Raw genomic sequence first — 142812 nt, 5'->3', positions numbered from 1 at the left:
CAGAGGCAAAATATTTTTAAACAAATGACGACCAGCAATTGAAAGAAATCTTCAAGGATGTTTATGTTAGAAGGGATTTTAACCCCATGAAAGAGATAAAGTCAGAGACAAAAAGACCAATAGAATGATTTCCGCTCCACAGTATTTTTTCCCTCCTGCCTTATGCTTTATGGATAGCCTGAAAGTTAGGTATTCAGCCATGCCACTGTGCTTGCATTGCAAAATGAGAGGAGGTATAGTCTAACCAGCAGTATGAATTGTTCTGGGGCAGAGGTGGGGCATTTAGAGAAGATAGAAAATATTTTTCAGCAACAATATGGACAGATTTTAATGTCCTTTTACGTACTGTATTTGAAAGAAGAGAGAATTTTAGAGCATAACAGCAAGAACATACCCCACTTAGACAGCATTTTCAGGATAGAAGGATCCCAGAGCAGGTCACATCTATATTCAGCACTGCTAAAATGCAGCTGACTCTGAAGTGGAGAGCAGCAATCAACCACCATGCACCACAGTGAGTGAGGGGAAATGCAGACCAAGGACAGTGGGGAAAACTGGTAGTTTTTCAGGACAAGCCAGTGCCACAAGAGTCCAAAGACCATGCAAAGCAGACAGGGTCTCGGCCCGAAGTCCTGGTCCAGGAGACCCATGCAGAGCAAAGTGTCCTCAAGTCAGTAATCTCGTCCTGCGTGGGGAAGCAAGCTCTGAATCAGGATTAAGCTCTGTCAGTCCAAGGAGCCAAGCTTGCACAAACACTCATCTTACTGTTTCAAAATACTGTGGCTTATATTTTATTTATTTGTGTATGTATATATTTATTTATTTAGCTAAAGCAAGTCAGAAGCACCCTGACTCTTCCAGAACAAATGGGCACACAGGACACAGGTTCAAAAACAAAGATCTCCTCCCAGTCCTTAACAATCACGTATGCAAAACACCATCCCCCCTTATCCTGAACTGGAGGTACGTAAACTCCTGAAAAGCTAGGGGAGGGAGAAATTAGCGATTAGCTTTGCCTCATTCAAGCCAAAGCTCTCATAGCCACAGTGCAGGAAGAAAGCAAAGCCCCTTGGACAGCACGTGTGCACTTGCTGGAAATGGTTATACTTAGTTCCTGAAGACTGTTAATTTACTAAATATCTGATTGGGCACCTACATGTCACAGGGGTGGGTAGATAAGGCAAGAATCGGATGCAAGGGGATCTGACAATTCTCAAATGTGTAACAAAACAGGTAAAGGGAAGGAAAACATCTTCCAATGAGTCTCAAATCTTGTCATCCGTCCAAATCCTGCCAGCCTTAGGAAACTGAAAAGGCTTCTCCACAAAGGGAGAATATGGAACAAGGATCCTAGCTGGGCATGATGGGCCATCAGCCTACTTCACTCTAGTGGTGCTTAGTTTACTGGTAAGTGGGTTGAGCCTATACTAGTCCAGCGACAGTTGTGTTTGGTTGCACAAGCCTCTCCAGCCCTCTGACTTGAAGTCCAATATTAAAGTGCAATAGTAAAGCAGACATGTGTAGCAACTGTCTGAGGAGACTTTCAACTCCCAGCTCCTAGTAACCTCCTTACCAGGTCACAGTACAAGCCAAGACACTCCTAGGGGAGTCGTTATAAATCAGCAATCATTTATTGCTTCATCATTAGGGTCTTAATTTATGTCGGTTTACAATGCCCTTGGCTTCCACCAGAATTAGCATTCACAGACAGGGCTTAACTTGGCTTTATGCTTTTGTCTCATGATGGGTTACAAGAGTCTCCCACACCCAGTCACAAAGCAGCTCTCGAACGTAACACAACCAGCGGCCCGTTCACCAGAACCAAGCTGCTGAGTTTTAGCTGTGATACGAGGTCACGACCAATTTCCTCACTCTAGGGAAGTCGTGGCCTCAGTTTAACCAATTCTGGGACAGGGTCCCACTGGCACAAACAGGGCAAACAACGGATGTCAATAACTACTAAACCAGTTCGTCAGCCCGTAAAGCTCACTGGCCCTCAGAGCTGTATCTCCAAGCTACCCCTCAAAAATGAAGCTAGGAAGTCTGGTGGAGAACGCCTTTAAAAGAGGTTTCATTTCCGTGGCTATCGCTGAACTCAGTATGCACCTTTTCTTGGTCTGCTGATGTTCCTCACTGCCCACCTTCCCTGTCTCCTAGCTCATGGTATGTATCCCCTTGAAATATCCAGGTCTTTCCAGGCGTCCAGATGCTTTTGTTGTACCGCTCAGGGGCTTGTCTATATGAGCAAGAGCCACCGCTTTACAATTAAGGGGCTTATTTAAACTGACTTAGGGTATGTCTACACTGCATTCCTCTTTTGAGAGAGGAATGCAAATGCAGATGAGCGAAATTGCAAATTAAGCGTGGATTTGAATTTCCTGAGCTTCATTTGCATAATCGCGTCCGGGCGCTATTTTGAAATACCCTATTTCGAAAAAAGAAATGCTGTCTAGATGCAGTTATTTCAAAAGAAAACCCTCCCTATAAAATGAGGTTTAAGGGTAATTTCAGAAGAAGGGTTTTCTTTCGAAATAACCATGTCTAGACAGCGTTTCTAGGGTATTTTGAAATAGAGCCCGGATGCAATTATGCAAATAAAGCACACTTCAAATCCGCACTTCATTTGCAATTTCGCTCAGCTGCATTTGCATTCCTGTCTCGAAAGAGGAATGCAGTGTAGACATACCCTTAGTTCAGCTGATGCAAACCGCTCTCTGGATCCTCCAATTTCAGCGTACACATGGATTATAGCAGTTTAAGGGGCCTGGGAAGAGGTTTAAACTCACTTCAAATAAGATAGCCTTTAACCAAAATCAAAGAGTTTTGACTGATTTAAGTGAAACCGGTTCACCATTCTCATGTAGACAAGCCCCCCGGCTACATGGGGTTACAGCTGATCTCAGCCAGCTCTCAGGGAGGAGAGACATACCTCCCTTTGGCCTGATGCACAAGGTCTCTGCCCAGTAAGGCTGCCCGTCTGCTCAGCCTTCCTATCCTAGAGCGCTGGCTTCACACCCCCATGCGGCTCATCAGAAACATGATGACTGAAAACGGAGTTTTCCACATGCAGCTTCACAGCGACTTTCCTTTGGGGAGAGGTGCCCAGCACTTTTAAATGGACCCTTGATTGGAAATTCCTTGGTTCTTCCCCGCCTCGTGTAGCTAAGCTTAACTCTGGCTAGGACACGCTGCCGTGTGGCCTGTGCTTGAGAAGGCTGGGGCTCTGGGGGCCCTAGAGGACTGGGCTGGCGCCAGAGCAGAGAGTATATCCCTGCTGCGCGCTTTACGTTCATTCGGAGTTCTGCAGACTCCCTGCCTGGCAGCTCCAAAGCCATTTTGTTTACTGGCTCATGGGAAAACAGCCAAAGGGCGTTCACTGCGAGGGAAATAATGCATTCTGCACCATGCAACGCCAAGTGTCACCTATGCCCGGGCACTGCCTTGCTGTACCTTGAGACTGGTTTGTTAGCTCTCTGACATGAAACGAGGGCAAAGCCCTGCTCCTTGATCTCCCCAGGGCTCTGTGTGTGGTTGCTTGGCCTCTCGCTCACTGAAACAAAAGGCACAGAATAACTACTCCTGACTTTTTGTGTTTGATGCTCTCAGCTCCCCTCCTGCCTATGGCAGGCTAGTCTCCTGGGGGCTGGCATACTTTGCATTTAGGATGCACATGGTGTTGGTGGGCTGTGGCAGAGGAGAGGACAGACTAGCTGATGGCCATCATGCCCCAGAGGCCATCACAACATGGAACCCCCTCAGTGCCCCCTGCTTTTCAGATCACACAGAGGGAGTGGCACTAGGATAGCCAAAGTTCTTGGTGTCTGTCCCTTTCCCTGTGCTCGTGCTTCGTCTCTGAAAGCCAAACTCCTCCAGCACGCTGGGGGTCACTGAGCTGCGGCTCCCGTCAGGCCAGTGGCCAACATGCTACCTCCAAGAGTTCTGCCACCCATCCCACGGATTTGCCTTCTCTTGGCCTAGCCAGTGAGAGGGCTGGGAGAAATCTGGCATAAATGGAATATGAAATGTGCACAGGTTGTTCCCCCTGCCCAGTAAAGTCAGTTTGCTACTTGCACAAAGGACTGTCCCCCTTTAATGCTTTAATCTAAGAACTCAATACCTCAAACTAGAAGCACTTGATTGTGAAGGCACAAGGTACTTGCCCTATTGCTCCCTAAGCCTGTTATTTAAGCAGCAGGATCCCTTATCAGACTCGCCTCCCAGGGCGGCTTGAACAATGTGTGGCAAAAGCCAGCCTCACTGGGACTTGTGCCAGTGACCTGGGCATCCGGAAGTCATAGAGCTATTTCTTGAGCCAAGAAGAGTCTCCCTGGGCAGTGGGGGGGTAATAAGATTTAGAGCCTCCTCCAGACTCACAATGGGTTTCTTAGCTGTAAATGAGGCTATGCACTTCCAAAAAAATCTAGCCACAGAGCTAGCGTGCTGCTGAGCTCCACGTGAACCGATAGCGTTCAGCCCCTTACGTCCTGAGAGGTCAGAGTCAGCCATACCGTCACATGAATGCACACCCGGGGCGGCTCTCTGTGGAAGATACTAATGGTTTGCAGTTGTTCCAATCTTGTATGGATTTCTTTCTCTCTTCTTTAGAAAATTGGACAGTGCAATTCTCAATGTAAAGATTGTCCCAGGCCAATCTAGCAAGCCCAGTGATGAGGGTCTAAACTCTGGGCCTATTCCTTCCTACTTTTTTGCCAACATTGTTCTAACAACACAGACATTTCTGTGGCCACACCATCCCCTTTTCTATTGCCAGAGTGATGTCACAACCAACAAAATACTATTGCTGAAGTGGCGTCTCCCCTTGAAGGCAAAGCTGCCCTCCATGGGGGAGGAGAGAGACAGAAATTAACTGGAAATGCACCCAGATGGTCCATTTCTTTCTTGGGGCACTAAGTGCAGCTTAAGGTGATGATCAGAAAATTCCTGTTCTAAAAGTGAAGGCTAAAAATATACACTCCTTGGGGACCACAGCTGATTTAGCACTGAATATCTGAAATGAGGGATCAGTCACATGGCCAACCCTCACACCCTGCACACAGCTAGCTGGGTGTGTGGAGGGTAGATTCCAGGCTCTGCCCGAGCAGCAGCGCAGTGCAAGGGGAAAGGAGACGCCTCTGTCAGACACATTCCACCCAATGCCAGTGCAACGCAGCCCTTCTGCCCAGCCCCCTGCAGACCAGCAGTCAGCTACAATTCCTCTCCTCTCCCCGCAGTAATGAAGAGAAATGGCCCAGCAGTACACGGGCACTGATGGATGCAAATCTCCAGGCATCGGTCTCAAGAACCCAATACCAAACTGAAGAGTCAGCGAGCAGTGCTAAAAATAAACAGCCGTACAAAAGAATGTGGCTTGCCATAGCTACTGCTTGGAATATCTCCTGCCCGGAGACAAACAGAATTCCTCTGCCTTGGAAAGTGACTCCGGGCCGAGCAGAGGCCAGGCGAGGTAAGGTTTCGCGATGGGCTGCAGCCCATGGAATACCAGGTCTCAATAGCACAGAAAGGGCCACTGGGACGAGCCAGGGACTGCGTTTGCAGAGGTGCTGGGAATGCCTCCTGAGAGGCAGGGAAGTCAAGATAACAAGCACTGTGTTTCTGTTACTTGCAGCGCTAGTCTGGCCCTGGCTCGCTGCCCATGCTGTGTGCCAGGGAAGCAGTAAGCGGGTGGAATGTCTCCTTTTCCCCTTGCACTGTGCTGCTGCTTGGGCAGAGCCTCGAATCTACCCCCCGCACACCCAGCAGCGGGCTCTGCCAATGTGTCCGGACAGGCCTGCTGCAGCCAGGCACAGCCTGAGCCCTCCCCAGAGCAGCAGGGATGTTGGCAGGAGCCTGTGACTTCTCAAATCATCCTCTGCCTGCAGGGCTGCTCCCTGGGCAGCACAAGGACCTGCTGCCCTGCACACTGGGCTGCCACATGCTGATCGAGCTGGGGGGAGTAAATCGCCTCCATGCCTGTTCCAGGGGGGAGTCTCAAAGGTACAATGGGCAGCTGGGCACCAAACTGCCCTTCGTGCCTTTGCAGCTGCTCCCCAAAGCCAGTGCAACGTGAAAACCACATGAACCAAAGTGTGGGTCCCGCAACGTTTCCCTATGGCTGGAATTGCTGACAATGCTCAGTGCCAGGCTCTCCTTTGACTTGCACGGGTGTGAAAGGGGAGTCACTCCAGAGACACTCTCTGGTGAGTGAGAACAGAACCAGTATTCCTGGGCAGGCACTGGGACAGCTGCGCTCTCTGGAGTATCCAGACGATTGATTAAGCAGAGAAAATTGCTTGGGACTTAGGGAGCTAAGCGGAGAGCAGCACTCTAACATGTGCATCCCAAAGGATGTCTTTTCTTTCGGAGTGCGTCCGGTTCTTCCGGGTAACACGTGGCACACGCTGATGTGACGTGATATACGGACAGGTGATCCCAAAACTTTGGGGTGATTTATAACATGCCTTAGCAGTCGGGATTAACAGCCAATGGTAATGAAATGTAGAAAAGACTGTAACTGAGGTTTTACATGGCCCCAGAGCCCGAGAAGGAGTGTAGACCCGCTGGCTGGGCAGCAGTCACTGATAATGTGTCATAGTGGGGAAAAATGCAGGAGGCTGCTCGGAAAGGAGATCCATGGCAGTGTTACAATACTGCCTTTGCAGTAAGAGAGGGGAAATCCTGGTCCCAACCAAGTCAGTGGCAAAAGTCTCATTGACCTCAATAGGGCCAGGATTCCGCTGCTAGCATCCAATCCAACACAAAGGGCTCTACTGCTCAGTCCTGTGGATGTCCCGACATTCACGTAGGGCTTGATTTGGCCAGATGCCAAGATCCAATGGGAATGGAGGGAATTTGAGGTCTGCACCTCAAAGTGGGGACCAGCCATTCAGAGGACTGGGTCATCAGGTTTGCTCTGATTGGCTCCCAAAGTTCCCTTATGCTGTCGTCTAACTCAATCAGCAAATTGGCCCCGTATGAAAATCTCAGCCCTTTGTCACCACTTGGGCACAGAGAGCACGCCAGACACCAGGGTTTGCTGAAGACAAAGAAAACATTTCAAGTGATGCATGTTTGAGAGTATCAACACCATTAGCTGACAATTCCAACAGGTCCCCACCCTCCGAGTGGAGCGCTTGCAGTTCCCTCCGAAGGCACCCAAAATGCGGGACAATGCAGATCACAAACGCCTGAGACCGTTCACCGGGAGAGTTCAGTGAATGGGACCAGCCGACCCCTAAGCCCTGATGTCATGTGGATCTTGCTGTGGATGGATCACAGCTACCCAGGCCCCGAGCTCAGCCACAACTCAGACCTATTCTTCCTCCAGAAAATTCTTCCTCCCAGGCAAACCTGCATCTCATCCCTAGAGGGACACTTGTCCTTCCACCAGGCATGCTGATGCAGGGCCACAGGGGACAATTGCCCTGGAGTCTGGCAATTCAAAAGGATCTGGGGCTCCTGGCTGTGAGGTCACCACTACCACAGCAGTGGCAGCAGCTGGAGCCCTGGAATCTTTACATTGCCACCAGAACCCTGAAGGCGCGCTCCAGGCAGTGCTGAGGGCTGGTGGGAGGAAAGGAGGCGCAGTCCGGGCAGCACTGAGGGTTGGTGGGAGGAAAGGAGGCGCGCTCTGGGCGGGCGGGCGGGAGGCGCACTCCAGGCAGTGCTGAGGGCTGGCGAGAGGAAGGGAGGCGGGCTCCAGGCGGGAGGAAGGGAGGCACGCTCCGGGCAGTGCTGAGGGCTGGCGGGAGGGGGGAGGTGCGTTCCAGGTGGTGCTGAGGGCTGGTGGGAGGAAGGGAGGGCGCGCTCCAGGAGGGAGGAAGGGAGGCGTGCTCCGGGCAGCTCTGAGGGCTGGCGGGAGGGGGGAGGTGCGTTCCAGGTGGTGCTGAGGGCTGGTGGATGGGAGGAGGCACTCCAGGTGGTGCTGAGGGCTGGCAGGAGGGAAGGAGAGAGGTGAGCTCTAGCCGGTGCTGAGGAGTGGCTGCCACAGCCCTTCCTGCAAGGCCCGGCCCTTGCCCAAGCCTCCCCATCTTGCCCAGGGGCCCAGCAATTCTGTTGTTCCCCCTGCCTTCCACTCTCAAGCCCTTGATCTTCCCACCCATGCCTGAGGCAGCCCAGGCCCTCCAAGGCAGCCAGGCAGCAGCACTCATATGTGTCCCGTGCCTGCCATTCTAGTCCAGCTCTCCATTTCATCCAGCCCCCTCTGACTGTGGCGCCTGGCTCCTGACTGCCCGGCGAGCCCTGCCATTGGCCCCACGGTGGAAGGAAGGGAAGGAGAGAAGGTGGGGGACTTACTCGAGGAAGCGGGTGATGTATTCCCTGCTGCAGCGGGACCAGGTGAGTGGAGAGGTGTCATACAGGAGCTGTGGAGACATGATGAAAGGTCTTTTCCCAACTGGCTCACAGTCATTGCCGCTTCCATCATGCTGAATCCCAAAACTGTGTAAGAGCACAGTCCCACAAAGGAGAGGTGAGCCACGGGCTTGGAGACAACCACACAGGTGCTTTGTCTTTAGCACAGTCACATCAAGCCTAACAGTACAAAGGCCTCGGACAGTTTCCCCCCATTAAGCTGTTCTGAACACCCCCCAGCTCTGCACAGAGACTTTACCTGTCCGCCAGGATCCAATGCCGTAAATGTTACATCACTGTCAGTGGGAAGCCACCTGGCTCAAAGGGGCGGGAACCGGGAGACCAGTGAATTACTCCCAGCTCCACCACTGATCTGCTGTGGGACCCCACGTGAGTGATTTCCCCTCTGCCTTGTCTGATTAGATTGTGAGCTGTGTGGGGTGGAGATACCTGGGTGCGTCTGCAGCGCTCTGGGGAAGTGAGGGCCTTAATGCACGACTGACACATCAAGAGCGAATCAATACGGCGAGGGGAGTGGGCATCTGGGGGATCCGGGGACCCTCCCCCCATAACTGTCCTTTATCTAGATTTGATGCCGAGCTCCAGCAGCTAGAGCAGGGCATGGAGACACAGAATCATAGGGTAGAAGGGCTCTCAAGGGGTCTTCTGGTCCAGTCCCCTGCACTCATGGCAGGAAGAAGCATTAGCGAGACCAGCGGAGGGCAATAACCGACCTGCAGGCCAGATCTGGTTCACCAGGGTTAGTCCCTGGTGAGCCGCAGCCCTAGTCACCTGCACTTCTGGTGCTCCGGCTGCTCGCAGCTCCCCTTGGCTGCAGGTCACCATTCCCAGCCAATGGAAGCTGCAGGAAGCAGTGTCCTGGTCCATGCCACTTCCTGCAGCTCCCAGTGTCCGGGAATGGCGATCCCTGGACTCTGGGAGGGGTTTGGATGTGGGCTCTGGGTTGGGCAAGGTGGTGGGGGGACAGGAGAGGGTGAGGGCACAGGCTCTGAGAGAGAATTTGGGTGTGAGTTTGGCTGGGACAGGAGGTGGGAGTACAGGTTGGGGGAGGGGTGCAAGTGCTGGAAAGGGGCAGAGGGCTGAGTATGAAAGGAGGTGAGGCTGTAGGGCTTTGCAAGGGGTTTGGGTGCAGGAGGAGGTGCAGGCTCTGGGAAGGAATATGGGTGTGGGCTCTGGGCTGGGGCAGAGGGGTGGGTGCAGGAGGGATGAAGGGTACAGGCCCTGGCCAGCCAGTGCTTACTTCAGGCTGCTCCCAAAAGCAACCGGCACATCCCTCTGACAGTGGCTCTTAGGTGGGGGCGGCATGGGGAGGGAGGGAGGGAGGGAGGTTTCTGTGCATTACCCATCCCTGCAGCTCCCATTGGCTGTAGTCCTCAGCCAATGGGAACTGCAAAGTTGGCACAGGAGGCAAAGGCAGCATGTGGAGACCTTTATCCTCTTTTCCGGGAGGCTTCCCTGACCCACAGAGGGATGCCTGCTGGCCACTTCCGGTAGTGTTGTGGTGCCAGGACAGGCAGGAAGCCTGCCTTAGCCCTGCTGCATCACCTGGAAACCTCCAGGAGATATAGCCTGATTCAGTTGGCAACCCTGACATGGGGTGGGTTTGCTGCCTGTCCAGTGAGGGCAGGGTGGAGAACAGGACAGCACATTTCATAAGCAGAGCCGAGTGGATAATACACAACAGACACTGTATCGTTCAATGAGCCCCTTTTCCTGATTGTACGATACTTGTGAGCAGGTTGCCATTTCCTCAGGTTTCCTTCTTTGACATTGAACACGCTTGCATGGGGTTATTTTTTAAGCTCACAGAAAGCTATTTGATTCTTGCTGTCGCTGAGCTATGTTTGGTTAGTTATGATTGGGCGGATAAGGCACACGGTATTGTTTCTGTTCCTCGATGTGGCTATCGCATGTGATAGCCACCGGTATGAATGTAACAGTTGGCTTCCACAACTGCTCATGCATTCAACTTTGTGAGGCACTTCCTGTGAATTTGCTGCCAGGAAAACGGACTTGCACAAATGCTCCTGAGAAGCGTCTGCACAAAGGGCATTGACTGCAGGCTACACAAAGTTAGACAACATTCCAGCAGGTACTTGCAGCAATTTTTCTGTAGTATTGCCTCATTCTTGCAGTTAGGTGCTGAGGCCACGTCTCCACTTGCGGCACTGAAAATTGATCTTTTGGCGTTTGATTTAGCAGGTCTATTAAAGACCTGCTAAATCGATTACTGAGGGCACCCCCAGTATTTCTCACAGTCACCAGGAGTAAGAGAAGCGGAGGGGAGCATTTGCTCCTGTCGACCTCTCACTGTGAAGACGGCACCAAGCTCAGCTTAAGGTATGTTGACTCTAGCTATGTTATTTCCATAGCTGGAGTTACGTACCTTAAGTTGGCCTTCCAAATCTAGTGTAGACCTGTCCTCAGCCAACACTGGCAAGACCACAAGGCTCTCTCAGCGTGGAATCCCACCTGGTGGCGTGTACTTAAAACAGTACCAGGCCCACCACCGGGGGAACAGAGAGGACAATTGCCCCAGGGCCTGGCAATTCAAAAAGCCCCAGGGCTCCTGACTGCCACTGTTGCTACTGTGGAAGCCAGAACCCCAGGCCCTTTAAATTGCCACCAGAACCCCACATGCTGTACTGAAAGCTGCCTGAGGGTGGCTAGCCCCAGCCCCATCCCTTCTGTCTGAGACCCCACCCCCAGCTACCTCTCCCTTGCCCAGGGACCCAGTGAGTGTTGGCCCCGCTGAACATTATAGTCTGATCTATGAAAACCCAAAAAGCACAGGGTACATATTTCCAAAGCACCAAGCCTCCCTGTAAGTCCCTTCGGTGGGGCTGAACATGTTCCCCACCAACAAAAAGGAAGGGGCTATCGCCTCATATCTCCTCAGCATGACACAATGCCCCATTGCTACCCTATACCCTTCCAAGCCAGAGGCCTGCTGCTCCTCTCACACTGGTGTAAGTCAAGTGTATTTCCACTGAATTACATTGGCCTACATCCAGTGCAAGTGAGCCCAGAAGAGGCCCAGAGAATCCAGTGCAAGAATGACTGGCCCAGCCCAACTGCCTAGGGAGGATAATGAAAATTAGCTCGTGTCCAATTTGTTCTCCGTGAAGAAATATTTGCCTCATATAATCACTGTGTATGCTGGCGGACAGGAACGTACTGTTCACAGTCTGAACCTTGGGGAGTCACTGCCTTGCTCCTTGTTCCCACACATGGTTCATTTTGTGCTTTTCCAAATGCACAGACTCCAAGCTTCATAATTCCTTTATTGTTGCTTTCCCACTCATTGAAATGCAGGGGCTTAGCACTGTATTTATTACACGCTTTCAGCAATAACAACCTCTAGTATGGAAAGGTCCTGGAGGCAGCCGATAGAAAAGACAATGAATCAAGTTGTGGATAGGGACAACGAAATGGTGTTACTTAATTTAAAGGCTGTGGTTTATGATAACTGTCAAGGCTGTCTAAAAGTTGCCAGTTTGATAAACTATTCACTTCTGTATATTTCCTAGGCATTCACTGGAAATGTAACTGAAATAATGTGGAAGTACTGTCTGCAAATAAGAGAATCTATCTGGTATAATTGATATCATACCCAATGGAGAAGGGGAAATGTAAAGCAAAATTTAATTAATGGATCAATGAATCCAAAGTTCAATGCAAATCAGTGAATATATTAATACATGATAGTTTTTTATGTAAATGTAGAAGAATTTTGAAGTAGTCTGCAAACCCAAACAAGGAAAAGATAAGACTACCAAACAAAACTGATTTAAGTAAACTTCAGATAATATACACTAACTGACAGAAAGTTGCTATACATAATAGAAGACATTTAGAATACAGAATAGTTTCCTGAAGCTGTATTAATCTGATATGTAAAAGACCTTTCCAGAGGTTAATTGCATTAAACAGGCCAACATTTGCCATCCATTCTATAAATACACTAAATTTGAAGAATTTCTAATGAAATAGCCTTTTTAAAAATGTTTCACAAATTCTAGTTTGATCTTGGGCCAACCTATTTAGGCTTTAACTACACTGCAGGGTTTTTGTGCAAGAAGCTTTTTATGGAAGAGATCTTCCGCAAAAACCTCTTGCACAAAAGCGTGTTCACACCTCAAAAGCGCATCGCAAAAGTGGTGTGCTTCTGCGCAAGACAGCATCCACACTGCATGGACGCTCTTGCGCAAGAAAGCTTTTTCTGATAGGCTCTTTTTGCACAAGAAACCCCTTGGAGCGTCCACCATGCCTTTTTGCGCGAGAATTGTAGCTCAAAAAGCAGTTATACCTCGTGGGGAGAGGAATAACTCTATCGGCAAAAGCCCTCTGTCCTGTCAATTTACTGTATTTTTTTTTCGCAAAAACATGCTTGAGTGGACGCTCACTGGTTTTTGCACAAAAATGACCTTGTAGTGTAGACATAGCCTTACAGAACACCATTCAGTTTGCCTTGAAGTCCTATACACTGATTCAGTCACACTGGATTTGACAGACAAATGTAACTGATCTGGGGCACCTGGAAGTGTGCAGAGGCAGTTTAAACTCAGAAAATAATAATAAAGTTCTAAAAATGAAACCCTCTGAGCAAACCCCACAGGGTAAACTCTGCACATAAGCAAAACTCCTTCTGAAGTCAGTGTAAGTAAGGCAAGATTGAGTACAGATGGATATTTTCCCATTTTGTGTATCACCTGCACTTTTTAAAATTAAGAGCTGAGTCGTGTATCTTTCCAGGATGGGGATCATAAAAGAAATTAAAACACACAAATTACCTGTGTCCGAGTTCATGGGCCACGGTGAAAGCCAGGGGAAGTCCTGTATCCTCATTTATATTACAGCTTCTGTGAGGCTGACACATGCCCGATACATGAGAGAGACCCAGCGTCTCACATGGCCTGTTCATGGCAGCACAGATGTCTTTCCTTTTGCAGTTAGGGTTAAAAACAAAACAGACACACAGGACAAATCAGCTGTTGAAATCATAGCATATTCCAAAATGTCAGAATAAAACTGAGCACAGCTATTATCTGAAAACTCTGGAGTGGGCGATTATCAATTAGGTTGAAAAGGGAACCCTGAATGTTGGGAACAATGTCAGGTTTGTATGGATTAGGGGATGATAAACATCTCCCTGAGTAGGAAGGACTCCAAAATAGTAGGCCCTCTCAGCTGTGTACCTGATGGGTACAAATTGCACAGTGCAATTATATCTGCAGCGGATGGCTGACGGGGTGCTGGTGTTCCCCCTGTGACATAACATAGGATCTAACTAGCCATCAGTAAGGGTATGTCTACACTACCCTCCTAGTTCGAACTAGGAGGGTAATGTATGCATACCGCACTTGCTAATGAAGCCCGGGATTTGAATTTCCCGGGCTTCATTAGCATAAGCGGGGAGCCGCCATTTTTAAATCCCCGCTGCTTCGAACCCCGTGTAGCGCGGCTACACGGGGCTCGAACTAGGTAGTTCGGACTAGGGTGCCTATTCCGAACTACCGGTACACCTCGTTTCACGAGGAGTAACGGTAGTTCGGAATAGGACCCTAGTCCGAACTACCTAGTTCGAGCCCCGTGTAGCCGCGCTACACGGGGTTCGAAGCAGCGGGGATTTAAAAATGGCGGCTCCCCGCTTATGCTAATGAAGCCCGGGAAATTCAAATCCCGGGCTTCATTAGCAAGTGCGGTATGCATACATTACCCCGCTAGTTCGAACTAGCGGGGTAGTGTAGACATACCCTAATATACATTGCGCATATATGAAAGGTGACAACATAATAATTGGCTAAACAGACACAAAGCGAGGATACATCTGAATGTAACAGATTTATGACCCTCTTTGTCCATTTGCTCCCGAAGCCTTACTAAGGCACCTGATTAATTTAAATTCAAAAGCAGCTTGGTTGCATTAATGCCACTTTAAAAGTACAGCTGGGGCTGGGAATAACTAAGGAACAGGACATGAGGCAGCTGCAAAGTGACTGCAGTTACCAGAAGAACAATAACCCCAGAGGCAGCTACTGCCTTGCAGTGTCTTATTTCTATCGCAAGGTAAGTCTCCTGGAGACATGAGGTGTGGGGGGAGATGCTGTGCTTGTGAATGAGTTGGGAGTTACTGAAATGACTGATGAAACCAAAGGCCAGACTGCAGTGGCTGAAAGCTAGGAGACTGCACTCCTTACCCATAAGGAAAATACTCTTGGGAGGGGATCTTCAAAGAAGACTAAAGAATCCAGGTGCCCAAATCCCACAGGCTTTCAGTAGAAATTAGGCACCTTCCTAATTTCTCTTTTGCAAATTCCTGCCTCAATCCATAAAACAACCCTGTAAGCTTATACAAGTGAACATCCCCCATGGGAGGCAGGAAACTGGAGACAGGTCAACCCAAAATCTTGCATCTCAACATCCCTGGATGCTGGTAAATTCAAATCCATTTTCCAGATTTGGATCTGAACTCTGAGGCTGGCAGCAATTTTAGGAATAGGCTAATCTGAAAACAGCAGGTTGCAGCTCTGGTTACATGTGTGTCCAAAAAAAAAAAAAGAAGAAGAAGACGACCCACATAAGGAAATTGCATTTAAATAGCCCCCACCCTGAGCCTACTGTCTCTATCTCCCAGCATTATAGGCATTGTAGGTATTTCCGGCTGAAATCAGAGAGCTAGCGCAAGCATAAAGCACAAAGCAGGGTACCTGGTTAGCAAGACAGCTACATCATGATGCAAAGGGTGGGTGTCTCCTTTCACATTGATGCTTTTCTGCCATTTGCAAAAACTCTTCAGGGTGTTGTCCGCATGGTGGGTGATCTTCAAATCCTCCTGCCGATATAAGTAAATGAAAGTCTGCTGCCATGCTATAGTCCTTTGTGCCACTTAGAGACATTGGCGGCAGGATCTGATCTCAGTGACACCATGTAACTATACTGACGTAGAGGGAAGTGCTCCAGATTTACACCACATGGCTGAGATCAGAATCCACGTCTTTTGTACTTTCACTCGACTGCGATCAGCTCAGAATGTGAGACAGTCTAGAGAAGGGAGTTAACTCTTCCTCTGAGGCTGCTGAATCTTTTACAAGGACACTGCTGAGGGAAACAGATCAAACAGCTCAGTAACCGGAGGTTTAGCTGAGACTGAGAACTGCAGCTGGGAAGCAAAAACATTTCACAGTCATTGTACAGTGCTGCTAGCTGGGAGGCTCCCATGGGACTAAGCCAGCTCTGGAGCCGAGGGTCAGAAAGAAAGCTACATCTGCTGGGCAACACCCTCACTCCCAGTCACTTCTCTGTCACGCTGGAGCCATGCATCCCCGAACTGTAACGGAAATGCTGCCAACAGCATGTCCAGGTGCCCGAGGAAGCAAGGTCAGTGCCCCTAGGCTGTCGGATGCTGCTTGAATATTGTTTGGAATCCTCATGAATTACTGGGATTCCTTTATGAGTTATTACAGCTCAAGATAAGGCCAGCAGGGCGGCGGGTATGCGAGGCAGGGGAAGGCATTGCCTCCCCAACCAGTAGCCTAGCCCCACACTCCGCCCTATTGTAGGCATACTGAGGGCGAAGTGTTGCTGCCCCCAGGTGCCCACCCTCCCTATGCTCCAGGGGTGGGCTGTGCACCAACCTACCTTCTCATGGTGTGTATGGGGGGGTGGCTTGGCTCCCATGGTGGCAGGGCTGGGGCAGAGGAGTGGGGCTGGGGGCGAGGCTGGGGACTTGCCTCCCCCACCACCCATGAGGGCCAGACTCTGTAACACCTCTGCCTGTGGAACTCCTGCTGGCTTCAGAAAGAACTGCACCCTTCCATGCCAGTCCCTGCATCGAGTCTCTAGGGCAGGGGTCACCAACTAGCAGATCAGGATCTACCGGTAGATCCTGGAGCCTCTGACAGGGGATCCTGACTGCCAGCCCCTCAGCTGCCCATCTCCTGCCCTTTGCCTTGGAGCTGCCCCTCAGGAGCCTCCTGCTTGCTGTGAAGGGAAGGGAGAGGAGGGGGCACTGGTGTCAGGGTGCCTCCTCTCCCACTCTGTATTCTGTCTCCACAGAGCAGAGAGGGGGCACAACTGGACTTGGAGGGAGTTTGCTGGCTGCTTTGGGGAGTGGGGCAGGGCAGGGGCAGGGCCAGGGCAGAGGTGAGCCTGCCTTAGTCCCACTGCACCACCACCCAGGAGCCACTTGAGGTAAGCAGGGCCAAGCTGGAGCCAGCTCCGAACACCTGCCCCAGTCACGAACCGTCTCCTGTACCTCAAGCTCCTGCCCTAGCCCTGAGCCCCCTGGACTCAAACTCCCTTACAGAGCCTATGCCCTGAACCCCCTCCTGTACCCCATCTCCCTGCCCCAGGCTCCACTCAGAGCCCCCCTCACACTCCAAATCCCTTAGCCCAGACCAGAACTTGTGCCCCAACCCTCTGTCCCTGCCTGGTGAAAGGGAGGACGGAGCGTGCAGTGTGGGGCCTTGGAGAAGGGGCACAAAGGAGGCGGGGCAGGAGTATTTGGTTTGAGATAGATCCTGGATTGCACTTAAATTCAAAAAGTGATCTTGTGCTTAACAAGGTTGGAGACCCCTGCTCTAGGGCTTGTGTTTATTCTGTGCAGGACCTTTCTGGCCACGTGTAACAGCAGCAGTCCCCATTGTCTGCAGGCAGCACTGTGAACTACAAGCCAGCTGGCACTCAGCTAAGGCTTTCCAGCAGACTCCTTATTCTCTCTGTAAGTGGTTTCAGTGCCTCTGCATGGGACAGTGCACCACCCCCAGCCTGTGTGCAGGGTTACACATGTGCATGGAAGTGAGAGTTTAACGGCTTTCATGGCCGCTTCCCAACTGGCCATGTGGAAGCGGGCTGAGCTTCCAAGATGGAAATGAACCCAAAGTATTACTCATGTTGTTTTCTTTTTTACCTCATCATCTTCTAACAGGATAAGCCGAACGATTGCAATGTGGATAGGGTTTCCAATGCTGGCATCATGGAATATTCCTGCCACCTGCAGAAATATGAACAGCCAATAAATCAATGGCTGGGAGAAAGCAATTACTCTGCTTGCAGTCCAACATGCATCCAACAGAGAAGCATGGTCCTAAAACATATTGTTGGGTGATATGGCCCCAAATCAGAAATTCCTTAGAATCAGGGATGGGTGCAACTCTAGGGCAGTTCATTAATGACGTGGTTCTCTCTCCTGGAAATCGTTAGAGCTGTGAATTTCAACACAAAACCTAAAAGGGTGTCACAGGGAGGAGGGAGAAAAATTGTTCTCCTTGGCCTCTGAGGATAGGACAAGAAGCAATGGGCTAAAATTGCAGCAAGGGAGGGTTAGGTTGGACATTAGGAGAAACTTCCTGATGGTCAGGGTGATTAAACACTGGACTAAATTGCCTAGGGAGTTTATGGAATCTCCATCACTGGAGATATTTAAGAGCAGGTTAGACAGACACCTGTCATGGATGATCTAGATGGTGCTTGGTCCTGCTGTGAGGGCAGGGGATTAGACATGATCACCTCTTGAGGTCCCTTTCACTTCTAGTATTCTATGATTCTATGCACGGGACAATGCTTACACTGTGTAATGACCACATATGGTTTCTCAAGGGGAACGGTCTGAAATTGGTCACTATTAAGGACTATTAAGCAAATTATTTTGTTCCCAAGTCATCTGCCCCCCACCAACTTCTGCTCAAACCACTTAGCCACATCCAGAACTGTGCTATTTCAGTCTCAGAAGAGAAGCAGGCTAATTGTGCCAAAGTATACTAAGCAACCTGGTGATTTTTATGATATGTGCAAACGCCACCAGGCGACTCGACTAAGATCACTACGTTCATTTCATGTATGAGCTCAAACAAATCTGACTGTGAGTCTCTGGAGGCGAAGGGCTAGCTCATTAACCCAAGATGCCATCTACCTTCCAATCAAATGTGCCTCTGAGTGCTGGAAGATTAAGCAGCAATGTTCGCTGTTGAAGCATTTGAATGCAATTGCTGTAATGAAGTTTTAGAGCAGGCATTTAACTGTTATTGAAGCCCTGATGGCACATAACAGAAACTCTCTGGATTCTGTGCCAGGGCTTTCATCACCTCTTACTCATGGCGTTACGTGACTCTTTCTGTTTAACTGTTCACAAGGACACGTGTGTAGGAAAGCTGCTAACGTAGCCAATGCAAGCCAGGCTAGTCCCCCACTCTCACAGGCCAGCTGGCTCCAGCTTAGAGCATTATTCAGTGGGTGCAGGAAGCTGCCTCTGGATGAGGTTGCTAAACATTACTGCATCCTCTCTGCAGCTCCTGTCTGACATGTGGCAGTAATGCTGGGATTGATAGGCGTCCTGTGCAGAAAGGGCCCAAACTCCCTCAAGTCCATGGGAATCTTGGCCTTGACCCCGGGTGCTTAGGATCAGGTGGGACAGGTTATTACTTGGCATTTATTTATCAAGCAGAGAATCATCATTTGCCTTACGTGTTTGCAGGGGGGGAATAAAGGAGCTTTCTACTCTGCGCTGATTAGGCCTCTGATGGAGTACTGTGTCCAATTCTGGCCACCACATTCAGGAAAAATGCGAAGAAATTGGAGAGGTTCCAAAGAACAGCAACAAAAATGATTAGATGTCTAGAAAACATGAGCTATGAGGGAAGACTGAAAGAATTGGGCTTGTTTAGTTTGGAAAGGAGAAGACTGAGAAGGGACATTGTAACAGCTTTCAAGTACCTAAAAGGGTGTTACAAGGAGGGAGAAAAATTGTTCTCAACCTCTGAGGACAGGGCGAGCAGCAATGGGCTTAAATTGCAGCAAGGGAGGTTTAGGTTGGACATTAGGAAAAATTTCCTAACTGCCAGGGTGGTGAAACACTGGAATAAATTGCCCAGGGGGGTTGTGGAATCTCCATCACTGGAGATTATGAAGAGCAGGTTGGACAGACGCCTGCCAGAGATGGTCTAGAATGGTGCTTAGTCCTGCTGTGAGGGCAGGGGACTGGACTTGATGACCTCTCAAGGTCCCTTCCCATTCTAGTATTCTATAAGACCATGACTGATCAGCCATAACTTTCCTCGTTGCCGGAGGATGTTGTGGAGACCACGACTATAACAGGGCTCAGAAAAGAGCTAGATAGATTCATGGAGGTCAGGTCCATCAATAGCTATTACTAATTAGCCAGGATGGGTCGGAATGGTGTTGATGGCCTCTGTTTGCCAGAAGCTGGAAATGGATTACAAGGGAGGGATCACTTGATTCCTTGTTCTATTCCTTGTTCCCTTTGGAGCACCTGGCATTGGCCACTGTGGGCAGACAGGACACTGGGCTAGATGGACCTTAGGTCTGACCCAGCCTGGCTGTTCTTATGTTCTCCCCTGCGCAGGCAACAGGCTGAACCCTGGAAAGTCCAATCACCTATATAGATGCCACTGTGTGGTCTCTACTTAGGCCTCCAAGGACACCAATGGATTTCATGGATTTAACGGTCATGGAACTCAGCACTCACCATGTTCATTACGGTCAGCACATACTTTTCTATATGTTCACTTCCGTGATATTCCACCATCTTGGGATCTGCTACCACCAACGTCTCCACCCACTTCTCCTTGCTGATGGAGCGCTGCTTTATTCTGCGCCTCCTCTGCTGCCTCTCTTCCCATCTCTCTCTCCGTTTCTCAGATGTCTCCAGGCTCTGCTGAGATTCTGAAGGAGGGAGAAGGGAAGTGGGTTTCGATCCTGGCTGACAGCTTGGTGGAATAGAAGAGGACTGAGAAAAAAGAGAGTTAATTCCATACAAGCCACTAGAGCCCTCAAGACACCGACCACTGACTCACAGACCACCAGCTCCCTCTTATCTACTCTGTTGAGCCATATGCCCAAAAGACCCCTTAGAAAAAGGCCTCCTGACTCTTTCTGTTGCTTGGTGGCATTAGCGTATTGGAGAGAAACCCAAAGGTGGGTTTGGAGCAAGCTCCGGAATATTGCCCCCAGGTCATGGACAAACTCAAACAGCAACAGGAAACCTACACTGCAGTGTTATTAAGATTTGTATTTATATATCAACGTATTATGTACCATTAAGGAGCATTTGGGCATATGCATGATAGAGAAACAAAACTAGTGGCTGAACAATATGGGCTATTTTCAGCCATGCAGCACAAGGGCTCGGCCAGGGGGACAGGAATCCTTAATACAATAAATTCCTTGCCCCAAAAGCTGGATTAATGGCTCACCCAAAACTCTAAAGGTCTCCAAGGGTCCTGACCAACCTTAAAAAGCCACTGAGATCTAACCTTTGGCTCCATGGGGCTGCACAGGAGATGGAATTCCAAGCTCCACTGACAATCCCCTGCTGCCTGTCACCAGAGTTTCACCTTGGGGAGAGACGGCAAGAATGTTCATGGAAAAAAAAGGGGGGTTGGGGTGGCATGATGCTGAAAAGGAGCTTGAATGTGCCTAATTACATAGTGCAACTGTGCAGTCTCATGCCAAGAGTTCTCCTGTGATGCTGCCCCAGGGTCAGGGTCAACCACAGACTGAATAAGAGTTTTACTAACCACATCATAAATAGCTGGAATTGCTTTTGTCCCCAGGCTCTGAAGAGTCAGGCTTACTTCACTGACAATAACCCAGTGCATGTTTACAGTCTGCATTGTGCGTTAAGTCATGAAGGTTTGCCTTCTAGTCCTAAGGAATCCCAAATATTCAGATAATTTGATTAGTCTCCTGTTCTGTGGTACCATTCTGAAAGTTTAAGGACCAGAGCTGACTTTTGCTGGAAAGCTTTCACTTATGCAGGTTTGATGATGTGGGGAAATTGGGAAGACCCGGGTTCAGAGGGAATTCTGGATGTTAAAGGAAGCATGTTTATAATTTTAACTGCAAACACCCTCTTAAATACTCACCCTGCCATTCGTGTGTGTTCACTGTGTAACCCCCAAGGAGATTGCTTGGATTCCCGGGGCCTTGTCTGCTGGCAGCTCAGGGAGAGGCTCTCTGAGTTTGCCTTGGCTCCCCCTCCCTACCAGGGCCAGAGTCTGCCCTGCAACCCATGGGGAGTGAGATGCCCCTCCCAGGGGGAAGGGGAGACCATTGTTGAGGGGAGTCTGGAGCCAGCCAGGGAAAGGGGAGGACTGACTGTGTGGGAGCTAGTAAGCCCCAGGCCTGCATGCAGGGTTCCCCCTGGGAACTAGCCTCTAGGGACCTGAAGGCAGGATCCCTCAGCTGGGTTTATGTCTCCACTGTTGATTCCCAGTTGTGGAGTTTGCTGGGAGGCTTCCCCAGCCAGGCTGAGTTGGCTCTGCAGCTCCCTGGGTGAGAGAGTCACTGCATGGTCAGCTCGGCTCTAGCAGCACGTTTAGGGCTGCTGCCTGCTGTGTGGGTCTGAATGCTGGGCTGGGAGGCTATAGTTTTGAATTTTGGTGCAGTTGTGTGGTCTGCATCTTGAGCCCTGCACCCCTTCGCGGGGAGGGGAAATTCTGGGACGGAAGCAGCCTGGTTCCTGCTTGAAGAGGACCCCTGTGAGAAGAGAGCAGCCCTTTACAGAGACTGAGTCATCTCTCAACCTGAGGCTCATTCATGGAGTGTGTGAGTGCACCAATTTTTAGTTAGTCAGGCAGGGAATTTCTTTGGGGATTTTATTACCTGCAGCATATTAAACTGTGGAGGGATTTACTGCCTTCTCCCATTTGTGAGTCCTTTGGGCTGTACTGGACCTAGTCAGCTCCACTGCTAAACCACTGCAGAGAAGGATTGTGTGGTCAACAGTCATCAAGGGCCCCAACAAAGTACGCGTACCAACGGGACACTAACCTCACAGTTGCTGGGCACCGGTGACCCTAAAAATAGTGTTTTACCCTGTTCTGTTATAATTGTCTCCTGTTTAATATAATTGTGTTTATTATAGTGTATGTGTTTGTGTTATTTTCTGGGAGTCTCCAACTATCTGGCAAATACGTGGGGATTATCCTGGGCTAGAATTTTCCTCCCAAGCTGCCCTGGCAACCCTGCTAGGAAGGAGTGAGGGGGGTGGAGGCACCGCCAAGTACATCAATCAGAAAGAATAAAATTGAGTAGGTGGCGGGATCCAGAAGAACCCAGACCTATCCATCCGAACCTGAAAGGAGATTGGCTTTAAAAGAAGGTAACCAGGTGGAGAGGGGGCGCTACAACTGTATGCAGAAAACAATATACAGGGGGAGTGTACCAGGATTGTGCCGTGCATTGTTTTCTAAATAAAATCAGCACGTTCTGATCACAAAGAGAGGTGACAAGAATGATCAGATTTTCAGAATGTTCTTTTCGAGAGTATGATTGAGACTAAATGACAAGTCCGCACTCCAGTAGAAATTTACATGCATCATCATCTATACAAACTCAGCCCGAGGAATTTAATCGCTCATTCAGTATCAAAAAGCAGCAAGGAGTCCTGTGGCACCTTACAGACTAATTGAAGTGTTCGAGCATAAGCTTTCATGGGCAAAGACCCACTTCATCAGATGCATGTCAAAGAGGAATAGATTTTTTTAAGGCCAAAAGTGATCATTTGCTTATAATGATAGACTAAATAGGCCTAGTGTATTTAGCTTAACAAGAGCAGGCTCAGAGATGACTTGATCACAGTGTGTAAATACTTTATAGGGAAAGACTCTGACGACAGAGACCTCTTTAATCTATCAAATGCTGAACAAGGTTTTGTGGCTGGGAGCTGAAGGCAGGCAAATACAGTCCAAGATGCAAAATTGTAACAGTGAGGCTAACTAAACACTGGAGCAACTTTCTCTAGGTATGTGGACTCTCCATCATCTGAAATCAAGGTTTGAATGTGTTTCTAAAATATAGCTTGTGGGGTGTTGTGGGAGCCATGTCGGCCCTAGAATATGAGACAAGGGAAGTATCTTTTATTGGGCCAACTTCTGCTGGTGCAGGACTACACAGAGTTCTAACTGCTGAGCTCTAGATCAGCCAGAGGGCACGAATTCCTGGGAGCAGGAGTCAGGGTGAGGTGTTCCGGCCTGTGTTATGCAGGTCAGACTAGAGCAGTGGTCCCCAAACCTTTACCTCGTGCCCCCCTTACGCTTCTGGAGCTAGGGCCAGGAGTGGGGCCAAGGCTTTGGGAGAGGGGGATGCAGGCCCCCGTTAGGGGGCTGAGGCTGGGGACAGGAACAGAGCCTTGGCCAGCAGCTGGGGTCCAAGGCATGGGAACGACAGCCGCAGCCAGAAGCAAAGCCCCAGGTTTGGGGCCAGAAGCTGGGACCCTGAGCCAGCAGCCATAGCTGGGGGTGGAGCCTGGAGAGCAAGGTTAGAGACAGGGCCAGGAAGTGGGTGGCATTCTCTCCTCACCGTGCCATGGGGACTGGCTGAGGCACCAACCGCACCTTCCCACTCCCCCAAACATTCCTCTGTGCCCCCCAGAGGGGCATGCCCCACAAATTGGGGGTCTCTGGACCAGGTGATCGTAGTGGATTCTTCTGAGCTTTAAATCTATGAATCATCCAGTCTCATCTTCCACCCACCACAGGCTGCAGCATTTCGCCCAGTGATTCCTGCATCCAGCCCACTATACGTTCCAAGCGTGAGAGCAGCGCCCTAGAGTGACACGTCCCATACACATTTACTGCTCCATCCTCTGTTGGCGGGTGCAGCCTTCTCCGGGAATAAAATGCACCTCCTGCCCATGGCTGCTCTGAGCCACCCCCCTACTGCCCCACGGGAAGGAAAACTACCAGGCGTCTCAGCAGCAGAGAAGCCACTGGAAGGGCCTGGGGAATAGTAGCTAATATTCTTAACCAACCCTTATGCGACTCCTTCAATGTCGGAAGGACGCATGACTGTGCAGATGACAAGACTGGGGTGAGGTGTCTACAGTCGGTTCCCCCACTCATGGCCTTGCACTTTATGATTGACCCCACCTGCCCGAGTGGCACAGCCTACCGGAGGTGCATCCTGAAGCTGCGGCTGCACATGGCGGTAGTGCTCCCCACCCCCACCCAGTGGGGCCCCAAGCCCGTGGGAGAAGAGGAGGAGTCTGCTGTGGGTGCCCCAGACCGCCCTGCCCCCTGCACTGCCAGCCCGGGAGCTCTTCATGCGGCTGGGGGAGCAGTCGCTGCAGCCCTGCATGGGCAGAGCTGGAGCTCCTGGCCTGGTGTGTGGCTGCCGGCGGTCTGGGCTGCAGAGCCCCATTCAAACTAGGCCCCGCAAATAATCACACTGACCCTGGCTGATGATACTCCCGGTGGTGGCAAATGCTGGGAAGATTAAGACTTTTGGACCAACTTTGGAGACATCTCACCTGTTCCACAGTTGATCCACTACACACATTTCCCAGATGAGCTAAAACCCAATGAGCGGTGCAGTTCAACCTTTCCAACTTGCTGCACAAGGTGGAAAATGCATCGTTTGCTCCCTGCTCTCGCAATTGAGATGTCTAAGATACTTAGACTGCTCCTATTACCATGTAACTGAGCACTTCACAGTCTTTACTGTATTTACCCTCACAGTACCCCAACAATAGACAAATACTGTTTTACAAATGGGGAACGGAGGTAAAGAGTAATAAGTGACTTGCTCAAGGTCATACAAAACAAGGAACTGCCTATAGGTGTCTCAAACCCCAGGCTAGTGACCTTATCATTGGATTAGCCTCTGCTTATGAAGAGAATGGCAGCATCTTTGTGGAGAGCCTCAGGTTTTCGTAAGGAACAGATGCAGATATCCCTCATCGAGGCTGGCATAGTTTCACTACCAAGCCTGCAAAATTTAATCTGCTCTCATTACTGTCCAATCCTACAGTAAATGTTTGAGGTATAAGATTTTCTAATCTTAAGTGGTGCTCTAGTGATCACAGAGGGTTAGTGGATACATGGGGAGAATATGTCTGATAGGAGAGGTCTATTTAACGTAGCAGACAAAAGCAGAATGAGGTGAAGGTGAAACTAGATAAATTCAGTCTACAGTAAAGGAGCAAATTTTTAACAGCCAGCAGAGTGGATGATTGGGACAGTTTAGGGGATGGGGAATCCACCAAACCTCTTTAAAGTCTTTATATCAAAATTGGACATCATTCTATAAGACATTTGCTAGCTCACTCACAAGGAATGGGCTTGATAGTAGAATAGCTGGGTGGAATTGAGTGGCTGTGCTATTCAGGTGACCATAATAGCCCCTGCTGGCTTTAAAATCTGTGGGTATGTCTAGACTACATGGCTCTGCCATGTAGATTAGCTTACTAGACATACCCAAATGAAGCGGCAATTTAAATAATAGCCGCTTCATTTAAATTAAAACGGCTGCCACGTTGTGCCGCTCAGCTGTTTGGTGGCACAGTGCTGTAGTCTGCACGCTCCACGGTCGACATCAAAGGCATTTGTCGATCTCCCCAGTAAGCCTCATCCCACGAGGCATACCAGGGAGGTCGACAAATGCCTTTGATGTCGACCGTGGAGAGTTCAGACTACAGCACTGTGCCGCCAAACAGCTGATCGGCACAGCACTGCAGCCATTTTAATTTAAATGAAGCGGCGATTATCTAAATACCCAAATGAAGTGGCAATGTCTAGTAAACTAATCTACATGGCTCTGGTGACAGAGCCATGTAGTCTAGACATACCCTGAATGAATGGAAAGAGCCACTGCTCTTTCCAGGCACACTCTTTCCTTGGAAAATAATACTGCTGATTTGAGACTTCACATCTCTCCTCTTTTGGATCAGTTATTCTACATAAGAATAGCCAGACAGGATCAAACTGAAGGTTCATCCAGCCCAGTGTCCTGTCTTCCAACAGTGGCCAACCCCAGGTGTCCCCAAAGGGAGTGAACGGAACAGGGAATCATAAAGTGATCCCTCTCCTGTCACCCATTCCCAGCCACTGACAAACAGAGGCTAGGGAGACCATTCCTACCCATCCTGGCTAATAGCTACTGATGAACTTAACCTCCATGAATTTATCTAGCTCTTTTTTGAACCCTGTTAAAGTCCTGGTCTCCACAACATCCTCTGGCAAGGAGTTCCACAGGTTGACTGTGCACTGTGTGAAGAAAAATTTCCTTTTGTTTGTTTTAAACCTGCTACCTAATGTCATTTAGTGATCCCTAGTTCTTGTCTTGTTGAAACAAACACATGACTTTTCCTTATTGACTTTCCCCACACTAGATCAAATAATCCTCACCTAGATTCCAAAGACTGTTTGAAGCACCCTGCTCTGGAGGGATTTGACTTCAGTGGAGCCAGTACTTCAATCTAAAAAGTTCAACCAGCGGCTAAGTCACATCAAACAGATATTTGCAGGAAAACAAACAGTCACCACAAAGCAGAAAGAAACACAGGGCAATCAGTGGTCTGTGGTCTAGGGCTGCCGTGACTGAGCAAATACAAATAGCAAATGCAGAACTATTGCCATATGACAATAAACATGCTGCACTCTAGAGTCATTCCTGTGACATGGGGGACTCAGACTAAAAATGCCACAAAATGATTGCCTGGTGCTGGGCAATTAAATTCTTTAGCAATTGTCCCTCCCTCACACATGACCAGTAAACTGAAAAGTGGTCAGCCCTCCCATAAGAAAAATGCCTGGGGACATAATGTTGGTCTACAATCCTGGAAACTTGGCACTCTCTTAGTGAATAGCTGTCAAGCTATTCATATATCCATCTGCCCCTGAATTTCATTGTATCTCCCTCATTGGAGTGTCTGAGCATCTTCCATATCAAAACCTGTTTCACATTAGGAGACTTCATGAAGGCTCTATCCCTCTCCCTTTTGGGGCATAAATGTACTTGCAGCTACGGTATATCTTTACTGAAATATTTTGGGTCACCTAAGAGTTTTCTTTATAGCCAGCCTATTGCTAGTCGGTACACCTGGCCTTCAGTACAAGGCATTCCAGGAGGAAAACCTCAAACATAAATATGATTTCGCATCAAATTAATGTTCAATTTCTTACCCTTTTTTAGACAGAATTGTGTGTGAGGATTCTGTATACTTTAGCACAGGAGAAAGGTGCTGAGTATTGATATCAAAGGCACTCGGCACCTGGCAGAAGGGAGCCCCAAATGTTTCTGTTTCATTGTTTTCGAGCTGTATTATTAAAACCAGTTATCTTCTAGCTGCTTTTGACTCCTATGAAACTTCAATAAAGGAGATCAAATACCTTGGACTCCACATGTTCCCAAGGCATGGGGCGGTTTCCTGTCTCGCTTTCTGCTGGATTCCACTGTTGACTTGTCTTCCTCATATGCTGGAGCTTGACGTTTATAGATCCTATGTGGACGGGCTGTATGCGCCTCATGCGTACTTGTAGCCAAAGGTTCAATGAAATAGTCTTCATTCGCAAGCCGAAATACACCTGTCTGGGAGGGGGAGAGAAAGGCACAGTCATTTGTATGATGCATTGACTCACAGTGAAGACAATTACAGTGGGATGAGGGTTGCAGAATCTGTCATGAGAAAATAGTTGCTTGGTAAAGAAGTTGCTTTTGCCTCTTTATCCATGCTGAGAACTATACACTCCCAGACACAGAAGAACAAACCAGCATGGACTGCACATACTAGCTAAGATTTGAGCATCAGAAAGCAAAATCCACGTGTAGTCCCCTTTCTAAAGGTGCCTCTGCTTATTCTCTGGGAAGATCCTATGTGCTGCAATCTAGCCCCAGAGACTACAATTCCCATGAGCCCTGGAGGAAACCAGGAGGGAAGTGGCTTTTGTTTTTGGGAGCTGAGTCTCTCCATGTGTGTGAAGGAAGGCTCAGCAGTCTGTGGACTCTTCCCTTTGTTTTTGGAAAAAAATGAGCCAGGCTGCTGTGGAGGAGTTTTAGCCAGTCAGAAGCTGTTAGGTTGCAGCTACAGACTTGGACTCAGAGCCTTTGGGACTGGAATCTAGTAGGCTGCTTCTGATTGCCCTTTGGCTGTACCTTTGGCTAGAAGTACTACTCTGCACCCAGCACACAGGAGACTAGAACCATCCACTCCACCTGCAAAATCTTCAAATGCACCCACGCAAGCAAGTGTATGGGACTGACAGTTCTGAGGAGTGGGATAAATGGTGGCAGTGCACATGCCAGATAGATAAATTTCTGTTTACTGTGTTAATGTTATTCACTATTAATCTGTTAAACCCTGTTCCTTTAAGTTGTTAAGTAAAGGTTCATTCTAATGCAATCTATTAGAAGTATATTATTTATGATTTGTAATTGTTGTTCTGTGGTTAGATCCAGTTTATTCCTGGAGACTCAAGAATATGTTTATTCCTGGAGACTCCCAAGGCACACCATTAAGGCTGTGTCTACACTGGCCCCTTCTTCGGAAGAGGCATGCTAATTTCTAACTTTAGAATAGGGAAATCCGTGGGGGATTTAAATATCCTCCGTGGGATTTAAATAAACATGGCCACCGCTTTTTTTCCGGCTTGGGGAAAAGCCGGAAAAGAGCGTCTAGACTGGCGCGATCCTCCGGAATAAAGCCCTTTTCCAGAGGATCTCTTATTCCTACCTGACTGCTCCAGGTTTTTTTTTTCATTTTCAATCCAAAATGAATGATATTTTAGCAAGAAAGTCCTAAAGGTGCCAAAAAGTTTCAGATTGTATAGCAATTGATATTAACATCTACTTTACCACTTTACGTAATATGTCACAGTTATTCTCACTTCGGCCGAAATCAAGATTCAATGTACAGATACAAAATTACCAAGTTTTTTGGAGGAATGTTTTATTAAAGAATCACATAATTATCAGACATCCGGCAACACTGTAGACTGTTCCCATTCTTGTGCCAAGGTTAGGCGAGTACGTACTCGTGTAGATGAGTTAGATAGTTAGATTAGCATGTGTTTATTTTCAACCTTGTAACATGTAGCCTCGTTACTTCCCGACAATTAACGTTGTAGAACAGCGATAGCACATACTAAACACTATGGCATATACCAAATTTCATTGATATATCTATATTAAAATGTTTTTGAGATATTAATTAAAAACTTGGAAAATATTTTGAATATTTTTACCGCAAAATTTCATAAGAAAAACTAACTTGCAATTTATAAATACAAATGTATATTAATTATGTATATTAAAAATACTTCTTACTTCAGTAAAACGGCAAGAAACATGTTAAAATATTAAAATATACTTTAATAATAATGTAATGCTTTTGTTCATTGCTTTTCGAAGATCATAACAAGAAACATTTGGATGAGGTAGCAGCACAAGAAGATTTGGCTCTGGCTTAAACAAAAAAAATCAAATCTGCCCCCCATGATTGATAGCCGATTTACAGACAAGGATCTCAATGACGTCTTTACTTTTGAATTTGAAAAGCCCAAATTTGGGCTTTTGGGGAAAAAAGCAAAGAAGAAATCAGTAACGTGCAAGGTGGAAAATTAAGTGAATGGCGAGCTCAAACCATGTAGCTTCAAGACAAGTGAAGCAAGTGCCGGGAAAAGTTTCAACCTTTGGCGGCATGTAAAATGTAACCATCCTGAAAACTATGCGGCTCTGGTTACAAAAAAGGACCAGGCAGATGAGGCAAAACAGAACGCTGATGTGGCTAAACGACGTTCATCTGGCTCTTTGTAAACTCCTGGAGAAAAGTTTTTTGCAGAGCTTTATCGGAAAAGAAACCCAAAATTGAGCAAATAAAACTTGACTCATATTTGAAGTCCTCAAAGGTTATAGTTACCATGAATGCCAATACTTTCCGTGAAGGGCTGATGAAAATGAATTGCTTGAGTTCAACACCGCTCACTACCTTAAGCTAACGAACAAAGGATTCCAAAAAATTGCAGGTGAAATGGGTTGGCAGCTTGGCGTTTTGATGGGGCACGATGCGGTTCTTCATTTAGTTCAGCACAGCTGAGTCTGGTCGCAAAGAGCTCAAGAAAGCTTTGAAGCAAAAATTGTGCTACCTGAAAATGGATGCGGCAACCCATGGAAACAGAAATTTCCTTGCAATCAATGCTCAGTACTACGAAGAAGGAAAAGCTAAAGCTGTGGTAAAAACCTTGGACATAATCGACACTGAAGGGTGTCACAATTCTTCCTATGTGAAAAGTCAAGTAAAAGCTATTTTAGAAAAATTTGGGATCAGTGAAATGCAAGTGCTGAGCATCTGCGTTGACAATGCAGCAAACATAACGTGTGCCGTCAAAAATTTCAGCGAGGACAATGAAACCATTTCTACCTCTGAGAACTGGGATGTGGACAGAACTGAAGCTATTTTGCCTGATGAAGGAACTAAAGGAATGGATGAAATCGAACTCAACATGGATGCTGCTGCGCAATGGGTTAAGGACCCTAGTCTCATATTTCCAACATGGCTTCATGAGGACGACTCAAAAGTCCAACTGATGAGGTGTGGTATTCATACTCTTCAGTTGGCAATCTGGGATGGACTGAACAAAGAACATGTGAAGAAATTTCTGGCAAAAATTCGACAAGTTGTTGTCAAACTACAAATCCCAAGTATTCTGCTTGATCTACGTGGGGTAACTCAGTCATTGGATACTGTGACTCACTGGGGTTCAACATTTGATCCGCTTCTCGTTTTTCAATCTTACTGTGAACAAGTGGCTGCTGCTGGAACAAGAGAACTCAAGTTATCAAAAGCTGAATGGGATGAAGTGAAGAACCTGCGAGACCTCTTGGCAAAGCCAAACCAAACAACCTATCTATTGGTAGGCTAAAAGTTAAGTCTGTTTTTGAGGCCATTCACAGCTACCCACACCACATACAGGCTGCCTATAGAATTGCTTTGAGCATGCCAACAACTCAAGCTAGTGTAAAGCAACTGTTTTCGGCTTTAAAGTTAATTTTAAATGATCTGCGGCAGGCTATGAAAGATGACTTGATTGCTTCAATAATTTTTTACAGATTGAATTATGAATTATTCTAGTTTGTATCATTGTTGATGACATTTAAATTGTTTTAAAACTCTGAATAAAAATAATGTTTTTTCAAAATTACAGTATGCACTTTATTTAGTTAAAAATTCATTTGAATCAGAGCACGGAGCGGAGTCGGAGCAGAGCTAGAACAGTCACTATTACTGCTGGAGAGGAGCTAGAGCGGAGCAATTCAAAAATTTGATTGCTCCAAATCCCTGAACCTTCTTTTTCTCACCAGGTCACTCTTTGCTTCTGCCCTCATTTAAATAGTTCTCTGTAATTCTTCTGTAACAGTCTGAAGTACTTATAGTGCTTACTCCAGTACTTTGAGTAGTTTTTGTAGTATTTTTATTAGTGTCCCTTTAATTTCAAGGTAGCTACTGCTGCCCATTTACACTGTCTAAACACTCATGGTTTTTAATGGCCTTTAACCTCTGGTTTCTTATGGTCACACCTCAGAAGAACTTTAGGGAAGTAGAGGCACAGGAAGCTGTAGGGGTCTAAGCTCACTGCAGCCTGGAGACTGGAGTTACTCACTAAGCCAAATGATTGCATGGACTGTACAATGAGGCTGTGCTGTTAACATCTTTCCTTTGGCAGGAAACAAAATGTGAATGCTTTGTTTAACAAACTCTCCACTCCTGACCCCTAAGGGAGCAGTGAGTTTGAGTCTTAGGTCTGCAGTATCAAACAGTTTCATCACTACAGGTTGCACCCCTCTCGTCCGGCTCCCTCAGGACCGAACCGCTTCCAAACCAGAGAATTTTCTGGACCACAGGAGGCCAATATTGTCTAGTAGTATTACCAACACTTCCACTACTTACTGGGATGCTAGAGGACATTGAGGGGCAGATTGGAGCTAAATAACAAACACAGAACATGGTTAGCCAAGACTGGTGACTGTAAACAAACGTTATGGGACCATGAGAAACTTGGCCACATCCTTGAAAAGTGGACGTCTGGCTAACTAACATGCTGGATGATGGATGTTTCCGGACCAGATGGTGCTGGACTAGAGAGGTTCAACCCTATTACTAGGAAACATGCTGATTCTCCTGCCTCTGACCTCTGAATTTGCTCTATGTATCTGTTTCATTGATAGGAACTGGGTGTTTCGGAGCAGGAGTTTCTAGGTTTCTGAGTAGTGGATGATAGTTGCTTATGCTGCCTCACGTTAATTTTTAATTTGTAACTTTAGTACCAAAGTTTCTAATGCCCTTATTCATTACACTGAGATGAAGACTGCAGTATGTATGTGTTGTACTTAACTTCTATGATAGTAGCTAAGGCATTGTCTGAAAAGATTTCAGAGCAAAAAACAGACTGATATAGACTGTGCCAGACAGAATAGCCTTATGGGCTGCAGGCAGTTATGCATATTGACAACATAGTAGAACTAACAAGAGAAGTTAGTCTCAGTTGTAAAGTCTCACAAAAGCCTTCCATGCACCTGACTTTTGTGGAGCAGTTTTGGTGATGGAGGTAGGATAAGCTGTATAACAGTCCTTTCTTCAAACAGTTTATGTCTGCTTCCTTCTTATGTACTAGACCCTTTCTTCTTAATGTAAAGTAAGTGGCACAGTATACTTAAAGCTTACTGTTCAGGCTTTTCCTGAGAGTAATTATTAATGGTTCACAGTCATGCTGGAAGGGCATAACAAGTGGGGTTCCACAGGGGGTCTGTTTTGGGACCGGTTCTGTTCAATATCTTCATCAACGATTTAGATGATGGCATAGAGAGTATGTTCATTAAGTTTGCAGATGATACCAAGCTGGGCGGGGTTGCAACTGCTTTGGAGAACAGGGTCATAATTCAAAATGATCTGGACAAACTGGAGAAATGGTCTGAGGTAAATAGGATGAAGTTCAATAAGGACAAATGCGAAGTGCTCCACTTAGGAAGGAACAATCCATTTCACACATACAGAATGGGAAGCGACTGTCTAGGAAGGAGTACTGGGAGTCATAGTGGGCCACAAGTTAAATATGAGTCAACAGTGTGACACTGTTGCCAAAAAAGAAAACATGATTCTGGGCTGCATTAACAGGAGTGTTGTGAGTAAGACACAAGAAGTTAATTATTCTGCTCTACTCTGCACTGATTAGCCCTCAATTGTATTCTGTCCAGTTCTGAGCACCACATTTCAAGAAGGATGGGAAGAAATTGGAGAAGGTCGAGAGAAGAGCAAGAAAAACTATTAAAAGTCTAGAAACCATGAGCTCTGAGGAAAGACTGGAAGAACTGGGCTTGTTTAGTTTAGAAAAGAGAAGACTGAGAGGGGACATGTTAACAGTTTTCAATTATCTGAAAGGGTGTTACAAGGAGGAGGGAGTAAAATCATTCTTTGGCCTCTGATGATAGGACAAGCAGCAATGGGCTTAAATTGTAGCAAGGGAGGTTGAGGTTAGACATTAGAAAAATCTTTCCTAACTGTCAGGGTGGAAACATCTGGGTGTATTGCCTGGGAGGTGGGGTTGTAGAATCTCTCTCACTGGAGATATTTAAGGGTAGATTGGACAGACGTTTAAAAGGGATGATCTAGATGGTATTTGGCCCTGCTGTGAGGGCAGGGAACGGGACTTGATTATCTCTTGAGGTCCCTTCCAGTTCTATGATTCTCTGATCACTCTGGCTGTAGTGCAACTTGAAATGTGACTTGAATGTATCATCATGTCGGAACAGCACTCAGGGGGAATTAATTGCCAGGGAGCGGCCTTGCTTTCTGTCTGACTCGTCTGAAGTGGATTGTTGTGTAGGATGCTCACATAACAACCCATTCGTTTTCAGCCTGCTGTATGATGCTTTTGATCCGGCATTTTCATTACTTTTGCATGCCAAAAGGAGAAAAAAATGGAGGGAAGATCAAAATGCGGCACAATGAAGCCTTGTTATTAGACTCTCCCATTTGTTCCAGGAGACAAATCTAAGCTTCACATGCCACGGAGGCCTGAGTACGAGCAATTAGCTTCTCCTGGCCCCACGGGGCTAGTTGCACATGGGGGAAATCCTCCAGCCACGTGGTCTACAAAGACATGACCAAATTTGCTTTCCTGGTGGCTTTCAGAACTTTTTCTATGCTGTTTGCTAGAAAAAGACACTGAAAAAGAGAATTTCCGGACCCATGTGGCTCACGGTTACAGCATGGCTTGCCCCTTAAGAGACCTGGTGCCAGCTAAGCCTGTTTACTGAAGAGGCATGTCTGGGTCTGGATCAAGTGATTCCCTAAAAAGAACAGAAGGCCAGTGCAGTGAAGGGGTAGTGGCCATTGCAGTAGGACAGCAAGGACTGCTCGGAGTGGGCTGGCTCCAGCAAAAGTCCTGGGACTTGGCACTGACACTGTGGCCAAGTAGGGCCTGGGAGTGACTTGCCAAAGTAGGAAGGAAAAACTCAGGTAAGAAAGCCTGGAAGGAGGGTGATTAGAGACTGCTAGGAATGTACAGGCTGCAGTGGAGAGCCCTGAAATGGGGGATGGAGCCTATAGGCAGGAAAGAATGGGAGTGACCTGATAGGAGGATCAGGTCATCATTCAAAATGATTTGGACAAACTGAAGAAATTGTCTGAGGTCAAAAGGATGAAAAGGACAAATGCAAAGTGCTCCACTTAGAAATGAACTATCGGTTTGACACACACAGAATGGGAAGCGACTGTCTAGGAAGGAGCCCTGCAGAAAGAGATCCGGGGTCAGAGAGGACCACAAGCTAAATAGGAGTCAACAGTGTGACACTGTTGCACAAAAAGCAAACCTGATTTTGGGAGGTATTAACAGGATGTTGTGAGCAAGACACAAAAAGTCGTTCTTCCGCTCTGCTCTGTGCTGATTAGGCCTCAATTGGGGTATTGTGTCCAGTTTTGGGCACCGCATTTCAGGAAAGATGTGGAGAAATTGGAGAGGGTCCAGAGAAGAGCAACAAGAATGATGAAAGGTCTAGAAAACATGAGCTATGAGGGAAGACTGAAAGAACTGGTCTTGTTTCATTCGGAAAGGAGAAGACTGAGAGGGGACATGATAGTGGTTTTCAAGTACAGGTAGTCCCCGGGTTACGTACAAGATAGGGACTGTAGGTTTGTTCTTAAGTTGAATTTGTATGTAAGTCAGAACTGGTACATATTGTAGGGGAAACTCTAGCCAAACATTTTTTTTAGTTTTGGATAGCATAGGGAAAGGTTAACTCCCCTCTAATGTTTGTTTTGCTGTCTGTTCCCCTGTTCAGAAGATTTCACATCTATTTCTGTCCCTGTGACAAACTCAGGACTAAAGGAGTAACTCATCAAATACCAAACAGCTCTGCACCATGCTTTGAGCTAATAGCTTTATTTCCACACACCACCCAGGGTTCTAGGAGGAGGGTCCTTTTTTTGCTAACACAATGAGGCCAGCACTTTGTTTTGGTGGAGTCTTTGTTTGCCCAGGGAGCCCAGCATGTATAGGGGGAGGAGGGGCGGAGAGGCTACTTTTGTCTGCTGTTCGGCAGCCTGTTGCTCAGGGGAGGGGGCAGCCTGTTGCTGGCAGGGGGGGAGGGGGGAGGCGTGCAGGATGCGAGGCCGCGGGGGGGGGGGGGGCAGCGGGCGTGGGGAGGCACTTTTCCTCTGCCCGGCAGCTCTGCGGGATCCCTGTCCCTGTGGCCAGCTGCTGCAGGCAGAGGCCAGTTGGAGCCGGCCGAAGAGGAGGAGCAGGTGGATTCTAGGACCCAGGTGAGCGAGCCCCGGGGACGCTGCTGCGCTCCGGGAGCCCGGCATGTATAGAGGGGAGGAGGGGCGGAGAGGCTGCTTTTGTCTGTTCGGCAGCCTGTTGCTCAGGGGAGGGGGCAGCCTGTTGCTGGCAGGGGGGTGGGGGGGGGGGCAGCGGGCGTGGGGAGGCACTTTTCCTCTGCCCAGCAGCTCTGCAGGACCCCAGTCGGAGCCGGCCCGAGGAGGAGGAGGATCCTAGGACCCAGGTGAGCGAGCCCCGGGAATGCTGCTGCGCATGTGCGGGAGTTGCCTCACCCCGTTCGTATCTAGGGATCCGACGTAAGTCGGATCCACGTAAGTCGGGGACTGCCTGTATCTAAAAGGGTGTCACAAGGAGGAGGGAGAAAACTTGTTCTCCTTGGTCTCTGAGGACAGGACAAGAAGCAATGGGCTTAAACTGCAGCAAGGGAGGTTTAGGTTGGACATTAGGAAAAATGGAATACTGGAATAAACACTGGAATAAATTGCCTAGAGTGGTTGTGGAATCTCCATCCCTGGAGATATTTAAGAGCAGGTTGGATAAATACCCATCAGGGATGATCTAGAAATGGTGGTTGGTCCTGCCGTGAGGGCAGGGACTGGACTTGATGACCTCTTGAGGTTCCTTCCCATTCTTGTATTCCATGATTCTGTGAGGGGGGGGTTCAATGGATGAACTGTTCTGAACATTAAGTTTCATCCTTGAGTTTATTTTGTGTGTTCCAGGCTCTAAGAAGGGGTGTTGCCACTGGACAAAAAGGGTGCACGAGTTTCCTTTAAGGGGAAAACTGAAGTAGGCTGCCTGAAGCATAAACGCAGGCCATGCAAAGCTGCTTTGGTGTAGGCCACTTGTTCATACTTCTCTTTTGTGCCTGCTATTTCATCCCACCGTGAAGCCCAAATGTTACTCCCAACACTGCAATCACTCATGCACAGGCTGTGTCCGGCAGGGTCCAGCTCAAGACACACTGCCGAAAGGTAGCATTTTGCCCCCAGAATTTGGGCCTGATCCTGCATGTGGATCCACAAAGGCAGGCCCTTAGGCACATGCAAGGCCTCATTGTCTTTACTGAGCTTTGTGCCAGTGTCTAACTGTATAGATCTAATTAAGGGTTGTGGCCTTAATTAGTGGTGGCAGCTTGGTGGTTTACACTAAAAACAATGAGTCTGAATTTTCCAGATGCTGAGTAGCTACAGTTGCTGTTGACTTCAGCTGGAGCTTTGAAAATCAGGCTCATGGGGCTGAAAGTAATTTCTTAGGGTGTCTCTTCTCTCTGCTGACACCAGCCCCATCACTGCCCCCCCACTCCGCCCCTTGTACATTCTCCTGTCTATCATTGTTCTCCATGCTACCTCCTGCAAACAGAATGACCTCTCAGCCTTGATTCCTCTGATGCCTTCTGCCCTTGGGGCCCACAAACACTCATAAAAATCAATTATCCAAACTTTGGAGACAGCTGTATTTGGACCAGAGCTTCCCAGGTAGGACAATGTAGGGTTAATATTGTGTTCTAGTCTACGGAGGAGATTGGTTAGTCCACAGCAAATTCCAAGGTTGAGACACCAAGGACAGCTTGGGGCTATGTCTACACTATGGGTTTTTTTCCGGGATATCCCGGAAAAACTCCGCTGCATTCAGGGAACACGTCTGATCTTCTGTCTTTTTTTTTTTTTTTAAATAAAGAAGACCAAATGCACTCTTTCGGAAGCCCTGTCTTCCTCCCTCCACAAGGCGGAAGGGGTCTTCCGAAAGAGGAGGTTATGATGGACTGGGCTGGGTCTGGGCACCGCTGAGGACATCTGCTCAGGGTAAATTGCTCAAACTCAGGGATCCTTACAGTCCCTGACTGGAAACCATCCCCAAATAGGCCACAAACCCTTTTGAGTATTGCATGTGATGAAGTCCAGATGGACCAATAAACCTAGTAAGTGGCAAGCTGGGAGAATTAAGGCTAAGTGGAAGACCCTAATTAGGGAAAACTCACCTGTGCAAGAACAAGCTGAGCTTTTATAAAGCCAGGGAGCTGATGGCAGAGAGGAGCTGCAGGGGGTAGCTTATAGTTCCTCCGTAGGAGGAGGGAGCTATAGGCTGGCAAACCCAGAGGGGCTGCAAGATCCAGAAGGTGGGAAAGAAGCTCAGGGAAGGGCAGTAAGGTCCAGGAGGGAACAGACCTTAGCTGCTGAAGAAAGGGCCTCTCAGCTGAACCCAGAGCAGAAGGTGGGCTAAGGTTCTCTTACCTGCCACTGAGGAAGAAGCTGCAGTTCCTGGAACAAGAGAGGGGCCACATACACACAGAGAGAGAGAGGCATCAGTAAGGTGTGCAGCGAGCAGCAGAAGAGGACGTTGGGCCTGGAAAGATTCCCCTGACCTGCATGGGGCCTCCACCAGCACTGAGTGCAGCCCGCAACCGTCTGCACCTAAGATTAAGGCATGAAGGCCCATATGGTTAGCATTGAGCATGGGCAATCTGATGAAGCCATTAATTTTTCAGGTTACATTGTTCCCAAGATGCTGAGATGGGAGCTCCTTGGAGGCACAGTCCCTCACACACCTTGATTCCTTATGGAGCTTTCAATGGTTTCTTCATATGGTTTCTTCCATCAGCTCCGTCATAGGAGGTGAACCCGCATCATGGTCTCTGTCTAACAATTGCCTGGAATATCCCTCAAAAGGCCCATGTTTCATCAAAAGGAGATTTTGTCCAGATAAAATATTTTAAATTAAGAATTAGCAGCAAATAATGAGATTTGCTTCTAGTGGCTCTGTTTGTTTCCCATCAATATTTACAGTTATATTAATGCTTTTGCATATTGCATGTGATAATTCCTTATTTTATCCCAATAATTTTCCTGTATATTACCCAGGAAGGATTCTATTCTCACTTACACTTGTTTTCTGCCAGTGTAATTTCATCAATATCAGTGGAATTACTTTTGATCTACACCAGTGTAAGAGAGAGCAGAATAAAGCCCTTAACAAGCAAAGGAATAAAGATGATTTATTTTTAATTTTCTGGACAGAAAGGATCAGGTGGGATGGTCTTTTAAAAAAGCAAACAAAATCTGTTAAAGATAAAATGTGATCCTAAAACCCACAAAGCTCGAAAGGCGGGGAAAGACTCTAACCATGTAATTACTACAGCTTACACAGCATAATGTGCTAGACCAGATGTTGATCAAAAAGATAACCAAGGTATTTAGCCTTGAGGCATGCTAATTATACTTGATCTTGTCACAGACAGAAATTTCAAGTCAGGTCACTTGTATATGGCAATATGGATGGAAGCAACATTAAGTTTAGCATGTCAAGTATTATCATCATATGTAAAAATAAGCCACTGTGTCCTACCCCACTAGTTTTAAGCTTCCACAGAACAGTATTGTCTTATTTACATGCTGAGTGTAATTCTTAGCTCAGTTCCAAATTATATGTTATTAATTATTTATAATGAAGCAACAGCTCCTACTGCATTACTTTCAACAATTATCATCTATGCCTTATACATTCTGGCTGCGTCTAGACTAGCAAGTTTTCATGCAAAAGCAGCTGCTTTTGCAGAAAAACTTGCCAGCTGTCTACACTGGCCGCTTGAATTTCCGCAAGAACACTGACAATCTCATGTAAGATTGTCAGTGTTCTTGCGGAAATGCTATGCTGCTCCCGTTTGGGCAAAATCCCTCTTGCGCAAAAGCTTTTGCGCAAGAGGGCCAGTGTAGACAATGTGGTATTGTTTTGCGCAAAAAAGCCCCGATCGCGAAAATGGTGATCGGGGCTTTTTTGCACAAAAGCGCGTCTAGATTGGCCACAGATGCTTTTGTGCAAAAGCATCTGTGCCAATCTAGACGCTCTTTTCCGCAAATGCTTTTAACGGAAAAGCTTTTCCGTTAAAAGCATTGCAGAAAATCATGCCAGTTTAGACGTATCCTCTTAGTATACCACTGGGTGTTTTAACATCAGACTGCTGGAAAAAACAAAAACAGGTTAAGCTTAAATATATAAAGTCAAGTTAGAATGCTCCCTAATTTGAGACAATTAACTGTCTGTTCTTTTTTTATTCTAAATAGATTGATAATATGACACCTGATCACTTGTCAGCCCTGCTAAACTACACATCTTGTGAAATTGTTCTTACCTCTTTTTGTCTAGCGATTTTTCCCGTCAATCACTATTTCAGTAAATCTGCTTTTAAATAAATAACAATCATCCTTACTGTTTGCATTGCACTTTTCTTCAATATGCATTGCAAATGAGCATTTCGTCTTCTCAACACTCCTGTGATAGGAACGGAGCCGGCAGAGTTATTGAGAGCAAACAATGCACTGGCTGGTATTAGTCCCTTCTCTTTGGGGATTATTTGCAAATAGACTTTAGTTTTCACTAATCTGTTTTTTATTTTAATATTATTTGATAAATGGCTCATGTGAGCATATTTCAGCCTATGGCCTCTTTATAATTATTGGTTTTAAGTCTGGCAACAGACTTCGCCAGGCCCTGGACAAGATGGGGGAGGCTCAGCTCCAGGCCCCCTAGAAGAGGTGGGGCCTCAGGTGAAAGGGCTGGGGCAGAAGCTAGCCTCCCCCTTTCAGCCCTCAGCTACAGCTCCTGCATTGATTTCAAGGGCGTGGGGCTCTGGTCACTCTTAAATTGCCAGGCCCAAGGCCGCTGCCTCTTTTACCCTCCCTCGCTCATCTGCTTTGAGCAGATATTTATGCCTTACTCCTGCTCTGGGGCTGGTCATCTAGGTCACATGGTGTTGCTTTCGCTTCCTGATTGGATAAGTCCCCTCACCTATACAGTGCTTTCAAGATGGTCATGTGAATGCTTCCAGCGTGCCTGTATATCTATGTGCCAATACAGTCACATGAGTATTCATGACACTTCCTATTTCCATGAACTATCCGGCAGTCAATATTTCGCTCTTACAGACCCTTGCAAAGATGTGACTGAGAGGAATTCAGCTCCTAAAGGAATTCACCTCTTATCTCTGAATGAAAGCTCAGAAATACTCCCTCCTCCCCCGCTCCAGCATTTGTCCAGCTCCCAACTTCATCAGCTTTGAAGCCAGCTGAGGCCGGAGAGGAAGCGAGTATTAGAGATGGCACCAGAACTTCTTGGATCTCAATTGTTATGGCCCGGCCACTAAACTGCGTCTCCATCCCATTCTCTTTACTGGCCAGGCTTACTTTGAAATCCAGAAATTCTTCTCGCGAGCTGTAGAACTTAAGGGAAAAGTTCAAACTCAAGGGCTTGATCCTGCTATGTAATGAGACATGCTTTGAAGACTCAATGTAATGAATGGTGCTGAGCACTGATAGCTCCTGTTCTCTTCAGTAGGAACAAAAGGTCCTCTGAACCTCTCAGGATGAGCTCAGTATCTTACAGTGTTCTCTCTGTGATGGACCCTCTGTACACAGTGATCAAACCTTTCCTGATCTCTGCAGTAATTAGCTGGAACCTTAAGCATCTCTCAGATTTTATTCTTAAATTCCATATAACAACACTCAGCATAATGCTTATAAATAGATCTTACTCTTACTACCTTCTCCAGCAGATGAACAGGTGCTATGTGCGGTGCTGTATCTGCTATGCACTGCTTAGTAATCTACAACATAGCTTTTGGGGCCAGATTCAGTGAAGCTACAGGTTGAACCTCTTTAGTCTGGCACCTAACTGGTGCTGAATCAGATAATTTGCTGGACCATGGGAGGCTGATATTGTCTATCAGCATTGCAAACACTTCCACTACTTGCTGGGTTCCTAGAAGACACTGAAGGGGTAAATTAGAGCCAAATAACAGCACAGAACACTGAGTGCCAGGACTGGGGGCTGTAACAAACTTTATGGGACTGCGGGAAACTTGGACACCCAGGATAATTGGGCATCCAGCTAATGAAAATCAAGCCTGATCACAGATGTTGCCAGACCAGAGTGCGCCAGATTAGAGAGGTTCAACCTGTACATTGACTTGTACCAGCTGATTATCTGACCTACAACATCAACAATTGTTACAGAATTTCGGTGGCAAAGTCCAAAATGTCAAGTTAAAAACCCCAAAATCTGTGACCAAAATCCAGATTATTGATTCTCAAAAAACATCACATTCCAGCAAACTAATTCAATGCACAGTTGCATATTTTAAAAATATATTAAGATTAAAATATGCTGCAGGACAACTAACAAAATTACTAGATGAATCTCACACATATATGTGTGTGCTCACACACACAGCAAAACCTCAGATCACTATCTCCAAAATCTCAGGCCTCTATCACTTGAGATAAAAAGAATTTCTCCGTATGTAGCAATAGTCAGTTCCTTTATTCTATCTGTGGACCAGGCATTAGAAGATAAATTCCTCCTACATTCCATTGCCTCCTGTAAGACAATCGGAATATTTGTTGCCCCAAGATAGCAGCATAGAAACAGAAATGTCTGAGGTTAATAATATTGATCAAGATAAAGCACAATATTTTCAAAAATGCCTAAGTGGTGTAAGACTCTAAATCCTATTTTCAAAAGCAACTTAGGCATTCAATGAGATCTGCATGCCATCTCCTAAGTTTCTTCGTCATTTTTTAAATAGGATTTTGATGCTTAAGTCACGTAGGCATTTTTGAAAATATTACCCTTTGACTTGTGTAATCCTCAGTAAGGCAGGCAGGTTTGCCTCTACTCTAACAGACTGGATTTATTGTATCTTTTATGGAAAGATCTTTTCATTTCAGACCTAAATTTAGGTGCTTCCATGAAAACCATGTTTTCCCTGATTTCAGTGAGTAATAGCTGAGTGTGACTTTGACACTGATGTCCAGAAACCATGATGAGTTTCATCATCCAGATTTATTTTACCATAAATATCTTTAAGTTTTCTGCACTCCCTGTTTTTATGGAGTCCTTTATGATCCCACATATGTACTATAGCACAGGAGAGAGATATGACAGTTTTCAGTGGTTCACACCTGAAATCTATTTTCTACAGCAGCCCAGAGAGAAAGACAAGAAAGCACAGTCCCAAACAGGTAAACCAACCATTTGAGAATATGTTTCTCTGGAGTCAGTTGGAGCTTTGACATTAATTTCAGTGGATGCAGCATCAAATCTGCAGGGTGAAGCCTAGGTGTGTTAAAATGTGTTTATTTTGGTACATGTGTAGCTGTTGAAATTGTCAGTGGTTATGTGTTTACACATGGAGGGGGTGGCTGGGGAGCCAGAGAGCAGCGCCAGGGGTGGAGACGCAGGCAGCTCCCCAGAGCCACTGCTCACGGGAAACCTACTTAAAAACCAGCTCCCCATGTGTACTGTCTCCTGCCTTCCCCCACCCCACACTGCTGCCTCTGATACAGCGGCAGCAACACGATGGGAGGTGGGCTGCTGCATGTAACCATGAAGGTTAACCGATGAGCCCAGGCTCAATGGTTAACCGTTTACACATTTACACTATCACATCCCTAGTGAAGCCCTTACCTTATTGAGGTCAATGAGAGTTTTGCCATTGTCTTCAATGGAGCTAGGGTTTTACCCCGGTGTATAGTATTTTGATATCCCTGTGATTAAAGCGTCATTTTTCTGTATTCAATGGAAGCACTTACCAGCCCATCACACGTGCTAAGAGCTGCTAAACCACCTTTCAGTGCCCAGTTCTGGACCTCTCCAGTCATGTGACAAGAGTTGTGACTGTAAGGCTGGATTTTGGCATTGGTGATTCCTCCATATCGCCTCTCACTAACAAACCCAGGAGCAAGGAGATGGTTATTGATGCTTAAATTGAATTTTAGGTGCTGTCCTTTGTAATGCAGCTCATAAAAGGCGAGCAAATTGTTCCTGGAGGAAAGGTCCCTTTTGTGAATTGCATGAGGAGCCAGATCGTAGGACAGAAAAGATCCCCTCTCATCAATTCGGATTGGATGAACAACGTCATAGCCAGGATATTGCTTGAGAACTGCCTCTGTGAAGAAAACATTTGCAATGCTCAGATATAAAGATGATGATAATCTTTCCTCTCAAATGATCCTAGTGCACATTATGATTATTGCAGAGGTGGGGAACCTATGACCCAGAGGCCAGATCCAGTTCCCAGCTTGCCTGAATCCGGCCCCCGAGGCATGGGGTCTCCCCCAGCATTGGGGAGCTGTTGCTCCAGCCGGCCTCCCTCCCATCCAGACCCCGCACCCTAACTCCACTACTATATACTACCTCCTGCCCAGCCCACTCCTGTACCTTACCTCCCTCCCAGACCCACCAACCCACTCCTGCACCCTCTCTGCAACCCAGCCCTCACACCCCAAGCTCTCTTCCCAGCAGCCCCCTCCCACACATTAAATGCCTCATTTTTGGGCCCACCGGGGGGGGGGGGCACAAAATCTACTAACCTGGCCCCCCTAGGCTTTGGTGTGTGAGGGGAATGTGGGTTTTTTAAAATTTGTTTTTCACTTTTGTGAAGACCCTGACTGATTTTTCAGTGGATCAGCAGCTTACATCCCAAAAAAGGTTCCCCACCCATGGTTTATCGGTTCTACCAGTTCCCAGGAAGAAGGGGTCATTTTCCCCACATCTGAACTGGAACCCCATATGGAATTATAAATGTCAACTGTTCAAAAGAGCAAAGAAATAGTGCACAGCAATTCTGAACAAGAAATAAAGATTATCTGAGAAGGAAAATGTAGTCCAGCTAAATTACATGAACAGATATAATTATTCAAATGGACTGATGTCAGGACACCTGAGTTAACACATGCTTTCTTACAAAAAGTTCCAGAGGAAACAATCCCCCGCAAAATATCAAAGTTTCATTGGATTACTAGTGGTGAAGGGCAGACAGCTTTTCTTTGATGCAAGAAAATAGTTTTCTGGATGAGTAATTGTTTAAATTGAACAGATTTTCAAATTTTCTGTTATGAGCAAGAAGAAATATATACCCCCTCAATTAACGCTATACATAGGCTGTAAAGGCCCCAAAGGAGGGAAACAGAAGGAGGACTCATGGGTGGATACATTTCCTGGGATGTGTGCTAAAAATAAATTGTAATGTGGGAAAATTTATGCTGAGATTTAGTACAAGGGCCTGACCCCCCTCCACAGCGTCAATAAAATTATCCTCAGGAGGGAGATGAAGGACTAAAATCTACCATTGAAATGTTGTTAGAACAGGGTGTTATTGTCCAAACAGCCAGTATCTAATAATGCCCACATTCTCCACCATTTCTAATGGACCTTCATAAGCAATTTCTGTCTTTGTTTCTTCCTTTTTCTCTTCAGGATCTGAGGAAGTGAGTTGTAGCTAACAAAATGTTATGCTCTAATTCCGTAATAAATTTGTTAGTCTTTAAAGTGCCACTGAACTTCTTGTTGTTTATGTTGAAACAGACTAACCCAGCTACCTCTCTAAAACCTGTGGTAAGCAATAGTAGCTCAAATGTAAATATTTAATCCTCAATAGATAGAGGATAATTGGATTATTTTAGTTACAGCAGTTTGAAAACTGCCACCCAAAAGTAATAAAAATGTTCATAAACAAATTCTAAGGTTGTTTTTTCCAGAGAAAATAACGTTTTTATTTAAAGGTTTTGGACAAAAATTCAGAAAAATGCAACCCACTTTGGAGATAGACGTTGAGCATGAACATTAATATACATGCTTTGTCTTCCAGTATAATGTTAGTGAAACATATGGGCTGCGTCTAGACTGGCAAGTTTTTCCGCAAAAGCAAGTGCTTTTGCGGAAAAACTTGCCAGCTGTCTACACTGGCTGCTTTGACTTTGCGCAAGAACACTGACAATCTAATGTAAGATTGTCAGTGTTCTTCCACAAATACAATGACTCCCCCGTTCGGGGAAAAAGCCCTTTTGCGCAAATGCTTTTGCGCAAGAGGGCCAGTGTAGACAACTGAGAACCGTTTTGCACAAAAAAGCCCCGATTGCAAAAAACCGCGTCTAGATTGGCACGGACACTTTTCTGCAAAAAATGCTTTTGCGCAAAAGCATCCGTGCCAATCTAGACGCTCTTTTCCACAAATGCTTTTAACGGAAAAACTTTTCTATTAAAAGCATTTGCGGAAAATCATGTCAGTTTAGACGCAGCCATGATGTCAGAGAGAGTTTAGGAAACCAGCTCTAGTGACACTACTTACGATGAGGAGAATGAGTAAGAGAAATGTTCAAAACAGAAACCCTGAAACAGATCTCAAATTTGCAAATGGCTTTTTTTTTTAAATAATGGACTAAACCAAACATCCAGTTCTGAACACTCAGAAGAATGACCATACTGAGTTACACCAATGGTCTACCTAGTCCAGTATCCTGTCTCCCAGATACTTTAAATTCAGAGAGAAGGAACAGAATAGGGCACTTATTGATTGATTCATCATTTACTATCATCCAGTTCCAGCTTCAGGCTGTTGGAGATTTAGGGACAACCAGAACATAGGGACAGGTCCCTGACTATACTGGCTAACAGCCAGTGATGGACCTGTCCTCCATGTACTCCTCTAATTCTTTTTTTTTAGTCCAGTTATACTTTTGGCTGTCACAACATCCCCTAGCAATGTGTTCCTCAGGTGACGGTCCATTGTGTGAAGAAGTACTTCCTTCTGTTTTTTAAAGCCTCTTAATTTAATTGGATGACACCTGGTTCTTATCCATTCACTTTTTCCACACCATTCATGATTATATAGACTTCTGTCATAACCCCCTTATTTCTTCTCTAAGATGAACAGTCCCAGTCTTCTTCCTGAATCATTTTTGGTGCCCTTGGCCAGGTATTGAAGCTAGGCTTACCAATCTTTGGCTATGTCTACACTACAGAGGTGTTTTTTTTCCCTTCAGAAAAACGGCCATTTTTATGAAAAAAAAAAAAACCTCATGAAGTATCCACATCTCAAGCATGTTTTTGTGCAAAAAAATTCAAAAGAACAGAGGGCTTTTTTCCCCTGGTATAGGTATTCCTCATTCTACTAAGAAGAATGCCTTTTTGCTAAAGAGCTCTTCTGTAAAAAGGTGTGAGAAAACAGGGAAGAGGGGTTTTTTTGCGCAGAAAGAGGAAAAAGCACAGGTGGCTTGGTGGCCATTCTGTGCATAGCAATCAGAGCTTACTTTCAAGAGAAACAAAAAACAGGACTATGTAGCACTTTAAAGACTAACAAGATGGTTTATTAGGTGATGAGCTTTCGTGGGCCAGACCCACTTCCTCAGATCATCCATGCAGTTTGGACGCTCTCTTTCACAAAAGCGCATTGCTTTTTTATGCACTTTTGCAATGTGGATGCGCACTTGCACAAGAAGTTTTTACAGAAGATCTCTTCCGATAAAAGCTTCTTGCGCAAGAAGCTTGCAGTCTAGACATAGCCTTTAAGTGCTAGGATTAACCACAGACTTCCAGGTGTCTGCCAAAATTTGCAGTTTGAACCCATCTCTGGTTTTTTATCTAGTGTGGTATCACATAATATAACACCACCTCCACTGATGCAGTATTTCCAACTTTAACCTTTTTTTTCATTAGCAATGTTTATTCCCAAATGACATTGGTCCCTATCCTATGCCCTCTTACTCTTCCCTGAGACTTTGCAAGGCATTGCACCCATTCTCTAGTTAGTCTCTAGAGAAGGCTATGCTGGCTCAAAGCTGCATGGAAGCTATTTAAATACACCATAACAAAGGCTCACATTAAATGTATACAATCAATCAATCAATCGATCAAACAAGCAGTAAGAGGACTGGAAAAATGCCACTGTGGCTAAGCAGCAAAACGAAAGAGGTGGCTACAGACAAAAATACATCCTTTAAAAATTGGAAGTTTAATTCTAGTGAGGAAAATAGAAAGGAGCATAAATTCTGGCAAGTCAAGGGTAAAAATATAATTAGTTAGGCCAAAAAGAATTTGAAGAGCATTTAGCAAAAGACACACTAACTAACAGTAATTTTTTTCTGCAATTTCCACTTCAATTCATTTGATGAAGTGGGTTCTACATACAAAAGCTTATGCCCTTATAAAGCTGTTAGTCTCTAAGGTGCCACAGACTCCTCATTGTTTTAGTAAAAAAAAACTGTACGTACATCAGAAGCAGGAAGCCTGCCAAACAATCTGTGGGACCACAAGGTGACCAAGGAGTTAATGGAGCACTCAGTGAAGATAAGGCCACCGAGGAGAAGCTCCGTGAATGCTTTGCAGCAGGCTTTACTGCAAGGATGTGAAGGAGATTCTCTCACTCAAGCCATTCTTTTTAGGTGACAAATCTGAGAACTGGCCCAGACTGAACAGTCAGTAGAGGAGTTATTGGAGCAAACTGAGACATTAAACAGTGGTAAGTCACTAAGACCAGTTGGTAGTCACCCAAGAGTTCTGGAGAAACTTACATTTTCAGAGTTAGGAATTCTGGAAATCCAAATGTAGCTTATTGCTTAGACCAGCCTTTGTACCAGAAGAGCGAAGGGTAGCTAATGTAATGCTGATTTGTTAAAGAAGGCGTCAGGGGTGATCCTGTTTTTTCCCATTAGTGCCAGGTAAATTGGTTGAAACTACAGTAAAGAACAGAGTGATCTGGCTCATGGATTAAGACTAGGGATGTTTGAGTATAAATGATTAACAGTTTAACCGATAAGCAAGAGCTGCCTACCTGGCTCTGCTCCCCGGGAGGAAGCTTTGCAGCTGCAGAGACTCCACACCAGGAGATGGGTGAGCAAGAGCTGGCAGCCCCATTCCCAGGCAGGTTTCCCTCTGGGTTTGGCAGTATAAAGTTAGGCTTTATACCAGTACACTGTTTTAAACATCCCTAATTAACACACTATGTTGGAGAAGAGTCAGCACAGCTTTTATAAAGGGAAATCATGTCACCAACAGTTAGAAATGAGCAATCCCAGAAGAGACTCCTACACCCCATTAGAAGGGAACAGGACACACAATTCAGCACACCATTCTCAAAGTCATATGGATACTTTGGTTTGTCGATATGGCAAGCCCCAAACAGTCCTTCTCAGGCTGGCTGTGTCTAGACTGGCCAGTTTTTCCGGAAAATCAGCCGCTTTTCCGGAAAAACTAGCCAGCTGTCTACGCTGGCCGCTCGAATTTCCGCAAAAGCACTGACTTCCTACTGTAAGAAATCGGTGCTTTTTGCGGAAATACTATGCTGCTCCCATTCGGGCAAAAGTCCCTTTTGCGCAAAAGGGCCAGTGTAGACAGCTGAGATTTGTTTTCCGCAAAAAAGCCCCAATCGCGAAAATGGCGATGGGGGCTTTTTTGTGCAAAAGTGCATCTAGATTGGCCAGGGACGCTTTTCCGCAAAAAGTGCTTTTGTGGAAAAGCGTCTGTGCCAATCAAGACGCTCTTTTCCGAAAACGCTTTTAACAGAAAACTTTTCTGTTAAAAGCATTTCTGGAAAATCATGCCAGTCTAGACGTAGCCCCTATGTATATTGCAGATAAAATGCCGGTCACACCAAAGGGCAAAGTGAAAAGTGTGCTGAAATCACATGGAAATCACACTGCGGTGGAAATAATTTTGAGACATGGTTTATTTAGGTAAACAGTTGTTCTTTCTGATAAATGTGACTAGTTAAGACTTTTAGTTCCACTTGTGTGACCCAGTCAGGGGAAGGACAAAAGGCACCGTGTATCAAGGGATCTCCCCAACCTCTGCAGTTCTTTGACATCTGTCCTACTTTCTCCTCTGTTTCTACTCCTCCCTCATCTCAGTGATGGGGGATCCTGACTCTGGATGGTTCTGGAGCTTGGGAGACTCTCTAGCTCAGAGTTAGTCTGGGCCAAGCAATACTTAGTTCTGTCTCCAGTGCAGGGGACTGGACTAGAAAGCCTGGGCAGGCCCCTCTGGCTACTTATTCCAGGCTTCTAAGAATGAAAGGTACCCGGCTGCAAGCTTCCTTCCAGCCAGTGTTGGGCTGGGCTTGCATGACAGCGCTTCTCACGGTGGAGAAAGGGGAGCTTTGAGCCAAATATCCTTTCCTCTCCGGGTCAAAAGCGGCCCCTTCTTCCCAGCGCCCTGCATCAGCGCTGCAGCTGGGGCTTTGCCAAGGGCATGTGGGGCGCTTGCTCCAGCTGGGACTCTGCTCCTGGTTTCTCTGCCTCACACGGGCGTCCGTGTCCCACAGCAGCAAGCCCAAAGCCCGGCAGTTAGCTCGTGCACTGAATGGCCCGGGCAGAATTAGCCCTCCGGGGAAGCCCGGCGGGGACCCAGCTGTCAGCTCCCACCTGCCCGCTCCCCGCCCGCCTGGGGAGCCCCGGGCCAGCCGCTTGCGGGCTCCGCGCTCCTCCGCGGGCGCTGCCACCAGCCTGGCGGGCACCGCCGTCCCACTCGCCGCTCCCCGCAGACAAAGCGCCCGGCGCGGCTACCGACCTTTCCCCGGCGGCTCCGCGCAGCCCGCCAGCGCCAGGACCCCGGCGAGCAGCGGCAGGGGGGCCGGCAGGGGCATGCTGGCCGAGCGGGGCTCACTGCTCCGGGGCGCGGGGCATCCCGCCGGCCGCCTCCACTCCGCCCGCCCCGGCAACAGGCGTGGCCGGGCGGGCGCCCCAGGCGGGCTCGGCCCGGGCTCCGCGGCGCGCAGCTCGCTCCCTGCCCGGCTGCCGGCTCCGAGCCCCGCGGCTGCGCTGGGAGCGACCCGGCTGCGGGGCAGGAGCGCGCCGCGAGTGAGTCACACGCCGCCCGCCGCCGCGGCTCCTTCCCCGGCCGCTGCCTGGTGCGCGGGAGCCTCCTGGCGGCTTTGCGCGACACCCACCGGCGCGCCCCTGCCGCGCCCGCCCCACCCGGTGCCGCTGCGCGCTCCTCCGCCAGGGAGGGAGCTGTCCACAGGGCTTGGCGGAGCCCGCACTGGGCCTCCAAGGGCCCACCCCAGGGTTGACTCCCTCCCTGGTGTGGGAGGGACCAGGCAGGCAGGACTGATGGGCGGTAACTCCGCTAGTCCTAGGAACTGCGTGGTACTCACGCCAAGCCTCTGCGCGGTGCTGCACAGGGCCAAGGGACCGGCACCAGCTCCAGAGATCTCACGGGCAATGGGAAACCATTTCCCCTGCCCACCCAGGAAAGAAAGGGCTGGAGTGAAACTTCCCCAGACTGTCCCTTTAAGCCAGGGGCTCGCAAGAGCTGGCTGCCAAGCCATTTGATCCAGCCTGCAGCCGCCCTGCCATGCCCCCGCCCTCATTACCTCACAGAAACTTCCCCTATTATCACCCCTAATGTCATTACCTCACAGACACTAACCTGCCCCCCTCACCCCGACTCCGTTCTAAAATTTGATTTGTCAGTTTCATGTGTTCATTGTTTTGATTGTATCACTTTGGTAGATAGGGTCGTGTCAATTTTCTTCCACAAATTGATCTGAGGAAGTGGGTCTGGCCCACGAAAGCTCATCACCTAATAAACCACCTTGTTAGTCTTCAAAGTGCTACACAGTTCTGTCTTTTGTTGGGGCAGGGAAGTGCATGGAGTCTCCTCCTCCAGCCAGGGGGCAGGGCACCTAGAGGGACCCCTTCTGCGTGAGGCCCCGCCCTTTCTGGGGCAGAGCTCCCCTTGCAAAAATTATTGCCCACCCCTGCTTTAATCATTGCAGCTCATGACAGACTTCTTAACACATCTGGGCACAATAGGCCATGTTGCTATTGGTGATAAACTGGAGAGCCCATTGCAGCAACCCAGAATAGCGAAAGCAGCCCGTCCTATTCCGACGCACATCCCATTGGCCTGTCATGGGAACGCCTAGAGTCTCTCCACATTCGCTCGCTCTCACCTGCTGTTCCCCTTAATTCCCAAAGAGCAGGTAATGTGTTCTGCTGCCTAGAGAGCCTTCCAGCTGCGGCTCCCAAAATGCTGTGCATATAGGGTGACCAGATGTCCCAATTTTATAGGGGCAGTTCCAATGTCTAGGGCTTTGCTTTATAGAAGCATCTATTATTCTTCTGCCATCCAATTTTTCACACTGGCTGTCTGGTCACCTTCTTTGCACGGGTTAAGGAATTTAACAGGAGTTAGAGAAAACATATTATACCTATTTTACAAGTGGGGAACTGAGGCACAGAGAGGGTCTCAGGTTCTACAGCAGAGATGGGAATAGGATATTGGTCTCCTGATTCTTAGACCTGATCTTTAACCACAAAACCACCCTTCTTTACTCCTTTGTCCTACAGCAGGCTGCCCAGGTGCTGGAATGTTCATGAATCTTCATTCAGTTAGTGTATATCCCACATCCTCAAATAATAGTGCAATAAATATATGCAGTGTAATGGACAGTCAGGTGCAGTGGTGAGTGCTGAAGGTGTTCTACTACAGTCCTGATGGTTGTTGATCTGAGACCACCTTCAGCTGCCAAATGGGTACCTGATATATTGGGTCATGGCAGCCAAAGGTAGTCCACATCACTGCTTTGTGCATGGTTGGCTGTGAAATTGACATGCCTTCACTGTTTCAGCCTCAGGAGATCTTTGATTTCAAAAGCTTGGGCAGGAGAATGCAATAACACGGTGTCCCCAGTGAGACTTAGCACTTGTCAAGGTCTGTCCATTTGCTAGAGTATGTTTTTTCTCCCCGACCCAGATAATAATTGCATGGTGTATATGAGACAGATTGGGCTATGTACTCTTGTATACCATTGTCCCATGGACACTAGACCCTTTAAGGGAAACTGGGGCCAGCCGCACCTGAACCATAATGAATTAACTGCTTTCCAGCCAGAGGGTGTGGGATTGAGGAGGGTCAGCTCAGTGACACATTAATGGATGCCTAGGCCTTATGGAAGGGTGGAAAAACCTCAGGTCGGGAGTGGGGGGTTGAATCAAGGGCAGTCAAAGGCTCCTATGAAAGTCCCTGAGCTAGGGTCTGCAAAAGTCAGCTGAGTGCTCATTCCATGCCAGAGCAAGGCAGGGTGCATGGAACCAGTACTCCGGGGAGCCTTAAAGGTAGCCCAGAAAGTGGCTGGGAAGAGAATTCAGAGGGTGGGCTGAAGAGAAGCCCTTGGAGAACAGAAGAGTCTTTTTTTCCCTGACACTTGTTAGTTGGACTCTTGCTACCACAAAAGGGGTTGTTTGTTCATGTCTGGATAGGTGAGCAGAGCGACACCTTCAGCATAGATCAATGTGTGGAGAACTGAGGAGACCCAGTCTGGGGAAGGAAAGTGAAGCAGTGCCAGGCTTGGTTAATAGGGGATGCTTTTGATGGCTGTGCTCCATAACACCCACTGAACAAAGACTATGTACAATAAGGCTCCTGATACTCCAGATCCTAAGCTCTGCCTTGCTACGTATTTTTTATTTAACTCAATGATTCAGCACAGCACTTGGAATGCAGAAAATTATAGCTCTTCATTTGTTAAATATATTAAAGACATTTTTCATGTCCCAGAGCTATTTTATTTAATTTTGCTGACTCCATCTCTCCTTCATTGCTGACATGTGCCACCAGGCAATCTCCGCTTAGGGAGAAATGGGAAGAGATGTAATGTGTGGCAAAAATAAGTGTTTGGTTTCAAAATTATACATGGTGGAAGCTTATTTGTGCTTTTTAAAAATGCAATATTCTCCTGAAAGCAGCATGTTCGGTTTTTGTTCTGTTGGGCCCAGAGACATTTTTAATAAAGCGATTCATTGCCTGAACTATTGGTCTTGCTATGCAAAATTGAGCTAGTCTTTGCATTATGCATTATAAAAATTGCCAGAAGCTGAGAATGGGCAACAGGGGAGGACTCACTTGATAATTATCTATGTATTCATTCTCTCTGGGGCACCTGGCATGGGACACTGTCAGCAGACAGGATACTGGATTGGATGGACCTTTGGTCTGACCCACTATGGCCGTTCTTATGGTCTTAAGGTATTTTGTCGAAGATGAAAGGTAGGTAAGTATATTTACATATTTTAGGCCTGATCCACCATTCCCTGATGTGATCTCCTAACGACCAAACAAGGAATGGAGGATTAGCATTAGTGGCTATGTTCATGGCAGACACCCACAGGTTAGAAAATATTCCTCCGAGAAGGTTGCAATGTAATACTGCTTGATTGCTTGGAATGCTAGAGCCTCACACACAACCACCAAAACCAGAGAGACCAAGCAAACTGCTTTCACTCTGATTGCACAGCTTCCCTCAGAGCCCCTTGGGCTGCGAGCCGGACCAGGAAAACCCTTACATGTAAAGTGAGAGCTGGTAGTCTGAGCACAGTTTTAATACACCACCCTATTGCTTCTTGCATTGGGCTGAAGAGGTCTGGTCAGGCCACTGCGCTAAGCACTGTACAAATGTGCAGTCTCCCCACTGAGATGACCAGCTACGTTTTGGCAAAAAGCAATAGGTGGAAGACATAAACCAACGGAGGAGGGAAGGAGGGCTGGAGAAACCTGAGGAGCCAGTTAAACAGTAAGGAGAAGTCTCAACTCACCATCCAGTCCAGCGGTTTTCAAACTTTTAAAATCATGACCCAGTTGAAGAAAATTGTTGATGCCGCGACCCAACACAATTTGACTAGAGTGTGGGCTCTAGGGTGGGGCTGAGGATGAGAGATTTGGGATGCAGAAGGGGCTGTGGCTTTGGGGGAGGGGGTCAGGGCTGGGGCAGGAGGGGCTTACTTTGAGTGGCTCCCGGTCATCAGTGCGGGGGTGGGGGGCCTAAGGCAACTTCCTGCCTATCCTGGCACTGCAGCCCATGCTGCACCCCAGAAGCAGCCAGCAGCAGGTTCCCAGCCAATGGGAGTACAGAGCTAGTGTTCAGGGCAGGGGCAGTTCACGAAGCCCTGTGTGCTCTTTCCCCACCCCAGGAGCTGAGCCTGCTGCAGGCTGCTTCTGGGGCACAGCGCAGTCTGCCATGCCAGGGCAGCAGAGAACTACCTTAGCACCCCCACTGTTCACCTGATCCCCCTGCAGCAATGAGACCTACGGCCTGACTTCTACCACCCCATGACCTGTAGTTTGAAAACCACTGGGCTAGTCATTATGGGGATCATTGTTATTCTCTCTGCAAACCATAAAGAGTAAAATTATGTTTGAAAACCTCACTGAGTTTAAAATAATACACTAATGTCTGATAACTGCAGAGCTAATCCTGCTAGCTGCTGAGTATCCTGTGCAGGTGGAAAGCCACCTCAGTGCGCACAGATGTGCCACCTCTTGCAGTAACTGGCTCATTCATAGCCCAAGTTAACATTTTCAGTGTTTTTCCAAAGATGAATTGGAAGGCTTGTGATTTTTGCAAGCATTGCCCTTTGCTGTAATACTCACCCTCAAAGGGAGGCAGGGTATAACTTTGCATTTGATTCTGCATAGAAAAGATCATGTCCGTTGTATCTAGATGAAAGATTAGAAACATCTGAGAACTAGTAGCAGGCAGCTGAGGCATCCCTAAATTTCACAGAGACTTATGCAAGTGAAACATACAATAGAGCTCTGTCATGTTTTCCCTACCTCCCCTGCTCAGTGGCACATGCACATCAAAGCTGCCCCCACCACTAATCCCCTTGCCTGTGTCCGGAGCTCTACCCAGCAGAGGTGAGAAGAGACATCACAGAAAGAAAATGCAGTTTATGTGATTCAGATTTGTTTTCAGCCAGCAGCGTGAATATGGCGTGACTCCTTTGAAATCAGCAGTGTCACTCAATGGCTCTCAGCCTTCCCAAACAACTGTCCCCCTTTCAGGAGTCAGATTTGCCTTGCCTATCGCAAGCATCACCTCACTTAAAAACAACTTGCTTAAAAATCAGACATCAAAATACAAAGTGCCACCACCACCCTGTTACTGAAAGCATGCTGACTTTCTCCTTTTTACCACATAATAATACATGGATTGCCAGATAAATAGTGTAGAGGTATTTCAAGGTATAATATATGCAGCAATATAAACGAGTCGTATGAAATTTTCATTTGGACTGACCTTGCTAGTGCTTTTTATGTAGCCTGCTGTAAAAGGAAGCAAATATCAGCCTGAGTTGATATATCTGTTGGAAGATCACTGCCTACCCCCAATGACACATGCACCCCTGCCTGACAATCACTGGCAAACTGGTTCTGTGGGCTTGCACTAAAACCGGTGTTACCTCAGGAGTATGGGCAACAAGGGAAATAGAACTGCGAATTAGGGAAAAGTCACCACTGTCTCAGAGTGATGTACAACCCATCTCTACCTCCTTCTTGTTACAACTGGAATAAGCACCTCACATTGTGTATCCCTCCCCAGTGTGGTGCGGATCAGAAGGATGAGACACAAAAGGATTAGGTGCAACCAAGGTCAGTGTATCGAAGGGATTCGATGACAGCATTTGGGGAAATGGAGTTACAAACTTTGGGCTAATGTAAAGCCCTTGAGGAGGAACACGAGGGACCCCAAACAAGGGATGTCAGCCCCTGGGCCAATCTTCTGCACTAGGACTCAGGATCGATGGTAAGTAAACTTCTCTCTCTCCTTTCGCTAGGGAACAGGTGATGTTCTCCAGAGCAATAGTATGAGCTGCCTGGGGATCCTGCCAGTGCACACGCTGTCCCTAAGGGTGGCTAAAGGCAGAACACAAACGCAGACCCACCCCACACTGCCCCTGAGGGTGGCTAAGGGCAGCAAGTGAACACAGACCCGCCCCGCACTGCCCCTGAGGGTGGCTGAGGGCAGCAAGTGAACACAGACCCGCCCCGCACTGCCCCTGAGGGTGGCTAAGGGCAGCAAGTGAACACAGACCCACCCCATACTGCCCCTGAGGGTGGCTAAGGGCAGTACACGAACGCAGACCCGCCCTGCACTGCCCCTGAGGGTGGCTAAGGGCAGCACGTGAACACAGACCCGCCCTGCACTGCCCCTGAGGGTGCCTAAGGGCAGCACGTGAACGCAGACCCGTCCCGCACTGCCCCTGAGGGTGGCTAAGGGCAGCACGCGAACACAGACCCGCCCCGCACTGCCCCTGAGGGTGGCTGAGGGCAGTACATGAACGCAGACCCGCCCTGCACTGCCCCTGAGGGTGGCTAAGGGCAGTACACGAACGCAGACCCGCCCTGCACTGCCCCTGAGGGTGGCTAAGGGCAGTACACGAACGCAGACCCGCCCTGCACTGCTCCTGAGGGTGGCTAAGGGCAGTACACGAACGCAGACCCGCCCTGCACTGCCCCTGAGGGTGGCTAAGGGCAGTACACGAACACAGACCCGCCCCGCACTGCCCCTGAGGGTGGCTAAGGGCAGTACACGAACGCAGACCCGCCCCGCACTGCCCCTGAGGGTGGCTAAGGGCAGTACACGAACGCAGACCCGCCCTGCACTGCTCCTGAGGGTGGCTAAGGGCAGTACACGAACGCAGACCCGTCCCGCACTGCCCCTGAGGGTGGCTAAGGGCAGTACACGAACACAGACCCGCCCTGCACTGCCCCTGAGGGTGGCTAAGGGCAGTACACGAACACAGACCCACCCTGCACTGCCCCTGAGGGTGGCTAAGGGCAGCACGTGAACACAGACCCGCCCTGCACTGCCCCTGAGGGTGGCTAAGGGCAGTACACGAACGCAGACCCGCCCCGCACTGCCCCTGAGGGTGGCTAAGGGCAGTACACGAACGCAGACCCGCCCCGCACTGCCCCTGAGGGTGGCTAAGGGCAGTACACGAACACAGACCCGCCCCGCACTGCCCCTGAGGGTGGCTAAGGGCAGTACGCGAACACAGACCCGCCCCGCACTGCCCCTGAGGGTGGCTAAGGGCAGTACATGAACGCAGACCCGTCCCGCACTGCCCCTGAGGGTGGCTAAGGGCAGTACGCGAACACAGACCCGCCCCGCACTGCCCCTGAGGGTGGCTAAGGGCAGTACACGAACACAGACCCGCCCCGCACTGCCCCTGAGGGTGGCTAAGGGCAGTACATGAACGCAGACCCGCCCCGCACTGCCCCTGAGGGTGGCTAAGGGCAGTACGCGAACACAGACCCGCCCCGCACTGCCCCTGAGGGTGGCTAAGGGCAGTACACGAACACAGACCCGCCCCGCATGGTCACTGGGGTACACTGCAAGCGCTGCAGCTGCGCAGAGCCTGAGAGAGTTTTTGGCGGGAAAGCTCTGAGGAGATGGAACCCTCAGGATGTTCTCTGGCGGGAAGCACCAGATCGATCCGGTTCGGTCTGGCACAGTCCAGACCCACAGGCCCAATGTGGCTTGTGCAAGAACAATGTGGAGTTTATGGCCACAGTCTCTGGACTCCATTTTGATGTCACAAAGGGGTGCTCATGGTATATGGAACCCACAGCAATTCATATTATGAATTCACACCAGAATGAATTTAATCCCAGCACTGGCTACATGCAAAAGGGGTTGAAACAACCGAGCCATGGTGGGTTATTTGGGAATGAGGCAATACACTAAAATATTTGTAAAAGAAGAAATTGAGTGTATCCTGCTGGACTGGGGTGAGTCAAGTCAAACAGCAGGACTTTGAGTCTGACTGACAGATGCCAGCTGTTATGAATTAACTTATTGAATTAGGCTGATGTTCCAGCAAATGGGAATCTCTGCAAAAAGGCAATGGATGAGGTTTATAAGAACACTTACCTTTGGCTCAACTCTGGCTTCCATGGGTGCAGAATTAGATCTGCTCTGCACAATTCTGAAAATCCAGCCATTGTTTCATGTTTACCTGAAGAAAAAGAGTTATGATCATTTTAAACCTAATTCAAAATATTTGCCACACTTTGAATAAATGTTATTAGCTATCCCAGGGTAAATGCATAGTCACTCCACTCATTTTAAATGACCTATTTCCAGATATGAGAACAGAATTAGGTTCCTTTTGCCTTTCTGGTTTTCAGGAATATTGTTTTGAAAACAATACTTTCTTGCCATTTAAGGTAGTGTATTTTACAGTGAGCATGACACCCAGTGGGGAACCAAATAATCACAGTCTGTTTAAGATTGATCAACAGATGCTTAGCTATAAAATAAAAATAGCAATGCTGCTTCAATATCTCTGGTAATTTACAATCCAATCATGCTAAAAATGTAGATAATCAAACTATATATGTGGATATCTCTTGGGGAAAAAATAAGACATTTCTGAAACCTTGCTCACATATTTCTAAACTGTATGAGCTGTCCAGTAGCTTTCCCATGAAATTGTCTCTTTGTACAACTCTTTTTATTGTGTGCTTGTTTGGGTCTTTTATTTAGATGATAACAGAAATATTAGAAAAGGTCCAAAGAAGAGAAATTTTACAGCAAAACTGATAAGTGTGTAGCCATAAGACATTTGTTTAAATTAATTTGCCTGATTTCACTAATGTGTCAACTTACAGTCATTTTAACATTATAATATGAATCACTCATGTTCCAAAAGCTAACAGAGTTATGGGCACCCTAGAAATATTCTGATAGACAGAGCTAAGGCTGTTCTACACAGGGCTACAGGTTTAGTCTATAGATAGTCTTTGGGTATGTCTTATACTGCACCCTAAACTCAAAATAAGATACGCAATTTGCACTATGCAAATTGCATATCTGATTTTGATTTTATTTTGAAATAGACTATTTGGAAATTTGGCACATCTACGTGGCACCAAATTTTGAAATAAAATGCTATTTCGAGCCATCCCTTAACCCTCGTGCAACAAGGTTTACAGGGATGGCGAAACAGCGCATCTGTTATTTCGAAAAATATTTTGAAATTACGGGTACATTCCTTGGACGTGGGGTAGCTATTTCAGGATACCTCCAGTATCGTGAAACAGGCATGCAGTGTAGATGTACCCTTTCATCAGGTAAGGTTTGTACCGAACACAGACTGAGTATCAGGCAATGGGAGCTGGATCAGTGTGCTTTGCCGTTCACGGGCGCATTGGAATGGATTGAACTCTATGGGCCAGATTTCCAAGAGCTCAGACCCTAGTTAAACATTCAAATAAGGACCAGATTTCTCAGAATAATCAGTCCTCCAGCAGTTTCCATTCCATCTAGTTTTCAGAAGAGTTGAACACATCCTGAATGCTGAACTCTTAAAAAACTTGCTCACAATGGTGTGTGCTAAGTTCTTCTGAAAATTTGGCCATAAATCACTGCTGCTGAAATGCATCTGTTTCTGGACTGGAGAAATACTGCTATCCTTTGAAAACCACTGTATTTTTTGGGGGTGTGCAGGTGGAGAATGACTTCTTCAGTGAGCTACAGAAGGAATTTGATTTACGTGAGGTATATTTCAGTGATGGGCAACCTACGTTAGTGAATGGGCCGCAAAAGTGGCCCTCCTTCATCTCCCTGGGCTGCAATATTGTTGTAACCAAGATGGTCTCCCAGGATAGGGTAATTTTACTAACTGAGCTTGCCGAGAATTTGTGGGGTTGCTGACTGAATGGTAGCAGCGCTTTGATTGGATGCAAAGGGAGCCCTGGCTCTCACAGTCAATGTTGTGTGCAATCAGCACGCACCTCACTTCACGTGCCCTGGCTTTACGTGGATAGAAACCAGCAGAATTTGGCAACCCTGCATGCGAGCAACAGTAAACAAAATGCCTCATGGGCCACACACAGAACTTCAAAGGGCCGCATGCAGCCCGGGGGCTGCAGGTCGCCCACCACTGATATGTTTCCTTCTGTTGAGATGTGATGGGTACACACTCCTACTCTGCAGAAAGTAATATGGATGATATAATGGTCAGGCACTTGCTTTTATCATTATCCCTCCTGTTGAGACACTGGGCTGACTCAGTAGGAAACATGCCTACTGACGAATGACCAACACCATTTTTGTAGCACCAGGGTTCTATTCAGATGTCTCTCATCCCAGTATCGAGCAGGCCTAGCCTTGCTTAGGCTGGGAAAACTGCTCACAGTGGAGCAATTAAAATCAACGTTTATGAGGACTAGAGGACACCAAATGAAATTAATGGGTAGCAGGTTTAAAACTAATAAGCGAAAGTTTTTCTTCACACAGCGCATAGTCAACCTGTGGAACTCCTTGCCAGAGGAGGCTGTGAAGGCTAGTACTATAACAGAGTTTAAAGAGAAGCTAGATAATTTCATGGAGGTTAGGTCCATAAAAGGCTATTAGCCAGGGGATAGAAATGGTGTCCCTGGCCTCTGTTTGTCAGAGGCTGGAGAGGGATGGCAGGAGACAAATTGCTTGATCATTGTCTTCAGTCCACCCCCTCCGGGGCACCTGGTGCTGGCCACTGTCAGCAGACAGGCTACTGGGCTAGATGGACCTTTGGTCTGACCCAGTACGGCCATTCTTATGTTCTTACGTTATGTTAATAGATTTGCTTTGTCACAGATTTGACAACAGTTTTCATGACCTAGTGTTTATTTTCACCGGGCAGTCTCCTTCCTCATTCACAATACAGAAAATGCAGGTCTTCTGATTTTATCCCGGGGAATTCCGTGCTTCTGTGATCCTGTGCATGTACACCGTTCATGTCCCTCCAGCAGATTTTATTTTTCTCTGCAGAATATAGATTCTGCTGGTGTCACACTGCAGATACACCTTTCACCCACCAGGGACTGCTGTGGGGCCAGGAGGGAGGTCAGCCAGCTGGTGGAGGGGCTGTGTTCCTCACAACAGGGCCAGGTGAAAAGAACAGGGCATACATGGTTCCTGGGGTGGGAATCGCAGACTGGGATTCAGAAGGGATAGTGTAGGGGACAGAGATTGGGGCATGGGCTCAGAAGCTAGTGGGGTGACGGCATAGAGCCAGGGGCTGAATGGAAGGTGCACACACACGGGGACCGGGATAGGGGCGCAGGGCCCCATAGGGACAGGGAGTGCAGGGACACATGGGGACTGGGATAGGGGCACAGGACCCCATAGGGACAGGGAGTGCAGGGACACATGGGGACTGGGATAGGGGCACAGGGCCCCATAGGGACAGGGAGTGCAGGGACACATGGGGACTGGGATAGGGGCACAGGACCCCATAGGGACAGGGAGTGCAGGGACACATGGGGACTGGGATAGGGGCACAGGGCCCCATAGGGACAGGGAGTGCAGGGACACATGGGGACTGGGATGGGGCACAGGGCCCCATAGGGACAGGGAGTGCAGGGACACATGGGGACTGGGATAGGGGCACAGGACCCCATAGGGACAGGGAGTGCAGGGACACATGGGGACTGGGATAGGGGCACAGGACCCCATAGGGACAGGGAGTGCAGGGACACATGGGGACTGGGATAGGGGCACAGGGCCCCATAGGGACAGGGAGTGCAGGGACACATGGGGACTGGGATGGGGCACAGGGCCCCATAGGGACAGGGAGTGCAGGGACACATGGGGACTGGGATAGGGGCACAGGGCCCCATAGGGACAGGGAGTGCAGGGACACATGGGGACTGGGATGGGGCACAGGGCCCCATAGGGACAGGGAGTGCAGGGACACATGGGGACTGGGATAGGGGCACAGGGCCCCATAGGGACAGGGAGTGCAGGGACACATGGGGACTGGGATAGGGGCACAGGGCCCCATAGGGACAGGGAGTGCAGGGACACATGGGGACTGGGATAGGGGCACAGGGCCCCATAGGGACAGGGAGTGCAGGGACACATGGGGACTGGGATAAGAGTGCAGGGACTCATGGGGATGAAGGTAAAGGGGCTGCAGCAGAAACCCAGGAGGACAGGGAGTACAAGTGCATATGGGGGCATGGCAGATGTGCCTGACTGAATGGGAAAGGCTAAGGGTGAGCCAGGGCCTGCATGGGCGAGGCTTCCCAAATACCTAACAATCCCTCAAAAAAAAAAAAAAGTTTCCGTACATATCCCACCCATACCCAACAGTCCTCCGGGTTCACTCCCAAATCCGTTCCCTCTCCCTCACCTCTACTCCATGACCCTTAGTCCCCTAAGCATTTGCACTACTTCTGAGGAGTGCAGGAAATAGGTGTCAGCATTTTAACTTGAATTGTTACTCAAAGTTCTGTAGTAACATCGAATCATAGAACACTAGAACTGGAAGGGACCTTGAGAGGTCAAGTCCAATCCCCTACCCTCAGGGCAGGACCAAGCACCATCTAGACCATCCCTGACAGGTGTCTGTTCAACCTGCTCTGAAATATCTCCAGGGATGGAGATTCCACAACCTTCCTAGGCAACTTATTCCAGTGTTTAACCACCCTGACAGGTAGGAAGTTTTCTATATTGTCCAGCCTAAACCTTCCTTGCTGCAATTTAAGCCCATTGCTTCTTGCTCTATCTTCAAAGGCCAAGGAGGACAATTTTCCCTCTCCTCCCTGTGATAGATACCCTTATAGATACCTGAAACCACTATCATGTCCCATTTCAGTCTTACCTTTTCCAAACTAAACAAGCCCAATTCTTTCAGTCTTCCCTCAGAGCTCATGGTTTCTACACCTGTAATCTTTTGTTGCTCTTCTCTAGACTTCCTCCAATTTCTCCACGTCTTTCCTGAAATGTGGCACCCAGAACTGGACACAATGCTCCAACTGAGGCCTAATCAGCGCAGTGTAGAGCGGAAGAATGACTCCTCCTGTCTTGCTCACAACACTCCTGTTAATCAAGTCCAGAATCAAGTTTGCTTTTTTTGCAACAGTATCACACTATTGACTCATATTTAGTTTGTGGTCCACTCTGACCCCTAGATTCCTTTCTGTAGGGCTCCTTCCTAGACAGTCGCTTCCCATTCTGTGTGTGTGAAACTGATAGTTCCTTCCTAAGTGGAGCACTTTGCATTTGTTCTTATTAAGCTTCATCCTATTTACCTCAGACCATTTCTCTACGTTGTCCAGATCATTCTGAATTATGACTCTATCCTCCAAAGCACTTGCATCCCCTCCCCACTTGGTAACATCTGCAAACTTAATAAGCGCCCTCTCCATGCCATCATCTAAATCAGGGGTGGGAATAATTTCAGAAATTTTTGAAGTGGCCCGGGGCCACCCCCAGAAGGGGCAGGGCAGGGAAATTTCCTCCTTCCCCACCTACAGACCCTGATTGGCCTGGGGGTAGGAGCATGCAAAGTCTTTGCTCCCCCACAGAGAGACCTGCCAGCACTTCTGAACATCTGGCAGTTCCCTCTAGGTTCCTGTGCCCCTGGCTGTGGGAGGAGACTTTGCGTGCTCCCCCCTGCTGCCCCCAGGTCAATCAGGGCCTAGGGAGGGGGAGGATGTGAAGTCTCTTGCTCCCTGCCACCGCCCTGCACAGCAGCTGGCGGTTGATTTTAAGTGTTGAGCCCCTTGCAGGGTGGGAGGAGACTTTATGTGCTGCCCCCGCCCTCAAGCCCTGATTGGCCTAGGGGCAGGGGGAAGTACAAAGTCTCCTCCCACCCTGCCCCCATCCTGCACAGAGTGTGAGGTGCTTAGAAGCACCGTGCCCCTCGCAGGGCGGGAGGAGACTTCACGCACTCCTCTACTCCTGGGCTAATCAGGACTTGGGGGCGGGGGGCGTGCGTGAAGTTTCCTTCCACCCTGCCAGGAGGGGTGGCACTTCTAAGCACCATGCATTCCTTGCAGGGCGGGAGCAGGGTGGGAGCAGACTTTGTGCGCTTCCCCCTGCCTCGAGGCCCTGATTGGCCTAGGGACGGGGGGAGCGGCAGGGCCTCCGTGGGCAGGATTAACTTGCTTCGCAGGCCAGATCTGGCCCACAGATGGCCTTTTGCCCACCCCTGATCTAAATCATTGACTCATAGACTTTAACGTCAGAAGGGACCATTATGATCATCTAGTCTGACCCCTGCACAATGAAGGCCACAGAATCTCACCCAGAATCTCCTAGAATAATCCTCTCACCTATATCTCAGATATAGAAGTCCTCAAATGGTTAAGGACCCCAAGATGCAGAGAATCCTCCAGCTGTGATCTGTGCCCCATGCTACAGAGGAAGGCGAAAAAACTCCAGGGCCTTGGCCAATCTACCCTGGAGGAAAATTCCTTCCTGACCCCAAATATGGCGATCAGCTGAACCCTGAGCATGTGGGCAAGACTCACTAGCCAGACACCCAGAAAAAAGTTCTCTATAGTAACTCCTGTCATCCCACCATTGGCCTATTTACCACTGATAGTAAAAGGTCAATTAGTTACCAAGATCATGTTATCCCATCAAACCATCCCCTTCATAAACCCATCTAGTTTAATCTTGAAGCCAGATAGGTCTTTTCCCCCCACTACTTCCCTTGGAAGGCTGTTCCAGAACTACACTTCTTTGATGGTTAGAAACCTTCGTCTAATTTTGAGTCTAAGCTTCCTAATAGCCAGTTCATATCCATTTGTTCTTGAGTCCACATTGGTATTGAGCTTAAATAATTCCTCTCCCTCCCTGGTATTTATCCCTCTAATATATTTAAAGAGAGCAGTTATGTCACCCCTCAGTCTTCTTTTGGTTAATGTAAGCAAGCCAAGCTCCTTGAGTCTCCTCGGATCATCCTAGTGGCCCTTCTTTGTACCTGTTCCAGTTTGAATTCATCCTTCTTAAACATGGGAGACCAGAACTGCACACAGTATTCCAAATGGGGTCTCACCAATGCCTTGTATAAGAGCACTAACACCTCCTTATTTCTACTAGAAATACCTTGCCTAACGCATCCCAAGACCGTATTAGCCTTTTTCACAAACATGTCACAATGGCGGCTCATAGTCATCCTGTGGTCAACCAGGACTCCGAGGTCCTTCTCTTCTTCTGTTACTTCCAACTGATGTGTCCCCAGCTTATAACTAAAATTCCTGTTATTAATCCCTAAATACATAACTTTACACTTCTCACAATTAAAATTCATCCTATTGCTATCACTCCAATTTACAAGATCATCCAGATCTTCCTGTATGATATCCTGATCCTTTTCTGAATTGGCAATACCTCCCAACTTTGTGTCATCCGCAAACTTTATTAGCACACCCACTTTTGGTGCTGAGGTCAGTAATAAAAAGATTAAATAAGATTGGTCCCAAAACTGATCCCTGAGGAACTCCGCTAGTAACCTCCCTCCAACCTGACAGTTCACCTTTCAGTATGACCCGCTGTAGTCTCCCCTTTAACCAGTTGCTTATCCACCTCTCAGTTTTCATATTGATCCCCATCTTTTCCAATTTAACCAATAATTCTCCATGTGGTACTGTATCAAATGCCTTACTAAAATTGAGTAGATCAGATCCACTGCATTTCCTTTATCTAACAAATCTATAACTTTCTCAAAGAAGGAGATCAGGTTGGTTTGGCATGATCTACCTTTTGTAAAACCATGTTGTAATTTGTCCCAATTGCCATTAACCTCAATGTCCCTAACTAGTTTCTCTTTCAAAAATTTTTCCAAGATCTTGCATACTACAGGGCTACGTCTACATTGGCCCCTTCTCCGGAAGAGGCATGTTAATTTCCAACTTCAGAATAGGGAAATCCATGGGGGATTTAAATATCCCCCACGGGATTTAAATAAACATGGCACGATCCTCCGGAATAAAGCCCTTTTCCGGAGGATCTCTTATTCCTACTTTGAAGTAGCCAGTCTTTGAAGTAGTTTGAATTGAATTAGTTCACGATCACTCGAGCCACAGTTATCCCCTACAACCATTTCATCTATGAGGTCCTCACTACTCACCAAACCAAATCTAAAATAGCATCCTCCCTTATTGGTTCAGCAACTACTTGATGAAGGAATTCATGAGCTATCACATCTAAGAAAATCTGAGCCCTATTATTATTACTAGCACTTGTTCTCCAGTCTATATCTGGAAAGTTGAAGTCTCCCATGATTACACAGTTTCCATTAGTATTTAGTTCATTAAAAATATTAAAGAGGTCTCGATCCATATCCAGATTAGATCCCGGTGGTCTATAGCACACCCCAAGTACTATCCCATTGATGAAGATATTGAACAGAAGTGGTCCCAAAACAGACTCTTGCGTAACTCCACTTGTTCTGCCCTTCCAGCATGACAGTGAACCATTAATAACTACTCTCTGAGAACGGTTATATGCCTTGCAAGGAATCTTTTTTGTTGTCACTATTACTATAGAGATACTTGCTGACAGGTATTTTGAAATAAATTATCAGAGTGAGAGGAACTAACAGTTTGGTTGTGCGGTGGGTAGGGCTGACGCTTCTCTGTCTCCCCTCCGCCCATACATGGGAGATGCATAAAAACATACAGAAAAGAGACAGAATCACAGGCAGGTGAAAGGGACTGGCTGGAGATACCCGGCTCATCCAGGACTGCCCCAGCCCTCAGCCTGCCACCCCCCAGATGCCCTTTAGGGAGGACAGTGGGGCTTGTGGCTCCCCTCTATTCATTTGGGAACATTGCTGGCTGTTCCCTTTCATCAGGGAGTGCAGGGAAAGTGCACAGTTTGCTGCCTTTCTCACTCTGGCAGGGGAGCGCAGGGGGAGGCAAACCTGGACCTGCCCCAGCTGGGGGACATGAACCCCTCCCCCAGATATGCCCTGGAGCTGCAGTGGCCATGGAGAGGCACTTCTCACCTGGCCCCAAGCTGCTGCCGTGAGAGAGGCTGGGGTTTTCCTCTCACCCTGGGGGAGACTGCCTATTGATCCCAGAGCCAGCCAAAGGTACAGGCCAGCCAGGCTAACGCCTGGGGCACCCCATTATAGAGGGCGCCACACGGGGCTGCTGGGCCAGGCGGGTGCAGCATCATGCATGCGCTGGATACCTGGGGTGGCGCCATGCATGCGCCGGGTGCCCAGGAGTGGAGGGCCCCGCATGCCCGGGGTCAGGGCCGCGCATGCGTCACACTCCCAGGGGCAGCGCCACGCTCCCAGGCCCAGGGCGCACAAATAACTCTGGACGGCCCTGATTGAACCCCTCATCCCCATCCCCACCCCAGAGCAATGATTTAATTGATTGAGGGACCTGAGCAATGCTGGGTAAATTGTCTAGTCTAGTAATACGCATTTTAAGTCAGCATCAAACTGCATGCACAAAGCAACCAGAAACTGCCCTTTGCAATGGCAATGTCCTGGGGTCCTTGACAACCCTTCTTGCCTCCTGGATGGAACATAATGTTGGCCAAGAATGGGCTCAAAGTGGAGTAGTGATGGGGCTGCCCTTTGTTTGCCCTCTGTTTGCCAGCCTTCGGAGTGCCTGTCTCACCAGTAACCCGTCCATCCTCATGGAAAGGGCTTCACCAGGGCAAAGCCAGAGGCCTGGGGAACACTGGAATTGGGACAGGCTCATTCTGGGAAAAGAAAAATCTCCTCTCCTGCCCCCCAGACCTTTCCCGTCCCCAGCCTGCCCTTGCCTGAAGGCATCTGGGCTGGGACTAGGACTGGTGTCCCATTCCACTGAGAGGCTGCCAGTGGAATTCTTGTCTTTCTTTACAGACTTTTCTTTATTTTAAATTCTTTGTGTGTAACCATGTGTTCAGGGGAGTGTGTGTGTGTGTGTGTGCGTGCATGCGTGTGTGTGTGTGTGTGTGTGAGACCAAGTGTTGGGGGGAGCATGTCTGGGGCAGCATGTGTGTATGTGAGCGTGTCCATTTGTGGGTGTGTAGGGCTAGCTTTCCTTTGCTATTCATTGCCTTGCTTGTATCATATTTAGGGGTAACATAAGGAATGGGCCTCTAGGGCTAAGAACTTTGGCATTGATAAACAACCCAACACCACCTCTAAGTTTTAGGGAATGGGAAGTAGTGTGTAGGGGGGAATTTTGTCCATACTGACTTCTGCCAACCACGGAAACATGAGTAACACCAGCTTCTGGAAAGAACATCCAACCACAAGAGTGTGCTGCCAATGAACTGCAATTGAAATCAGTAATATACTAATCTGGACAAGGAGGACACCCTTAACATGAGTAGATGGAGGAAATACAAGGAAAAGGGGGAAATCTCCTATTGAATATGTACCGGATACAGTAGCCTAAGTGTAACACCTTCCACGCCAGCCTAGAAGCAGTAGAAAGAGATGTAGGCTTGGGAGGGCCAGAATGATGGCTGCTGGAGAAGATGAGGAAGGTGATGCTGATGAGGAGGAGAATGGCTGACACTGCAGGATGTTCTGCATAGGATGGTATAAGTATGGATGTCCGGATCTACTCTCCGCATTAGCTCCATCTGCCTTGCTGAGTTAGAGTGGGAGGGACTTTGCTAAATGTGTTAATCCACTGTTTGTAAAGAGGGAAGGATTCCCATCGGGTGAGTGCTGTACCTGTGTGCATGGACATTCCCCGCTACACGGCACTGTAATAGTACTGCCCGGCTCGTGAGCCTGTGTCGGGGCAGTGTGTGTGTGTGTGTGTGTGTGTGTGTGTGTGTGTGTGTGTGTGTGTCCATTTGGTGTGTGAGCCTGTGTCGGAGCAGTGTGTGTGTGTGTGTGTGTGTGTGTGTGTGTCCATTTGGTGTGTGAGCCTGTGTCGGGGCAGTGTGTGTGTGTGTGTGTGTGTGTGTGTGTGTGTGTCCATTTGGTGTGTAAGCCTGTGTCGGGGCAGTGTGTGTGTGTGTCCCTGTGTTGGTGCAGTGTGTGTGTGTGTGTGTGTGTGTCCATTTGGTGTGTGAGCCTGTGTCTGAGCAGTGTGTGTGTGTGTGTGTCCATTTGGTGTGAGCCTGTGTCGGGGCAGTGTGTGTGTGTGTGTGTGTGTGTGTGTGTGTGTCCATTTGGTGTATGAGCCTGTGTCGGAGCAGTGTGTGTGTGTGTGTGTGTGTGTCCATTTGGTGTGTGAGCCTGTGTCGGGGCAGTGTGTGTGTGTGTGTGTGTCCCTGTGTTGGTGCAGTGTGTGTGTGTCCATTTGGTGTGAGCCTGTGTCGGGGCAGTGTGTGTGTGTGTGTGTGTGTGTGTGTGTGTGTGTGTCCATTTGGTGTATGAGCCTGTGTCGGAGCAGTGTGTGTGTGTGTGTGTGTGTGTCCATTTGGTGTGTGAGCCTGTGTCGGGGCAGTGTGTGTGTGTGTGTGTGTGTGTCCCTGTGTTGGTGCAGTGTGTGTGTGTCCATTTGGTGTGAGCCTGTGTCGGGGCAGTGTGTGTGTGTGTGTGTGTGTGTGTGTGTGTCCATTTGGTGTGTGAGGCGCCGTCTGATCTTCCGCAGCGCCTGTCCCGGGCAGAGTCCCACACCCTGGTCCCTCCAGCCTCTCCCAGCCGAGAAGCCGCGCCACAGCCCAGCGCAGCAGCTTTTCGGGCGCCGGGCAGCGAGCACCTCCCTGGGGAGCCGCTCCGCGCTCAGCACCTCGGAGAGCTCCGTGCGCCCCGGGGGCGGTCGGCCCCTCCGGCCACAGGCGGCAAAGGCGGAGGGGACTGGCCAGCCCGCCCTCCTTGCGCGCAGGCTTGGCACCTGCGGCCAACCAACAGTCCAGGGGAGGCGCCTCCGTGACTGCTCCCCTGATAAAAGCGCCTCGCAGCCGGCCAGCCGGGGTCCTGCCAGCGCGTTCCGGCGCCCAGCTTTGCGCTCCAGCCTGCCCCCTCTCCAGGACACCCGCCGGCCTCACCGGGGACCCAGATGCGCCCCCAGCTGCAGCCCGTCTAGGCTGCGCCCTAGTCGCCCGCCCGCGTTGCCTCCGGTGGGGCCATGCTCTCGGCCCGCGGCGAGGCGCCCCCCAAGGCCGGCGGGGCGGCGTGGTTGGAGCGGGACCCGGCCAACGCCACGGCCTGGGAGCTGCAGATCTTCCGCACCCGGAGGAGATGGCGGTACCGGCGCGCACCGCCCTGGCGCTGCGGATCCTGGTCGCCGCCGTCTATCTGGACGTGTGCGCCCTGGGTACTGGAGGCAACGTGTTGGTGCTGCCCGGGCGACTGCGCTCCCGCCTCGGTGCGCAACCTGGCGCCCACCGACCTGGAGTTCGCGCTGACCCTACCCTTCTAGGCAGCCGAGACGGGGCTGGATTTCCACTGGCCCTTGGACGGCAAGCTCTGCGTCCTGGTGGTCTCCGCGGCGGTGCTCCATCATGTACGCCAGCACCTTCGGCCTGGCTGCGCTGCGCTACCGCTCCATAGCCCGCACCCCCCTCAGGGTGGCTGTGTCTAGACTACATACCTCTGTCCTCAGAGGCATGTAGATTAGACACATAGGCAAAGTCAAATGAAGCCGCGATTTAAATGATCGCGGCTGAGCCAACAAACAGCTGATCAGCTGTTTGTGGGCTCGGGCGCTAGTCTGGACGTTCCCCCTGTCGACATCAAAGCCCTTTGTCGGTAAACCTCATCCCACGAGGAATAACGGGGCTGCCAAACAAAGGGCTTTGATGTCGGCTGGGGAGCGTCCAGACTAGGGCGCTGAGCAGACAAACAGCCGATCAGCTGTTTGTCGGCGGGGAAGCCATGTAAATTTAAATGAAGCTGCGATCATTTAAATCGCGGCTTCATTTGACTTTGCCAAAACAACAAATCTACATACCCGGTATGTCTACACTACAGCACTAATTCGAACTAAGCTAATTTGAATTAGCGCAGCTAGACCTAAAAACTAGTTTGAATTAGCGTTTTGCTAATTCGAACTAGCATGTCCACATTGAGTGGACCCTGAACCGGGGTTAAGGATGGCCAGAAGCAGTGCTGGCAGGGCATCAGAGTAGGACTTAGAGCGTGGAGATGCTGTCTCAGGCTAGCCGAGGGCTGTGCTTAAAGGGACCCGACCCCCACCCCGGACAGACAGTTCTCAGGGGTGTCCCACTTGCAAAGCAGTCCTGGCTTGGTGTGCCCAGAGTACCCACACTGGGCACATCACAGCACTCGGCCATCAGCCCGGCTGCACTTGCCGCAGGCTGCCATCTGGGGAGAGGGGGCAATTGGGGGGCTGCAGGAGAGGTTCCACCCCCAGAAGCCCACAGAGCCAGCCCAGTCCTCCCCATTGGGGTCTCGTACCCCATTCCTCCCTCACCTCTTTCCACTTACCCCTCCCTAGCCCCCCTTCCTGATGTACAAAATAAAGGACAATTGTGTTCAAAAATAGAATCTCTCTTTATTGAACAAAACTGGGGGAGACTGGGAAAAGGAGGTGGGAGAGGGGAAGAGAGAGGGTGAGAGAGAGGAGGGCAACTACAATGATGAGGGGTTTGGAACAGGTCCCATAGGAAGAGAGGCTAAAGAGACTGGGACTTTTCAGCTTAGAAAAGAGGAGATGGAGGGGGGATATGATAGACGTCTATAAAAGCACGAGTGGGGTGGAGAGGGTGCATACAGAAAAGTTCTTCATTAGTTCCCATAATAGAAGGACTAGAGGACACCAAAGGAAAGGAATGGGTAGCAGGCTTCAAACTAATAACAGAAAGTTCTTCTTCACAAAGCAAAGAGTCAACCTGTGGAACTCCTTGCTGCAGGAGGCTGTGAAGGCTAGAACTAGAACAGAGTTTAAAGAGAAGTGAGATCAATTCATGGAGGTTGGGTCCATGGAGTGGTATTAGCCAGGGGGTAGGAGTGGTGTCCCTGCCCGAAGTTTGTGGAAGGCTGGAGAGGGATGGCACGAGACAAATGGCTTGGTCAATGTCTTTGGTCCATCCCCTCCAGGGTCCTTAGGGTTGGCTGCTGTTGGCAGACAGGCTACTGGGCTAGATGGTCCTTTGGTCTGACCCAGGACGGCCATTCTAAGCTCAGGGCTCACGGTCAGGGGTCTCAGTGGACCACCTTGATTTTCATGCAAACCTGCTCCTGGGTGGCCAGGCTGGTAGCTCTCCTGCCCTAGATGGCCGCTTTCCTGTGCCTAATGCGGAGGTCGTGGACAAGGTCCACGATGTCTGCACTGGACCAGGTGGGTGCCTGCCTCTTGCGGTCCTGGGCAAGCTCCCGGGAGCCGCCATCCTGGTCCCGGGAATAGGGGGAGGGCTGGGTGGCATCGGGTGGGTGGCTCGATCCGTGCCAGGTGCAGGGTCTGCTGGCTGTGTGCTGGCAGGCTTGCACCTGGCATGGGCACTGTAGCCAGCCCGTGCCCCTTTAAGGGCTCCGGGGCCGGGAGGGGGGCAGACGAGTTTCCCTGGTGTTGGCCAGAGCGGCCACCAGGGAAAGCTGGGGAGGGCTACCTCCCACTAGTTCGAATTAAGGGGCTACACAGCCCTTAATTCAAACTAGTAAATTCGAACTAGGCTTAATCCTCATGGAATGAGGTTTACCTAGTTCGAACTAAGCGCTCCGCTAGTTCAAATTAAGTTCGAACTAGTGGAGCGCTAGTGTAGCGCCTAGCAAAGTTAATTTGAACTAAGGTCTGTTAGTTCGAATTAACTTTGTAGTGTAGACATACCTTCAGTGCGCAGCTCTGGGCCGCCGCCGGCTTGGCCAAGCTGACCGCTGTGCTCTTCGCTGCTGTGAGCCACGTGGCCGCCAGCCACTCTGCCTGCTGTGCCATCCCCGTTGGCCGGCCCTGGCTGGCCCTCTACCACCTGCAGAAGGTGCTGCTGGCCTTCCTGCTGCTGCTGGCCACCCTGGCCCTCTGCTATCTGCTGCTGCGATGCCTGGGCAGTGCCGGCCGTGGGGCGCCCAGGTTACCCACCCCTTCACCATGGCGGTCCACACCAGCATAAATTGCCTAGGGAGGTTGTGGAATTTCCATCATTAGAGCTATTTAAGAGCAGGTTAGACAGACACCTGTCAGAAATGGTCTAGACCAGGGCTACTCAACATGTGGCCCACGGCCTGTTTCTTTATGGCCCACGGTGCAGTTTGGATTTACCTGGCGCTTAACACAGGTGGAATCCTTTGAACATGGCCTCCACTGGGAACATGCTCCATTGAAAGACGCAAGCAGATGTGTTGGCTGAGTGTACAGATGGGTACAAGATGTCGGCGTTTCTAGCCCCCACGTAGGAGGTACTGGGAGAACCAGGGCATCATGGGAAGTGCTTTGTATTCATGCCCATCAGTGTGAAAGAAGCAATTTGCATATATTTGGATATATATGCATTTATATGCAACCACACTTAAGTTGTGCTCCTCATCATGTTCTGAGTGTATCATTGTGGCCCTTGGGGCTTCCAAAGTTGAGTAGCCCTGGTCTAGACAGTGCTTGGTCCTGCCATGGGGGCAGGGGACTGGACTCGATGACCTTCTGAGGTTCCTTCCAGTTCTAGTGTTCTGTGATTTTATATGCATAGAATCAGAGGGCTGTGTCCTGCCTGACCCACAGTCAACACAACAGGAAAAATGTTGCCAAGAAGCATCCTGTGTGTCCCGCACAGCCTGGAATCCTAGAATTCAAGACCAGAAAGAACTACGAGGAAGACTGACCTCCCGTGTTTCATAGGCCACCAACACCCCCTAGCATTCCCATGTGAAACCCAACGGCTAGAAGGAGACCAAAGTCTGTGATTCTTTGTCACGGGCCGAGCACGAGGGTGTGAGCACACCACTGTCCAAAGCCCCTGCAGTGCCAGGGACACGATCCAGAGAGCTCCACTCTCATAATCCTGGCAAGTAACCTGCATGCTGCTGAAATCCCCACAGTCTGACCTGGAGGAAAATCCCTTCCCAACTCCAATTAGGGCGATCAGTCACTGTGAACCGTCCAGTTGAACACCTGACAGCAAGAATGCTTGCTGCCTCCTCAGAGCCCTGGCCCTCCTCATCCCATCTCACACCTCCACTGTGGTCATCCCTGATGCTTCAGAGGAAGAAGATAAAAGCTCTGCCAGAAGACAGGGAGGAAAGGAGGAGGAAAAATCCCTTCCCGACCCCTGCCCAGGGCTGGCTGAAACTCTGAAGGATGAACTTTAGGAACATAGGATGTACACTGAAAGAGCATCCGGGGGTTGCTGAACCCTGCTGCCCATCATTGGGGGTTGCCAATCATAGACTAAAATAAGACAAGATTCAGTCCTCTGCAGATGGCCAGGACAAGGGCTAGGTACCACTTCTACCTTGTCTTGGCTCTTTGCAGGGCCTGGATTTCTCCAAATGCCTGGAGGTGGGCTGCATGGTAAAAAGGCAGGGGAAGAGCCCTGCATGAATACAAAATTGGTATCTGCATCCACGTTTGCAGATCAGGATATGGATACCCACGAGTCTATAGCAGATCTCCACAAATGTGCAGGCTTCTAGATACAAAATTGGTTTACATGTCTGTATCTGTATCTGCAAAAATGAGCGATGGATATCTGCAGCCACATCCAGGGATGTGAATACTTGCAGCTATGAAGTGGATAGCCACAGATTTGCGGGGCTCTAGGTATGGGATTAGGTGGGGTAGGGAACAGATATCCCACAATCTGACCAATGCAGGTGGCAGTAAACAAAAGCACTGGCCATCAGCTATTCAGAGCACGCTGGCTCTCCTGGAAATATCTGAATGATTTCAAATACAAATTCTTAGATCTCTTAGGCCTAAAATATAAATAAGAACCATCCTCCTACAGCCCTTTAGCTGTATTACCACCAACATAGCTGTAAAGCACCTTTTATTGGGAACCCTCCAAAAGCACTTTACAAGTTGATGAACAAGCTGGGGATGAACAGATCACCAGGCTTACCTGAATGCCCACCAGGGAACCGGTTGGTTAACCATCCCTGTTCAAACCCTGATACAGGCAGCTGTGACACGCCCAAAGAGACCCTGCCCAAAGCAACCCCCTCCTGTGGTGGCCAAGACACTGGGCCCCGGACCCCATGGTAGTCAGCATGGAGCAGCTCCCACCCATGGCTGCCCATCTGGCCACTGGGACCAGCTTGGAGCAGCCCTCTGGCCGTGGTGGGCCTGGCTGGAGCATCCCCCAGTGTGCCTGGCGGGCAGGCCCCTCCCACACATAGGCAATGGGACGGCAGGCTGGGCTGGACCCTAGACTCAGCTGCTCTGCACCAGCTCTCCAATGGTTAACTGGTTAAACAGCATCTTTTTAATACAGGGGTGGCCAGCCTGTGGTTCCAGAGCCACACGTGGCTCTTCAGCAGTGAATAGGTGGCTCCTTAGGTACCAAATCCAGGGATGGAGCTACAGCTGCCAACTTTCCACTGGGCTGCAGGGTGCTCTCTGTTCCACCCCCAGCTTTGCCCTAGGCGCTGTCCCCCTCCAACCCTTTCGCCTAGGATCCTGCCACTTCTTACCCTCTCCACTGAGCCAGTCACACCCATGCTTCCCCTTCCCAGTGTCTCCCACTGAGAGAGCTTATCGCAGTGGGCAGGAGGAAAAGGAGGAGGCGGCACTGACCGGTGGGGCTGCCCATGGGGGGATGTGCTGAGAGTGGTGGTGGGGAGATGAGCAGGGCTGGTGCAGGGCCGGACTGAGGCATGGGCTAGCTGGGCAGCTGCCCGGGGTGCCAACTGATGAGGGGCGCCTGATGGTAGCTGTAAGGGGCGCGCGGTGTCCCTTACAGCTGCCATCAGGCGCCATGCGCCTGGCTCCCACAGTGCCGGCACCACGGCGCCAGCCAGCAGCTCCCTTCCCCCCACGGCCGTGGGGCCCTGCACTGCCCGGCGCATGCGCCAGCAACACTAGCCAGGCTGGGCTGGGCAGCGCATGAGCCATGTGCCCCGGGGGTGGGCCCCGGGCTGCGCGCCAGTGGCTGTGGCCAGCCCATGCATGCGCTGTGCACCCCAGGGGCAGGCCCGTGCTCCCTGGGAGGGCCCCACAGGTGGGCCCGCACATGCGCCGTGCACCCGGGGGCAGCACTGTGCGCCCGGGCCCGGGGTGCCAAAAGGGCTCTGGCTGGCCCTGGGCTGGTGACACAGAACGGTGGCTGTTTGTCCATGTGCAGTGGTACATTCTGGCTCCTTCTCAGGGTTAGGTTGGCCATCCTTGTTTTAAGTTTAACCTGTTATCTATTCTATGGGAATTTACATTTCTAGTACAAGCTGCAGGTTAACAGGGATCCATTACTGAAAAGCAGTCACCTCTGGTGTGAAGCATGGTAGCTGGCAGTGTGTGTGTGGGGGGGGGGAGTACAGCAAGACACACAACATTTCCTCACTATGATTAAGGGAACTCCTGCTTTCCAGCCATAATCCATTATTGTTGGATTCTAGAAATCAGCCCCCAATAATCAGCGTGTGCAATCAGGAAGATGAGCACTAAAATCACGGCACGATGCACACTGGGGTAGTTTAGGCCCCCAGCATGAAAAGTTAAGGGGTAGAATGCTCAGCTCCGGCCAGCAGGTATGCTAGGTAAGGGGGTGGGATAGAGAAGGGGAAACTCCATATGTTTTCATAGCATTTTGGACTTGTAGTCCCTGAAGCCCTCCTTAACCTGCCCTTAGGCTCTCTGCTTCCAGTTCCTTAGTGGTGATGGGAGAGGGGAGCTTCAGGGTGCCTCAGCCTGAAGACCAGCGTTCCTCAGTGCAGAGAGAGAAAAGTGTCTATTTCCTGCAGAGCTGGTGTCTTTAATTCACAGCTGGAACTTTTTTTTTTTTTTTTTGCTGGTGTGGGAGAAAAATCAAATAACTCCAATTGTGTCTAAGGGGGGACTGTGCAGGAAATCAAAACTCTCTAAAAGAAAACTGCTGTAAGGGTTAAAAGTTTTCCAGGCCTCTCTCCCTGTAAAAGAGAGAAATCATCTTAACTCTAATCAAGACCCTTACAATGCCTCCTACCTCAAGTTCATGGAGACTCCTAGTCTGTCACAAATTGCCATGTAAACTCTTATCTTTGTCACAGTTTGCCTTGTAGACTCCTCACTCAGGTTCTCATGTGCCTTTGTACTGTAAAACTTACTTCTAGCACTTCTGGTGTGAACAGAAACCTCACTTCTGCTGAGACTTTGATATGTTAAAGAAAACAATCAACAACTAAACTGTCTGAGCATACTGTATAAAGGATCCCTGAACCTGTCTCTCAGGGCTGCTGCTGCTCTCACTCTGGTAGCTGTCAGCCTGCATGCATGCATAATAAAGTTTTCCTTCTAGATTTCTCTCCTGCCTCACTGCTTTGACCTCCAGCCTCGGACCCTTCTGGGGGTTCTGTACCCCAGGGGAGTGAGATTTCCCCAACACAGGTTTAATCAGTCATGGTATATTTTGACATCACTGGAGTCTATGGGCAGCAGCAGGAGCAGTGAGATATTATCTAGTAAAACTGTAAGGTACCGAACACAGGGTGCACCCAGCACACTGCTAAATCTGCCCACACAGCCATCAACCCCTGGATATTTAATATCTTAAGGGATTTACATTTACTTGTGTCAAACACAGCTCGGTGCCAGGTTTAACTGGCGGGCTTCATTTTTTAATATTTATTGAAAATATTGAAAAGATGAAGCACATACACCTGTGTAGGCGAGGCTTAGAGACCATCAACATCAATTAAAGTCTCCCCAGGATTTCAAGTCTTGTAACCTTTAAAAAATAGAGATTAGATGAGGGGAGGCTGCACACAACCACACTCATCCATGGGTATGGACTTTACAGTCACAGAATTTTGCACCTGTGCTTGTGAATGGCCAAACCAGCAGTCCCCAGGTCCCTACAACTTATTATCTAACTGATCTCACATTTGTGTTGGTTAATATATGAACACTCTGATCATAGCTCACCCCATGTTCAAAATCTGAATATTCTTAATCCAATGAACGTGAAAATAATAACAAAAGCAGAAGTCTAGCGGGGGTGGGCCTGACGTGGGTGGGCCATGACACACTTATTTTTCATCCAGGTCCACCCTGCTCGGGCATAGGGGCTGACACACCTGCGCCTGGACTAGGGTGCTGGTCTGACCTCACTCTGCTAGCACCCCAGCCAGCATGCGGGGGTTTTACCACCCCAATCATTACCCACCCACCAGAAGGTGGGGCCACCCCAGCGGGCCCTTCTGGTTAGCCACTGAGAAGCACAGATATATTGTAAGAGCAAAGGGGTTCCACCGGTTGAACATAAAGTTTTCAATTTTTCAGGCTTGACTGGGAATTAAAGCCATTGGACTCTGAGGCACTAGTAGGGGTTTGTGCCTGAAACTGGGAACTCTTCAGCAGCCTGAAACCTGGCCCTGCTGGGATGGTGCTATAGGTCGGTCTGCACAGACAGAAGGTGAATCAGAATCGAATTGTTCACAGGTGGGTCCTAGTTTCATGCACCCTGCTGTCCAGAAGGAGAGTTTGCAGGCGGATTAATTTTTTAAAAGAAAGCTGCTTCCTTGTGTTTTGAAGAAGAGAGAAGAGGAAAGCCATCGCTTGCCGGTTGGTTTTAAACACAGGCAGCAGGGCAGCTTCAACAGTAAAACATGGAACAAAATTCCTCAAAGAGGTTTCCGTGGTAGTCTGTCGCTTTAAAAACAACAAGCAGCCCTGTGGCACCTTAGGCTGTGTCCAGACTCCATGCCTCCGTCGACGGAGGCATGTAGATTAGCCAGATCGGAAGAGGGAAATGAAGCCGCGATTAAAATAATCGCGGCTTCATTTAAATTTAAATGGCTGCCCCGATCTGCCGATCAGCTGTTTGTCGGCAGATCGGGAGAGTCTGGACGCGATGCCCCGACAAAGAAGCCTTTCTTCATCGACACAGGTAAACCTGGTTTCACGAGGCTTACCTGTGTCGATGAAGAAAGGCTTCTTTGTCGGGGCATCGCGTCCAGACTCCCCCGATCTGCCGACAAACAGCTGATCGGCAGATCGGGGCAGCCATTTAAATTTAAATGAAGCCGCGATTATTTTAATCGCGGCTTCATTTCCCTCTTCCGATCTGGCTAATCTACATGCCTCCGTCGACGGAGGCATGGAGTCTGGACACAGCCTTAGAGACTAGGAAACACAATATAGCATCATGAGCTTTCGTGGGCACAAAACAGCTTTGTCTCCACATTTTGGCACAAGTGTGGCAGCGGTTTAAGTGAATTGCTTGTTCTTAGGAGGCCTATTGGTGGCTGGGCATGGTGTGGACACAATCCACTGAAACAACAGGGAGATTAACGGGGCTCCTCTCCCAAAGTGCCTTTGTGGAAGCTGCATGAACATCCCACACCTTGGCCACCCATCCCTTCCCAGTGCCCATTCTATGCCCAGTGGCATGCTGAGGTCCAGGTTGCAGCTGGCCACAAGGGGGCGTTTGCAGGGGATCCCTTGCAAAAATGCAGGAGACAGACACTGGTAGCAGTAATCCAGAAATCCCTTTAAGCCCTGTTAAATCCTTTGCCTAAAGCCTCACATTGAGAGAAGCTGCATGAGAGAGGCATACTGTCAACTGTAGTACCAAACAACTCAAGCTTCCAAGAGCCCGGCTAGCTCAGTCGGTAGAGCATGGGACTCTTAATCCCAGGGTCGTGGGTTCGAGCCCCACGTTGGGCGCAACCTTTTTCCCCTATACTCCCAGAAGAACGTTTTTCCATGCAGCTCCCTAGACTCCCCCAGGATCGCGTGGGGTCCTGGGCTGGCTTGCTAGGCGTCTAAGAGCAACGCGGACTCCCCAGGCTCGGGCAGGGGGATGCAAGCGAAGGGCCGCTGGCCGGGGAGGAGGAGTGATGGGAGAAGCACACGGAAGGGGCTCAGGCTGCAAAGGCTACAGGGCGCGGGGGAGGGCCCGACACAGGCCTGTGCCTTGTGCAGGGAAGTGCAGCGCGCAGCCCTCTGCTCCGAGCCAAGGCCGGGCGCTGGGCACAGCTGGCCACGGGACGCCCTGGCCGGGCAGAGCGCACGTGGCGCTGCAGGGAAGCCTGGGGCCGGCCCCGCCCAGGACTACAAGTCCCGGCATGCCCGCGGCGGCGGGAGCATGCGCAGAGGCGCGGGGCTGGGCGCTATAATGCGGTGGCGCTGGCGCGGCCCCGCCGGCAGGGGAGGGGTGGGGAGGCGGGCGAGGCTCTTATAAATGGCGCCCAAGCAGGACCCCAAGCCCAAATTCCAGGAGGGTGAGTGCGGCCGGCGGGGCGGCCTGGAGCGGGGGGAGGAGGGGGGGGCTGTTGTTGGAGCGCGGGCTATTGGGGGGGGAGAGTGGGGGGGCTGGGGGGGAGGATAGATGGGAGATGGATGGATGGGGGAGGAGGCTGGCTGTTGGGGGGGATGTGAGGGGGGGCTACTGTTGGAGCGCGGGCTGTTGGGGGGCTGGGGAAGGCGTGCAGGGGGCTGTGGGAGGGTGGGGGAGGATGGGTAGGGGGGTGGCTGGCTGTTGGTGGGGGAGGGGAGCTGGGGGCTATTGTTGGGATGGGGGATGGGTGGGTGTGGGGGGTTGTTGGGGGGGCTGCGGAGCATTGTTGGAGCGTGGGTGAGGAGTTTCTTTTGGTGGGGGATGGGAGCTGGGGACTGTTGGGGTGGGGGGTACTGGTGGGGCTGGGGGTGCCATGGGAGGCGGGCTGGGAATGGGGCTGGGAGGCTGGAGAGGTGCAGGGGATGCTGGCTGGGCTGGGGGTGACAGGGTGTTGGGGTAGTGGGGACTGGGAAGCTGATTCTGTGGCCAATCCATGCTCCAGTAGTTACAAAGCTCTGGGGTGTGGACCAGAAAAAAGGCCCTTTTTAATCTTCCAGCTTCAGTCCCTCCCCCCTATCTCTGCAGTGGGGGAGCGGAGGGCTAAAAGGAAGAGATGGTTCTTTGAAAAAAGGCAAAACAACCTCCTCACCCAGTTGCTTGTAGGTGAAACCACTGTCACTATCTGTGCTTCACACAGCTTGTGTGCACTGTGTGTCTGAGAGAGTGGTTTGTGGGCTGCAGGGTTGAAACACGGCCTACGAGGTCAGTTATGACCCATGGAGATGATGTATCCTGGCAGGTTGTGGTGAAACAGAATGGCCTTTCAGTTTAGATCTAGGTGCATGGTTCCCTGCTGGAAGCCATCTCCTCCAGCTACTCGATTGGTAGCTGCAATATAGGTACTCCATTTTACAGAGGGCTTGCAGCTTCTTGGCAGTCTTTCAATGAGGCCCTCAGTTAAGCAAATTTGGACTCCCTTGTGTGGTACCTGAGGGGCAGAGGGCTTTTAGGATGTTCCAGCTCCCTTGCGTGCAGAGAATTAGGAAATGGCAGTGGTTTCTCTTAGATAATTCTCTTGTTTTTTTTCCATACTTCTCAATGCTCTCAGCTCACCCAGGAGACTCAGGACTTGTTCCTTTGTTTAGAGTGTGCTTGACTTTTGTCTTTTTCATCGGTGTGTGTCAAAGCATTCTGATAGATATCAGTGGGCATTGAAGCCATTGAAAGATTTTTTTTATCAAGTTGGACTGTCAAGATTTTCCTTTCTTGAGGTTGAGAAGTATGTTTACTTCATTACTTAAATTATTTTTATAAGATCGCCCAGTTGGAGATCTTGTATCTTGTCTTGTGACATAGTCTTTATTAAGTATGGCTTAAGGATATTGTAAACTACAGTATGCTGATTATTGTGGTGATGTGCAACACTGTTATAACTATGGTGATCTCTGTTCATAACAACCCCCCCTTTTTTAGACATAATATTTTAGGGCATGACTTGACTACAGAATTAAGTTGACCTTATTTACGTCGGCATCCAGCAGTTGCAGTAATTACATCACTTGTGTGTGTCTGGTTTCTTCTGTCAGTCGTGTGTGCGCTCACCAGGAGCACTCGTACTGATTGTACTATCAGTGTGGGGCATTGTGGGATGACTTCTGGAAGCCAGTAATAGTCACTATAAGCAATGCACTGCTGATGCTACATCCATGAGAAGCATAGTTAGGCCAATGCAGAGTGAAATGCCCTGCTGTGTTACCTTATGTTGTCTAGATTAGGGCAAAATTTTAGTGTAAACATGTGCATAGGCTGCCATAAGCTGCCGTGCATTGAGATAATGGTAATGCAGACCAGGCCTTAATTCTCATCAAGCTGAAACATGACATACACTTTTCATGAAAGATGCAACTTACTCAATAAAATCTGCTTTTAAAATAGGTGGTGTTTTTTAGAATAGACAAATGACAACTGTAGGGGTAATATTTAAATATGTAATTTGAAAGACTAATGGGTGTTTTGAATGTACATGTTGAATTGTACTCGTAGATATGGGAAGTGGTATTGTTTGTGCTGATGTGACTTTCTGGTGTAGTGTGTAATATGCCAGTTGGTTTTTTATTTTAGCTTTAGAGAAGCTGACAGCAAGTGGTCTTTAAAAATTTCCCCTGGATTTAGCAGTATGTATTTGCTTATTTAAAAAAAAACAGATTTAACTTGCAAAGTTGTCTTTTGCCTTGTATCTTGTCCATTCTGGATCTGGATCCAGCAGATGGCATTTGATTGAAACCCTTCAGAAGTCAATGGAAAGATTTCCCTGGGAGTCAGACCAGGTCCTTAATGAATAATACATTAGAATTCACCTTACACATGTAAAACTACTGCAGCATTAAGCATTGAAGCCCCAATCCTTGCAACTTGTGTTTTGTTGTTGTTTTTTGCTTACCCATTCACATCCCTATGCCAGATAACTGGTTAACCGTTACCCAGGAGTGGCCAGCCATGGATGGAGGGCTGCTCCAGCCCCATGGGGCTGCCAGCTCTGGGAGTCGTCAGCCTCTCATGGGGTTGGGAGGGGCAGCTGGGGGGGAGCAGCTGCTTTCGGCCCAGCACAAGGCTGCCAACTCCTAGCTTGCGTGGCCTGGGAGCCAGCAGCCCTCTCCACCTCCTCCTGACTGCTGCTTCCAGCCCCAGACAAGGCTCCCCACTCCTAGCCCCTGCAGCCTGGGAGCCAGCAGCCCAGAGTGGGACCAGAAGTAGCTGGGCTGGAGTAGCCCCTGCACATGGTGTGGGGGGGTCACTCCAGCCTGCCCCCGTTTAATCAGTTAACTGGTTAAATGCTAAATTTAACCAGTTAACTAATTAAATGGGTTTTTTTCATTCCTAATCTGGAGCCCCATGGAAGCCAAGATTGTGCCATGTGGGCAGAAGAACTTGCAGGCTCGGGGATAGCTCTAGCTTAGGAGCTAGGAGCAGCATTGCTAAGCAACAAAAACACTTGGCATAGTTAGGTATTCAAGAATATTGACAAAGCATGTCTGGTTATCTTTTCAGAGCTGTTTAGACCCTAGTGTGCTCCAGTCAAAAATGTCTGACTTTAGGAAAACTGAATGCAGGGGTCCCCTGTAGTGCACCTTGTGGGTATGTACTATAGACATACAATTCAGAATTGTTTTGATTTAAGTTGGCGTGGGGAAGACTCCTGTAAACTTCTTTCTAATGTGTTTTCTTTGAGTATGAGTGTAGGTGATGGGGAGAAGGTTTTTGTCAGTCTTTGATTTCTCAGTAGTGAGGAGTCCTGCAGAAATAGTGCCACAGAATATTCTTGTTGTATTTATGTAAAGAGTCTAACTCTCCTTAAACTTAGGCAGCTCATTTTTCAGAGCAAATAAACAAGGCATGTTTTCTAGTGGTGTTAACAAGCAATGCAAAATAGTCGTGAAATAGTGTAGTCATTTTAAGTAGGTGTTTTGCATGCTGAGTAACTGGCTTTAAATTAAACAGAAAACCTTTTAAAATAAGTTGGTATTTCCACTGTGCAAAAAATATTGCCTAGAAATATCAAACCGGTTTTGGTAAGCTGCTTTCATACAGATGTTCTCTTGACATAATTTTGCACAGCAAACTATTTTATCTTGGATTTGCTGTCTTGTCAATGTATCTCTTTTTCTGACCCATTTTGAGCACGAAATCCTGCTGGTTATTTGTGGAGTTCACTGTAAATCTGTTTTATCCTACCACTTTACTGAATAAGGGAATAAATTATTAATTGGAAAAGTGACTTAGTAAATGTATCACTAAATATTTGGTGCAGTATTAAACCAGCTTATTTTGTAGGCATAGAGTAAGGAAAGCTAGAAATGCCCTTCTTGCAAAAAGAAGGGATTATTGGTTTCTCAAGCAGTGGACTGTATCCCCTGTAAGGCTGTGTTTCTCAAACTGTGGGTCCCGACCCCCCAGGGGGGGTCACGGTATCACACAGTTTGAGAGAACCCCTGCTGTAAGGTATTGGTAAAGCTTAATTATTTTGGTATACAGGGTGCAATCTTTGTTATAAGAACTGAGGGAAGATGTTTCCTCTTGTACAGTACTGCCTTCTGTTAGATAAATTAGACTTCCGCTTTGTAAACAACTGCAGAATAAGGATTTTATAGCAGCTGAAATCCTGATCAAAAGTGAAACAACTACTTCCCCCTCAATGCCCTCATTCAGCTGCATGCTTTTCTTTGGGGACGGGAAGTAGTTGACGTCATTATAGTCAGTTTTCTTTAGACAATAGAGGTGTCAGGTCCTTGGTTTCCTCAAGGAAAAGGACAAACTCTTATTTAAATAAGTCTTTTGTTCCATAACTTGGAAACAAGACAGTAGCATGGCTGTGTAAGAGAGCATGTTCCCTTTCAACATATGAAACAGCCCTTTGAAATCTGTAAGGCTGAGATGTTTCTGCTGTGCTATTTACTGCTTGTACATTCAGGTTGAAACTCAGTCCACTCCTGTAGAGCCAGAGTGCTGAGGCTAGGCAGGAAGAATCCAGCTCAGAACCCGGTGTAACACTGCTGTACAGTTTCCTCACAGCCGTTGCCTCAGATTGTAGCCTGGATTAGAGGGCTGTGAACCGTTTGTATCCATTCTATGTCGGCATCAGTAGGTGGTTGGGGCAGCCCAGGATATTCCATACAGTGTGGCTTCCAGTGCCAGCCAGTGCAGGAGTTGCACAGAAGTGGTTGTGGGGCACAGGCGGTACACAACCCCCTTGTGTGGCTGCTCATTTAAGTGTGGGGTTTAAATGGTGCAGGGCGCTTTGAGCTTACTCACTGCTTGTCTTCAAAAAGCACCTGCTTAAAAATGGAAGAGATGGCCTTTGGAATGCTTTGTCGCTTGACAAGTGTGTAGGCATAAGCTGCCTCTGGATCACCTCTTAGCACAGCACTCTTAATGGTGTTTGACTTCCTGTGTTCTTTTGTAAAATGCATGTCTTTGTGTGCAGCATTGTTCATTAATATGACTAATCAGATGGCTGTTTGCAAACTTTTCCAGGTGAACGAGTGCTGTGTTTTCATGGACCTCTCCTTTATGAAGCAAAGGTATGTCTGGGTTCTCATTTTTGAGATGGTGGCAAAAAACATTTGCATAAAGAACACAAGAGTTTAATGGATTACAGTAGTCTATTGACTAAGCACTAGATAGGATTATGTCAAGAATTCAAGATAAACTGACAAGAAAATATTATAAACTTTTTTTTTGTAAAACTGTAGGTTTCTTACAAACTGTAAAGTACATTTGTAGGTTATGGATGTTCATTAAAAACTTGCGTAAAGGTATAATAGAGGTAGGAAGCGGGGGATTTGAAGCAGTATACTGACACGGTCAGTGGAATTGTGCATGCATGTAAAACCACCATATGTGAAATGGAATATATGTCATGTAGACTCCTAGAATTCTGCAATTTCTAAGTATGCGTTCAGATTCTAAGGAACATATTTTATGTTAATGCATACATATAACATTGAAAGTTGGTTTGGGTTCCAGTTTGGCCTCCTTGTTCATCATGAATGCCATCTCTTAATACTTTAATCCGTCATTAGTTAGGTAAGACACTGAATTGTCTCAAGCCACTGAAGTGCTCTCTGAGTTTATCATCTTTCCAGTCAGATCCATTTCTAAGAAGTTTTCTAGGTTCTAAGATTGTGTGTAAATCAGTGCAGTTACTGCACTTGTGTTGAGATTATTTCCACGAGCCTTTAACGGCCCCCAAAGGGAGTAATAAGTGGAGTAGCTCATGCCTTATTATTTTGTCCTCCAAGAGGCCTAACTTCAGACACCAATTTCAGATGCCATGCTTTTCTTGTTCACTAGCTAGGAGTTTAAAATAATCCTGAAGTTAGATCAGGAAGCTTGGTTTTGCTTGGCTCATCCATTCTGTCTCCTTTTTGCACCTTTTCTCTAGTCACACTTCATAGCCTACTTCACGAAAGCTCATGATACCATTTACATGTTTTGTTACTCTCTAAGGTGTAACAAGACTATTTGTTTAAGTTTTTCCAGTTACAGACTAACTCGGCTACCCCTCTTAATCTTGAACTGTACATTAATGGCTTTAATAGAGGAACATACACAATGCTTCATACGCAAGTCTTTCAGTATGCTAGTTGATTTTTGAAACCGTTTGGGTTAAGTGTCTTCACCTGATGCAATCGTGCAGTGTTTTCTGAGTATTAAAGTTTTGTCCTTGAACCCCTTTCTTCTGGCTAGAACAATTTTCCTCTTGAAAGAAGAAGGCATGTAGGTTGGGGGATTATGTAGAAGTTTTCTTGGGATACTTAGTTTTCCGGGTAGGCCTAAGCACAAACTGATGCGTTAATTAGTTTATCAGTGATTTTTTTTTTCCCCAATTAACCTTTACTATAGGATGGACTTGATTGGGAATGGGGTTGGCAAAGAGAGTGTTTACAAGTGTCCCAGATTCTATTTATGCCATTTAGAAGTGATCACCGTAATGCATTTTCAAGGGTACTTCTCCAACAATGAGACTTCGATTTGTTGTTCAGAGTGCATCTCATACAGCTTAGACACAATCTTGATTCACTTTAAGTATTGGGCTCACTCACCCTAACCGAGTGCAATGGGTGCAAAGATTAAAGCAGTACGATTTTTGTAACTTGTTGTGTTACTTAGTGTGTTCCTTCCCTTCTCCTGGCACTTGACGATGGGCTCCATTTGAGTGTGTGCCTCCAGGCCCAGATGGCCTCCTGTGGCTGAGCTCTGCCTGACCCAGCGGAGGAGAGCGGGGAGGGCAGGGAGAATCATTCTGGCTTTCTAACTTGAGGGCCAATCTCTGTGGCCACCAGTCCAAGCTCCTCTGTCAATTTGATCATCTCTTAGGCTGCTCCTTCTGATGCCACTGCTGTGTGGTCTCTTGTGCATCTCACACAAGCCAGAGCATGGTCAGTGTATTTCTTCACTCCTATGCTGCGCCATGCATCCCCTCTGCAGAGGTGAGGTGGGCTGGTGCAAGAACAGTCTCTGCTGGCTCTGTGCCTGAGGGGGAATTCCCTAACGTAGGGTGGGCAATCATTTTTGGCAAGGGGCCACACCAAGATTTTGGAAAGTGGTCAAGGGCTGCACTATTCTGTGGAGGAGATGCAGGGTTTAGGATGGCGGTTGGGTGCAGAAGGGAGCATGGGGTAAGGGAATGGGGTGCAGGAGACAGTGTAGGGTCTGAGAGGGAGTTTGGACAAAGGAGGGGGTTGTGATCTGGGTTGGGGATTGGGGTGTAGGGTCAGGGAGGAGGTATGGCTGCAGGAGAGGATTTTGACCTGGGGGGGCCAAGGCTGGGAGGGAGCTGTGACCTGGGAAAAGGGGGTGCAGACTGCAGAGGGTGTGGGTGGTGACTTGGGGCGGAGATATGGGGTACAGGGTCTGGGAGGGTGAGTGCAGGAGAGGATTCTGGCCTGGGGGAGGAGTGTGGGAAGGGTACAGGGTCTGGGAGGGAGTTGTTGCCTGGGGCGGGGGGTGCAGAGTGTTTGGATGGTGACCTGGGGGAGGTAGTTGGGGTGCAGGAGGGGCAGGGGTGCCAGAGGCAGACTCTGGCTCGGAGGCATGAACCCAAGTCTGCAGCCCCCCCCCCCCCCCCCCCCAAGCAGGCTGGGCTCCCTGCTTGCTGCAGCCCCGCTTGAAATTGCAGGCTACTCCCTCCACGTGGCGCTCAGCTCTGGGAGGGCAAAGTGATTTGCATTGCTCCCATTCCCCAAGCCACTCTCTCAGCTCCTCTTGATTGGTTGTTTCCAGCCAATAGGAGCTGAGAGATTGGCTGGGGTCAGTTCCTGTTGGACAGTTGTTCTAGCCAATAGGAGCTGAGGATTGGGCTGGGGGCAGGGAGACAGCACAAAGCTTCCCCTACCTTGCAGAGCAGAGAGCCACACCGACTGTACTGTAAACCATGCAGCTGCGTGTCTGAGAGTCCTGGCAGCATGGTCTGTGGGCCAGATCTGGTGGCTTGATGGGCTGGATCCGGCCCCTGGGCCGCCTTTTGCCCAGCTCTACCCTAATGCAAGAGTAATCGCTGCTGCCCACTTAGAGCCAGCATCTGACCACTCTGTGGTGCGGGAGAGGCACAAAAGTTGCGTCTTAAGGGAGAATTTAGTCTCTAGTGGCTTATGGCAGATAGTGTCCTTGATTTCCTTTCCTTTCCTCCTCTCCATCTCCTTTTGTCTTCTAGCTTATCTTTCTGTGCTCGTCTGTCTCCCTAGATAAGACAACTGGGAGTATAGAAGAAATGATATTTTTTTCCATAATTGAAACTAAAGCAGTCTGTTGGCATACAAGGTACACTTGGTAAAGAGAATACCGTGGTCCCCAAAATTTGCCCTTCTGATTTACTTGAACCTTCTTTACCTTTTTCATTTTAATCTGTGTTTTTTCACTTACATGGTTTGTCTAATTCTCTTGGATTAATGTTTGTTTTTAAATTAGTAGGCTTGGGTAACTTGCACCCAAGAGTCCTAAAAGAGCTGGCTGAGGCAGTCTCTGGCCCACTGATTATAATTTTTTAATAAATCTTGGAATACAAGGGAAATTCCAGACGTATGTTAATGTTGTGCCCGTATTCAAAAAAGAGCAAGCTGGCTGATACGGGCAAAATGGAATTTAATGAATAAAGGCTAAGAACATGATGCCAGTCCCCAAAGTTTAATGGGGAAAAACAATTCTCTAAACCTGATTTCATTCTTTGGGAAGATTTCAGGCTTGATTGATAAAGATAACGGTGCAGATGTAATATACTTTGCCTTTTGTTAAGGTATTTGACTTAGTACCACAGAACACTTTGATTAAAAAAAAATTAAGCACTATAAAATATCACTAGAGTATATGTTAGAAGAATTAACTGGTTAAATGGCGCACATCAAAATAGTTGTCAATGGGAAATCAGCAAATGGAGGTATTTTCAAGGGATCCTGCAGTGATTGATACTAGGGATGTTAAGGACTAGTCACTGTCTGATGAGCAAATGCTTATCGGCTAGTCAGTTGACTAGTTGATTCTTCTCCCCCCCGCCCCCCCGATTGCTGCCTCTATTAGAGGCAGGGGAGGGGGAGGGGAAGGAGTATGTCAAAGCTGGGGAACATCTGTACAGTGCTGCCACTCTGAAATGCCAAGGAGGCATTCAAAGGGGCAGTGCCGCACAGCTGAGCCCGGGACTCCCTGGGCTGGAGACCCTTGTACGTTTCAAAGCTGGCACGCCGCTTGCAGCCTGGAGTCAGCAGGCGTCAGCAGGCTGCACGCGGAGTTCCGCATTCCTCCTTTGAAATGTACAAGAGCCCCAGTGGGAATGCGGAAGTGCCTATCGACTAGTCGAGTAGTCAATGGAATTTCCATCTAGTCAATTAACCGTTACTTAACATCCTTAATTAATACTAGGTTCAACATGACTACCTTTTTTCCAGGAGCCATGTGGAAGTAAATATAAATCCCCTCTGATAAGTCAGTGAATGACACACAGTTCACTTCCCCACTGTGGGGTGGGAGTGTGACAGAGTAGCCCCAGTAACATGGGTATCAGCAGAGTCATGAGTTAGCTATGCCAAGTATGAGCCTACCTGAAACCCATGAGTATCAACGCAGTGAAACTGGGTCACTGCTGCTCATGGTCCCGCAACAACGCTGCCAGTAATACTCTAGCTAGTGCAAGTATGTGTGTGTATCCAGGACAACTGATCTCCATGTAGATATCACTAAAGATTGGTGGAGTGGTTGAAGACAGGATGTTCGTATGGAGTGTTCAGAATGGGAATTGGTTATCTGGACCCATTCCAACAAAATGTGTGTTGGTTTTTTTTAAACTAGCAATGGGAATGGTTAGCAACACTCTTACCAAGTGTTGCTTACTAGTTACAGTTAATGAGCAACCCGGCTGGGCGGGAGCAGCCCCTGTCCACGGTGAGGGGGAGGCTGGGCCTACCATGCCATAGGTGAAGGACCACTCCAGCCCAGTCAGGCTGGAGTGGCCCTTTGCTCACCTCTATTGAAATGATTAATGTTTAAGCAGTTAACTGATTAAACAGGATTTTACATCCCTATTTTTAACACTGCCAAATTTAAGGTCATGTTTAGGAGCAGGGATTGCAGGCCATACCACCCACATAGACTATCCTGGAAAGCAGGGTCTCCGCAAAGAGTTCAGGGGTCGTAGTGGCCAAGCAATTCAACACAAGCTCCTGTTGTGATACTACGATAAAGGCGTAATGAGGTACTTGGAACGTGGAGTAGGGAAGTGATTTTTACCTCTGTGTATGATATTGGTGAAACTGGTTCTAGCTAGAATAATAGAACAGTTCTTCTGACATTTTTTTTTTTAAAGGCTGGTGGGGGCGTGAGCGGAGGAAAGAATCACCAAAGTGATTCAAGAATATGCCTCAGTGAGAAACTTAGAGCTCGATCTGTTTAGTTTATCCAAAAAGTTTGAGATCACTTGAGGAAACACTGGGTCCTAAAGATGTCTTTAATCTAATGGAGAAAGGCAGAACTGGAACTTAAGGCTGGAAGCTGAAGCCAGACACATTCAAACCAGAAGTAGGGGACAAATTTTTAACAGTGAGGGTGATGCACTGTTGGAACAAGCTAACGGGGGAAGTGATGGATTCTCTGTCTCAGTATCTTCAAATCAAGACTGGGTGCCTTTCTGGAAGGACACTTTAGCTAAACACAAGTTATTGGGTTTGGTACGGGATCAATGGGTGAAATGTAATGGCCAGCAATATGCAGGAGGTCAGACTCGATGCTCTAAAGGCCCATTCTGATCTTAGTCAAGGAATCTGTAAACAGTGTGGTGGTCTGATGAAGCAACTTATTTTGTTTTACTGCTTATGCTCATTTTCTGTTTGCCTCTGTGTACTCTAACTTCTAACTGGGTAACTACAATTTATCTTTGCCTTGATTAGATAGTCAAGGCTTTGAATGTTTCTTGTAGGTTGCCGTAGTCTAGTATAGTGAGAATAAGCTAAACTTTGTTTATCCTTTCATCAGAAATTCTTAAGCCTGAAAAGTACCTATTGCAAGCAATTACTGCTGACCAGAGCGCTTGCTTTGTGGTTGCAAAAATCCAAAATAACATTTCCTTTACTTTTGATAAGTCATCTCCTGTGATTAACTTCCTCCTCTGCAAGACAGGGGTCTTCATAGAGCCCTGTGCCAATATAAAATTGGTCTCTACATCTGCAGAAATGATCTGCAGATATCTACATCTGGGATGCAAACACCTGTGGATATAAAGCAGATATCTGCACATTTCCTGGGTTCTGGATACAAAATTTATATCTGCATCTGTATCAGCAGAAATAAGCTGAAGATACGCACGGATATCTGCAGCTTTGCAAGGGTCTAGGTATGCATGTGAAGAATTAGACGGAGTCATTTGCTATGTACACCTGGCTTCTGGTTAGCCATCCAGAAATCACTGAAGAGGCTAAAGTGACCTGCTCCTTGTCTTCTAATCAGCTGCATGTTCTCTTGCTCGCCTCTGGATGGAAGTTAAGCCCTTCAAAAACATCTGGGTAGCTTAGTGGGCATTAGTTGTTCTGCCTCTATACTTTTTTTTGTAACTGAAGCAAAGCCAGTAATAATGTGCATCTCTTGCTGAACAATTTCTTGTCAGTAGTGGCATTGCTGCCGAGTACTTCAGTGGCTTGCCCAGGAATCTTTGAATTTAGACTGAAAGCTTTTAACCCATCTTCCAGAGATGATTTTTTTTTTTTGTTCAAATCATATTGTTGACCCAACTTTCTTCTTTGTTTCAGTGTGTAAAGGTTGCCATAAAGGACAAACAAGTGAAATACTTTATACATTACAGTGGTTGGAATAAAAAGTAAGTAATAAGTCTCTGAAAACAAGACTTAATTTTCCTTTGATTACCCCAGCTGGTGTTAGCTTAATGGACTGACACTACCAAGCGTAAGTCAATTGAAAATGTTTCATTAGCACAGAAATTAACATGAGTTTAAGTCCATGTATTGCAGCAAAGCCTAACTATTTAAGCATGGAATAACACAAGGCTAATGTTGCTCAACTAATAATTTAGTTTTAAAAGTATATTTCCTTTGGTGCATCAGTTGGATCATTAAACTAGCTCCAAGTGCCACTAGGTTGCCCTGTTACAGCAGTCGAGTGCACAGCCTACCCATTTTGAAAAAGGTTTCTAGCTTTGAAAACATAGGATTTCAGTAAGCTTTTGTTGTATAGTGGGATATGGAACTATTCCAGTTTATTGAACAGTGGAACAATATTTTCTCTAGTCAGCCTCCATCTGTTCTATTTTTGTAGCCAAATGCTAGGACAAGTGGTGCAAAGAGGAGTAGGGTTAGGTGAAGGGGGGAGGAGAAGGGTTGCGCTCAGAATAGATGAGATGAAGTGCTGAAGTTCTGATAGGTAAGTCTTTCAGTCTCTCCTGCACCATCTGCCTGTTGGGTGGCAACATGCTTGAGGTTGGGGTGAAATAAAGTTGTAGTAAAGCTGCTGATGAGGTTTTCCTTCTTGTAAATGAGATTTTTGAATTTTCTCCTCTCAAGAATTAAAACTTCTGTTTCATGGCTCTAAAGATGAAAAGGCCGTCAAAGCATTTTGCTTTTGGAATGGCAAGTATACTTGAGTTTTTTTGGGTGATGTATAAGGGTTGAGAACAGTATATGTTCTGATTACAAGTTATCTTGGTCACTAACTTTCTGTAAACAGCCCTGATGCAGCATCTACAGGGCTGCTTGCAGGTTACCATGTGTTCTAATTTTCAAAAGGCATATACAGGTTGAACCTCTCTAGTCCGGCACCCTCAGGATCTGACTGGTGCTAATCAGAAAATTTGCTGGACCACAGAAGATCAATATCGTCTAGCAGCATCACCAACACTTCCCTTGCTTGCTGGGCTCTGAGAAGAGAGTGAGGGGTCAATTAGGGCTAAATAACCACACAGAACATGGAGAGCCAGGACTGGTGGCTGTAAACAAACTTTGAGACTGCAGGAAACTTGGCCATACCCGTAAGTGGACATCTGGCTAGCTAAAATCATGCCAGACCATGGATGTTGCTGGACCAGAGAGTGCTGGACTAGAGAGCTTCATCGGTACTACTCTGCTGTCAGTTTTATGGCTGAGTTTCAAGTTTAACTATGTTCTGCAGTCTAACACTGAGTGTGGAGCAGTAAGTAGTTGTTTTTCCTTAGCAGCTGATGGAATATGAAAACTTGACAATTTTTCAAAGAGTCCTTTTGGTTTGTGTGAACATGACTGCCATATACTCTGTAAAAGACCTTGTGTGGGACACGAAGCTTAATTTGTGTTTTGTCACTGTAGCGCTGCTGAATTAATGCTGACTCTTATGGATCAGTTACAATCCATTCTCTTTGGTGTAATGGTGGGTACCATTGGCTGTGTCAGATGATTTTCTCTTGTCTTTTTTCCACCTGCACTAACTGTTTGCCTTTGATTATTTTCTTGCTTTTCCAAGCTTCCAATTATCTACATTAAAAGTGGCATTGCTGCAACATCTAGACAACTGGGACTGTATGGCTTTTTAATTTGACTTCATAATTAAGTTATGGTTCTCTAACACATGAGTCTTAAACTTCTTAATTTCCAGTGGTTTTTTTACAAGTCTTGGTAGTAAGTAGTTTTCACATCCTATATAGTATAATACATTCAGGGAGTTGTACAGTGTTCTTCTCTTGAGGGTTTTTGACAACATAAACTTTGGGAGCAAAGATCAAGTGGCTTAAATACTTCACCAAGGCCCTCATCTTAAATATATAACCTCTAATATATATATACAGTTGGGTGTGTTATTTTTGTTTTCTGTTATACTTGCACACTAAACTTACTGTAAGAATCTCAAGACTTAAAGTGAACTTTGGCATTCTAAGCTTGACAACTTTTGCAATGAGATCATTACTTCACCATGAAATGCAAGGTTGAGAATCTCTAATTTACAAAGCTCTGTATGTTACATAAACGTTTTTATAAACATACAACTTGAGATTTCGGAAAAGATGTACATAATTTCATATGGCCATTTTAATGTTTCTAACTTAAAATCTTTTGTCAAATTGCTGAAAAATTATCCACTGTTTGTCAAAGTGGCATTTGCTTGCTTACAATGGCAATTTCTCCAACACATGTTTATATTAAATTATTTACCTTCAGATTTTTCAAGTGTTCATGCCATCTTGGTTTCCTTTACAGAGAGAAATCAGAGCTCTTCTTTTTACAGTAAGATCTTATTGCTGAATTTGTTCACATATAAAATATGTTGGAATAGATACAGTAAATTTATCTTGCTGCATAACTTAGTTATGTCTGCAGATTTTCCATGTTATAGCATGTGTAGCCCTTTGTTTTTAAAAAAAATTACTTAAAAATATTAAAGTGCCCTTCTCTTAAGATTGGGAGTCTGTTTCCCAATTGGCAATCTGCAGGAAAGACTGAAGATTTCACTTTGCCCTAGACAAATCAGTGGGAATGCATTTTTATCTGATAACTTACACTTTCTGTCGTGCCAGTTCATGGCTTATCACAGAAGCAAAAGTTCAGTCTCAAATCCTGTGAACTCTTTTAATTAATTATTGGGAACAGATTTTAATTTTGCAATGTTTGCAAATGGTGGTTTGATTTTTCAGCTGGGATGAATGGGTTCCAGAAAGCAGAGTGCTCAAATACGTGGACACGAATCTGCAGAAACAGAAGGAACTTCAAAAGGCCAATCAGTAAGTATTTTGTGGTATACTGATTTGACTTACCATTATGTCTTTTTATAGTGCTTCAGCCCAATAAATAAATCTCCCTGGGAATATTTATTAATTTTAAATGTATTATTATCCTCTTCCCCTGTTTTGTTTGTTTGAGGGGTGTGTGTGGGGGGGGGGGGGAATCATGGGGCTGCCTCAGATTTATAGCATGTACGTGTCCTTATTATAACCTTGTGGTCAAATGGCCTGGCCCTTGACTTCCATATACCTTTTAATCAAAACCTAAAGTATGAGAATTTTAAGTTGCAAGGAAAAGTGTAAAGGAGGTTTGAACAAAGGAGATTTCTTGTATCTCAAATTTGCATTCTGAAAATAAAACAGATCTTTCTAATTGAGCTCATGGTATATATTATGATGTAAAATAGTAATGCACTCTTACAAAAAGTTAGCCTTTAGTAAGAGAGCTCTAAATATATTGATCCTTATGAATGCTTTTTTGTATTGCTCTAGAAAAAGTGGCCCCTTAAGAATACAAATATTTCTAGTAAGCACACTTCTGAAGCCACTCCAGTGCATTTCTCACAATTCTGGGGGGAGGGGAGGGAAGGTTGAGTGTCCACGTGTAGGTAAAATACTGTGATGTGATATACTTGTAAGTAGTGGGAGCCCCCCCCCCCCCCTCTGCATCATGAAGGAGGCTCCCTCAGTGTCTGTTCTCTTTATACGCATTCATTGCATGTTGTCTCAATGTTTGCATGATCTGTTACCTTTGCAGCAAAATCATATTTCTGAATTTGTTTTTAAAGGGAACAGTATGCAGAGGGCAAGATGAGAGGTGCTGCTCCGGGCAAGAAGACATCTGGACTGCAACAGAAAAATGTTGAAGTGTAAGAAGCTTTTTTAAAACAAATTCTTTGCTTATCAAGTCATTTCACTTATTTTCACTTATATTCACTACTCTTGTGAAGTTCCAGAGTAGATTTTAAAATGCAAAATCTTTGTTTAAAATTGAGCGAAATGTTAGTTTATAAACATGGATTGTTTCTGTTGTGGCAATGTGCTTGTCTATACAGCAAAAGTACTCTGTCAGCATTAAGTAATGCAAAATTCCCATGTTGCTGAAAGTAAATGACTGGTTGCACTTAGGCTTTTAAATTTTGCTCCAGTCATTATATTCCTCTAAAATTATTGAACAAGATCCTTATGAGGGCACATCACATCTTACATTGTAGCTCTTGATGAAATTGATAATTCCCCGTGGAATGGCAAAATCAACCCTGGTCACGCAAAGAGTACACCTAGACTTGCTTTCACTTTCTAAAGAAGATATGCAAATTTGGCAGTAATTTGCATATCTTCTGATGGCTTTTTTGAAAGTTTTTCTAAAAAAGCAAGCAGTTTAGACACGGTTCCTTCAAAAAATTTTTTCGGAAGAATCGAGTCTAAACCTGCTTGCTTTTTTGAAAAAGCTATCTGAAGAAGATATGCATATTACCGCCAAATTCGCATATCCTCTTTTGAAAGTGAAAGCAAGTCTAGACTTACTCAAACAGCGATAGAATCTTTGAGCACAGAGATGTAGCTCTGAAGAATAAATGTCATATTGTCTTCATGCAGTTTATTAAAACACTCTGTAGGAGGCAAATAAAACTTTGTAATATTCTGCCATTCATGAAACACTAGCCTATTTACCACAAGTATTTGTTGCATCTTTTTGAAACTGTTCTGTTTGGACAAACATAATGCAAGTATGTCTGGGTCTTAAAACAAAATGGCTTTGCATGTTAAAATGGTAAGCTTAAGAGACCCATACCAAGTATTCGTTAGAAGACAAATGTATTTTCACACGTAATCAACAGACCTTCAGTCCCATTCGTAGGGTTCAGTGACTAGGCTTGTGGCCTTACCTAGATTCAGTTACATCCAGTGACTTAATGTTGGAATGAATCAGCAAGACTCAAATCCACCATGTATGACTGAATATTTTATTTCAGAAGCTAGAGGGTTTGCTTAATTTTTCCAGGTGGGTTCAGTGCTAAATAATAGTGTTCAAAATATATGCTCCTAGCTTGCTCTGCTTTTCGGTCTTAGTCAAGAGATGGCTGGCTAAATTTTGACCCATTACCTTTAAAAAAGGCATTTGGTGGTAACTTCAAATCTCTTTTAGGCACTGTAGCATTCTTTTGCTGGTGGCTATTTTTTTAGTATTATGAAATAGGAGACAAATCACACTCATATTTGGACTTCAAAAGTTTTTATGGAGACACCTTTTAGTGTCATGCCATTAAAAGGTAGAGTAATAGACTTGAACTGACAGGAGCTAGTTTCTATTGGAGAGCCTAGAGCAGGGGTGGGCAATAATTTGAAAAAGGGGGACATGCCACAAATTTCTGAAATAGCCCTGAGCTGCTGTGGAAGGCATGGGGCCAGGAGACTTCTTGTGCGCCCCCACCCACAGACCCTGATTGGCATGGGGGTTAGAGTGGTGAAGTCTTTGCCCCCCATCCTGATGCCTAGAGAGAATTGCCAGCTGTTCTAAAACAGCCGATTCCCTCTGATGCTGTGCACCCCGGTGGGGAGGAGGCTTCATGCATACTCCCCTGTCCCCAGGTCTCAATTGGCCTGGGGGTGGGAGAGCGGATCCATTGGCTTAGCAGGCCGGATCCGGCCCACAGAAGCCACTTTGCCCACCCCTGGCCAAGCGCAGTCGTTTCTAAGGACATTAAAGCTGGTTACGAGTACAGTTGTGCTTCTGTGTTGCTGTGACCATAACAGGGTAATGGCGACTGTTCTCATGCATAATCTCAAAAGCCTTGATGTATCAAGTTCTGACTTTTTTCCACCTAATATGTGTGGCATGTAACACCCCCCAATGGTGACTGTAGGTCCCAGGTCCTGTTAGCCTTACTCATGTGAGCAGTCCCAGTTGAACCCCCTAAAGATTTAACTCTCTCTCAAAATAAACTAATTCAAAGCTGCTACCATAACCCTGTCACCTTTAATTATAAGGGCACACCAGAAACACCACTCCGGAGTGGGCTCTTCTCTGACAGAGGCTCAGTCTTACTGCATAATTGAAAACTCTCCTTTCAAGCCCTCCTTGTACTTCCCAGTTGAAACAGCATTTGCAAATAGGGGTGTGTCTTCCCCTGTTGCCACTAGAACAGAAACTGGGGTTGTTGGTGTCCCATAGTAACTGGGACGCTCATTGTAAGTGGGCTACCTCACTTCCTGCCCCTTCCTGATATGCGTCTCACGTCTGGGTGCTGGACACTTCTTTAATGATGCATCTTCAGATCATTAAGTGGAATCTGTGGGAAGGGAAGATGTTGGGGGAGGGAGGTGGTGTTTTATACAAGCATTCATCTTATGGTATTAAAGGTACCTTTATCATACGGTCCCATGTGCCTCTTGCACTGAACTTGCTTCTCTGACTCTTTCACTTACGCCAGAACCATTGGTGCTTCCTCCTCAGTTAGCAGCATGGATGTACCACTGCTGCCTTTACCAGCAGAAACTCATCCTGTCCTCGCCTCCTGACTGAGCCTGAGGAAGGAAAGTCACTTGAACAATATCCCAGCAGGGCACCTGGGACTGTGTGGCAGATATTTGCAGAGCGCTGGGCCTCAGACCACTTAAGCCAGAAAGTGAAGATTGCAAATAGATCCTCTCCAATGGCACGACTAGACTAAGGGTTTTTTCTTCTAAAGAAGCCGTCCCTGGCATTTGAAAAAAGAAGGGGCTTTGCAGATACATAGTGTGGTTAGTTGGGAGGGAGAGAAATTGATCTAACCACATTTTTAAAGGGGTACCACTGTAAATTAGTTAGGCCTCAGAATTTACCTTCTATAGCATCCTTGGAGGATGCCTGTAATATAAAAAGACACATTTTTAATTAAAAAAGAAACAAATTTGACTCTTCAGTGTCCTAAACAATCTTAGAAAGAAAATAATAGTATAAATGTGTATCCTCCTCCAGGGATGCAGAAGGTGTTTAACATCCTCTAAGAGGTACATTTTGAAGCTTCAATAGACTCTCTTAAAGGCTAACTATCAGGTCTGACACTCTGTCCTTAACTCAACCCCCATTGTGCCTAGATTTTTCAGACGAGATGGAGCGCATACTGTTTGCTGTTTGGAGACCCCTACAATATCGACGCGGTGAGTTAAGGATGGATTGTCACACCAGGATTCTCATCCTGAAATCCAAACTTCCTTTCTTTTGTAGATTTCTTTTATAAGCTCTTAAAGTCTTAAGTCGCAGTAATGTACGGTGCTGGTGATAACACATAAGTAACAACTGTGGAAGTAACTCTTACTTTGACAACATCTCCATCAAGTGCAGCTGCTTCTTAAAATTCTCTTTACTTTGCCCATACAGACTTTTAGCTCTTACCTACTTCAAAACATGGGCATAGTGCCAATTGAAAGTGTACAGTCCTGTGCGACATGCACTCCTCAGTGAGATTTCAGTGCATCCATTTAAAAAGGAATTGCAGACACTTAACTTTTAAGGCTTCCATTGATTTATTTTTGTTAGAAACTGGTGATTTTTAGAAGGCTAGTCTGTCTGCTACCCATCTACCAAAAGGTGAAGTCCTAGTCTCACTGAGATCAATGACAAAAGTCTTATGACATCTGTAGGGCCAAGTTCTGGCTTTTGCTCATAGATGGTGTTGTGAATGTAAGGTTTGAGTCTCATGTAACTATGGATTTGGGAACATCCAAATTACTTATACTGTGCCGTGCTATAGTTTAAATATTGGAAAGCATGCTCAGGGCATACAGTAATTTTTAACCAAATAAAATGATTTGTAATGTGCAAGTTGTATTAATAGTACAGATTTTTTTATGATGCTGCTGCTTTCTCATGGGAGGAATGTCATACAAGCATGGTTGGCTATCAAGAGCCACAGGCTTGATGTTTTCTAGAGATAAACTTCTCTACTTTTCTCTGCAAAATTGCAGGCTTCTGGCTACTGTTGCTGGACTCTTCATGTGTTCTGCCCTCCTGGCGTGGCTGACTTATCTACAAACATTTTCACTTATAATACCTCCCTTGCAGTCAAAAGGCAGCCAGTGCTTTGGGATCTGTGGAAACACATGCTGTACTTTTTAGGGAATCGGAACACAAAAGCCAGCCGCTAACCTGTCCGAAATCAGGAAATGAAAATCTTGTGGGTCTTCATAAATCACATGATTTGCTGGGGCTCTGGCCGGAAGTGCTACCAAGGCGACTGCCTTAACAATTTTAGTAAGCTGGGAATTGGAATTTGTTTGCATTTTTTTCGTCCCTTTGATAGAACATTCAGGCTTTGGCTCCACCCATCCTTTGAAACGTGTATGTTTCAGGTGTCCGCTTGTGGCAAAATGAGATAAAGCTGCATGTATAATGGAACTCAGTTCCCTAGGATGTGAAGTTATTTTTAACTTTCATGGCATCACCTAATGCTACAGCAAGAACTTGTATACTAATAAATTCAACTTGGGCTGCCTTTTAACAGAGCGCTTTGGTCATGTATCCGTTCTTTGTTCTGAAAGCTCACATGGTCGGAAGCAGTTCTTGGTGTGTATGCTTCAAGTTGTTTGAAAGCTGGCATTTCTGGGTTTTGAGTGGCTGGCAAGTCATCTTATTGCCATATGGTATAATTTGTTCCAGTGGCAGGGTGGGAGCACAGCATGAGGTTGTGAAGTGAAACACTTTTAATGTGAGTGTTTGAAAATGAAACCTTACTTTGATATCTTTCTGTTATCAAGACTTAGTTTAGTTCTAGAAGATAGGAGCCGTTCAAACGTTTTTGCCCAGTGCTAGATAAAAATAGAACATTCCCATTAAAACTGAATCTTAAAACACTGGCTTCAGTTGAAAACCAAACATCACTAAAAGACTCTCCAACTTTCTGGATGGTCACTAAAATGGCATTTTCCTTTCAGTCTTTTGGTGACAGTGAAGTTCACTTATTGTACTGCTTTTAAACAGCGGCCTTGTTCAGGTTTGGTGGCTTGCATTTCAGTGTAGTGAAGTTTAGCATATATATGGAGTTTGAAAAATACTTTGGGATATTTCAGGATGAAAGATGCTGAGCAAATGTCGAATTGGACACTGCCGTTCCATGCTACTTCATCAGTGACATTAAACCTGTTACTCTATAGCTGAAGGCACAAAACAGTTTTTTCTATTCATAATAAACCTTTTACTAAGGTGTCTTGTTTCATTTACTATCTATAACAAGAATTACTGTAGCTTTTATACAGTATATATGAATATTTCAAAAGACTGGCTGTCACAGAAAACTGAAACAGTTGATTTTTAAAAAGCTAACCTTTGCTAGGTTAGAGTGAACTATCTCTGTAGGAGGTCTTGGGTGTCATGCTTTTTCTTTAGTAGTTCCCTGATGCACTGGCTCTGTTCATTACACTTTGTAAGCAGTCACTGCAACCTAATACAGAGCAATAGCTTTGAAATTTAGCAATCTCAAAAGAGATGGGAGAGCACAAGGCATCTGCATTATACTGTATATATTAATAGTGCAAAAAAAGAACAGCACCAGACCTAGGAGGGTTATTTCTTCTGACAAATTGCAGTGGTTCTTAAAGTACTTCAGTTTATCTTGTTTAATTATCCCAAGAGCTCCGGTTCTTTTATGTATTAGAAAGATCCCCCTTGGCCTCTACTTTTAGTTGGTGTGTTTGTGTTCTGGTTAGAATACATTCAACCTGTCTGTTTCTGTTTCATTTATAGTCGTGGGTATTCTCCCCACACAGGCGGAGTACTGGCACAGAGAGAATGACCCCCTATTCCCCCCCAGCCTGTTTGTGGCTGCATTTCTGTGGGAAGTGAAGTGTTGAATTGCCTTTACCCCCTTCCCGCCCCCCCAGACATCTGCAAAACACTTGGATATATTTTATGCACCTCATAGTCTTATTATGCCTTCTTCCCTAACATCTGCCAGTTGTGTGCTGACACAGCTTGTCCTGTTACTCAGCTAGTGCCTGGTCACATACAGGGTCAGTTCAGAAGCTGCCCTGGGTTTTTTACGCACAGTATGGAACTATCTCAACCCCATGGTTTAGTGTATGGAATTCTATTTGTTGTTCCTAACTTTACAAAGAACATGACCCAAGCAGCTACGACAGACTAGGCTTGCGTGACCCAATAAAAATGATCTGGCCTAAATCCTGGTATTAATACTAGAACGCTGCCCTTGAAGACGACAGGCAAGTATTTGTGATGGAACTGTGCATAAGGTCTTATTTAAGCCTGTGTCCAGAAAGTTTGAATCAGTGACCAGGCCTAGCAGATGCATTTAGTTACTGTTCCTGGGGAGCCAAGCCATAATAATTAGTGGGGATGCTCCCTCCCCCTAGCCTCTGCTTGAACCAGTGCCAATACAAAAAGCAATGAAAAGGCAGGGTAGTCACACAGGTGCTAGGATTAAGGAAACACCCCAGGCCTTGTTCCCATGCAGAGATGGGACTGACCTTTCCATTACCATAAAAAATGAAGAACGAGATTCCAAAGCAGGAATGGCACTGAACTCTGGGACACGAAAAGCACTGCCTGATGGGAAATCTCTGTACCACATACGGATGAATTCATACCTGCACAGGCCCAGATCGGTATGTCAGACCAATTTTAGTAATCCTCTTGGTATCCCAAATACTGAAACTGCCCAACCGCACTATGGACTCCCCAGAAGGAACCCCACTCGTAGCCAGGAATGATCAGTTTCTAGTATCTAGCCTAAACAAAGCAACTTTAGAATACGCCCTTGAACAGTCTTGTGGGCCGGCCCCCTTGCTGCCTCCTACAGACGCAGTGGGGAGGGGGAAGGAAGTAGCTGGTGCGGATAGCTCAGACTCCCCACGGACAGGGGTTGCTGCCTCTGTATGCAAGGCAGCAGCGCATGGCTCCCGCCTGCTGCCCTGTGCTACTGCCTCTGAAGGTGGAAATGGGGGGGGGGGGTGCTGAACTGGGGGTCATATGAAGGAAGCATCTCAAAGTGCTGTTTAAACTCAGCCCAAGGGCACATGAGGGGCACAGCTTGGCATTGCTGTGCAACCAGCCTGCTGAGTCCAGGGACAGACATGGGGTCAGCTTCAGCGTGCTGATTAACCAGCCCCTTCAGACATGCTGTGATAGTTGGTGTGAGTGGGTGTGTTCATCTGATTCTAGGGTGGGAAGAACTTGGCCCTAGGGAGCCTAGATCCTCCCAATGGAGCTATCCTGCAGGGAACTGGCAGAAGGGAGAAATAAAGTTCCATATGAGAATGCAAGTAACATAAGCAGCACACTACTAGAATTATCCCCTCCTCCCCCATAGAGTAATCCTAATAAATGAGCATGCCCCAAAGTAACGGGCAAATCGGGTAACAATATAAAAGCTGTCTGAAGACGATTGTGCTTGTATGTGATTTTGGGTGCGTGTGTGGAATTTGAGGCATGAGTTACATGATTCAGAAATGCAGCTGAAATAGTTGAAGTTTTCATTTAAACTGTACCCAACTTAGGTTCTCTAGGTGCTTGTAGCAATGATTTCTCTCCAAAGTTCTGTATTGAGCACAAAAATATGAAGAGCTGCTGTCCAGTCTAAAGGGTTTAGAGAACGGTCCAAAGAATTGCCATTAGATTAGAGCAATGAAAAGGTACATGGAATAGGGCAAGTGTGGAACAAAAAGGCTATGTCTACACTGGCGGGTTGTTGCACCAGAAGTATGCAAATGAGGCTAAGTGTGGAGTATTGCTGAGCCTCATTTGCATACCTAATGAACCGCCATTTTTGCAGAAGAGGCTCTTGCGCTAGAAGGAGCTGTCTACACTGCCCCTTGTGCAAGAAAAACCCTCTGGCGCCATGCTGTTATTCCTGAAAACAATCAGCGTAGTGGCATTGCACAAGAGGGTTTTTCTTGCACAAAAAGGGGCAGCGTAGACAGCTCCTTCTAGTGCAAGAGCCTCTTCTGCAAAAATGGCAGCCCATTAGATATGCAAATGAGGCTCGGTGGTATTCCACGCTTAGCCTCATTTGCATACTTCTGGCGCAACAACCCGCCAGTGTAGACATAGCCTATCTGTGGTGGCGTGATTGGTGGTGAAGTGTTCTCGCAAATCATTATACGAAAGGAAGTCCATGCTAGCTTCATACAACTTGATCATTCTGACTTTGCCACTTAAATTTCTCCTCCTCCTCTGCATCTGTGGCCATAGTACTAAAACATGCTGTTTTATCTACGGTTAGATTGAGGTGTAACTAGTTTGTAAACCTCCTGCTCAAGCTGTGTTCCTTTCACAGCACTGAGCTTATGAGAGGCAATACCAGAAATACTGAAACTAGCTGATTAAAAATCTTATTTATCCTAGAGAACGTGCCTGTTTGGGTAACTCTGAAGTATCACCTCTGCAGAGCATTTTAGATATTAGTGACATGGAAGTCAGTACGTCTTTTGGATACTAATAGTTCTTGGCCTCTATCTTGTGTCAGATAATTCCATAAGTCAGTTGCGCACTGTGTGTGTATACAGGTGGAGATTGTTATTTTTAGTCTATTTATATGCTGCTATTCTGGTCAAAATAGTCTTGTAAATGTTCTATTAAATGGAAGCTAGGGGGCTGTGCCCCCTTCTCACTATGCTTGCCATCCCACCACCTTCTGGGGGTAGGTGTCTAGCCAGGGGAGAGGGGGAGGGTGTCTGACCAGGGGGAAGAGAACAGGAGCAGAGGAGGGGGCAGGAGCAGGCTGGGGGCAGGGTGTCTGGCAAGGGGGGATTGGGCAAGAGTGGACCGGAGGTGCTGGCATAGGATTATGTATGCTGCCAAGAGCATGCGACCATTAGCTTTTATCAGGTTAGACTTGTTGCCATTTAACTTCATTGGTTGTACCTTTGATATAGGAGACAGCAAATAATGGTGTCTTAGTTAGCCCGTCGGTGCCTTTATTTATTTTATTAGTTCCTTCTTGCTATACTCAAGTGGGTTGGTGGGCTTCTCTCCATTGTCCTGGGCTTACTGGCTCAGGATGCTACTGACTGACATTTTGCTACTTTTTTTTAGACAATTTTGTGTATAGGCGTCCCCTTGGATTAAGATTTATTACTCAAGGTATTTTAAGACTTGAAATAATGTCTTGTCTTTTCTTTTCCTTTTTGCAGGAAAACAAAAAAGAACAAACAGAAAAGTAAGCCTATTTTTATTCATAAATTTATTCAGTCCGTAATAGAAGATCTACTGGGACAAATCCTCATCGTATGTAAATGGCTGTAGTTCTAATTTCAATGGGACTAGGATAATTTACTGGTTGACAGTCAGCCCAGCAAGTTTATGAAATAACAGCATAAAGTCTAAGATGAAATTTTAAGGTGGAAGCATTAAAAAAGAAATGGAAATGTCTGTCATGGGCAGGACTGCTTACAAATTAGACAAGGCAAAGTGCTTTGCATGCAGCAGTTCTGTAGTAGAATCCTTCTTTCTCGGATTACCCATGTGTCAGGTACTCTTGTTCAGCGTGGAATGTTGTGCGCACAGTTGTAAGACAGTGGAGAAGTGACGGTGTAAGAGTAGGTCCAGAATAGAACACCTATTACAGTGTTTCTCAACCAGTGGTACAGGTACCCTTAGGGGTACTTGAGAGAAGTCTGGGAGGGTACGTCAGCACCATTGAAATTTGGAGAACTGAATTTTTGTTTTAAGTTTCACAACGGTTTATTATTTTTTGTACTTTTTACACCCAAAACTTTAATCGCCTGCCTGGCTACAATTAAGTGATTTAAACAAATGTGTTGCAATGATAGGGGAAAAAAAATTGTCTGAAAACTGTAGGTACTAGGGACACACACACACACACACACACACACACACACAACCCCCCTCGAAAAACTGCGGCAAGAGCTACTTGCCAGACCGGCACTGCGCATATGCGCAACGCCGGAGAATGGGGCGCATGGAGCGACCGGCTGAAATCTACTCGCCTGTGGCAAGTAGAAACAGCGGTTTGTCGAGCCCTGCATATATTTGAGGTACTTAAAGGGGTACTTTATTTTTATAAAAAAAAAAAAGTTGAGAGAACACTGATCTTTTGCATTGTGGCCTATAAACTTTGTGCCCAAGTTGTGTATGCAGGGGATGTTTGCAGGTGAGGAAACAATTTTTAGATTGAAAATAATGAATGCTTCAGCGATTTGAGAGATCTGTGTATAAGCCAAACTAGTCAGTTAGTGAAAATGTCCATAAGGAGATTCTTGTTAATGTAGAGATCAAAAGCATCTGCAAACAAAATAATAGTGGCTTTTGTATATGTAGCTCCTGGAATTGGGGAAGGCAGCAGTACAAGCGAGACTCCCCAGCCACCTAGGAAGAAAAGGGCTCGAGTAGATCCCACCGTTGAAAGTGTATGTATTTTAACTGTGCTCTAACTCTGCATTTTAGCTGCAACAGATTGAAATGTAAACCATTCAGTCTTGGGTTACTGTGTGTGTTTTTACAAGTTCCTGTCGAAGTCTGCAGCTTTGAACTTCTTTATCTTCTTGGTCACAAATGTATGACAAATTTAAGCAAGAGCTAAGTTTAAGGGTGTTCCAAACAAGGGGTACGGTTACGATTTTTTACGCAACAGGTAAGGTAGATGTTTCTGGCAAATGTCAGCTCTTGGGTGGGAGAGTTCTCTGGTACCTTGAAGATCTGCTCAGTGATCCGGGCAGCTGGGAATGTTTTATCCATCACTTTTTGGCATATTACCTGTGGCCAGCATTGAACGTATGTGAACTAATGTAATGTGATTAAGTAGCAGAATCTGCGTGTGTAAAAACTTGTCACTCATGTTCACCAACAGCAGTTGATTTAGAAAGAGATTTACGCAAACCTGGTCTGTGTGTAATATACGTGTACAGAGTAAAAGCTGTGGTGGTCATCTCTGTTCCAACCAGAAAGCTCTAAACTGGCATAGTCCAATTGGCACAGTGCTGTCAGGCTCCCTGGCTGTGAATGTCCCTGCTGCTCCTAGTTGGAGTAAAGGCCAGACGGGCTCTGTGCTACCCTGCCCCACCCAGCATGCTGACTACGTCTACACTGCAGGCTTCGTGTGCAAGAGCATGTCTACACTGTCATGTGCTTTTGCACAAAAGCGTTCATGGCAGTGTGGATCCTCTCTTGCGCAAGAAACCTCTGTTGCCCATCCTCATTGCTTTCTTGCGCAAGAGCTCTTGTGCACGACAGCTTATTCCTCATGGGGAGAGGAATAACTCGTGTGCAAGAAGCCCTCTGTTCCGATGCTTTACTGTACATTTACTTGTGCAAGAATGCGCGAGCAGTGTAGACACTCCAAGTTTTTGCATAAGAATCCTGCAGTGTGGACGTAGCCGCTGAGTTGCAAGGTGGTGCCCGCGGGTGGAGACAGCCCACAGAACTGCACCTCTGCCTGGGCAGAGCAGGGACATTTCACAGCTTACGGGGAGCCATCTGAAGTAAGCCATTCTTATAGGTGACAGATTTGAGGAATTGTTCCAAATTGAGGTGTCTTTAGAGGAGGCTTTAGAACAAATGGATAAACTTCACAGTAACAAGTCACCAGGACCAGATGGCATTCACCCAAGACTTCTGAAAGACCTCAATAGTTTTGCAGTTTCACACTAACTGGCTTATAGAATCATAGAATACTAGGACTGGAAGGGACCTCGAGAGTCATCGAGTCCAGTCCCCTGCCCTCATGGCAGAACCAAATACTGTCTAGACCATCCCTGATAGACATTTATCTAACCTGCTCTTAAATATCTCCAGAGATGGGGATTCCATCCTTTAGCTATCTTCCAGTCATTTGGTACAGAAGATGATTTAATGTGATGCCAATGTTTAAAAAGGGCTCTATAGGTGATCCTGGTAATTACAGGCCGGTAAGTCTAACATCAGCAACAGGCAAATTGGTTGAAACTATAGTAAAGAGCAGAATTGGCAGACCTATAGATAATTTGGAGAAAAGTCAACATGATTTCTGTAACGGAAGTCATGCCTGGCCAATCGAATAGTTCTTTGCAGGGGTCAACAAGTGTGTGGACAAGGGGGATCCAGTGTATCTGAAGAAGTGGGTTGTGCCCATGAAAGCTCAAGATACCATCTGCATTTTTGTTAGTCTAAGGTGCTGCAGGACTATTTGTTGTTTAAGTTCTTCCAGTGGAGATAGTGTACTTAGATTTCCAGAAAGCCTCTGCTGAGGGACCTTATCAATGGCTCTTAAGGAAAATAATCTGTCATGGGATGAGAGAAGATCCTCTCATGGATTGGTAACTGGTTAAAAGACAGGAAACAAAGGGTAATAAGAAATGGTCAGTTTTCAGAGTGGAGAGCGGTAACTAGTGGGGTCTCACAGGGTTTTGTACCAGGACTCGTTCTTATCAACATATTCATAAATGATCTGGAGAAAGGGGTAATCAGTGAGGTGGCAAGGGTGTGCAGATGATACTAAACTGCTCAAGGTAGTTAAGCCCAAAGCAAATTGTGAAAAGCTTCAAAAGGATCTTTCAAAACTAGTGCCTGGACAACACAATGGCAAATTCAATTCAGCGATAAATACAAAGTAATATATATTGGAATACATAATCCCGACTGTATGTCCAAAATGATGGGGAATAAATTAGCTATAGCTACTCGAGAGCGATCTTCCACTCAATGTTCAGCAGCAGTCAAAAAAGCAAATGGAATATTAGGAATAATTTTAAAAAGAGACCGTGAATAAGACAGAGAATCTTATTGCCTCTATAAATCCATGTTATGCCAACATCTTGAATAGCATGCGGATGTGGTTGCCTCATATCAAAAAAGATATCTTTCCACTGGAAAAAGTTCAGAAAAGGACAACAAAAATGATTAGAGGTCTGGAACAGCTGCCATATGAGGAGAGAGAAATAAAACTGAGACTTTTACCTTGGAAAAGAGATGATTAAGGGCGGGGGGGCGGGGTATGATGAAGATCTATAAAATAATGACTGGTATGGAGAAAGTAAATAAGGAAGAGTTATTTACTCGTTCCCATAATGCATGAACTAGGGGTCATATCAAATGCAATTAATAGGTAGCTAGTTTAAAACAAAGGAAGTTTTTCTTCATGCAGTACAGTATCAACCTGTGGAACTCCTTGCCAGGGGCTATTGTGAAGGCCAAGGCTATAATAGGGTTTTAAAAAGAGCTAGATAAATTCATGGAGGTTAGGTTCATCAGTGGCTATTAGCCAGAATGGGTAGGAATGGTGTCCCTAGCCTCTGTTTGCCAGAATCTGGGAATGGGCGATGGGGTGAATCACTTGATAATTACTTGCTCTGTTTGTTCCCTCTGGGGCACTTGGCACTGGCTGCTGTTGGAAGACAGGACACTGGGCTAGCTGGACTTTTGGTCTGATGCAGTCTGGCTGTTGCTAGAATTAGTGTAACAAAAGAAAAGTAATATTCCAAGTGCAAAAGGTATTAGTTATATAAGGTTAATATCTTCAGGTGCTGCTATGGGAATATCTCTGTCTAGAAGGTGAAATGTATAGTAAAATTCAGCAAGAGTTGAACTGTCTTTCACATCATAAGATTTTGAAATAGCCATTGCAGTTGCATTAGTGACTACATTTTGGAAGCGGAAGATGACCGAAGAAAGATAACGTCTGTTGTCTTGATTCTTCAGGAAGAAACATTTATGAACAGAGTTGAAGTAAAGGTAAAAATTCCAGAAGAGCTGAAACCATGGCTTGTTGATGACTGGGATTTGATCACCAGGCAAAAACAGGTAACCCTTACATTGTGAAAATTATCCTTTACCTATACGCATTTATGCGGACTACAATCGATGGTTGGGGACTCCTGCTCCTTCCAACTGGGGGAATGTGTGGTCTATTTTTCAAGGTTTTCTTGGCATTGTACGTACTCAAGGCTTATTTGACCGGCTTGTAAATGCCAGCTGGTTTCTTCCCATAGCTCACCTTTGGTAGATGTTCTGCAGAGCTGCATGTTTTCTGGAGTACACCTGGAGTCTCCTTAAGTCTGGGCATTAAGGTTTTAAATTGGAGAGAATTGCATTTTACCTTATTACAGGTGCAGGAAAAGCAGAGTTTAGCTAAGCTTAATCAATCTAGCAAAAAGCCTTGTTTTGGATTCCAAACATGCAGGAAAGCAAAACTGACTGTGCTAACCACTAGGCTTGGTTATCTAAAATCTGGTACTGACATAGACCATCTTTGTGTTTCAGAAGTGAAAAAGAGAACATATCTAACACATAGTTTAATTATGGCCTATGTATAGTGTTAAACGTAGAAACTAAAATCCTTAATGGCATACGCATAGGAATAACAATCAACTTCTCTGTGCTCTGGTACAGTCATATGATTCACTCTTTAGCTAGACATTCCTCCTGCAGGCACGCAAACTGACAGCAAGCAGATCCTGGCAGAAAGTGAATGAGAAATGAGGGAGCTCTCTAGATGGGAGGAGTTCTGTAATTTCTACTTGTAGCAGCTAGATCTCGTAGGGAATTGTTTGTTTGCTGGTGCTCTAGAATTCATTGCTGCACACTAGAGATTCTGAGGAGCTCTGCTTAAATGGCAAAAGATGACTTTTGAAAAGCCTATAATGTAACACGAGAAGGGGCGAACATGGTGGGAACAGTTAGCTGTAATAGCATACCTTCCTGGTCAGAATGATTGACAGACTTATGACTTAGTGTAAAAACCTCGTTACAAATTCTCTTAATGATGGAATATTGTAGAAACATTCTTTTCAACAAGGCCCTTGTCATACCTGTCAGTACTTTAAAACCAGTACGCAGACACACACATTTTGCAGGTGAGGCTGTTCATCTCTTTATTCCTTTTTTTCATAGCTCTTTTATCTTCCTGCCAAGAAGAACGTTGACTCCATTTTAGAGGATTACGCAAGCTACAAGAAATCCCGTGGCAACACTGACAACAAGTAAGTATTGGCATTTTAAAAGACCTGTCTTAGCCATTGAAGTGTCTCTGCTGTTGACTGTTACAGCATGTCCTGGTCGCCCTTTCTGGATGGGCACCACTTCCTTGTATATGGAGCTCAATTCTGGGCACAGGTTAGCATAGGAATGTCTTTACCACAGACTTTTTCTGTGGAACAGCACTAGAGTATTACAGACCTTTGGCAAACAGCAAACTCCTGAGAGTAATCCACCTGTCTTGATCTCCCTGCTCTTGTCAGCTTTGGGTTTGTTCAGTATCCTTAAGGTAAACTATCCTTGCTGCCTTCCTCTTTCCATCTTGGTCTTCTGGCACCTGAGGGTAGATGGTTTTCCCCTCAGACCCATCCTTAAAGTGTCTCCTCTGTGGTCAGGTGTTCAGACTGCCAATCTCCAGGTATGTGTCAGCCAAGGAGTTCCAGCCTCATCTCTTCGGATTTGTGTCTAATCATGGCACTTGCATCTCCTGGCTGCTAACCCATTGTTGCAGCAGTGTTAATCAGCTGATGATCCTCTGACTCCTCAATTATAGTCATTCCCAATGTGACCAGTCCCTAGCACAAAAGGGGGCCGTTCTAATCCCCAAATGAAGGTTGCAGGACAAAGTGAAGGTAACTAACTGATGGTTACAATTAAAATGGAGGCAGAAATAAAACCTGGATTTCACCATTTCAGCCAAACCTCTCCCAATCTCACAACGGCCACGGAAATGGTTAAAAATACAAATGTAACTTCAAGAATTGAACCTGAATAAATAAGTAAACCTCTGTGCTTCCAAAATGTCAGGCTAGAATTTTCAGAGAAGTCTGATTCCTTGAGCTTCTTTGAAAAGACCAGTATAAATGTGCCTACTTGTTTCTCTCTTCTTCTCTTGATAGATGTAAAAGATTGACGCTTTTGAAAATTAGGCTTGTGTTACTTTATATATAATCAGTGGTTAGTGTGAGGGGCTCTATGTATAGCTAAAGTTGCTTACGGTTTCCCTTATGCCAGCCTGTTTCCCATATGTAGTTTAGCTTTGCCCCCATATGTTTGCTTAAGTTTCCTGCGGACCCTACCTTTCTCACCACAAATTTAAGCACTCAGAAATCGTAATTGTTTTAACTTACTTCTCTTCTAGTGGATTTTTTTTTAGGGCTGGCCGTGAGAAAGTGCTCTTGGGCACTGAGGTACATGGGAAAGCCCGCCCTTCTAAGGAGCTGCACAGCATCTTACCCTCCGGTGTGCATCCTGTAAGGCAGGGGTGGGGACCCTTTTTTGGGTCAGAGGCTGCTGACCCACAGAAAAATCAGTTGGGGAAGCACACAAGTGAGACGCCCCTGACTGAGAAGGAGAAAGACCCTCCCCACATTCCTCTCACACACCAGAGCCTAGGGGGGCCCAGGCTAGTAGACTGTGTGCTCCAGCCCTGAGTGTGTGTGGGGTGGGGGGGGGGGAGCTGGATTGCCAGTGCATGCTCCTCAATGCTGAGCCTCAGGTCAGATCAAGGCAAGTCAGGGGCTGCATCTGGCCCCCAGGCCTGAGGTCCCCCACCCCTGCTGTAAGGGCTCCTGCCCGATCCAAGGCCTGATCTAATGTCCATTGAAATAAACTCTCCTGTGACGCCTCTAGAAATAGAAACCTAGGGGTTAAAAGAGGGGTCCTTCTAGTCTAGTAACCTGTCTCCCGCAGTGGCCAGTACCGGATGCTTTAGACTTAGAGGAAGGTACAAGAAACTCTGCACTGTGCAGATAGGAGATTGTGTACCCCCTGTAAAGCTCTTACTGTAACCACTAATAAAGATTGGGTTAAGACCTGACAGGTTTTGTGGTTGACATTAAGTGCTAGAATGTGGAGTGTGCGTGTGTTCCAAGTGAATGGTCCAATCCCTGTTTCGGTCCTGTTGTTGGTCTCCGTTATGTCATGGGGCAATGGATTCCCGTCTCTCTAAATGGCACGAGTGTGTTTCCTTTCATCAGTTTGAATTTGCCATCTTTCAGTTTCAAATGTTTTATTTTTTGAGGCAGGGAAAATGGAAGCTCCCAGTCTCTCATGTGCCTTTCAGTGGGTATACTTCTGTCACGGTCCCTCTTGTCTCTGCTTTCAGAGATAAGCAGTCAGTTCCTCAGTCTCACATAAGAGTCTTCCATGTCCCTAATTGCTCTTGCTGTCTTTTCTGAAAACCCCTTTCTTTCTACAACCTTCTCTTTGACTAGTGTTCAGATGAGGAAGAAACCCTGACTTATGCCATGTCTTCCATCCTGCTCCTGATTTGTCTTGACCTCTGGTTGGGGTATTCCATCAGACGTCTTGCAAACTGTCTGGAGAATCACTTGGTTTAATGGATTAGCTATGGTGAATGAACCCTGTGGAAATCCAGACCTTGAGTGAAAAAGAATTTCTTCTTAGGATGGTCCATCTCTCTCCCTTCGTTACGCCTATGCAGTGCACAGCATTTCCCCCAATTGCTATCCTTCGATGGGAAGGCCTTATGTTCTTTGCTAAGGCAAAAAGCAGTAATTTCAGCCCTGAATTTCCTGATAGAGATAAGGACTAAGTATCCCTCCTATTAGGAGAGATGCAGCATTTGACTCTCTTGTACAGAAGGCTCAGCTGTATGACCATAGGGAGTTGTTGGTAATAGTGTATGTGCCTCTGTTTCCTACTCAAGTCTGCATGGCTGCCCAGGACGCAAAGGAGGGCTAAATTCTCTCAGGGCAGACTGAGGGACAGAAGGAGGCGCGTGTGTCACCTCTCTGGGTGGAATGAAGAATCGTTAAATAAGTGGTTGAAAGCAACCCTGGTCAACAAGGGGGCCATAGAGACAATGCGCACACCTGTAACTCCTGGATTTCCTAGCTTAGGAAAAACCCCACTGGAGAATAGAAGACCGAGGGGGGTGTGGAGGGTGAGTTCTGATAGAAGTTTGGGAGCTTTTTCTCTCACTGGGAACGGACTCGGGAGGTCCGATAGAAACCCCTTGTGGTGCAGTGTCAGTACCTTGCTGGTTGCTGTGCTGGGGCGGTGGGCTGTGGAGGACTCCCACTGGCGGTTGTCTGCCAGCATGGTCCAGCAAGAGGGGCCTCAGGACAGTGGCCAAACCAGTTCTCCCGGTTAAGAGAAGCAATGGGACAAAGGAAGTGTGCGCTGGTGGAAGCTTCAGTTTGGGGCTGGAACCATGAGGGAGACAGACTGAGGTTGCTGGGGCTGAGGCTGGGGTGATGGACCCCTAACCCAAGGGGTCTGAAACACCCTGGCCCCGAATCCTGTAAACACACCACATCTATGCTGTGCAGTATCCTGGAGGAGCAATAGAACCTCGCTATTCTGCTGCTGACGGAGTCTGTTCTTGCTCTGGGGGTGCAGGATCGGGGGAACCCCGACTGCGTCGTCACACCCCCTTCCTCCCTTGAAAATGGAGTTCACTGCAGCTTGGCTGACCACAATGGCCTATGCTTTAATCCTTATTTCTCTGTGCTAACCTAAGGATGGCCTGTACTGCCTTGCAGCAGACTAGGTCCCACTGTTTTGAAAAGGCTGTTGGAGTGCTGTAACTACTGGGTGAGGTTGGGTAACCCTGGAAGAGCGTACACGTCCCAGCAGAGTCTCCGTTGCACTTGCAGGATATAGCTGATGGTGTAAAGCAGGAGTGCTGAAGTTGAGACTCGGGGTGATGGTCTACCGTGAAGGGGAGCCTTTGGTGTCTGGTGCATTGAAGGGATTCCTTCAAGAGACTCTTCTAAAGCTGGGGGCCTAGTATGGATCTAGGGCAGACCCTTAATTGCTCCAAAATCTGTAATGAAGTGGAAGGCTTGTGGACCCATATGTATTATGGTTTGGAAAAGTGCCGCTAGAGAGGTTGCAGTTCAGCTGCTTGAATGACTGTTGGCTTTTTCCGCTATGAAGCGTAGTACTACTTGAGTCGTCAAACCCCACCTCTGACTAATTTGGTCACCAGTCATTGCTGAAGGTAATGTGTGTGGCGTAGAATTGACAAGACTTTCAGCAATTGCCTTTTCACCTTGCTTTGAATGGGCTGCTTTAGCCAAGCATTTGAGGTGGGAAGACAGTTTTTATTTTTGCTCTTACTCTCTACTACTTAGAACTAAGTTGGCTTGCAGCATGTCTTCATGTAGAGCCAGAATAACTCATTTTGAATAATCGGACCCACTAGAAATAGGCATTGGTTTCTCTGAGCCATCTCTTATGAATATTGGCTCTCCCGAAGTTCTAAAAGTCGAGTGCACACCTGCCCCAGCCAGCCACAACCCTGCGGTTTTATTTGTTTGGGGTTTTTTTGTTTTTTTAATATAAAAAATATTTCACATTTCTTTTGTGTGCCAGGGAGTATGCTGTTAATGAAGTTGTTGCTGGAATAAAAGAGTACTTCAATGTAATGTTGGGAACTCAACTGCTGTACAAGTTTGAGAGACCACAGTATGCTGAAATCTTAGCAGATCATCCTGATGCGCCTATGTCACAAGTCTATGGTGCACCACACCTACTACGATTATTTGGTAAGTATGACCTCTTGGTTCTGCTGTAAGGAGGAACACATGGTTCGAGTGCTCTGCCTTTTCTGTGCTGTTAATAATTGGAATAAGACGGTGAATCAGAGTAAAATGTAAACAAATGACTCGGCTCTATCCTTTGGTCATTTATATGAAGTGTCCAGAACCACAGATCACCTACTCAGAATGGAAGTTTCCAAAACACGATTTGGAGGCAAACTTTGTGGGTAAGAATGGGGTCTGCAGTTGGTGATCAGGTCGTACAGATCTTGGACTTGTACTCTTGTGCAATGAAACTTATTAAAGTTATCGCGAATAACCGTGTCAAATATATGCTTCCATAATTGTGGCAATGTATTCATTTCTTGAAACAGTACGAATCGGAGCAATGCTTGCCTACACTCCTCTTGATGAGAAGAGCCTGGCTTTGCTGTTAAACTATTTACATGATTTCTTGAAGTAAGTTCAGCACTCCTTGTTTGTGTTAAAGTTTTTTAAAAGCACTGAAGCCCTGATCCTGCAAAATCCCTGTTTTATATGCTTAATGTTATATGTGTTTGTTTATGGGACTGTGGCCTTCACGCTTCGACTGTTGTTTTTTTAATGATATTTTGATTATCATTTTGGCAGCCCAAATTAATCTGCAACACTAATCCACAGAAAGCAGTTTGATTTATTGAAATCCTTTCTTGCAGATTTGTAGTGGTTTTCACTTGTGCATAATTGGTATTACAGGCTATTGTGCTGATGTGTCATTTGTTTGAGTTTTCAAGTTTCAAGACCTATATTTACTCAAAGCAGCTTACATTTTTCAGTAGTAATTAAACAATCTAAAAAAAGATTGCTTGGTTAATGTTGCGGTGTGTCATAGCTCTGTAGAAACGCAGCCTTGATGGGAGAGGTCTTGCATGAGAAATTGCTTTGGAACTTGGTGTCATGACACACCACAGAATTGTTCCTCATTATGGAGAAGTGTGTATTTCCTTTGGAGGCGCATCACAGATGAAACGTGTGGCTTTTGCAGTTATTTTTCTGTCATTACTCACGCATAGGGAGATTCCCAGACCTGCACTGTCCTTTGTGGGTGATGAATCTGAGCAACTGTCCCGGATTGAAGTGTCATTAGAGGAGGTTTTGGAACAAATTGAAAAACTTAACCGTAACAAGTCACCGGGCCCAGATGGCATTCACCCCAGGGCTCTGAAAGAACTCAAATGTGAAATTGTGGCACTATTACCTGTGGTTTGTAACCTATCCTTTAAATCAGCTTCTGTACCCAAGGACTGGAAGACTGCTAACAACGCCAATGTTTAAAAAGGGCTCTACAGGCAACCCTAGCAATTACAGACCAGTAAGCCTAACATCAGTACTGGGCAAATTAGTTGAAACTATAGTAAAGAATAAAATTCAGACACATAGAAGAACATAATTTGTTGGGCAAAAGTCAACATGGTTTCTGTAAAGGGAAATCATATCTTACTAATCTATTAGAGTTCTTTGAAGGGGTTAACAAACATGCGGACAAGGGGGATCCAGTAGATATAGTGTACTTAGATTTCCAGAAAGCCTTTGACAAGGTCCCTCACCAAAGGCTCTTGTGTAAATTAGGTTGTCATGGGATAAGAGGGAAGATCCTTTCATGGACTGAGAACTGGTTAAAAGACAGGAAACAAAGGGTAGGAATAAATGCTAAATTTTCAGAATGGAGAGGTGTAACCAGTGGTGTTCCCCAAGGGTCAGTCCTAGGACCAATCCTATTCAATTTATTCATAAACGATCTAGAGAAATGGGTAAGCAGTGAGGTGGCAAAGTTTGCAGACAATACTAAACTGTACAATATAGTCAAGACCAAAGCAGACTGAAGAAGTTCAAAAATCTCATCAAACTGAGTGATTGGGCAACAAAATGGCAAATGAAATTTAAAGTGGATAAGTGTAAAGTAATGCACATTGGAAAAAATAACTCCACCTATACGTACAATATGACGGGCTAATTTAGCTACAACTTATCAGGAAAGCGATCTTGGAGTTATCATGGATAGTTCTCTGAAAACGTCCATGCAGTGTGCAGCGACAGTCAAAAGCAAATAGGATGCTAGGAATTATTAAAGGGATAGAAAATAAGACACAGAATATCTTACTGTCCCTGTGTAAAAGTATAGTACGCCACATCTTGAATACTGTGTACAGATGTGGTCTCCTCACCTCAGAAGAGATATTTTGGGATTAGAAAAGGTTCAGAAAAGAGCATCTAAAATGATGAGGGGTTTGGGACGGGTCCCATATGAGGAGAGGCTAAAGAGACTGAGACTTTTCAGTTTAGAAAAGAGGAGACTGAGGGGGGATATAATAGAGGTATATAAAATCGTGAGTGGTGTGGAGAGGGTGAATAGAGAAAAGTTATGTACTTGTTCCCATAATAGACGAACTAGAGGACACCAAGTGAAATTAATGGGTAGCAGGTTTAAAACTAATAAAAGAAGGTTCTTCTTCACAAAGCGCACAGTCAACCTGTGGAACTCCTTGCCAGAGGAGGCTCTGAAGGCTAGGACTATAACAGTTTAAAAAAGAGCTAAATAAATTCATGGAGGTTAGGTCCATAAAAGGCTATTAGCCTGGGGGTAAGGAATGGTGCCCCTGGCCTCTGTCTGTCAGAGGCTGGAGAAGGATGGTAGGAGACAATTTGCTTGACCATTGTCTTCGGTCCACCCCCTCTGGGGCACCTGGTGCTGGCCACTGTTGGCAGACAGGATACTGACCCAGCATGGCCATTCTTATGTTCTTATGTAGTAATGTTCTTCAGCACTGCAGCTTAAAAGCAAAGACATCAACAAGAAACCATTTGTGTGGAAAAAGGTTAATTTCTGTTCTTGCCTGCGCTGCTGCAAACTGCAGCTCTATCAGGAGTTTGAAAATCTATCCCCTATTATTACCTTTGAAGCTGTGGAAAATTTGTATTTTTACTTCAGTGTATAGAGGCCCCAGCCAAGAATGGCACCCGATTCCACACACTCTCTCTCTCTTTCTCTTTCTCTACGGCGGAGACTATCCAGATAGGTAGTTCAGATAAAGGTGGGGGAAGAGGAGCATTATCCTCATTTTGCAGATGGGGAATAGGTCAAAGATTAAATGATTTATCCAAAGCTGCACGATTTGTGGCAAAGCTGGGTGTTAGTACCAGTCAAGTAGCTGAGCTATGGGGCCATCTTTCAGTTCATTGAAAGGCAAAGTTCAAGCCATTTGTTCCTTGATATGGTTTGGAACTCATGGATCTGCCTTTCCTTAAATACGTTCAAGACATCAATTGCAGATCAAGTCTAAGTCTCACTTTTGTTTCAGTAGCACTTTAAGTGCCTTGAGCCTAAGTCTGCTAGGTGCTTTTAGAAGCTTTACTCTGTATCTTACTATGGGACTTAGATGTGAGATCTAAAAGTGGAAAGTCCATTTGCTGTAATGGAGATGGATGTTCATGTACGGTTATTGGAGGCACTGACTATTCTAAGAAATCAGAGGTGTCTCCATTTTAGAAACGTAAAATCTGATTTAAGTTTCAAAGTAGGAAGGACTCCTCTGCAGCTCTCAAATGTAAGAGGCCCTTCTCTAGTAATGGATTATGCTTTCGAGCTAAGGATGCATGGCTAACTATCCAGTCGCCGCATCTATGCTTATAGTCCCCAGTAAATGCACATGCACAGTTGTCTCCCTTTCCAGTGGGAGGGAAATACCAAGCACTGTCCGTCCTGTAGGCAAATTAAATACTTAATGTTGGAACTTACTTGGCCTTAATACTCCAGAGGCTGCTTATTCTCTGTGCTAGTTACCTGCTTGTGTCTTTTTGCCACTTTATTCCTCCAATAGAGCAATTATTTCTATAACACAGTTATGAAAACTAGAAAGTGGATTTAATGTCCTAGGTGGAAGACAGGCTAATCCAGAAGTTGTGCTCAGCTAATGTATAATGTTTCAAAATGTGTTGTTAAATGAAGGGCAGTGGATGATTAAATTAGTGATTCTTGCAGGCGTGGGGGGCATATAGACAGAGCCTTCAGAATATCCCATTTTAAAATGGAAAAGTGATTGAGGAAACATGATTTTGCCCTACCAGAGGGGCCTGAGATTGTCTCTTTGCAGAAGGCCATATGTACTGGCTGCTCTTCTGGCTTGGGTGTTAGAGCTTCACCTAGCATCTGTTAAGACCCAAAATTGTACAAAATAGCAGGCTGCCTTTCACCAACTTGTTCGAATGACCGACTGCCAGACATCCAGAGAAGGCAAAGTTTAATAAGAAGCTGAATCTTCCCTAATTCTTACTGTATTTCTGTCTGTTGGAGGTCTTGTGGCAATCCTTGACTTCAGGTTACATCTCTCTCATCCAGAACTCTCTGGTCCAGAAACATCCGTCGTCTGGAATGATTTCAGTTAGCCGGGTGTCTACTTTTCATGGGTGTGGCTAAGTTTCCTGCAGTCCCATAAAGTTGGTTTACAACCCCCAGTCCTGGCTCTCAGGATTCTGTGTAGTTGTTTAGCTCTAATTTACTCCTCAGTGTCTTCTAACAGCCCAGCAAGCAGCAGAAGTGTTGGTAATGCTGCTAGACAATATTGATCTCCCGTGGTTTGGCAAATTCTCTGGTTTGGAACCAGTCAGGTCCTGAGGGTGCTAGGCTACAAATAGGGATGTAAATGACTAATCAACTAGTTGCCTATTCAATAAGCAAAAGCTTATTGGATAGTAGACTAGTCGCTTCGCCCCTCTGCTGCCTTTATCAGAGGCAGCAAATGGGGGGAGAGGAGAGGGTGCTGAGGGGAGAGGGGAGCTGGCTTAAAAGCCAGTCACCCACACCCCCTTCTCCCCCTCACCCGCCCTCCAGCTCCGTGGGAGGGGGCAGAGGTGCAGCACCAGCATTCCACCTTTGACATGTACAAGAGTCCCCGCTGGCCCCAGGCTCCATGTGGCATTTCAGTCTTTGGGGCTCTTGTACATTTCAAAGGCGGAGCGCCATGTGTCACTTCTGCCTTTGATGTAGCAACAGCTGGGTGGGCTCTTGCTACATTTCAAAGTGGAAGCACCCTTATCAACTCATTGAATAGCTGACAGAAATTCCATTGACTATTCAATTAGTTGATTAATCTAATTTTAACATCCCTAGCTAGAAAGGTTCAACCTGTACAGTCCAATTTGTTTGTTTGGAATTGGATTCCAGCATACGTTGTTGAAAGTCTGTCCTTACCCCTTATTCTTTTGAACAGCCCATAAAATATTGAGTTTAATTCCTGATGGGTGTGACGTGTCACACTGCTGAAATCCTATCTACTGCCCCTCTCAGATCCAGCTTTTCTAAGTCCCAGTCTAATGCATTAGTTCGGGACAATAAAGCGGAAGTCTTGAGATATTGACCTGGACAGCGAAGTATTTTAAGTTCTACACTTGTATGTTTGTCTTTCGTAGGTACTTAGCGAAGAATGCTTCCACGCTGTTCAGTGCCAGTGACTATGAAGTAGCCCCCCCTGAATACCATCGGAAAGCAGTATAACAGCATGCATCTGGAACAGTGCTGTCCACTTCGACGTCTTGTTCTTTGTCCTTCCATTGCACATGTCTCTTGCACAGATTATGTAAATTTGAAGTGAATAAAGTGTGTGTTTAAAATTGAACTGGCCTTTGTAAGTTCTAAAGTGTTTTTTCTTTGTTTTGTTCTGAAGCAGAAGCTTAAACAGGCTTTGGAACTCATCAGCTGGATGTAGAAAGAAATGCAATTACCATATGATTTCATTATCTGAGCTCCTTAAAGCTTATGGATCCATTGTTTTGACACTAAGCTCTTCCCTGACTTGTGTTATTGCTTAGTAATGACAAGTGTTCCACAGGGGTTGTGGTGACCTAACTTACATGCTATTAATTATACTGACTTTCAAGCCCACCTAATTTCTTGGTGTTTGAAGTGTAACGTGTTGATCCATAAACTCATTCCATGCCTAGAGAGTTGAAGGATTGTGACTTTTTTGTATTCTAACAATGGAAAAAATGCATTGTATCTTGGTGTTCTGGAAATGTTGTTGGTCTATCAAGGAGCTGTTTTCATGTCTTCAATAAACTTTTTTATTTCAAACATAACCTGTTTCCACTCTTTAACTGACCTGTGTTCTGTTGCATCTGACCCCTAGATTACATGAAAATGTTCCAGTATAAATTGTAAGCCAAATCGCTTTTTCAAAGCTTAAAATTGTCAGGATATGGGAGATGTAGTATAAAATATGTATTTGATTTTAGATACTTGGTTTCTAAGCCTTGTTCAGCACGCCTAACTGAAATAGAGTTGAAGTAAGAGTGCTGAAGTTGAACTTCTTTATTCAAAGAAATCAAACTGCATGGAACAGCAATAAAACTGTAAAAGAGCTAATGGGAAACAGCATTTTGAAACCAAACACTTTGAAAACATTCCTTCCCAGCTGCTCCCAGCCCATTACTTGTCATGCAGCAGAAGGCCGAAATTCACTGCAGTGTGACCCGGGACAGAGAACCGGAGGTAGGACTAGTGTATTCTTAAAGTCCCCGTGTGCCTCTTGTTGAATAAACCCCATTTTCCAATGGTAAACAGGCATCAAAATTACTGTTGTTTTTCTATTAATGGACTAGATTCCTCCCTCCAGTAGAGCATAATTCAATTCCTATCTGCTGATCTAGCAGTTCTAAAATATTTGACCTGTATATCTTTCTAAAACTAGTTAGGAATGCTTAATAATGCAAATAGTGTGATATACAGTGGCTTTCATCTGAAGTCTTGAATAACCTGGTGGTTCCAGATAATATGCATGAAATCGCAGTTCTAGTTTTACAGAGAGCACTGCTCTCAGACTATTATGCATTTCTTCTGGGGTTAGATACTTTAGGAATAAAATGTTTTAAAGATTTAATATCTGCAAATATGCATTGATGTGATTTGTCAGAACAGATAAGAGAAACTAAAATGTTAGAATACTGTATTAATATTGTCTGTATCTTTACCAGGTTTCACCCTTGTATGAATATACTGTGATTAAAGCATGCTGCCAAGCACTGGTATTGTAACAGGTTAAAATCTGACTCCAGTGTGATAGATTTCAGTCACTTCTGAGTTCTAAGCACAGTGAATAGTTCAAAGATCTAAATGAGGCATAGCCCTACAATGAACATCTGCTTTATCATTAAAGTGTGTGTGTGTGTGTGTGTGTGTGTGTGTGTGTGTGTGTGTGTGTGTGTGTGTGTGTGTGTGTGTGTGTGTGTGTGTGTGTGTGTGTGTGTGTGTGTGTGTGTGTGTATAAAAATATAAAATAGCACCCGGAAGCCCCAATTCAGACTAATCACCCCTAATTATTACTGCAAATTGGAATATTTTGATTTTTTTCATAGTCACACAAAAATGCGAGGGACTTCACAGTTGTGGGTCTTGACCCAAATAAACTTGCTGTCCAGGATCATCTGAAAGGGTTTCAGACATTTGCAAGAGAAAATATTGCCACTAGAATGGAATGTGTAAAGTCTTCCTCAAGTAGACAAAATTAGAGTGGTCCTGTAGCACCATAGAGACTAACACAAAATTGTAGATATCCTTAGCGTTGGTGTGCACAATGTGCCTCTTGCTCCACTCATCTGAAGAAAGCTCATGAGGCCATCTACAATTTTGTGTTAGTCTCTACAGTGCTACAGGACCACTTAAGTTTTTTTTAAGTTACAGATTAACATGGCTACTCCTCTGAGACCAAGCAGACAGATGAGTCTCTCCAGTCTGAGATCATTGATGTACCCCATTTTCCCTCTCCAGTCTGAGATCATTGATGTACCCCATTTTCCCTCCCCCTCCCAAAATAACCCCGTCAGAATTGGCTAGTTTCCTGTCTTAACCCCTGTTACTATCGTGTCTATAGTTTGGTTATCAATGTGATTTTAAAGCTTAATCTGGGACAGTAACATAAAACTTGTAATTCATGCATACAATTCTACCTTTTATACATCTGCTTTCAATCAGTCTGACAAGGGGACCACCAGGAATGCATGACTTGATTATTTAAAGCATTTGCTGTTCAAATCTTTGTACAAAAACCAAGCAGATAAAAAATGTAACTTTTTTAGTATATCTGTCCAACATGAAACACTGTTTCTCTAGCCTTCACTGCAACTGTCGGCATCCTATAGTCCTTAAAACTTTTTGCTGTTCATAATTGAGTGAGATTCATTCTTCCATTGATGCTGCCTCTTGGGTTTAGATAAGTAGAGAGAACTGATAGTACATTTTTATGAGGCTACCTACAGCTGAATTTTGAATGTCTATCGTCTTCCTATTTCTCAACAAGCTAACCCTCTTGGAAAAGAGCACATTATCAGTATGTCGTATGTAAAACGTTTTAGGCAGATTTTTCAATACTGATTTGGCAACTTGACACTTCACCCTGTACCCGGTATTTCCTTTGATTCTGTTGCAGAAACTTTCTTCTGACTACATTGGGATGGCCAAATAATGGGTCTGAATTCCTCAGTCGTGACATTATTCCTGGTGTGTTCTCTCTGCTCCTCTTTGAACTCTGTTTTGTAGCAGTCACTGCATGGGTTGTGATCTTGGAAAAAATCAGATATAGCTGACGTGGTGTACTGATCCAAAAGGTAAAAGGAGAAACGACTTGCCAGACTCAGCTGGACCAATAGACCATCTTGCCCAGTGTCCTGTCATTGGCCCAGGCTGGATCGTTGGTAGGACATGAACAGAACAGGGCAGGGTGCCACTTCAGGAGGGCAGGGGGCTACAGGTGGGTGTTCCAGGAGGCGGCTTACTCTTCCTTCCCTTCACGATCTGGGACCGAAGGGAAAGCATGCAGCTCACCTGGCCGGTATGGGGCAGGGGCAGAGGAGTGAGTGATGCAAGCTTGGTACTTCCCCTTCTCCTTACGATCCAGGAGGGAGGGAAAGACAAGCAAGTAGCATCCTGGTATGCATGGCTGTACCGCCCAGCCCTCCTGAAAGGGCTCCCTCGAGCAGGGTGTTTTATCCAGTGACCCATCCTCTGGTGCCCAGCCTCAGTTTCTGGCAACAAGTTTCGGGACAGCAGGAACTGAGGTTATGCCCCAACCATCCTTGGTGGACCTGTCCTTCAGGAACGTCTCTTCCCCCCACCTAGTCCTACTTTTGGCCTTCACACTATCCCATGGTGACTAGTTCCACAGGCCACTGTCAAGTCAGGAAGTACTGCTTCGTTTGGTATTTTTCATGCTGCCAGCTATTACATTCGTTAGGTGACCCCCTTGTGCTTGAGTCACATGGAGAGGTAAAAGCACTTCATTCCTGGCTTTGGAGACCACTCCTATCTTCCCCCCCCCCCCCCCCCCCGCCCTCGGTCATCTCTTTTTTCCAAGAGGGACAAGCCCAGTCGTTTTCATCTCTCCTCATCTTAGCTGTTCCATGTCCCTAAGTGTTTGTAAATGGGAAGGCACAAAGAAGGGTGACAATGTGCTGTGGCAAAGTTCTGGCTGTGCCTACTGGTGGATAATTCGCCTCAGAGACTTGCTGTGGTCCCATACACAACCCCTTTCTCTTCACAGGAAATAGGGTCCACAGCTTAATGAGCCAGACTCATCTCGGGCTAGTCCGTGGTTTTGGGGTGAAACCCCCTTGATAGTCCTGGTCTCCCTTCTTGGGGCAGGCTCTGTGTTGGCTTTGGAACCCGGGCCCGCCCACTACTCTGGGTTCTGGCCCAGGGACCCTAAGGGTAGGTCTACACTACAGTGTTGAGGAACAAACTTGAGTTAGGTCCACACTGCAATTGCATTCTTCCGCAAGAAAATCGAAAGACCAGAGGGATTTTCCCGGTGTTGGTAATCCTCTTTCTACAAGGAAGAAGCCTTTTTGTGAAGGAGTTCTTTCGCAAAAAGGCGTGTGTGGACGGGGAAGAGGGAGTTTTTGGAAGAAGAGGAAAAAGCACAGGTGCCCTGGTGGCCACTCCGTCCGTAGCAATCACAGCTTACATGCGAGAGAGCGTCCGTACAGTCTGGACACTTTTGAAAAACCAGATGGCTTTGTTGATGCGCTTTTGCAGCGTGGATGCTCTCCAAAGCTTTTTTGGAAGAGGTGGTTTTTCCTTCCGACTTGGCAACTTTTTCCTGCTTGGCCACATCCCCAAACAACCCCTCTAAAATGTCTCCCTCTGGTACCTGTTAACCTGCTCTCAGCTCACACACGGCTGCTTCTTGTTCCTCCCTTTTTTCCCTCCTTTTCATCACTGTCTTCTCCCTCTCCTTACCTCGGGGAGGCCTTTTAAAACAACTTCACTGGCTGTCATTGGCTGCAGGTGTTGAGTGACTTGCCTGAGGGAGCAATCTAGTTAATTAGCCCCCAGGTGTTTTCCTGCCTTCATTTTATTGCAGCAGGCTCTAGGGGTATGTCTGCACTAGCCCTCTAGTTCGAACTAGGGAGGCTAATGTAGGCATTCGAAGTAATGTAGGGAGGTTTAACAGGTAGTTTGATTTAGGGGCTTTAATTTGAACCACCGCGTCCCTGCCACGTGTAGACTCGGGCAGTTAGTCTGGACTTGTAAATTTCAAAAATGGCAACCGGCCGGGAAGATGCAAATCAAGCGCGGGATATTTAAATCCCGGGTTTGATTTGCAACTTCGAATGCCGACATTACCCTCCCTAATTCAAACGAGGGGGCTAGTGTAGACATACCCTAGTAGTCTACTCTGGAAAGAGAGCCACTTATCCAGTGCCCTGTATACCTGCCTTCTGCCAGCGTGTGGCAGGCTGTTGGCTTAGGTCTGTATCAATACCTTTTGTGAGATGGTGAACAAAACTGCACGCAGGATTCAAAATGTATAGAGTGGCCTATTTAGTTTCATTACCGAAATTAGCTAATTCTTTAGATAAGCGTTAAGTAGACAATCCTATGGGATCAGCCTCTGTACACATGCTCCCACGCTCTGCAGAGTTCCTCCTCTGACTCCAGGTCAACACAGACTCCAGAACAACAACAGGATTTCAGTGCCTGCCCTTCCGCAGCAAGTGTTACAGCAGCATGAGCCAGTTGGCACAATCCAGGAGTTAGTGAAAGGTTAGAATTCTGTAAAATGGCATTTTCCCCCAGCACCCCCAAACCAGAATCTGCCCCTTCTTACTCCCCTCTTGCATAACTGGAGCCTTACAATCCCAAACGATTCCCTGCTTTTCTGTGTTTCACAGCCACCGAGCTCCACTACAAGAAGGAGAAACATCAGGGCTGTGTCTACACTCGTGGCTTCTTGTGTGATAAATATGCAAATGAGGCTAAGCGTGGAATAGCGCTGAGCCTCATTTGCATACCTAATGAGCCACCATTTTTGCAGAAGAGGCTCTTGCGCCAGAAGGAGCTGTCTACACTGCCCCTTCTTTCGCAACAAAACCCCTCCTGTGCAATGCTGCTATGCCCATTATTTTCAGGAATAATGGCATTGTGCAAGAGGGTTTTTGTTGCCACTGCGGTACCCAGGGTATTAACACACACACGTACATATCTATACATGTTATGGAAGAGAGAATACTAAAATAAGGGATAATTCACAAGGAGCATGACTTTAAATGTTTATTTAATATGAAGTCAAATAAAACATGGGAGTGTTGTGAGCAAGACACGAGGAGTCGTTCTTCCGCTCTGCTCTGCGCTGGTTAGGCCTCGGAGGATTGTGTCCAGTTCTGGGCACCGCATTTCAAGAAAGATGGGGAGAAGTTGGGGAAGGTCCAGAAAATGAGTAAGGGTCTAGAAAACATGAGCAAGGAGGGAAGACTGAAAGAATTGGGCTTGTTTAGTTTGGAAAGGAGAAGACTGAGAGGGGGCATGACAGCAGTTTTCAAGTATCTAAAAGAGTGTTACAAGGAGGAGGGAGAAAAGAACAAGAAGCAATGGGCTTAAACTGCAGCAAGTGAGGTTGAGGTTGGACATTAGGAAAAACTTCCTGCCTGTCAGGGTGGTTAAACACTGGAATAAATTGCCCAGGGGGGGTTGTGGAATCTCCATCCCTGGAGATATTTCAGAGCAGGGTGGACAGGGATGATCTAGATGGTGCTTGGTCCTGCTGTGAGGGCAGGATACTGGACTTGGTGACCTCTTGAGGTCCCTGCCAGTTCTAGAATTATATGAAAAAGAACACTGCAGAGGGCTCAGTGTGTTAATTAGCCTCATTATTTTTCTATTCCACTCAGGCTTCACTGAAGTGTTCTCACCGGCCTCCCACGCTCTGCAGAGTTCTTCCTCTGACTCCAGGTCACCACAGAATCCAGAACAACAACAGGATTTCAGTGTCTGCCCTTCCGCAGCAAGTTCCCAAAAACAACAGTCTGCTTTCGTTACTCTGCTGTTCCCGTCACTTTCCGCTGGACTGCTTGTTACCCAGGAAAGTGACTGGGAATCTTTGTGCTCTGTTAAAATCTCTTCCAATTTTGCATGATGTCCATGGAGGGGAGTGCTGGGAGGCGGAGGCCGGAGAGCGGTGAAAGATTAAAACCTGACAGGTTCCTCTGCTTTTTTCTCTATTTGACATTTGCTGATTGTTCCATATCCGTCCTTGTGGCATGTACCCTCTGAATTGCTGACTGTGCCACACATGCCCTGCAATTGCATTCATGTGTAGAGCTTGTTCAGTCTTTCACACCATGTTCGGTTATTTGCTGCCTTCTGTTCCGAATGACAGGCAAACACATTTCATCAGTCTCAATTTTGTTGTTCACGATTTGTCATGTATTTTAGAAATAAATATTTCTATCTCATCAGATCATTGACAAATGCATGTTGGTTTTGGGAACGTACGGTAGACGGACAAACAACTGAAATCAGGTTGTTTTTCTGGAGTTTATAGCGGCCTGGAGGTCAGTTGGCTGTTTGGGGGAGTGTGTGAAATCTCTCTTGCGTCTGAAAGATTTGGAAGGGAATCGGTAGAGGAACTCTATCAAAGAGCACCAGTCTGAAGGGGCAAGCCCTTGGAAAGGTCAGTCAAAATTCAGTGAGTCTCTCCCTCCTATCCATAGAACATGAACATTATCTTCAGCAGATCTTGACATCTCCCGCCAATGACCAGCAATATCAGAGATACAACTGTATTCTTGGCATCCTGAGACAATCAAGATAACCCCCGTTTTTCATGCACTGGTTTCAAACCAGTTATTCATTACTATGGGTCCAGTGGGATACAGTTTCTGCAAAGATGTAAGGAGCTAGGGGAGATTGATGCCAAATTACCTGTGTAGACCAGCAAAAACCCATTGTCTCTGAAAACACAGGGATTAATCCATGTAAAACTGCATAGGAGCTCCATCCACAGAAGCTGCCTTGGAGAATGTGCCCTATTTTTGGGGCAGGATTCGATGGCATCTCTGCGCAAGGACACTGCGTAGCGGAGAGGTTGACACCTCAGTTCCAGGGCAGAAATGCAGCTTCCCGAGGCCCTGCTTCAACGGCTGGGCAAACTGGATATTAATTCACTGGGTCAGATGCTTTCGTACCGATGGCCACCCCTGGGCAGAGTGGGGCCTAGAAAGCGGCTGGTTCTGGCCAGCGGAGAATCCTGTTTCCACAGGGAAGCTTTCAGCTGATGGACCTGTTTGTTTGGCCAGGCCCGTGTATGGCCGTGGCAGAGGGGCCGTGTCCGAGGGGCGAGAGCCGAGACAGCGGAGAAGAGGAGTGGCTTGCAGGTGGGACTTGGTCGGCCCTGGTTGGCAGTGGGAGCCTCAAATCCCCCCTTGCTCAACCTCCCCCACTCCCGCCATGAGACCCAGAGGATGGGCTCACAGGAGTCACAGACTCCTCCCTAAAGACCCCACAGGGATCTCAGCTCTTCTCTGCCACCCGCACGGAGACTGGGGAGGGGGGTGGATGCTCCTCAGTCACTCCCTGCATCTGCCCCAGGGCTAATGAGCCAGCGAGGAGCCGGTCTCCAGCCCGTGGGTCAGCTCAGGAAGGACGGGCCCAGCTCAGCCTCTCTCTGGACTAGGGCGCTAGTCAGTCACCTTGTGACCGTCCCCTTCCCCAGCGTCACGGCCAGCGGCTCAGACCTTCCCCCGAGCACCATGGCCCAGCCCCGGGGCGGGGAGAGTGCGTTGGCACAGCCTGGGGGCCTGGCTACTGAGCCTGCCCTGCCTTCCTGCCCCATGGTGCCTTGACTCCCCCCTGCCCCACGGCGCCTTGACTCCCCCCTGCCCCGCCCAAAAAAAAAACACTGGAGGAAAAATTCTGTTGAGGGGAAAAAAAAGGGGAGACCAAAGTTGATGAGCAACAACAACAACAAAAAAGGACTCTGAGATATTAAGAAAAAAAAATAAAAAAATAAAACAGCATTAAAACAGCATGGCCCCTTTCAGTGCGTGCAGAGTCAGAATAGGGACAGGAACAGGGGAGCGGTTGAGCACTAAGACCCAGGGAAGGCATTGCTTCCCCTTGGTCTTTGGGCTTTTTGCAGGCTGCCATTTTGTTTTCTTGATCAAGCCAGAACACAGCTTCCCTGTGGAACCAGGCAAGCAGGGGATCCGGGAGCAGGGGGCTGGGGATGTGGAGGGCCAGGGGCTGGGCCCAGTTGCCAAGTGTGTTGTGGGGTTGCCAGGTGTTCGGTATTTTCGCCTCCTGGCAGAGAAAAAATAAAAACCCAGAAAATACCAGACATTTTAGGTGTCCGGTATTTTCTGAATATTTTTACTAGACAGGAGGCAAAAATACTGGACCGTCTGGGTCAATACCAGACACCTGGCAGCCCTATCCAAGGTGTGCGATGCCCAGAGGGAACTGCCAGCCGTTTTGAACAGCTGGTGGTTCTCTCTGGCCCTGGCGTGGTGGGGGAAGGAGACTTTGCGGGTTTCCCTGCCCTGGGTCGTGATTGGCCTGAGGCATGGCTGTGCGAGCCACAGGCTGGATCAAACGGCTCGGTGGGCTGGATGTGGCCTGCGGGCCGGATCTTGATCACCCGGCTCAAGGGTGACATCGGTGTTTGCAACTCTTCTGCGATGTCACGGGTGACTGGCTGGGGCCTGAGCCCACAAGTTCCAGGGCCAAATGCTGGCTGCTCAAGGCCCTGTGTGCCATAGACCCCATACTGTCCGGCTGGGCAAGAGGGGATGGCAGGACTTTGAGCCCAACTGTCGGAGCTGCACGGCCTGCGCGTGAATGTGCTGGACAGAGAGGGGAGATGGAACAGGCTGCCCCATGGAAGCAGGAAGGGTGTGGGCCGTCCGAGGGGCATCTCCACCATGGAGCGGCTTCACCGACCCGCCGAGAGCTGGGGGGAGGGTTCCCAACTCTCCTAGGCTAGTCCCAAGCTTGGCTCTGTGAGGCTTGGTGCGTGTCTGAGGTTCTACTGACCCAAAGCCCAACCTCCCTCCCGGCCCATTGGCCTGCAGCTGCTGCCTGTCACTGCGTCCTGCTGCCACCACCTGGGTCAGGGCTGGTCGCGCTCAGCTCCTGTCCCAAACGCCTGGGCCGTCCCTCGGGAGTCTTCCGCCGTGAGCCGCTTGGGAGAGTCACACGGGCAGCCAGAAGCCTCCCTCTTCCCGGCTCCCTGCCAGGCTGCTGTGAGCGGCTCCCACCTCTTGCTCACGCTCAGGCCTGGTGTCCCTGCTAAATCGGGGCTGGCTTTGACCTCAGGGTCCCGGGGGCACGTGAGTTAGCGCAAGGGAAAAACGCAGTGAGGAACGGGCACTGGATTCTTCCAAAGAGCCCTAGCTCACGCCAGGGCCGCCATGCTGTTTACCTCACCCTGAAACGGAAGGGCCGGGGGCAGTGGCCGTGACCGTCCCCAACGTGGCAGAAAGCGTGCGAGCCGCCATGTCGGTCCTGGGCCGTGGGCGCCTGAGGAAGGCAAACTGCCTGCCCTCCCCACTGTGCTGCAAGTCTCGTGGTACTCGGGTGGCTTTCTGCAAAGGTCCAGGAAGACGATCCATCTGCCTCTCCGTTCTCATTCTTCCTTAAAACGAAGTTCCTAGCCTTTGTGGCTGCAGAGAAAAGCCGGAAGAGCCTGTCCTGGATACAGGCAACGCCGGATGGCAAATAAAACATAGTGTCGTTAATTCGCTGTTCAACCTGTCAGTCTTCTGGTGGTGGTGTTGTTTTAAGATCTATCTTGTGCTTGCCTGGATCCGGCCCCCAAAGCTCCTGCACCCTCCCTCCAGTCCAGCCCCTACATCCCTGGCAGCCCCTTCCCAAACACTGAACCTGCTAGCCACCCCCTAGGCTGTGGTGCGTGAGGGGAATGTGGGGAGGGTCTTTCTCCGTCTCAGGCGGGGGCCACATTATTTTGTTTTGCTCCTCACTTTTGTATGGCCCCTGGCAACTTTCTGTGGCTCAGTGGGCCCCAACCCAGAGAAGGTTCCCCCCACGCCTGCTCGGTAAGGAAAACTCACTGGTGTTCCGATGGCTGGATTCTTTCTGGTATTTACCCGGCTTGAATGCGCAGACCTGTAAACAAAGCTAACTAAGGTGTTGCTACGTAAAGACTGTTTTCAGGGAAAGTAGTGGCTGGCTCCTTTCATTCATCGCTCTCGAAGCACTTTACAAGGAGAACCGTTCTCGTTTATAGATGGGGAAACTGAGTCACGAGATGCGGTTGTGGCTTCCTTAAGGTCAGTGTCGGAGCCAGGGGCCCCGAGTCCCAATTCACATGCCCTATTAGGCCATGGCCCCTTTTCCTCTGCAGGACCCCAGCGCCTTTAGTGCGTTTGTCCGGCCCAGCTGCACCACTCGATGCACTTTGCAGACTCTGCCTGGGTGGAGAAGGCGGGGAGCCAGTGGGTGCTTGTGCACACTTCAGGAGAGGTCCGAAAGCCGTGCTTCTTCCCCACTTCCTACTGCTGCCCAAAGAAACCCCTTCCTCTTTCAGGTGCTGCAGGACTCCCCATAACTCCAGGAGAGAAGGGGGCTGGCTGTGCTGAGTGTGGGGGGGAGGGAACGCCTCCCCCAGCGTGCACCGACAGCCCCTCGCTTTCATACATACGGGAAAACCCACCAGCTGGGCAGGATTCTAATTTTGGCAGAGAGACTTTTCCCGATTTGTTTCCTTCTTACGCCAGCCGCTTTCAACTGCCGCCTACTTTCTAACCGGAGCAGCAGCTCGCAGGGGGGGGCCCGCCCAGCGGCCGCATCTCTTGAGGTCGTGGGGGCATTTTGATCCCTACACTGGCCCAAAGCTCTTTAAGACGCGGTCCTCAGATGTCTGCTGCCGTGTGTCGCACCAGGTCAGGTTACACAGCCCTGGGCAATGCCTTATTTGTGTTGCTCTGCAGCAGCCGCGTAACACAATATTGCACCGTGGAAAAAGGAGTGTCTGTGCGGTAGCAGTGTCTGGTATGTGACTACGAACCCCTCGGAGGAACGGGCCAGGGCAAAGGGACGGAGACATTGGCATAATTCTACTTTTAACGTGATAAAGATCACGTCTCTAACCTGTTATAATTTTAGGTCCCGCTACATCTGACCTGAATTCCTAGCGTGAAAGAATGAGAGCAAGTACAAAATTAGCAATCATATTTATGGGTTGGCAGTTACCAACCTCCATCCTCACGTCCCTCAGGGCTGCCCACCAGACTTGGGCCAACAGCTTAAAAAACTGACTCCCCCGGATCTGATGTATAAACTCAAAGGCTGGCGGAGTGTACAGTAAGAGGGAGCTGTTGCTACGCACGGCTCTGCATTCGGGCTGCTAAGACGGGAGGCTTTCATTCATGGCTGCTCTGGGGGGCCAGCGAAGAACCAATGCTTTTAATCCCACCCCAGTAAGAGAATAAAAGGCTTGATTGTGCTTTATGGCGCCTGCCAGGACTGGGTGACGGCTCCAGCTGGGAGCTCGGCATGAGTTCGATTTTACAGCCTGGAGCCCGCCAGCCATGAAACTGACATTCTTGTCAGTTCCTGGTTCCAGCCCTGAGCCCTCCCTGCCGCTGGGAGCTGAGGCAGCCCTGAAACTGACACGACTGCTGAGGGACGTGGCGCGTTGCATGGTACTAATCGCGGAGGTAGCGTTATTGTGTCGCTGGACTAGGCCGCTGGGCAGAAGCAGGATTCTAGTAGACAGGGACATAATTAGGTCGCGGTGAGGCAGCGTAGGTCCAGATAAGCCTTTCTTGGTTTTTGTAAAGAAAACCAGGATTGCTCCCTGGCTGGCTTGTCGGTTATTGTGGGTGAGCGATGACAGACACAACGGCCTCCAGCTTCCGAGTCGGTGTGGTCGGGAGGACAAATCTGTAAACCTGCGGCAGCCGCCCAGACTTTACCTCGGTAATGCCTGTGAGCGATGCAGAGAGACGCGAGCTTTCTGGAGCTCTCCCAGTAAAGCTAGAGCGTGACACCCTGGCCCCTTTGAAGTCAATAGCCCTGCCATGGGCCCCAGGAATTCCACTCTCCAGTCTGGTTCGCAACAGGAAATTAGCCACTTTGCCTGGGAGTGTGAAAACAGCCCTGCGGAGCGGCGCACTTCCAGCCACCAAACCCGGCTTGCAAACAGGGCTCGGGCCATGAGACCATTCTCCCGTTGACCTCGCTACGGCCTCTTAGGGAGACGGATGCCAGCGAGGGAATCCCTCCCTTCGTCCTTGCCGCAGCGTGTGAGGTGTAGACAGGCCCTGAGTTGCTGGAACGTGCCAGCAGGAGAAGAGGGGCGTGCGTTACAGATTGTGGGTGCCACGGCCACCTGACTTTTGGGTCTGGGCTTGGGTGGGCGGGGCTGGGAACCTTCGGGAGCCGCTCTCCAGAGGCTGCCCAGAAATGCTGTTGGGCAGGGATAGGAAGGCGAAGGCCGGGCAGCATTTCTCCAACACATGGCAGAATGTGAATTATTCACTCAGCTCTCAGAAGGCGACAAGTGGCCGCTTGTAACTGTGCTAACGGCTACACGGGAACAAAGGCCTGGCCCTCGGCAGGGGCTGGCACTGAACCGCGGTCCTTCAACAGGTCCTGAGGGGAATCTGACACCAGCTCCATGCAGTGCACAGCTGGGAAGCCACTGGAACGGGCTGTGACGTGAGAGTCTGTTCACGAGGAAGCTGAGGCCAGGTCTAGGCCACACCTGGAAGGCTGGTTTAAGGTTCACAGCTCTAGCTACATAAATAACGTGGCTGGAGCTGGCGCACCTTAAGCCAAGCTTGGAGCCGTCTTCACAGTGGGAGGTCGATGGGGCAAACACTCCCATCAACTTCCCTTACTCCTTGTGAATCGAGGAGCACTAGTGCTGACCAGGGCACCCTCAGTATGCGATTGAGCGGGTCCTTACTAGACCCACTCAATCAAACACCAGAAAATCGATCTGAAGCAAGTATAGACAGGGCCTAACTCAAAGATTTTGGCCTGTGTTGTCCCGCTTGTAATTACAGGGCAGGAAGGAGCCGGCTGGCCAAGCTGTGGGTGAGCTGGGCGCTGTGACCAGGGCCAGGTTCTTGCACAGCGCTTGGAGCGGGACGCGCCCTGCCAGGGGGACAGGGAACAGCAACAGGGCTGAGGGGGCGAAGGGGCACAGCAGGAGAGGACAGCGAGGGGGAAGCACGTAAAGAGCTGATGGGCAGGCTGCAGAGGTGACACGTAACCAGGCCCCCATGGCCCACACTCCCCAGCCGCCGCAGCAAGCAGGGTGGAGCACGGCGGGAGTTGCTAGAGAGCTGGGGGGGCAGCCACATCAGCTGTTTCTTTGGGGACCGGCGGCGGTTCTGGGAGCACTCAGGTGTCGGGGCGATGGGCGCGGCACTCAGGCTCCACGCTGTTCTGCCGGCCAAATAAATCACTAGCGGGGGAAGGGAAGGTTCCCATCTGGCTAGCTCCCTCCATAAGGGCTGCACCAGCCGCTGCCTTCTCGGTGTGTTCCTCCTGCACGATTCCCGCCTGCTTGCGATTGGCTCCTCTGGTTATTGCGTCCTTTCCCCTCCTTATCGTACTGCCTCTCTCCCTGGCCTGTCTGGCTCCCCTGGGGCTCGAGCTACACCAGGGCCTTGGCCGTGCTGGCACACGCCCCCTGCTCATGAGGACCCAACGGACAGTAGAGGTTTTCCCCAAAGTTTCCTACCATTGCTTCCCTCCTCCAGCAGGGGGTGCTGTTGGCCCTGCAGCCACTGCCTGGGGTGGATCGGCTCTGGGCAGGGCTGCAGGATGCCGTGGGTCCGACGCCCAGAGGCGAGCAGGGGGAAGCTGTTTGGGCGCAGGGGGTTAGTGCAGACCCAGCCGAGTGGAAGACTCGGTCACTGGCCCATGGGCTGTCCATCGCCAGCTGCAGGGATATTACGCACGGGCAGGAACGTGGCCACGCCAAGGGACCACGGATGCTACAGCGGCTCGCTGGTACCCGGCGCTGAGTGTGTTGCTCCAGGGAATGGGGGCAGGGCTCCACGTCGCTGAACTAAACCCTCCCAGAGAATTGGTCTGAGCTGGCTGCCCTGTCTCCTTCCTCCCCTTCTTCGGGGACCCGCGGGAATACGGGGCCCAGGAAAACCTCTGGGCGTGGCTGTACAGTGGGTTTACATGGACAAGCAGCTCCCAGGGTGGCAGGCAGGCGGACGCCGTTCCGGGGCCCAGGGCTCCGGGGCTGCTCGAAGCTGGTCTGGGTCCGTGGCAGGCGGAGCCGGCAGGGGCTCCGCCGTTGTGGGTGCTGGGAGCCAGAGGCTGATGAGCCGGGCGATTTTCTAACAGACACGTGTCCGTTGGCGAGGGAGGGGCACTCCCGCCCCGGTCCGGAGCTGGCTCTGCCGTCTCCCCACAGGCACGCCTGGCGGCTGTCCTGGAACCGACGGTGGATCCAGAGCCATTTCGCTGGGAAGCAGGCTGCAGGCCGTGCACAGATCATCAGCCGGGTACGTCCACAGACCCACGGCGCTGTCCGTTAGCCAGGTGGCTGACGACAGGCGGCTCTTTTCCACAGCCAGGAACCCCCAAAGTGCAACTCTCTGAAGAGCTGCCTCGAGGTAGAGCCCCCCGATTTTGCAGGATCAGTGCCACACCAGGACTCCCTGGCCCAGGAGCCCGGAGACGGGGGTTCTGTTCTCAGCTGGGATGTACCACGTGACAAGTCAATCGCTGTCTCTGTGCCGCTTGCTCCTCCCGCCCTTTGTCTGTTGGGCTTCCTGAGGCTGGAGCTGTCTCTTGCTCTGTCTAGGTTCAGGGCCTACCATCCCCAAGTCCCCTTCTTGCCTGTCTTCTATGCACTACGGTGATCTGCACGCAAAGAGGATATGCCAGACTGGGCTCTGGGGAAGCTGGCTCTCAGCTCAGCACTTAGAATATCTAGTCCAGGAGAATGGCCTAAGAACGGAACATAAGAACGGCCAGACGGGGCCAGACCAAAGGTCCATCCAGCCCAGTGTCCTGTCTGCCCACAGTGGCCAATGCCAGGTGTCCCAGAGGGAGGGAACAGAACAGGGAATCAACACATGATCCATCCCCTGTCGCCCAAACAGAGGCAAGGGACACCATTCCTCCCCAGCATGGCTAATAGCCATTGATGGACCTATCCTCCATGAATCTAACTAGCTCTTTTCTGAACTCTGTTAAAGTCAGAACATCCTCTGGCGAGGAGTTCCACAGGTTGACTGTGCGCTGCGTGAAGAAAAACTTCCTTTTGTTTGTTTTAAACCTGCTACCTGTGAGCGCAATCCATACGGCGATGTTCATGGTGTTCCCACAGAGCTGACAATGCAGAGGGAGGTGCAAGATGAAAGCAGAGGTAACACTCAGCTGTGAAAGATGTGGGCTGAGCAGGTGTCAAACAAACACAAGGAAGTATTTCTTCACACAACAGGAGGGGGTGGAGCACTTGAAAACTGCCTGTTCTGTACATTCCCCTGGGGCTCCTGGCATTGGCCACTGTGGGCAGACAGGCCTTTGGTCTGACCCAGCCTGGCCGTTCTGATCTTCTGTACCGTTTCCATCACCATCTTTGTGCCACTTTTCTGCATGCCCAGCAGCTGTCCGGTGGATTTACATGGACAAAGAAATAGGGAGCGGTAACCTCAGGTTGGAAGTCCCCTCCTCTTTCTCCCCCATCCCAGGTCAGTCACTACAGCAGGCAGACACAATAACACTTAACACCATGGGGGCGGGTAATTCCCAAAACTGCCTCGACTGCCCAGCCACCCCAGAGGGCTGGGGCCGTGCCGCGTGGTGGCCCGGCAGCCAGGAGAGGCTGAGGTCATGCTGCGTGGCAGCACCAGCCCTCAGCTGTGGCTGAGCCAGACGTGGCTGGCGGGGGGAGACCGAGAGGACTTTAGCTTCTCCTGGCCATCGGGCAGGGGGCGGGTCTGGGGGAAAGAGAAGGAGCAGGCAGGGGAGCCCCCCACACCAGTGTCCCCCCATTTTAGGCAGGTTCTGGCACTTCTGGGGGGCGCCCCAAATTGGCAGGGTCTCCTGGAACTGACGAGGTGCTCGGTGGAGGTTGAAGCAGACTCAGCCGATATCCCTTCCCCCACCTAGTCTCTGTGTGAGCTGGACATGGGCTGGCCTCCTGGGTGAGGGGCCCAGAGCTTCCTGCAGAAATTAACCTCAACGAGGGGTTCATTCATGCCAAAAAGCCCTGGCCAGGTAAGTCGGTGAGCAAAAGCCCCTCCCCCGCCCCCATATGGACTAGACGTAGCCAGGTTCCACAGACAAGGAGGGGATGCAATACAGTCACCCTGACCGGTCTCAGAGGGGCCCTCCCTGGCTCCAGGAACCGAGCAGAGACTTTCCTCGAGAGGGCAGAGCCCTGCTGGAAGGGTCCAAAACCTTCTAGGGCCTCCCTTGGGCAGAAGGGTGACACTGGGCAAGCTGCCTGTTTTCTCTGCCACGCTGCCAATTGAAACACACGTCCGGGGCCAGTGACGGGTTGTCCCCTCAGAGCTCCTGTGGGCGCTGGACTGAAGTTAAACCTGCTGGGATAGTCCCAGGGAATTGAAAAGGGAATTGCAGACTAGCTTCCTGCTCGGGAGGGAGAGGGACATGAGCTCTCACCCTGAGAGAGGTGCCAGCTGGAGGCCTGCTGCGAGATGAGTGGGGGGCTATGAAGGGGTTAGCTGTGACCCTGTGTTCAAATACCAGCTCAGCAGTTCCCATGGCAGCTGGCAGCAGCAGCGGGTAAGTTTGCCAGTGCAGACAGGGTGTACAAGATGGTTCGTTATCGCTTAGATGGCAGTAGCACCAAAAGCTCCTTGTGTTAGTTGCTGTACGACCGTACGGGAAGAGTCCCCCAAAACTTACAATGGGAAGGAGCAGAGGTCACGGGGTGGAGGGAAAACCCAAGGAGGGTGGAGTGAGGGGCACCGGATACCAACCATCATCAAATGTGCAATGCTCAATTGGTCTCCGCCCGTTGGTAGCAATCACAGCTCTCCATCTGCCCAGCCAGTAGCCGGTTGCACTCTCCTGTCTGCATTCCAGTAAGGCGAGTGCGGAGGAGGGACGGGGCGGAGGAGCGGGCGGTGGCTTTCTGCACTCTGGCCAGGAGCTGGTAAAGGGTGGCCGGGGAAAGCGCACGAAATCGCGTCTCCAAACAGCAGGGAGTCAGGGGATGGAGCTGGACCAGCGGGCAGAGACAGAACGCCAGCGTTCACCGCGCGATAAGTGACCAGGCTGCAGGCATAGGGCTCGGGGACCCTCGGAGGCCTTTGCCAGTAAGCACCAATAGTTTGGGCTTGTGGCATTGGAAGGGGAGCAGCCAGTGGAGGGACTTTATGGCTACGTCTAGACAGCAAACCTCTTTCGAAAGAGGCTTTTTCGAAAGATATTTTTGAAAAAGTCTCTTTTGAAAAAGAGCGTCTAGACTGCAACCAGCACTTTCGAACAAGCAAGCCGCTTTTTCGAAAGAGCACCCAGGCAGTCTGGAAGCTCTCTTTCGAAAAACCACAGTTTGCATTACATAGCGCCATTTTTCAAAAGCGCACTTTCGAAACAAGGCGTTCTTCCTTGTCAAACGAGGTTTTCCGCAGTCGAAAGAACTGCCACGTTCTTTTGATTTACTTTTGGAAGAACGCGGCCGCAGTCTAGACGCAGGGGAAGTTTTTTCGAAAAAAAGGCCACTTTTTTCTAAAAAAACCCCTGTAGTCTAGGCACACCCTATGAGAGGTGGGACGCAGCAGGGATGCCAAGCCCAGAAAACCTGAGCCGCAGCATTCTGCGCGTGGCAAGATGGTAGGCAATGAGGCCGGAGAGGAGATTGCAGTCGTCAAACCAAGGGGTGGTCAGGTCTAGGGCAAGAGGAAAGGGCAGGTCGTGGAGGTGGCAGGGTTAGTCATGACCTGGCTGAGTGGGCCGAAGACTAAGGCTGAGCCAAAGAGGAAGTCGAAATGACATGCCAGAGTGACAGGGCATCCTTGTGTTGGCCATTGAAAGCTTCAGTTTGGAATATAAAATGACTCAGACTCACAGAACACTAGGACTGGAAGGGACCTCGAGATATGCAAATGAGGCTCAGCGCTATTCCACGCTTAGCCTCATTTGCATAGCTCTGGCGCAAGATGGCGCCAGTGTAGACATAGCCCCAGTGTTTTGCTGCATTCGCTGGAACCGTTCCTGTGATGGGGAGGGCATAGGACGTGTGCAGGAGAAGCTGCGGAGCAGGTGGATTCCCCAGACATTCCAGGCCTGGTTTGGGAAGTGGGAGGCAAGCTCCCTGGGAGAGGGGAGAGGGCCTGGCCGAGGCACCTGGCAGGAGAACATGGTCCCCTCCTCTGGCAGGGCACTAGTGGCTTGGGGAGTGTCACCGTGTTCTGAGCATTAGCAAGAAGCTGTGGGATTCAGCAACATGGAATACGAGGACTCCTTGCACTCGAAAGCACAAGGGGCTTAAATTGGAGAAGAAGCCCTCAGACGGGGAACGCTTCCACCCACCTTGAAGCATTTTTGCTAATGACGTTAGATGCCAACTGGGGTGTTTTAATCACCATCTCTCTGCCATCAGTGGCATCCAGCTCCCCATCCAGCTCCTTGCCGGAGGATGGAGTGAAGGCCAGGACTTTAACAGGGTTCGGAAAAGAGCTAGATAGATTCATGGAGGTTAGGTCCATCAATGGATATTGATGTTAGTAAGTTTGTCTCCTCTAGACCGTTGTGACTCAAGTTACCACAGGGAAGTGGAATAAAGATGGTGTCAGTGGGAGAAGCTGACCAAAGCTCGTCTGAAATGTCAATGTAAAATCCCATGTTTCTGTAGTTTTTTCTCTTTTATTTAGTGTATTTACTTTTGTGAAGGTAAAAATCGTGTGAAAGGCTTGGGACTTTGAAGCCCCATTTCTGAGAGCAGCCTCTTGGTCGTGTTTTGTATCGAACAACTCAGAAGCTGTTTGCTTGATTCGGACCCGTGTTAGCACGGAGCAGACGTTTTGCTAGTGTGAGACGAGGCTGCATGCTGTGAAAGACTGGACTCAAGAGAGGCCACGAAGGTTTGTTTTTTCACTGTCTGTGGATGCAGGCACTTACATGGCTTTCATCCAGATAGCATCTGAACACCTTCTCGGAGCTGCTGATGCTCAGGTGTGCTGTAGGAAGGAACTGTGGAGGCTCTGTAGCCCTATCTAGGCTTAGGAAATTCTCCATTATTGTTAATATCTTTCCATCTCTCTGGGTGTAAGCAACGCTGGGAGTGCTAGCAGAGAAGGGCTGTCAGCTGTTGCTGACATTTTTATCCTCACATCAGATTTAGAGCCCTTGTGATCAGGGTTAGATGAGGTGATTAGCTAGCCTGGGTCTCCCAGGAGCGATGGTAGCAACCATGGGAATGTCTGTGCAGAGAAGGGTACAAAGGAAAGGTACCGGCTCTTTCATTGCTCAAGTGCCTCTGGCTGGCTGACTCACCGAGTGTCAATGAAGAAAAGCTGGATCTTTGTGACAGTCTCATGGAGCGTGGGACTACAGGCATCTCCATAAAAGAGAGTTTCCTGAGAATCAACTTTTTATTAGGCAGGTGCACGGGACGGGATTGAGGAGAAACGGTGAGTGCTTAGGGAGAGAGGCAGAGACTCGAAATCTGCCACTTGGCCTGGAGTTTAAACTCTGTACACGTCTGGACTGGATTCCTGTAAGACAGGGTCAGATTTGGACACGAGAATTGCCTTCTAATAACGGGGCCAAAAGAGTAACAAAAGCTTTATTGTACTGAATAGGATGCTGCTACATTTGTTGGGTGTCTCCAGAAGATTCTGTCCCTCTAACGTAAAACAGCATACCATCAACGCATGCCCAGTGTAGGCATCACTGTTCCAATATTCGCTGTGGTCTTTAATCCAGTTCAATACAACATTAGTTCATTTGTCTACACTTGTCCAAAGACAACCAATTACTTTTCCAGCCAAGCAAATGCTTGCTTGTCTCAAACCAATTGATTGTCTGCAAAATATTTGGGTAATAGAAGAAAAGATACATTCAAATGGATAAAGGAAGTGTTGGGGAGATGTTTGGAGCAGTGAGAGTTGTCACAGTGCTGTCTTAATCTGCTTAATGAGGCATTGTCAGGCTGAGCTAGACACAAAGTTTCTATTTGGTGTGACCAAGGTTTTACAAAACTGAGCAGCAATCACAATCTTCAGAGGGGTAGCTGAATGAGTCTGTAACAGGAAAAGCTTAAAAAAAACAACAAATAGTCTAGTAGCACCTTAAAGACTAACAAAACATGTAGATGGTACCATGAGATTTCATGGGCACAACCCACTTCTTCAGATGACTGGAGTGTTGGAAGTCCAGAACCAAGAATAAATAAGGGAAAGAAGGGGCGGGGGGGAAGGAGAAGGAAAAAAAATGGAGGGGAGGAATTAAAAAGAGACAGTAAGTAGACAAGCTTCAGAGGTATCAGAGGGGTAGCCGTGTTAATCTGGATCTGCAAAAGTGACAAGGAGTCCTGTAGCACCTTATAGACTAACAGATGTATTGGAGCTTTCGTGGGCACAGACCCACTTCGTCAGATGCATGTAGTGGAAATATCCAGAGGCAGGTATAAATATGCAGGCCAGAATCAGGCTTGAGATAACGAGGTTAATTCAATCCAGGAGGATGAGGCCCATTTCTAGTAGCTGATCTGGAGGTGTGAATACCAAGAGAGGAGAAGCTGTTTTTGTAGTTAGCGAGCTATTCACAGACTTTGTTTAATCCTGAGTTGATGGTGTCAAACTTGCAGATGAACTGTAACTCAGCAGTTTCTCCTACA

General features: G+C 47.7%; 2 protein-coding genes and 1 non-coding gene across 9 annotated transcripts in view; 2 read left to right on the top strand and 1 right to left on the bottom strand.

The window, feature by feature from the left end:
* The window catches only part of ADAMTS7 (ADAM metallopeptidase with thrombospondin type 1 motif 7), a 152340-nt gene extending 101685 nt beyond the window's left edge, over nucleotides 1–50655 (bottom strand). The window contains exons 1-9 of one of the 2 annotated variants that reach the window (XM_075896802.2): nucleotides 50280–50655; nucleotides 43529–43884; nucleotides 27501–27699; nucleotides 20643–20723; nucleotides 19856–20052; nucleotides 17282–17365; nucleotides 15081–15205; nucleotides 13164–13313; nucleotides 8293–8436 (exon numbers count right to left, since the gene is read on the bottom strand). In XM_075896802.2, coding sequence (XP_075752917.2) covers nucleotides 8293–8436; nucleotides 13164–13313; nucleotides 15081–15205; nucleotides 17282–17365; nucleotides 19856–20052; nucleotides 20643–20723; nucleotides 27501–27699; nucleotides 43529–43884; nucleotides 50280–50355 — 1412 coding nt within the window. In that variant the 5' untranslated portion in view covers nucleotides 50356–50655. The remainder of the gene's footprint in view (nucleotides 1–8292; nucleotides 8437–13163; nucleotides 13314–15080; nucleotides 15206–17281; nucleotides 17366–19855; nucleotides 20053–20642; nucleotides 20724–27500; nucleotides 27700–43528; nucleotides 43885–50279) is intronic. The other variant, XM_075896804.2, reaches the window with a different exon arrangement.
* A 29206-nt stretch (nucleotides 50656–79861) lies between these two features.
* On the top strand, nucleotides 79862–79934 carry TRNAK-CUU (transfer RNA lysine (anticodon CUU)). The gene has a single exon. It is a non-coding gene; the product is annotated as a tRNA-Lys (tRNA).
* A 420-nt stretch (nucleotides 79935–80354) lies between these two features.
* On the top strand, nucleotides 80355–121810 carry MORF4L1 (mortality factor 4 like 1). Of its 6 annotated transcripts, none has more exons than XM_075896805.2 (14): nucleotides 80355–80491; nucleotides 85579–85625; nucleotides 92334–92401; nucleotides 94764–94790; nucleotides 95198–95284; nucleotides 96073–96153; nucleotides 99365–99427; nucleotides 105413–105438; nucleotides 106560–106648; nucleotides 109914–110015; nucleotides 111105–111193; nucleotides 115533–115705; nucleotides 116074–116158; nucleotides 121145–121810. In XM_075896805.2, exons 1-14 carry the CDS (start codon nucleotides 80452–80454, stop codon nucleotides 121227–121229), a joined length of 1062 nt encoding a protein of 353 aa, XP_075752920.1. In that variant the 5' UTR covers nucleotides 80355–80451; the 3' UTR covers nucleotides 121230–121810. The 6 variants fall into 6 exon arrangements, with proteins under 6 accessions (XP_075752920.1, XP_075752922.1, XP_075752924.1 ...); XM_075896806.2 differs by lacking the exon at nucleotides 80355–80491 and adding an exon at nucleotides 83637–83682; XM_075896807.2 differs by lacking the exon at nucleotides 94764–94790.
* Nucleotides 121811–142812: the final 21002 nt, after the last annotated feature.

The sequence above is a fragment of the Pelodiscus sinensis genome, chromosome 14, assembly GCF_052426305.1.
Source record: "Pelodiscus sinensis isolate ZL-2025 chromosome 14, ASM5242630v1, whole genome shotgun sequence".
Lineage (NCBI taxonomy): Eukaryota > Metazoa > Chordata > Testudines > Trionychidae > Pelodiscus > Pelodiscus sinensis.
Note: the sequence above shows the minus strand (reverse complement) of the source record. Positions and strands in the feature narration are given on the sequence as shown.

Coding starts and splice junctions, on each gene's coding strand:
- MORF4L1 (XM_075896805.2), top strand. CDS start 80,452: ATGGCGCCCAAGCAGGACCCCAAGCCCAAATTCCAGGAGG. Junction 95,285..96,072: donor GAACTTCAAAAGGCCAATCA/GTAAGTATTTTG, acceptor TTGTTTTTAAAG/GGAACAGTATGCAGAGGGCA. Junction 110,016..111,104: donor TGATCACCAGGCAAAAACAG/GTAACCCTTACA, acceptor TTTTTTTCATAG/CTCTTTTATCTTCCTGCCAA.